The following is a 116,167-nucleotide window of genomic DNA, read 5'->3' on the forward strand; positions in this document are numbered from 1 at the left end:
GATTGTTATCATTAAGATGATATATCTAGAATTGTAGCTCAATCCTATCTTTTAAAATTACAATTGATAAACAAATGATCCTGATCCTTATTATCTGTATTACATAAATAACAATCAAGACAAATTGAACTAATGTGTTTGTGTAACCTTGCACGAGTTTGCAATCTATTGAGGATCATTAACTAGCTAAAAAGTTTGACTGACTTATGAGAAATACGGAGAAAATGATTGGCTTAACAGTTTAAGAAGATAACACTGCTGATCAACTTATATTGGATGCCTCCAAATATTAAGAACAAATTAAATAAAGCAAAGGGCACAGAAGGCTATACCTCCACCATCTACTTCACAAGAGCAAATCTCCTCTACAATTACGGATTTTGGCTTCTTCGAAGGTCAAGATTCATCATATGGACACGTTTCATCAGGGCCACCTTCTTCTCTCATTTCAGAAGGCAATTCACTACAGCCATTTCCATCAGTGACATGACAGTGATTTGAAACAACCTGGTCATCCCCCTTATCTTCTAATATCTTCATTTTTTATTTGGCATTCCCCTGGAAACAGAATAGGAGTAGTTATGAAAATATTGAATCCAAGTGAGAACACAGAAATGCATGTAATCCAAACATAAATTCCCTGTCACCACTACTAATTTTAAGAAAATGAAAAGCAAGAATATAAGAAGAAATTTATAAATGTGTGCCAACTATCACTTAAAATAAGCTTGGAGATTTAATTATCCCTGTGAAGTACCCCAATCCATTGCTGCACTTGAAACAAATTAACGAGATAAGATTATGGCATGTTATATAGAAGCAAATACATCCAAAAGAATTTAATCAGTTGATCAATTCAACATAAAGCGCACAAGTTTTTGTTTCATAAAACATCTAAGCACAGTAGTTATCAATCTGAAACCTTCATACTAAGAACATATAAATCCACAACTGCACCTTACATTTGTCTTTTTTTTTTTTTTTTTTTCTTTTTCCAGCTTCATATTCATATTCAAAATCAATGGATTTTTTAAACATTCCTTACATCGCTCAGTGAATTTATTCAACATCAAGTACTCTATATGCACTGCAGGGTGCAGATAAGTAACTAAGGTAAATAATAACAGAACAGAACAAAAAAGAGGAGTACTGTCATAAAACCACAGCAAAATATAGCATCATGGAAATCACAACAAAGAGTCCCTCTTTGTCCAAGCATGCAATACAAATACGCCCCCGCGCACACATACAGAGAAAGAGACATTGTTAGGGAAGAACGATGACGTATGTCAATAGCCCGAGCCCAAGAGCCTTGACAAGTTGAAAGCCGGCCCGAGGCCAAAAGCTTCGGGCCCTGGTTGCCCGAATAGCAAAAGCTTGACGTATGCAAGCAGCAAAAGCTTCCAAAGAATCAGTCTCCATCGCCACCTGGTTGCATCGGAGAGTCTTCACAAGTTGAAAGCCGGCCCGAATAGCAAGCAGCTCGACTTGCTTGACCGAGGACAGGCCCTGAAAAGGCCACACTCCCGCTGCCCTGAAAACTCCATCTCTCCCGCAAAGGACTCCTCCAGCGCCTCCAACCCCCTCCGCCATTTTTACAGCTCCGTCAATGTTCAATTTGAACCACCCATCACTAGGCGCTACCCACCGGTTCCGCTTGGGCTCCTTAACATGGCTGGGAAGTTGATTACCCGCCTGAAAATCATGCAGCCAGGAAAAGGTCTTCTGAAACACCTCTAAGGGACTATTAGCACGCCCCTCCCAAACCAAATCATTCCTTTCCTTCCAAATAGCCCAAATCACCATCATTACTGCCTCAAACTCCACCTTCTTCTCCTCCAAAATTCTGAAAAGCCACTCCTTCAAAGAGTCATCAAAACTCGATACTGTTCCCAAGCCCAAAGGCGCCGGGAACAACACTGCTCAGGAAAAAAACTGCAATCCCGCTGCACGTGTTGCGCTGTTTCACAAAGACCATCACATCTTGGGCATGAAATATGGAGCCTCACTCCCTTTTTTATGAGAGTTGATCTCGTCGCCAAAGCGTTGGTGCACACCCTCCAGCCACACACCTTCACTTTTGGCGGCACCTGTGCCTTCCAAATGACTGGTCATAGACCACCGTATGCACTCCCACCATGAGAAGAAGAGGACGCCATTAATGACGGGGAAATGCATCCTGATCTTGCCACCTTATATGCACTTTTGACGGAGAAGAGACCCTTTTTATCATAATGCCACATCAGTCAATCTGAAGGCCTTCGTAGACTAAGCGGAATCGAACATATCAAAGGAATCTCCTCCTCCAAAAACGGCTGTTGTAGCAGTTCAACTCTCCAGCGCATAACATCCGGTACAATCAAGTCCCTCACCCGGAGTATGAGTGAATATTATTACTCAACTTTCCTTTGATTGTTGTACTTTCCAAATTGTTAAATGTTGTTCAATGAGTACGAGTCATTATTGCTGGATTGAAGGTATAGATACATTTTAATTCTCAAGGGAGGTACTTTAATTAGTCAAAAACCAAGGGAACCACTCAAGGTTCTGTTGTCGTGAGTACTAGGGTAAATTGGGATATTTTCAAACTTTCCTTGGTTCGAATTTAGCATGCGCTCCCAAAGTAATGTTGTACTAAAGTGTGTGTCTGTAATCACCATAGGGTGTTCTAATCATCTTTATTAAAGTATATCGAACAAGTGCTACTGAGAAAAAAAAAAAAAAAAAAAAAAAAAAAAAAAAAAAAAAAAAAACACTAGTGTGTAAAAACACTTGATAGAGGAACACTTCCAAATGAGCACTCTTAATCATGTATAATGCCTAGTATTGTGCAGGCTGACGATCCATCGATTGCCTGGTGGCTGAGAGTAACTTAGCTTTAGATGGATCACCACGATTACATTTTGGTCCAATAACACAAGGCCACACTGACGTCACCGTGGTGTACTGCGTTTGCTAGTTACTGGAAGAGATTAGATTTAGGGCCAAACTGCATGTACGCGCTCGCAATCTAAATAACATTGCAAGGAAGAAATTATTTTGAATTCATTTGATCAAATGTGTTCTAGTTTTCGCAGCAAATTTAGCCAAGTTGTCAAATCCAAATCACTTCTTTTGAATTCCTTCACCCAAATGAAGCCTTCGATTTGGAAAATTAAAAAAAAAAATTTTAAAAAAAAAAAAAATTGAAACATGGTGGAGTTTGAGCTGCTTCTTTAGCTCAAATGGCCTGCATCAGCATGCAAATGCCATGATTTGAGAGGTTTAGAGGTTTGGAAAGATTTTGAAATCACAAGGGGCAGAAAACTCCCAGCAAACCACATATCAGTGCCTCCTTTGGCCTCCGATTTGTGTAAAAAAATTGTTGGACTGAAGGGAGCCGTGCAGAACAGGCCCAGTGCACTACAAATGTCCCTTCCTAAACCCTAGGAAGGGACAATTGAAATTCTGGGACTAAATACAACAGCCTTAACCGAAGGAAGATGGAAGTACTCTATTATCGAAAATCTCTCCAATTGATTTCATTGAATACAGCCGCATGCCAATGAATCTATCCGTTAAATTCAGAGACATGAGAGGTAGAGTGAGAAGAAAGAGAGACGTACCTAAAAAGGAAGCATCCTTCCAAACTATTGTTTCTGACCTACTTGATCGTTATGTAGCGATTTGTCCCATGTCTGGACCAATATTCTTTCAAATCCAGCGGTATTGACAAATCATGACCATCTGCTGCTAGCCGACTAAGCAATCTAGTAAAAACATTTCCGCTCATCTTCCGTCCACCCATCCGGGCATGGCGCTTATTTGGCATCTGAGGTAGTGGATACATCGACATATGGGTGGTGCAACAAGATGACTGCCACCCGCCATTCCCCCATTTGTAGCACTGCCGTGGAATTCCAGTGCATGAACACACTGGCACTGGCATTGCAGACTCGTCAAAAGTGACAAGATTCAAACCCAAATCATGAGTATCCCACTCTGATCTATACTTTATCCCATCCGAGGAAGCCTGCCTATTTAAATCTTCGCCTACTTTCTTCCGTGACTGCCTTGCCCTGGATGCCTTGTTCTCCTTTGCTCGCTTTGTCTGACGTGACTTGACATCTTCAGTAGATATAACTGAAACTGGGTAGGCCTCAGTTATATGCATATCTTTTGTGCTGTAATGAGCATCAGCCAGGGTAACTGAATGGTTTGAGGGACGGTGCATGCGTTTAGCTCCACGTGGAGCCCCACCACCCAATGGGAAGTTGACAGCATTATCCCGTGAATGAAGGGCTGCATAGGCGTTGTCCCGTTCCATCATGGCACTATCACGCTGAGCAAGTGCCTCATCTCGCTGACGGAGAGCCTCATCTCTTGCAGCCAAGGCTTCATTCTTTTCAGCAAGTGCTGCATTCCGTTCTCGAATAGCAGCATCCCTTTCAGCAATGATGGACATGATCTTCTTGTTCATGACTAAGGCATTTGGTTCCTTCGCTTGCTGTTGGGCCATCATATTCCACTGCACATTTCAATTCTACCCCATTCAAATGGATCTATAATTGCATAAGGAAACAAACATATTAACAGCAGATAGTAAGACATGCTTTCTTCTTACCGGAGGTGCTGTCCCCCCTCTGTAATAGTCCATCTTGTGTCTCCCATTTTCATGTTGTCGACCATCATCCATTTTTTATATATAAGCAGCAAGTCCTGAAAATTTTAGCCACTAAACATTTGTTAACATCAAGTTAAAAACTTAAAAACATAACAAATTAAAGGATCAAAGGGGTTGGGGATGATCCTAGTGGTGGTGGTGGATTTGGGAGAAGAGACAGAGGGTGGGGTGGGGATGTAGTGGGAGCAGGACTGTGGGAGTCGAAGAGAGACAGAGGAAGAGAGAAGGCTGAGATAATTAAGAAAAATCAAAATATTACTTAACTATTTTTATTCCACGTGGAAAATTTGGTGGGTCAAATTGATGCCACATCATCACTTAACAGACCACTTGACAGGAAAACTAACGGAAGTTTGAAAGTGTCAGTAAATTAAACTTTAGGTATGAAAGTGAGACAAAAAAAAGTGTAATAAAGTGCGATTTTGGCAAAACTTAAGGGTAGTATAGTAGAAGTCACGCTTATTTATATTTAGAGACGGAGAGAAGTTTGAAGTCTTTTCAGATTTTGAGGAGTAAAATGACATCTGGAATTAAATTCAATTCCGCAGAGCACCCACATGCCTTAGTAAAAAACACCAATCTGACGAAACAATGCCATAAATCACAGAAACAGCTCAATCCTCCAGCTATTAGAGAAAAGCTTGTTGTGAGTGTGAAATGTGAACGTATCAAAGAAGCAGACTCTTAAAAGCAATTACAAACCCAAAACACATTTGTCTTGTTTACAAACCCAAAACACATTAGTCTTGTCAAGAAGAACATTTACATATAACCATCTCACCAAATTAGTCAAAAGTTAAGCTACAAAAAAAATGGCTATATTACTGAAATGTTATCATATAGCACCATCAAGTCAAATTCTACCTAAAAAAGAAATATAGCTCTAATAGCATGTAGAGTAGTTCTAATGATATTGGAAATTCTTCTGTATCTTACTTCATGAAGAAGACAACAAAATGAAGAGGTGCAACGCCCGTCAGATACTCGCAGTAAACTACAACTGCTAATAGCATCATCACCTCATTTGGTCATTCCCTAACCGTAGATTGATGCTATTAACCTATCCAAATCAAATCATATACTAAAAAGTAATTCAAATAGCATGAAGAATTGTTCTAATGATATTGACGTTGCTTCTGTAGGTTAGTTCATGAAGAAGACTTAGAAAAGGGTGCAAGGTCAATCAGAGATTAGAGAAAGTTACAACTACTAATAGCATCACCAACTGAGACCTGACCACAGAATCATGCTATTAAATTAATAAATCAAACAAGAACTTCAAATATCTCAAGTAGCACCGAACAGTTCTAATGACATGGACATTGCTTTTGCAGCTTACTTCACAATGAAAACAAGAAACAGAAGAGGGTACAATGTCAAGCTTAAGAAAGTTATAAGTGCTGACAGCATCACCACATGATCATAGAGTCACCGTAAACATGAAATTCTGTAAGATAGTTCTCTCTATCTCTCTGACTATATCACAGTCGAAAGGGTAATATTTATTTGACAATAGCCTCACCACATGATATCTATACTTTCTCTCTAATTTTTATTTTCTTTATTTGTAGTTGGTAATATTTACATCCCAAACCATACCACTAGTGCTAAATCAAAAAGAGCACCTGCCATTGTTATTAAAATTCTTAGATTCTAATCGTCCAAATACAAAGTGTTGAAGTCTGGCACAAAATACATTGTTTAGGCAGAAATTGACCCAGGTGGACTGAATGTGCTGTTTATTGAAACATAAAGCACCTCTATTAAATGCAAATACAACTAGCAAGAATATGGGTTAGTCAAACAGCATCAATAATAACAAAGAAACTGTAAAAATACAATGAGTTCTACTAATTTTCATATTAATTCTTTTAGAAAGTGTAAGATACACATGCTAAGCAAGCAACAAAAGACACTATTTTACATTTGGAACACAATAAGAAAATTAGTATACTGCAACACACACTTACCCTTTCCTCCTCTCCTGCTATATGCTGACTGTATACCATGAATGCGTCCCCATGCTTAATACAGCTAAGTAACAGGTACACAATAAGTCGCAAACGTGTTGCAGTTAGCACATATTGGATCCTATCTGAAATGCTCGAAAGGAAAACAGAAGCAAATGAATTAGTTGGAGGCACACACTGCAAGAACATAACATGTGCATGCTCACACACACACACACAGAGGCACAGAGCATGCTTAAACTAAAACAGAGGTACCCATAATTCTAGTGAGTGTGATAAACAAGCGAGGTCCAGTCCTAACTTCAAAGTAAAACGTCCTTACACATTAAGGGCACCCATCATTAAAATGACCACACGATGGTGTGCTTTTTTTTTGTTTTCTTTGGGGGGAAGGAGGAGGGGGGAGAGGGGGGGGGGGGGGGGGGGGGGGGGGGGGGGGGGGGGGCGGGGGCGTGGTTGTTTGGTGGGTGGTGGGTAAGTAACATAAAGAAAAATATATCTTTCGGAAACTATAGCATTGTGAAATCATTAGGTACATGCAAGTACCCAAATTAGTGGAATCTTTGCACTGAATGTGTATTTTATGATAATGGAAAACTACGATAGTTGAAAAGAAAATTAAAAAAAGAAAGAAACCGATATCCTTTTGTCTGTTTCCCTCGTCCCCTCACCTTGCACTTACTTTCCTACATATGCATAGCAGAGTCCACTTCTTGAAAGACTCACGAGTCATAACCATAACTCTAAACATTTAGGGCCTGTTTGTATTCAACTTGAATCCAATTTTTTTAACTCAAAAACAGTTTTTGAGTCTCAAGCCTAAAATTCTTATTTGGTAGGACTATTTTGAAAAACTGAACTCAAAACCAACTTGTAGATATAGCTTACTTCATGAAAACATAAAACGTCTGTTTTTAGAATTTTTAAAACTAAAAGCCCACTCTTATCCCCTCTCTTTTCAGATCCTCTTGTCTCCATCCTCTCTCTCTCTCTTCTCAGTCTTATCTCGTTATCTCTCTTCCTCTCGCTCCCTGATCTCTTCTCTCACATTTGAACCTTTCTCTTTGTCTCTCTCCTTCTAGATCCTCTCTCCACTCTCTGTTTCTCCCTCTCTTCCAATTTTCTCTGTCCCTCTTGAGGTCCTCTGCCTTGGGCCCCCAGTAGACCTCCGTCAGCTCCAGCAGGGAGTTTGCTGGCAGATTTTATTTTTATTTTTAAAATTGTTAAAACTTAAAAACAATTTTGTCTCATACAAAACAAGTTTTTGAGTTTCATAAAGAACTGTTCTTAACAAATGGTCTTAAGAAATATTTTTAAAAGTTTATGAAATTTTGTTAGTAGGATACCAAACGGGCCCTTAGTTTTACTTTCTAGTTTGAATTCAGTTCACCATACTTTAACCAATGTATGCTTTTCTAAAATATACTTAAACAGACCAAGCTAATCCAATTCTAAGCTATTCAGTAACATATGGTATCAAAAGTGAACAACAAGTCACTCGTCACTATGTTTAATATTCACAAAAATCAGTTACAAACTTAAACAGTTTGTTGCAGTTCTCAACTCCTATAAACAACCATTACTCGAGCTAAAAAATTTCTTATTTTTTTACAAGAAATAAATGATTTCACAGCCTAACTCTCTGACGCGATCCATCTTTTCCATTGCCAAAACAGTAGCAAGACATTTTCTTTTGTTATTTTTGTTCAAATTGATTAAATCAAAATCCTAAATGCAATTACTAATCTCTCAGTTAAATTATACCATGTATCTTTACAAAAACAAACAAGCAAACAAGCACTCACTCTCTTTCTCTTGCAAACTAATTCAACTTGCAAATATCCAAACAAGTATGAGGCTATGGGCTAAATGTACGCAACTACGGAGTACACAACTCAATCTCAGTCAAAATCTTCAGATTTTGACGAGAAAAAAGGTTTTAACGACCTAACTCTTCAGTTCGAATCCACTACTTATCTCTCTATCACATTATACCGCAGCAAGAGTATTTCAAATGTTGTTCAAATTGATTAAATTAAAATCGTAAATTCAACTACTAATCTCTCTATTAAATTAACGATCAAGATTAGCCTAGTTAATCACACTAACTAAACGTGCAACATATCAAAATGTTAAAAGGGCAAAGAAGAAAGAAGAAACGGTAATTCAAAACAGCATGAGCTAGAAGCAATCTAACAAAGATTAAACAGCTCAATCTCAGTCAAAACAAGAGCTAATTTTCAGTAGAAATTTCCATTTTCAAAGCAACAAGCAAGAAATGTGTATCGAAATGAAAATTGAATGATAAAAATCCACGAATTCGAATTTCCAGCGCTGGAGCTTCACTGAGATTAGGTTTTCCAGCAGAAAATTTCGAATGAGGATCTCCGAGATTGAAGCTCGAAAGCTTGGAAGCTCGAAGCGTAGAGAGTGTGAAGGAGACGAACTCACAGAAATTGAAGAATCCGCATCGGTTCCGATCGATTCGCGTACTTTCAAGTTTCAAGTTTGAAGAGGTTCCGTTTTCTGAAAAAACAAACAGTCGCTGAGAGAGAGGAGAGAGGGCGTGGTGCGCATGTGTTTCTGTTGTGCTATGACAAAATTACCACCAAAAGCTGAACAAGACACCTTTGTTTGGAGAAATTTTTTAGTATGCCAAAAATATGAATAGATATACTTAATGTCATAATATAATTAGTCAAGATTTTTTGATAGAATGCTATTATACTCACCTCAATATTTTATCTTCCCACCTTATTTTTTATTAAATTTTTAATGACTAATATATCCTCTCATAAAATGACATATAAGGACAGTAAAAAAGGAAGCACCATTCCCCCATCCTTAGCAATTTAGCACACCGCTCGCATCCCATTTTATCGTCTCCTCCGATCTTTTCCAAAACTCCAACTCCCATAATGGACAAAACGATTAAGCATGCTATTGTGATCATAACTGAGACGGACTGGATCTCGTGGACAGGTGACACAAGTGAGGGTCATGTTTCTCTCACTTTGTGTTGGTGAATGGCAAAGAGAGAGAGGAAGGCGATGAGGTATTTGGAGGGAAGACGATTATTGCGGATTGAGATGCCACTACCGTTGCAGCTACCCAGGCATAGGCAAAGCGTGCAAATTGCAATGGAAATGCAGAGTATGTGTATGATTGTATCAAGTGACCAACGAGCTCGGCATTTTCCTTTCTATTTTGTTTCAAAATTGTTAAACAAAAGCCCCATGTTGATAATAAGTATATTGTAATCTGTCAAATAATGTGATAATTGTAATCTTGTGTATTCGATACAGATGGAAACTTAGTATTCCAGTAGGACTCTTGTAACTCAAACTAATTATTTATACCAATGAATGCAGCAATTAGGGGTGGGTGCGGTGCAGTTTTGAGTGAAACTGCAACCGAAACTGAAACTTTTTACGATGTGGTTTTGAAGCCAAAACCGAAATGAAACCAAACCGTATGGTTCAGTTCGGTGCGGTTTCACTCGAAACCGCACCACACCCACCCCTAATTGCTGCATTCATCGGTATAAATAATTAGTTTGAGTTACAAACAGTTTCGGTTCAGTTTTTGATTGAGCTGCACCAATATCGTTATGAATGAGGACAGGAACTTTCTAATGCATTTGGTTGACCTTGAGAAGCAAAGGGCTCTTGCTTTTTTGGAGAAGATGTTCTTCTTCCAAATAGAGGTACTGGACTCCCTTCTCTGCCAAAGCAATTTTCACTTTCATGACATAAGAACTTGTCCAAAATCCCACAAGTGCAGCAAAAACGGCAACAACAATGCAGCAAAAACATTCAATATATGGTGCGGTTTCGGTGCGGTTTTGAAAACCCAAAACCGAAACCAAACTGTTTTCTTTGCCATGGTTCGGTTTCAAAACCACAACCGTTTCAAAACCGCAAAACCAAACTGTTCGGTGCGGTCCGATTCGATTCGTGTTTCGGTTTCGGTTTTCGATTCTAAGTGCCCACCCTTAGCAGCAATGAAAGCCAACTCTTCCATCATATTTGAAAATATTATTTAAAGAATTGAAAGTAGAATGCAAAAAATGTTACAGGAGAAGGAAATCAAGCACTGATATGATAGGATCTAGGCTTTAATTAAGCCACCAGTAACAATCGGAATAAAAGGCCAATGAGCAGGGTGTTGGGGTAAGGGTGCTTTGGGAATAATAGTGGGCACGAAAATAGTATGAGTTTCATTTTACTTTTTATGGTGGGTGGGAATATAAGGTGGGTGGAAAGATAAGACATTAGGGTGGGTATATAAACACCCTTTTGATATAGTAGTCTGTGTTTCTATCACCCTGGAATCTTTTTTTAGTGCAATTTTATCACTCGATTTTAGTCCAAGACACCCAAAATTGGATATTAGAGTTGGTTATGTCAACTCATGACATCGTTTTTGAAAAATAGTTGTTTAAAGTTAATCATTTTTACTTGAAATAATAAAAGACCTATTAACCCACCCTCCTTCTAATCGTACTATATATATCCCCTCATAAATTGGAGCTCCTTACTTTACACATATTGCTTTATTGACTATAACAATATTGACCTAAACACACAATTAAAAAAGCAATAGAGTGCGGGATGTACGCTAAGCACACAATCGTATGGGTCGAGCTAGTACTTGATAAAATGCCTCACTGAAAAAAATGGGAGAAAATATACTTGGCGATACCTGTGCTATTGTTGGATGTAACGAGGATAGAATCTTGCATCTACCACTACTTAATTGTGCTCCCAATAAACTAACTTTCTAGCTTTGACCCTGTTTTGGTCTAAATATATTTTTTTCTTAGGGAACTTTAACGAAAAACTCCCGGTACTGTTTACTTTAACAAAAAACCACATTTTTACACTAAAAAGTCAATCATGGTACTATTCACTTTACCCTTTATTTTGTCCTTATCGTTAAAACTCAAAATTTTCAAGTCTTTTTCATTAGTTTTCCTTTTTTCTTATTCCTTAAATTAGAGAAATTTTTAGATGCAGACAATTTATTTCAGCTTAGTTTCACATCGCTGTGCAAAAAAACTACTTTTTGAAGTGCTATGTGGGAAATTAGGTGAGGAAAAAAAAAAAATCTGGCATCAAGTAACTAAAGTTTATATTTGATGTGAGCATAACCAGCAATTTATTAATGTTTGATAAATTTTGTGTAAAAGTAGAGTAGATGTATAATAACTAGAAAAAGCATTATTTTGAAATAATGCTTCAAATCAACTATATGGTTTTATGGTTTGAAACAAAAAAGAGTAAATTATATTTTACCATCTCATATTTGGATGCAATTGTAACCTCATATAAAATCTTTAAAACATTTCAATCTCATACATTTATTTATCATTTTACTTCAATCTCATACGACCGTTGGAAATCTGTTAAGTTAGTTGTTAAGTGATCACATGGTAACAGTGGGTTCCGCATTTATGCTAACAACTAATAAAAGATATCTAGTTAAATTACATTTTGCACCCTCATCTGTAAAACATTTCAATCTCATACATTTACTTATTATTTATTTCAGTGTCATACATCTCTCTCAAATTTTGTTAGTTTCTTCATTATTTGTCTATATGAATGTCGTGGATCCCACAACAAGAGAGGTGCATTGATGTTGGGAAAAGGGGTGGTGCGACCTTGTAGGTTGGGAAAATATGGTTTTAGGTTTCTTTTTATTTGTTATTTCAAAATTATATCGATTCAAAACAAGAATGAATGTCTTGATTCAAAATTGTCAACCAACAACTATAGAGTGCATCTCTGAGTATTTGACGCAACATTAATTAACCAAAAGGCTTACCAACATGATCCCTTGAAGAACAAGTCTGGAATCCACCAGAAAAATTAAGGGAATCCTAAGCCATTGTTTGTTTAACTGATGATTGAATGGATACATTGAAACGGTCAAATGCTTTAAGTAGACTGATTACAACTCCATGAACAATTCAAAGGACTCAAACAATTAAAACGACATTATTTCAACATTAATCGAATGACAACTCAAAGGTCCAATTTTTATTGTGAAAATTAAAATTATGTTTAGGAGGCTGAAACGATCCTAGATGACCAAAAATTATTTTATATCATGACAAAGTAGTGAGTTTGACTCTTGGCATTATTCTTTTTCCAGAAATGTATAATGGGCCCAAATCAGAGTTCGGACGTCAAATCTGCAAATTCTCACTGCATCCATTTGTCTTTTGACAATCCATTTCCTTTTTTATCCACTTTGTCATTTATTCTACATCAGTTTTCTCCATTTCAGAAAAACTTGACCTTGAGTTAGGGTCAAGAAAAAGAACTTCATCGTACTTGAACTCATTGCAAACATTGAAAGTATTGGAAATTCCCATAGAATCCGACAAGCCAGTAACATGAGCATTGTCATTAATTCGCTTAAGAACTTTGAATGGACCATATTTCCATGACTTTAATTTGCTATAAGTTTCAGCAGGGAAACTCTCTCTCCTAAAAAACACCATGATAGAATGTCCTTCTTGAAATATTTTAACTCATTATGTTTTTCAGATATCATCTTATACTTGGCATTGGTTTGCTCAAACCGCTGTTTGACCTCATCATGAATTGCCACCACATTTTTCACCATATTTTTGCAACAACACTAACTCCATAACCTTTAGGCAGTTTCACCAAATCCGTCATATAGTGAGGAATGGCAGTGTAAATAGTGAAAACGGTGATTTCACCGTTGCATGATAAACATCACTATTATATGCAAACTCTATCTGAGGCAGGGCATAGTACCACTATTTTGAAATTTCTCCATAAATGCTTTGAACCATGTTGCCAAGAGTCTTGTTGGTAATCTCTTTCTATTCATCAGTTTGGAGAGTTGCAATAGTACTTCGATTCAAAGTAGTCCCAAACATTCTCCACAATGTAATTAAAAATGACTTAAGAATTTGGCGTCTCGATCAGAACTAATGGGCTTAGGTACTCTATGCAATTGGACAACCTCCCTGAAAAACAGTGGTTGTGTTTAATGCATTAGCAATTTTTCTGCAAGTAATGAAATAAACCACCTTGGAGAACTTGTCAACCACAACAAAAACCAAATCCACTCCTCTTTACATTCGGGTTGCCCAAGCACAAAATTCATAGCAAGGTCTTGCTAAATGTCTTTGGAAGCAGGCAATGCCATGTAAATGCGAGTGCTTTGGACTTGCCCTTTCGAAACCTGGCAAGTAAAACATTTCCGAATAATTACTCCAACATCTTACTTCAATGTGGCCAAAAATACCTTTCCTCCAAACTTGCTATCGTTTTCTCAAAGCTAGATGACCCATTAACCCTCGTCTATGTAAATCTCAAATAAGCTTCTCCCCCAAGGAATAGATGGGAATACACAACTAGTTGCTTTTCAACAGAAAACCTACATTGATAAAGTAATCTGCCATAGGTTCATGGTTAATGCACTTCCTCAAGATTTCCTGAAAATCATCTTAAGTTTCATACAACTCCTTCAAGCACTTGAACCCGTCAACTTCCTAAGAAATAATGATCGACAATAACACTCGTCTACTCAAGGCATCAGCAACACAATTTTGAGCTCTAGATTTATAAAACAAATGGAAATTCTGTAAGAAAGTACCCATTTGACATGCATTTGATTAACATGTTTCTAATTGTTAATAAACATCAAAGCTTGATGATCTGTGAATAGCACAAATTCTTTCTAAATGAGATAATGTTCTCATTACTTCAAATCTTGAATAATCGTATAGAACTCCTGATCATAAGTGCTCTATTTTTTACGGGCTTCACTTAAATTTTCAGAGAAGAAAACTATAGTTCTATTCTCTTCGAAAAGAACAGTTCCCACTCTACTCCACTTGCATCACATTCGACATTGAATACTTTTCTCAAAATTCGGAAGAGCAACATTGGAGTGGTACAAAGCTTCTCCTTGGTTAGGACAAAGCTTTGTTATTGTTCCTTTCCCCAATGGAACTTGTCTTTCTTAAAATATTATGTGATAGGTGTGGTGATGGCGCTGTAATGCCGCACAAATCTCCGATAAAAAATAGTCAAGCCATGGAAACTTCTTACGTCAGACATGTACCTTAAAGTTGGTCAATCTCAGATGGCCTTAGTCTTCTCATCATCCACTTGAATGCTATTCTCACCAACCACAAATCTCAGAAATAGCAATTTATTTGAAAAATTATGCATCCCTTAAGATACATCTACAATTTATTTTCTTTCAACACGCTCAAAACTTGTCTTAAATGCATCAGGTGTTCTTCCTTGGTCTTGTTATAGATTAAAATATCGTCAAATAAACCACAACAAAGAGGCCAATAAAGGGATTAAGAACTTGATTCATAAGCCTTATGAAACTACTCAGCGCACTGGATAGTCCAAACGACATCACTATCTACTCGGACAATCCATCTTTGCTATTGGACGCCATTTTCCACTAATTTCTAAGCTTGGTTCAAATCTATGGTAGCTACTACGAAGGTTGATTTTTTTAAAACGGTTATGATTCTTTTAGTACATCTAACATATCATCCAACCGAGATACAGGAAATCTGTATTTGATGGTGATCCGGTTGATAGCTCGGCTGTCAACACACATACACTATGTCGTTTTGTTTTCTTTGTCTTTCTTTGGAACCAATAGAACAGGTACTGCACAAGTGCTTATGCTTTCTCTGATAAAGCTATTTCTCAGCAAGTCTTCAATTTACTCCCTAAAAATCTCATTCTCTGCATGGCTAATCCGATAATGGGGAAGATTTGGTAGACTAGCCCCAGATACCAAAACAATTTGATGCTGGATATTTCTCATAGGAGGAAGTTCGTTAGACAACTCGTTAGCAATGAGTTCTTGAAACTCTTCCAGTAATTGTTGCATTTCCTAAAGAATTTGTTCATATTCTATCTTTTGCCAACCCTTCATCACGATTGTAAATAAAGAATTAGCTTATTTTATGTCCCCTTCAATCTTCTTCTTGTTGCTAGTTCAGTTAGGTAACTAGTACTTTTTACTTTCGGTGCATCGGAAGGAAAAACATGATCCATCGCACAATTCCGCTTGTTCCAAGTAAATAACACCACATTATTAATGTCAAATTCACATCAAATTTTCAAAGACTCCTTAACAATATATGGCAGGCATCCATATTAGTAACATCGTAAACTAGTTAATCCCAGTAATGTTTACCGATGAAAAGTTGGACACGACAACTTTCTATGATCCGAGTAGAAGGTCTTTTCTTCACCCATCTAAGCGAATGTAGGATGACATGAGGCTCCATAGGTAGCTACAAATGATCTACCACTTTCTTGGCCATGAAATTCTCAAACTTATGTTGTCTACAATCACTTCGCAAACTTTGATGAAGCAAATAGAACAAAAAATACAGTGTTACTTCCATGTCTCGTTTGGTGTTAAAAGAACTCGCTACAACACCAAAGTGTGGCGATCCATTCTTTCTTTAGTTTCAAATTCAGCGCTTGCATAGTCATCATCACCACTAGCTTCTTCTTCATCGTACTCATCTTCGTTTTTCTTGTCAGCCTCCAGCAAATTGGCTTAATTCTGTTCGGGACAAATATTAGACCGATGCCTAGTTTTGTTGCACCAATAACAAATGTCCCCTGTAGTTTGACATACAGATTCTTCTTTAAAGGTTGTTTTCTACTCTTCCCATTGTCAAAAGTTCTGCTACTCCCTCAATTTGATGCTCGAGAAAGAAAATTTGAAGTTTTCAACCCTCCAACATTTTGTGGCACAAATTTTCCTTTATTTGCACCGAGACAACAGGAATTTAGGTAAATCGTGAAAAAAGGTTTGTCGCTTCTCTTTCTCCATCATTTCTGCCTTGTTAATGGCCTTTTGCAAATTCCACAAGTTCTACAACGCAACCTTTTCTTGAATAGAGGGATTCAATTTATTCACATACCTGACAACCTTTTGGTTTCCTATATATGGCATATGGCTTCACTCGGGAAGTCGCATGAAATCATCTGTATAATCTGTCAAGTTTTTGTTTCCTTAGATGCAACTAATGTATATATGGTACAAAAGCTATCTATAATCCTGTTGACCCCAAAAACTTCCAAGCCTACGTGGCGCACAGGCCGAGTAACTAATGAGTTAACTACGTCATTCGGTTGATGCGGGCGTGCCAACTCATCGGCCGAGCTCGGTCGAGGAGTACAATGTGTTGATGTTGCGTTGAGTGCGCTTCTGACTTCTTGATCTTGCGACTGCTGCCGAGAAAGGAACACGTCTCAACCTTCGGGTTCTAGAGCCTGAAGACAAGGCTACTAGTCATGGGAAATTCACGGATCGTCGGAGCCGAGTTCGGTTACAGTGATTATATTCGTAAGAGTATAAGCACGCCGAACCGGTACCAAACTATATAGACATAAGTACTCAAAAGAGATGTATGTCTTGATGGTGAATGTGGTTCAGCCGTCAAAATGCCGAACTCTAAAACTTACTTATAAATACCTAATCATAAAACAAACTCGGCATTCAATGTGCCGAGCCCAGTAATCTGTAACACCCCACTTCGCCAAAAAGGCTAATGAGATGACCTCTGCCAATAAGGATTTGAAAATCCTTCTCGATCGAGACTTGGATAGGTAATCAGTTGGTCTCGACGTAGTGTTGTTTATCCAAACTGAAGGTACTTCGCGGTCGGCTGATTCTACGGCAATAGTGCTGTTTATCCAAACTGAAGATGTTCAACGGTTGCCTTCACAGTGCTGTTTATCCAAACTAAAGATGTTTTGGCAAAAAAGGAAAACAAAAATCTCAAGGTTGTTGAAAGGTTTCGCGTAGAGTGAGGGTTTGAGTAGGGCAGTTTGTGTGTTGAATTGGAGGAGCTTAGAATGATGCACCCTTATCTTATTTATAGCAGCTAACCTCATCATGGCTGAACCAAAACTATACTTGGGTTAGGATTCCTCATCCTAATCTAAATAGATATCGGCCAATTCTTCCTCCATTAGGACTTGAACTAACCTCTTTATCCGGCCACATTCACTTCTCAAACCTTAGCATCCTCATTCCATTGAGACTCCTTATATTACTAGGATTCGACTCATTCACTCATAGCCAGATTAATCCTTCTTGTAATAGGACTTAACCGACCTGATTGGGCAGCTTATGACCACTGGACAGCTTATAGTATTTTTGGAAAAGCTTTGGACTGAACATAAACCTAAGCTCGGCCCAATAATATTATTTTGGGCCCAAACATTGCCCCCTCGCTTCTGAGGTCTTCGGCCTAGAATTCTTTGATGTATCTCTGGAAGACAACGAAAATCCCGAATATCCCATCCACTTAAGTGCATTTATGTAGCACGATTGCATGATCAAAATTTTGTCAGACACCCTACCACATGGCATCTTCTGAGCATGTTTTCCTTACATGACATTGAAACGCCCACGCCATCATTATAACCTTGATCCGCCAATTTTCGGTCTCTTCGAGACGTGCAAATACTCAAGTGTCTCTTCCCAATTAAACTCGCTGTCAAACGCAGTCGTGCAGTCTTATTTTGCAAGTTTCTCGATCATTTCACTTGGATTCTTTGAATATTCATTATGATTACTAAATCCTGATTGGTCTTCTCCTTCATTTGAAACTTTAAACAATTAGATCTTCCCCCAAAACACCTATAAATACTCATCTCTCTTCATTCAAACCTTTACGCTTTCAAAAATCATGAACCTTTCCTTCCAGAACACCTTCAAAGCACATTCTTTAACCAGAAAACCTTTAAGTCCAGAAATTTCTTCGAGTTCTCCACAATGGCTTCCAAAACCTTCATTTCCAAACTTTTCGACGAATACGCCAAGTGTCAAGACTTCATTGACCAAAGCGCCATACAAGACCTGCGATTCGAAGGTGAGTTAAGCACTTTTCATCAAATCTTGAGGCCACTCTTCAAGGACGTCGTGTCATCGCCTATCATCACCCTCCTCAAGGCTCATTGTCTGGCGCCCTTGTTGCAAGGTTTCGATTGGTCGAAGTGGGACCTAACTAAGCCCCAAGGAGCCTGGCCTTCGACCATCACAGCTTGGGCAACTTGGGTCGAACAGATGGAAAAATTCTTTGGCCAAAAATGAAAGATTCTTGGTATCTATAATGTCATTAGACTCTTGGTATCTATAATGTCATTAGACTCTTTACCGTGGAAATCGCCACGGACAAAGAACTTCTGGAGCTCAGCCACTAACACCATGCTCATTCACCTCAGCCCTATCGGTCATACCGTTCTCAGGCGCCCGAGCGCCAAAGCGAGCAAATGAAGTAACCACGGCCGCGGTCAAGAAGAAGTTGGCTCTCCTTCTTAAGACTACTTTGCCAACCCAATTGAGCAAACGGTCTCGGTTGGAGGCCAAGATGGCAGGTGACATTCCCCGGCTCACAAAACGTGTCAAGTAATTGGCGAAGAAGGGTAAGCGGGAGATTCACGTTATCTTCAACCATACCACAGGAGCGACAACCCTGATGCCTCGCCTCATGTTCCTGCCGTCCAGGCCTCGATGGAAGTGCAACCCAAGGATCGACTCGATCCTCAGATCGTGGATGAACTGGTCGTTGCCACGATGGTCGAGGAACCTGTAGCTCCGTTACAGGCCATTGCTTCTGTCTTTGAGGAGGTTCCTCCCCTGGCCAAGAAAAAACTCCCCTCTACTCCAAAAAAAATCGATGATCATTCTGGAATCCTGCAGCTTCTTTCGATTGCCATTTGGTAGCCGAAGTAGCCTGTGTTTCCTGTTGTCGAGCCATGCAGTCTATCCGTTGGCGTCGACATTTCTAAGATTTGGATAATGCAATATATATGCCGATAGGAGAACTGTAACTATACCAACGTTGGTCTCGTGGCTCAAGTGGCTTGAAGGTTTTTTAGTTTGCCAATGAACTCGAGCTACTGAAGTTATGCAAGTAATAATCCTGATTATAAAACGGCACATCCAAATCAAAACATCGTCTAGCTAAAGTTGGACCGTCTGTTTGTATTTGAGGCCCGAGCCTATCAAACACCTTCTAGCGCTAGCCTGCGCCGAGTACCTTTAGAGGTGTTGTCGTGGCCGTGGATGGTTACCGTGGTGTTAGGACTTGAGCTGGTTTCTCCTTTGGTTCGGGTAGGACGATGCATGTTTTACAATGGCTGCATAAAACCATCAGTCAATCAGTTTCTTCTGCACTGGAGTCTGACATAGATTTGACTATAGCCGGTCTCGACAATTCTGTAGGTGGTTCGTTTGAAAATAGATCAAGCTTGAGTCGCGGCCGAGAATTCTGCTTTAGGACATAGTATTAGAATGAACTCGACCTTCCTCTTCCCTTTGTCTTGGGCAAATGAGCATCTACCATGCCAACTGTCCCTAAAGGGAAAGGATCAACATCGACAGTCATCTGTTTTTTAGGAAATTTTAGGTTGCCTTTATCAATCCAGCTTTGAATGGCATTACGGAACATGACGCAACTATTTGTGGTATGCTTATTCGAGTTGTGGTACTTACAATACGTTTTGCCTTTCAGCTCTTCGGCCTTTGGAATGTTATGTCGTGGCCAAAGTTTGATGATCTTTGCCAGTGACAACTGGTCGAAAATTGCATCGGCCTTGGTGATATCAAAGGTGTAAACTTTTGATGTTTTCATTGTCTCTTCAGAGGCCGAGCGAGTTTTGGCTTCCTTGGAATTAATTTGAGCCAAAGCCTTGCATATTACAGTTTATCTATCATTATCTCACCCGCGTCCACACTGGCGTATCGGGGCTCCTTGCCTTCAGTCGATGCATAGCTAACCGTGGAATTTTTGTAAATCGTTCCCCGAGATGGGGATTTCGAGATCTTTTATTCTCAGAGCAAATAATCATATTGCTCGACGTGCTGGGCCAGTTCATACATATCTCAGAAGTTTACCTCCAAAAATTTCTTTTTATATTCCACATCCAAGCTGTTCAAAGCGATTTTGACGAATTCAACTTCAGGGAGAGGTACTTGGCATCAATTTTTGGCCGACTTGAACCTCGTTAAGTATTCCATTGGCGATTCATCAGATGTTTTAGTCATCTTAGCTAGTGATGAAACTGACATTTCCATCCCTGGTCAATAAAATTATTCATGGAATTTCTCAACCAGTTCCTCCCAACTTTGGAGGGAATTAGGCGGGAGGTTGATGTACCAAGCGAATGTCGAACTTGTTAGCGAGAAGTTGAATAATCGCAGTTTATGGAAGTCACTATTAACATCTCTGCATTATGCAGTGAACCGAGCCACATGTTCTAACAAAGACAGGGACGATTCGCCAGCAAAAAGGCTAAAGTCTGGGATTTTGAAACCTTAGGATATTCGAACTTTTCTACATAAGCTGGGTATGGATAGATAAACTTTGGGAACTTTGACCCTTTTTTAAGGTCGAATCGATCATTCTTTGGACCTCGATCACATCGACGGATGTCGTTTCCTTTCTCTGATTGGACCTGTCTAATCTACTGCTTGATCCTCCTCTTTTTTCCAAATCGATCATTTTGAGCGGAGCTAATCCTGTTTCGGCCTGTAACGTTAATACCGGATTACCCTTAGGTGGAAGTTGTCAGTAACGATCGGTGGGTCCGTCGTCGCAAACTTTACTAACCAACAGTTCGAGCATTTTGTTATGTGTCTTACCATTACTGCGTATTACTTCAAGTATGCTCCTTACTTATCGACTGAAAATCTGAGATTGCTCTTTGAGTCTTCTCAGAAGAAAAGATCTAGTCGGTGGATCAGAACCTTTACCATCATCTTCATCGCAATCTTCGATTATTCATTTGACACAAATTGCTTTTGTCGTTTTGGTGGTGTTCTCCGCATCACGAGCTTGTCCGCTGAGACTAACTTCATTTCCTCGGCATGTCACACTCGTGGCTTCAGGTGTGATGGCCGCAAGAGGATTTTGTGTTTGTAACAGGCTGTCATGATCTGGGTTTTAGACCATAGGTGGAAGATTAGTCGCTAATTTACCCATCCCTATCTTTTTTTTTACTGACCATACCTCAATGATCATGAACTTTGTAGCTTCAGCAATGGGTCCCACCGGGTATGCCAAAATGTTGACCCCAAAAACTAACAAGCCTACGTGGCACGCAGGTCGAGTAACTAATGAGCTAACTACGTAATTCGGTTGATGCGGGCGTGCCAACTCGTCGGCCGAGGAGTACAATGTGTTGATGTTGCGTTAAGTGTGCTGCTGACTTCTTGATCTTGCGACTACAGCTGAGGAAGGAATACGTCTCGACCTTCGAGTTCTAAAGCCTGAAGACAAGGCTGCTAGTTTTGCGAAGTTCACGGATTGTCGACGTCGGGTTCAGTTACAGTGATTATATTCGTAAGAGTATAAGCACGCCGAACCGGTACCAAACTATATGGACACAAGTACTCAAAAGAGATGCATGTCTTGATGGTGAATATGGTTCGGCCGTCAGAATGCCAAACTCTAAAACTTACTTGTGAATACCCAATCATAAAACAAACTCGGCGTTCAATGTGCCGAGCCCAGTAAACTGTAACACCCCACTTCACCGAAAAGGCTAATGAGATGACCTCCGCCAGTAAGGATTCGAAAATCCTTCTCAACCGAAACTTGGATAGGTAATCGGTCAGTCTCGACGCATTGCTGTTTATCTAAACTAAAGGTGATTCACGATCAGCTAATTCTATGGCAACAGTGCTGTTTATCCAAACTGAAGATGTTCACCGGTTGCCTTCACAGTGCTATTTATCCAAACTAAAGATGTGTTGGTGAAAAAGGAAAACAAAAATCTCGAGGTTGTTGAGAGGTTTCGCATAGAACGAGGATTTGCGCATGGCAGTTTGTGTGTTGAATTGGAGGGACTTAGAATGATGCACCCCCATCTTATTTATAACAGCCAACCTCATCATGGCCGAACCAAACTATACTTGGGTTAGGATTCCTCATCCTAATCTAAATAGATTTCGGCCAATCCTTCCTCCATTAAGACTTTGAACCAACCTCTTTATCCGGCCACATTCACTTCTCAAACCTCAGCATCCTTATTCCATTGAGACTCCTTATATTACTAGGATTCAACTTATTCACTCATGCCCAGATTAATCCTTCTTGTAATAGGACTCAGCCGACCTGACTGGGCAGCTTATGACCACTGGATGGCTTATAGTATTTTTGGAAGAGCTTTGGATCGAACATAAACCTAAGCTCGGCCCAATAATATTATTTTGGGCCCAAACAAGTCCGCATGTAAAAAATGGTCCATCAGGCGTTGCTTCATTTTCCTCCACATTCGAATTCAATTCTTCCTTGCCTCTGCCAGGTGTTTTGTAATTGATCCCACTAAGCAGCAGCAGTTGCTGTAAGATAGAAGGCAACCATCTTCACCATCTTTGTCTCGGGGACCTTCATGACGTTAAAGAATCTTTCTACTTCGTCCACTAGCCAATACAGGAAGTCTTCGATTTTCAGATTTCCCACAAAATTTGGAATGTCGGCCTTAATCCAAAAATCATGAAAGTTGTTGCGGTTTTATGATTTTGATTATTAACCAAGCATGGTCTACAGTTTCTTCCTCGAATTCCAATTCATTGTCTAGAACACGAGGCCTCAAAACTCCCTGATTATTGCATCCGGTAACTCTTCAGCTATTTTGGCCAAGGGCTTGGAGCAACATTCCACGAAGCTATCCAAATTATGCAGTCAAAGTTGTAATTTGTTCCGTTTGAGCGTCTAAGTCCGTAAGGGCAGGTTCACAATCACGGTTACTCATAGATAGATAAAACAATCAACGTTGCCTAGACAGGAGAAACCCACTATGGTACCTATTGATGCACCATGAATTGATCAAAAGAGTTATCAACTAATCCTTGTCCTTGAAGAACAAGTATGGAATCCATCATAAAATTGAGAGAAATTCCAAAAGGTTCTTTGTTTATTTGATAATTGAATGAGTATATTAAAACAACAAAAGGCTTTAAGTAGATTGATTAGAACTCCTTGAACAACTCAAATGGCTCAAACAATTAAAACAACATTAATTGGATGGCAACTCAAAGCTCAGATTTTTTTTTATTACGAATTAAAATATTATTTTGGAGGCTGAAACGACTCTGGAGGGAAAAATCTATCATATGTCACAGTAAAGCAGTGAGTTTGACTCGTAGCGTCATTCCCTCTCTGAAAAGGTGTGATGGACCCAAATTGGAGCTCAGACGCCAAATCTGCAAATTCCCATTGTGTTCTTTTGTCTTCCAACGATCCATTTCCTCTTTGATCCACTACATCAGTCCCCTCCACTTCAAAAGAACTCGACCCCGAGTTATGGTGAGGATAAAGAACTTCATAGTCCTTGAATTCACATAGATTAGCAACTTTAAAAGTATTGAAAATTCCCAGAGAATCCGGCAAATCAATAACATAAGCATTTGTTCTACATGAGTATTGCATATCGTAATTCATCAAGTGATATCAATGTAGGTAATCTAGTAAGTCCACAACGTTATATGTTAAAATATTAATTGTAATTGCATTTTCTTCATCTTATTTTACTTTCCCTTAACATATGCATATGAGTGGAAAACATCTTAAATTGCAATTGGCCATTTACCACAATGGTGGAAAGGAGTTGAGCTCTTGCATAATGACATGGGTTCAAACCCCCCTTTGTTGGTGTCTAATCCAACATCTAATTTAACAAATTCTATCGTTTGACAAAAAGAACAAAAGAAAACACCTTGAATCAAAACCATCTAGCATCTAAATCCACTTGTCACCCCTTGACATCATTCAAAAATGATTCTTTTTTAAGCAAAAGGTACAATTGAAGAATAGGTGGGTGTGTACTTTGAATTCAATTTCTGCTTATAAAAAAGAAAACTTTCATGAAAAAGGCTTAAACTAAATTTATCTTAATAAAAAGTCATGCTATAACTTTATTTAATGAAAAAAAAAAACCTTAAATTTTAATAAAAAGGACAAAAAAAACTTAAATTTTAATGAAAAAATACATAATTTTAATATTTAAAAAAAAAAAAAAAAAAAACTGAGGCGCGGACCTATGCGCCCCTCACACAAACTGTTTATGAAACTTACTATACTGTTTATAAAACTTAATACTGTTTATGAAACTTACTACACTGTTTATGACACTTACTACACTATTTAAGAAACTTAAGGGTACTACACTATTTATGAAACTTAACAGTACAACACTGTTTATGTCACATCCCGGCCCGGGGTGGATCACTTCCCGGGCCCGCTCCACCACCGTAGCACGATATTGTCCGCTTTGGGCTTACCATTCCCTCACGGTTTTGTTTTTGGGAACTCACGAGCAACTTCCCAGTGGGTCACCCATCATGGGATTGATCTAGCCCCCTTCTCGCTTAACTTCGGAGTTCCTACGGAACCCGAAGCCAGTGAGCTTCCAAAAGGTCTCGTGCTAGGTAGGGATGGGAATATACATTTAAGGATCACTCCCCTTGACGATGTGGGATGTCACAATCCAACCCCCTTAGGGGCTCGACGTCCTCGTCGGTACACACGCAACCAGGGTTAGGCTCTGATACCAAATTGTCACATCCCGGCCCGGGGCGGATCACTTCCCGGGCCCGCTCCACCACCGTAGCACGATATTGTCCGCTTTGGGCTTACCATTCCCTCACGGTTTTGTTTTTGGGAACTCACGAGCAACTTCCCAGTGGGTCACCCATCATGGGATTGCTCTAGCCCCCTTCTCGCTTAACTTCGGAGTTTCTACGGAACCCGAAGCCAGTGAGCTCCCAAAAGGCCTCGTGCTAGGTAGGGATGAGAATATACATTTAAGGATCACTCCCCTGGACAATGTGGGATGTCACAGTTTATGAAACTTTCTATACTGTTTATGAAACCTAACGATACTACACTGTTTATGAAACTTAATAGTAGATGCTCGTCCCAGATATTCAAGTTCTTTCATTAGAATGCAATAAGATTAAAAAAACATGATAGAGATTAACGTCCATGCTATTAAATTCATGAATGGCTTATAGCTCAATACCATTACTAGAAAACGGGTGATGAGTCCAACGATGTTGTCAATGATGTTGCCTCACCCTTACCCCCAACCATCCCAACCCACACCTGACTGACTCCCTACCATACCGCCCCAGATATGGTTCAGAATCGAACTGAACCCATTTCAATTTGAAATTTTAATTTTAGAGGAATAAAATATGCTCGGATTATGTCAAAGGGTTATGCAACTGAAGGATTGGTTGAGTGCTCTTTGCACACACCTTTAGTTAAGTTTATTTTGTTTTTTCTTTTTTGTTTTCTTTCTCTTGTTCTTATCATTAAATAAAGTTATGTGATGGTTTTTTGTTAAGTTTATTTTGTTTTTTGTTTTTTGTTTCTTTTCTCTTGTCCGTATCATTAAATAAAGTTATGTGATGGTTTTTTGTTAAAACTCAAAGTTTTGAAGCGTTATATGATGATTTTTTTGTTAAAACTCAAAATTTTGAAGCCCTTTTTATTAGTTTTCTTAATTAAAAAAAAAAGAAAAAAAAAGAGAGGAAGTTTATGATAACAATTGTGTGAGAAATTAAAAATGATTTTTTTTGAAAAACCTCGATGGTACGTGAGAAATTTTATTGATAACGAAAAAAATAAGTTATACATAGTGAGGGAGACATAAATAAGAAGTTAAAACGGATTAGATAAGAGAAGATAGCAAAACATAAAAGTAAGAAAGAAAATCTGAAATGATAAGATTTTCAACATAGAAGGGATAAATAGACCCCAGCATGTTAGAAAAATAATTGTAATATTGAATTCAAAGATATCCAACTAAAAATATCAAATAATAATGGAAGTTTGAACTTCATCAGTGGCTAATCTAAAAAATCCATCGTTTAACAAAAAAAAAAAAAAAAAAAAAAAAAAACTAAAAGTATCTAATAATTTTTCAAGCTCGGGGCTGCTGTGTTATATACCAAAGCATATTGCTACGTAAACTAAAATTTTAAATTAAATAATATGTCAATAATAATAAATAATTACGTTGATCAACATTTAATAAATTATTCAATCATCAACAATAACATTATTTGATTTACAAAATTTGACTTGAAAATTTGATCATTAACCCTGCCGACTTGAAAAATTGATCATTAACCCTGCCCTGTCCCAAAACCTCAATAATTGCGAAGCTCAGTAGTCGCCCATATTTACTGGAAGTCATAACTTATTGTCAGTTCTCGTCATGTGTTTGCTGTTTTCAAAATTGTGGAATAGAAGATTTTTTTTACTGATTTCTGTTCCTTTTTTACGTTAGCTTCTACACAGCAGCACCACTGTCACTTTGCTGCAATAATGTTCTGGAGGTTTATAAATTTTCAATAAGTGGAATGGCTGAGTTCATTGTCAAAGGTAAGAGTAGCATGCGACAAGTGGAATTTGGCTCCAGTGGATCACCGTGCATGCGCGCGCGCACACATATTTTTTCTCTCTCAATCAAAAATAAGCATGCATTCTAAGATATTGTGTTTCTTATCTCGATCTTCCTTGCATTCACTTTTATAATGTTCCTGACATGTGAAATATTATTACAGGGCTCATTACGACATCACAGTGAACCAAATGATGAATATGTGATTCCTCATGGTGATTGGTTTGAAATTGTTTCATCTCCACACTATCTGGCTGAGATAGTAAGCCTCTTGACTCTCTTCACTGCCTGCTTTTAAAGAGAATTCTTTTGTTCGAATAACTTAAAACTCTTTCCGAGTCTTGATGTATATGCTAAATTTCTCTTTTGATAATGATGAAGGTTATATATGCTGGCCTTGTGGTCGCTAGTGGAGGAACAGATCTCACAATCTGGTTACTTTTTGGATTTGTGGTACGATTTTTTTGTGCTGAAAATATACGTACACACATGAGCGTGCGCACACACGCATAGACAGACGTCTTCTAAAGTAAACTTATTTCTCCGTGTGCTTTACTCTCTTATTTAGTGTCTTTCAGGTGTCTAACTTAGTATTGGCAGCAGCGGAAACACATAGGTGGTACCTCCAGAAATTTGAAAGTTATCCCAAGAAACGGCTCGCCATTATTCCATTTGCATACTAAGCGCAAACTTACAAAAGCTAGTGCAAAGGTGACAGAGTTTAAAGCTTTGTGACTGCGCACTATTCGATTCAAATGAACAAGTAAGCAACAAATAGTTATGCAATATGTACTTTGTTACACTTTATTTAATCACTCATTTATTACAAAAACAAAGCCTTTTCCCAGTAACTGAAGTTGGCTATATGAATCCTAAAACATCATTGCACTCGGTTTTATGTAATTTGTTACACTTTCTTTAATCACTCATTTACAACAACAACAACAAAGCCTTTAATCACTCATTAAAAAAAAAAAAAAAAAAAAAAATTACAATGGCATTCATTTTATTATATATTCTCTTTTGCAATGCCCAAAACAAAGGCCGAATAATAAAAGTTTTTGAACTAGCAGATAGACGAGCTTGGGAAAATTATATAAAGCTCAGTTTATTGTAAGTAAGATCCACGATACTTTCCATTTCGCGTCTGTTTAACACCCTTTGAAGAAGTTGCAGAAGCAGCAATTCGGAGGATTTTGAATTCCACGCTTATGCGTACACATCTATGCCCCAAGTCTTGGAAGGTAGACTGGCACGACATTTCCTGTCTATACTGTTTATGACCTCCATGTCTTCATGACTCAGCTGGAATTCAAAAACCTCCAAATTCTCTTTCAATCTCTGAATTTGCGATGACTTTGGAATCACTGCTGTTTTCCTTTGAATTCCCCACCTCAGACAGATTTGTGCCACACTCTTTCCGTACTTCTTAGCCACATCCTGAAAATGAAACACTCAAGCGAGCATTATGGTCTAGATGTATCTCTCAAGAATGACATATTCGATATCTAATTTCTATGGTTGGCTCATTGTTTTAGAAAACAGAGATTGTTATATCGTAATTACGACATTTGAATGGTGCATGTGTAAAACAGAGAATACTTTACATTGAGAACTGGATCATCCAAAGGTGAAATTGAACCAAACATATCCTTGTTGGCCGCAGCACCACCGAGAGGGGTGTGAGCTGTGGGAAGAACACCGTGTTTCAAGCAGAATTTGACGAGAGAGTCACGCTGGAAGTAGGGGTGAGTTTCAAATTGGCTCACTGCAGGCTTTATTTTGGAGTAAGCCAAGCAATCTCTGGTTAGAAAGAGGTCGTAGTTGCTGCAAAAACGAAGCCAATTAAAATTTGGTGTAGCGACATTCACCGGTCTAATCGAGTTCGGATACGGAGATGAAGGTGTAGCATAAATGCTTATGGGATGTACCTGAGACCAATGCTACGAACTAAGCCCAAGGAGACAGTCTTTTCCATGCCCTCCCAGGTTTGTTGAAGGGAAATTGTTACATCTAGGTCCAGCACCTTGTCCTTGCCCAAAAGACTGGCAGTTTGACCAATGGCTGTGACCATACAGCAAGTAAAATAAATACCAATTCATTGCTGCAGCGTTGAGTGATACAATAATCTGGATGAGGATCTTTTTTTCAGATCCTCACATCTTATCCGTTCATTGTATATCGTGCGATCAACTATCGTAGGCACTGTTTGTGCTTAATTTGAAGTGAAAAAAATTCAAAATGATTTATGACCACACAATGTATAATAAACGGATTTGATGTGAGGATCTCACAAAGAAGATCAGCATGGCATCGAATCCCAATAATCTAACCTAAAAGAGAGAGAGACGGGGGAGGTACCATTATGCCTCGTGGGCAATGGGTAGTGAACTAGGTAGAGATCCAGATAACCTAGCTGAAGCTTCTTGAGGCTGTTTTTACAGGCCTCAACCACATACCCATGGTCCGAATTCCAAATCTGCAATATAATTATAACAACAAATTATATGTCATTGTCTTGAAAGAATGTGAGATAAACACTAATACTTTGCCACTAGCGTTACAGTTTAGATATATTCATATTCGTTTGGGAGTAAGAGATTTTTTATTTGACTCTCATAGATGAAGGCTTCAATACTTAGTTACAACGAATCCATTTTACGGCTTAGCCTAAATCTCTACCAGATTATTATTTTATAAAAGCAGTTCAAAACCAAAGAAGTAAATTACTTGAACATACCTTGGTGCTAATGAAAAGTTCTTCCCTCTTGACAAGTCCAGTCTTAAATGCTTCTGCAAATGCTTCCCCAGCGTCTACTTCACTCTTGTAATGAGCTGCAACGTCAAATAGTTTACCATTATTAACCATAAAATAGTGACACATCTAGATTTAAATTGTTTAAATTTACAATATGAAGACCATTTTTTTTTTTACTTTGTATTCCACAAATAAGTTTTTACAAGTGATGGATTGCTCATTATGTTTAAGACCGTCCTCACAAATTACAGCATTCATACGATGTTTTCATTATTATTTTGTTATTGTTATTATTATTATTATTATTATTATTATTATTATTATTATTATTATTATTATTATTATTATTATTATTATTATTATTCCCTTTCCCAAGGGGAGAAGCAAATATGGGATTGGTCGAAAAACATAAGAAGCGAAGGTCTGCGACTCATTTGTCTTCTCCACTTTTATACACATACATTTATAATAGTCTAACTCAGTGCCTTAACCAATCTGCCAATTCAGGCCAGGGGAGGTGCACTTATCCGCGTCCTAAAAGACAAACTGCCATTTTTGGAATAAACCAAAATACCATTTTCAGCCTAAACAAATAAAATATAAAACATTCATTTAGTACAATTGATAGTAAACAAATATGTTACGAAGTGGATCATACAGTATGAATGTTAAAATTTATGTCTGCGAATCATAACCACTTATATATATATATATATATATATATATATATATATATATATATATATAATGTAACTAAGCGATTATAAAAGTAACAAACGGGTTTCCCATGGTTTTGGACAAAGGCTTCCTATGGTTTGAGTCGTTTACATATATTACATCCATTTTGCCTTTTGCTAGTCTCACGTGTAACCAAAAAAGTTATGTTCAGATTGCATCACCGCCGCCTTTATGGCTTTTCTTGTTCATAAAAAAAACTTACGCATGATTGCATGTGATTCCTTTTAGCAAATTATTAATGTTTGCCAACACTCGTGGCAAAAATAGTCAACCGTTTGATAACTTAGCTAGTTATTCATATGGAAACTTTAAAAACGTCTCAAACCTTAGCGCTGTATGCAGACATAAAACAAGGATTTTATAATATGACAGCTATGAGTAAGAATATCGGTTAATACTAGCAAGGGAGCTTTGTGTCCAAGAGTCAAGAACACTCGCCCATGCACGTCAAGTCCGATATCCGATTCTCCCTCCTCTAGTAAGTATTTGATTGAATTAATAAAAATACTACGAAGTATTGTAAAATATGCATGGATTAATGTAAAACAGGGTGAGGTGAGTGATGGAGGGTATACCAGCACAGTCAAAATGGCGATAGCCAAGCTTAATAGCATTTAAGATGACGTCTTTGAGCTCGTTATTCTCCAGACGCCAAAGGCCGAGGCCGATGACCGGCATCTCGTAGCCACTGCTGAGTGTAACGGTGGACATGCTTTCTGACTCTCCAAACTCTCTCAGAGACTTCTGCAGCGTGTTTCCGTTTCTCTCTCGCCTTTGTGTTTGAGTTTGAACTATGACACTAGGTTGGTGCCGCTCATGCCTTTATATAGCTGCATCGGCGTGAAATAAAGAATACTGGGGAAGATTAAAAAAGGAAAGAAATAACTTTACGGCTCTTGGGAAAGTAGTGATCGGCTCCATGGACAATAATGGAGTGAATAGTGCTTTTTTAAATTTTAGTCATGATGCGACGCCCCGTATTATGGTGCGGTGATCTGGTAGGTATGTCTAGTGACACTTTTATATTCTATAATTAGACCAACTCCGACTTTTTAAGTAAGTCTCGAAATTTGCCTTCTATTTCTCCGTCGTTTCATTCCAACCTTTAGACTAAGACCTGATTTGGTACTGAAGTAATTCTGAAAAAAATTGGTATAAAAAAAAACTAGGAGCTGTTTTTGTGTTTGGTAAACATTCAACTTCAGCTTTTTTTCACAGTTTTGGGTGAAAAAAAGCCAAAAACAAGAAGCTGCAAAACCTAGCTTTGAAAAATCGATTTTTTTTCACTTATGTTTTACATAAAAGTTTACCAAACACTATAATGTTGTTTTTTTTTCTTTCAAAAGCACTTTTACAAAAAATTTTACCAAACACTCTGCTGCTTTATTTCACAGCCGCTTATTCTCACATCACAGCAGAATCAATTTTTTTTCAAAACACAACAATATCAAACCAGCCCTAAATTGGTGGGGCGGCAATTGCCCAAAATCACTCGCGCCCAAAGGATGAACATGCTGCAACATTAAAGATTGCTGCAAAGTGCAGCCCCACCCATGACAAGTGTTGGCAATGGAAAGTGAGCCCAATGGGCCGTTGGTTCTCCAACGGTCCACATTTAATTTAGGTGATATTTTTGTATTATATTTTATAAATGTAGTGAATTCAACAATCGACATTAAATATAATTAAATTTAACGGTGAAAAAAAAAAGATCTAACAGTCAAAATTTAAATCTAACTGCTAAAATAATTTAAAATTATTATTTAACTCAAAATTCACTAAAAAACTCTATAAATACCTATGTATTTGTTCAAACATCCAGACAAAATTCATTTTTCTCTTACATTTCTTCCAATTTTCTTTCTACCATCTTCCAAAACCATGTGTTTGTTCATGTGTTTTGTGTTTATACATCTCTATCATGTGTTTCTTATTCTTCTATATTGTTTCATGAGTTTCATGTGTCGATTTAGTGATTTTTCAATGTGTATCGGAATTTAAATATTTTTAGGTTAAAATGTTCGTAAAATTAATTTATGATAGTCCACATATATATATATATATATATATTTTTTTTTTTTTAAGTTATTTTTTGAAAAAAAATTAGCTTAAATTCATCCTTTAATAATCTGGGGGGTAAAAATTTAACCCAAAATGGTTGAGGCAGAAAACTTGTTTTTGGGTTAAAACCTAAATTTCATGGGCTAAAAATTTTAGGTTTTAACCCAAGGGTTGAATGAAATTTTGTGAGATTTTGAGGTGCTAATAACTAGGTAAACAAAATTACGCACGAACATAATCGCAATTATGCATGAACATTTTTATACTGTGTTAACACATAAGTTGTACGCACGTAATTGAGTATAAGTGATAGTAGGAAACAAGCGTCTCAATGCCGCCCTCCTCCATATCACCACACCCATTGATGGATTAATTCGTACTACGCCGCATAGAGACATGAGACATGACAAAAGTTCTAATCTGCGATTCATTCCGCCCACACAAATACTAATCCCCAAACCATACGTCTCTCACGCTAGCTAGCAGAATTGCAGACATGAGGGGATTTGGGTATACACATGTATCAGGTGAAAATCCAGCATATTAGATCATCCTCTTGTTTGAGAGATTTTTCAGTGTGATCGGTACACGGAGTATTACACTATGTATTACTATACAAATAGTGAGATATATTTGTTAAAATGTCAATAACTTAAAAAGTAAAATTTCTTACTACTTATATAAAAACATAAAATCTATCACTCATGTTTCGATCACAATGAAAAATTTCTTTGTTTGTTTGCCCGTCTTCCTAGTTGCATGCAACATTACACCGCTAGTCACAATTATATATATAGTAATAAGTCTGCAAGAAAACTCCCACATAGTCCAAAGTTTTGCCAACCTGTTATAATTTATCCTTTCCTCTCTGATTTTGATTGGCATCTTGTCTTTTAACCATCCATTTACGTCATTTGTACGTCGCGTGCTCTTAGTGGCTTAGGATTTGGAAAAAATTTTAGTTGTGACATGAATACAAGTAGTACACTATGTGTTTTAATAGAAATTGTGAGAAATTTTATTTTTTAAGTTATTAACTTTTTACCATACATATCTCATCTCATCATTTATTTAATGACAAATAATGTATCATCCCGTATACCGATCACACTAAAAAATCTCTCCAAGAATTTCCCTAGTAGGGCCATCGTCAAACAATTAGCGGTCATGTGCACTGGTCAATTGATAGAGAAGGCACATGCATGTGAAATATTCCAACCGCGCAACAACGACATTAATTACCTTCGTGACGGGTGGAAAAACAAGAAAATCTTTGCAAGTAGGAGGAGGAAAGCTTACCTGTTTCATTGGTCTGAAAAGCAAAATAAAAGTTATCAAATTTTCTGTTAAAGTGAGAATCAGATTAAATACTCAGATGAGTTTAGATAATCTTAGTGAGTGCCTAGGCGGGCTAGTTCAACGTCTTTATAGGTCTAGATACATTTTTTTAATTTTCAAACATCTATAAATTAATTGAAACGGTAGTCATTAGTCTAACGGCTAGGCGGCGTTAGGCGAAAGAATTTTTGAATAGTGGTAATTTAACAAGAACAGAACACAATATGAACTGCTAAAACGATTACCGACATGGTGAACCATTAACACAAATGTATTCGAGTGCGATTATTTCCATTTCTTAACATAGTGTACGAGGTAATCACTGAATAATTTATAGGTCTATGAGGTAATCATTGAATAATTCATAGGTCTATGAGCTAATCATTGAACAATTTTTATATTGGGGACTCAGACCAACTTTAACTTTTGGATCCAAACTAAATATTTAGGTTTATTGGAAGGCAGAATTTAGGTATGTGAACAGTGAATTTCATCCAACTCTCAAGACCTGATTAAAATGTATTCATTGTTATGGAATGGTTTTAACCCTTTTCTTTTGGTAAAGATTTTTTTGTAATTTTGAGTTATGTTATCTTAATTTAATTGTCCGAGTGTTTTAACCTAAAAAAAAAAAAAAATTAAATTCCAACAAATGAATGAACAAACTAATTTTATGCAGATGAATGATCAAAGTATGAGTATCTATAGTTTGGAATAATTTTTTTAAAGTGGATATGTTTTAGAAAATTTATTTTATTATTTTGCCCGTTTGGTTGAAATTATGAGTATCTATAGTTTGGAATAATTTTTTTAAAGTGGATATGTTTTAGAAAATTTATTTTATTAACTTTCAGGTTCGGTTTAAATTTCAACCATTGGATTTGAAAGAAAAAATATGAATTATTAGATCAAAATCAAAAGATCATCCAAAATAAATTTTAATCTGGACCGTTGATCAAACTTCAAGGCTCAATTTTATCCAAATGATAATGATGGACAGATGGGATCCCCTGCCACGTGGGGCCCAGTTGTCGACCACTAACCAAAATCATCCTCTATTTTGTGGCGGCCCAACATTTCGGCTAGGCAATAGAAACCAGAATTTGGGTTTTCGTTTGCGTCAAAAGTCAATTTTTTTTATTGGGTGATATTTTTGGGTTTAAATCTAAATATTTGGGTTTTGGATTTGGGTCTTACCCTTGGTGTTGGTCTAACACGAATATGACCAAAGTTGGTTTGTTTGGAAAATCTTACATGCAACAAAGCATGTGAGTGCCATTTCTTTTAATATATATGAGGTATCCCACCATATATTGATGACAAATTAGTTTTCATGCCTATGCAGTTCGTACCACATGAGTCGACATCGCATTTTTGGCCTCCAAGTCAAACAAGACACCAAAGCAGAGTCAATGGCCCAAAAAATGCATTCGTAAGAGTTCAAACTCGAACTAAGCGTTTCAAAACTACGATTGCTTTTTCCTACACCAATCCCCTGGATTTAGTTGGGTGAATGCATTTAAAATTGGAGTATGATAACAATAGATTGCAAAACATGGTGACAGAAAGAAATGCTCGCATTTGTGGTTGCAGTCATGCAGGGAGGATACCTAGGTGCTTGTGTTTTTCTAATTTTTCAATTTCCCCCATTTTTGTACAACATGTTTGAAGGATTTTTTAAAGAGAACGGGTCACGAGTTAGAGAGAGAGAGGATAGAGCAGGTCGGGGGCCAAACTATAAAACATGAGATATGTGTTGAAATATCCCATATTGATTGTATCTTTAAGAAAAGAAAAGTTTAAATATTCTAACCCTACTCCAACTAATCGAGGCCTTTTGTGATAAAACCTCACACCTGACGGATTGTGCAGGTGGTAATTACTAAGTTGGGGACAATATCGGTGTTGTTGAAAGTGGGTTTTCGACCGTCTCTCTGGTAATTCTACATGGTATCAAAGTCAGGGATTGGGCCTGAACTAAATTGACACGTGATGGGTGGGGCCCCTTGGTGTAGCACGAACATGGTGAATCTCTTGGCCCTGCGTGTAAGGTGAGTCCCCTTGGCTAGTTGTTTCCGTGTGGATATTTCACGATTGACCCACTAATTAGGTTCCACGTGATGAGGCGTGTTGAAATATCTCATATTGACCGTATGTTAGAAAAACATAAAAGTAAGAAAGAAAATCTAAAATGATAAGATTTTCAACATAGAAGGAATAAAAAAGCCCCAGTATGTTAGAAAAATAATTGTAATATTGAATTCAAAGATATCCAACTATAAATATCCTATAATAACGGGAGTTCGAACTTTGTCGGTGGTTAATCTAAAAAATCCATCGTTTGACACTGCTGTGTTATATGCCAAAGCATAACGCTTTGTAAACTAAATTTTCAAATTAAATAATGTGTCAATGATAATAAATAATTACGTTGATCAACACTTAATAAATTATTCATTCATCAACGATTACATTATTTATATTATTTGGTTTACAAAATTTAATCTGAAAATTTGATCATTAACCATGCCGACATGAAAATTTGATCATTAACCCTGCCGACTTGAAATTTTGATCATTAACCCTGCCGACTTGAAAATTTGATCATTAACCCTGTGTCCCAAAACCTCACGTCACGCCTGGTATTAGTATCTCCTCTTGAACTTGGCGACTCCTGTCCACTTCCCCGTAAATCGTGATTGCATTCAGTTCTTCAATAAAATGTCTTGATTTTCTTTGTACATTTTTTCATTTCCTTTTTTTAATGTGCATTTTATCTGCAAAAATGGCGCAGACTTTTAAGAGACCCAGTTGAGAAAGTGCTTAAATTTCACAGTTTCCAGCCTTTCCCAAATCATTAAGCTCTTTTCTGACTTGGGTATTCGCTCTAATGGAGGTGGGTGTTGTTGGGTTGCTTAGAACAGCATGGGTTGCAGCGACTATGCCCATACTCGTAGCCGCCGTACCTTGTTCTTGGCTGACCTCGTTTCATGGAGCTGTTCTGGGGTTTGCCAAGAGAGGGAAGATCATGCAGTCGTCATCTCAGGTAAAGGATTTGATGGTCTATTTTGGGTTATGGTCTGTTTGGTTGGTGAGAAAGTTGAAGAAATTGGGAAACACGGTATAACTGTTCAATTGTCATGGGCGATATTGAGAGTGAGGGTAATCATATTCGGGATTGAATGTTCTTAACCAACCGACCTACAAGTCCTTATGAATTCTTCTTTTATTTTTCTGTACGCTACATGATGAATTTTTATTTTTATTTTTGTACTTTTTCTAATTGTAGAAGTTCACAGTTCCTCAAAAGTTGTTCTGCCATTTTTATGTGGTGGCTGTAGCGTGGACAACGCTATTGCTCGTTGCAACTTCGATGTATGCGTATAAAACGGTACCATTGGTTTCAGAATCGTTGCTTTACCCTTCAATCGCCAGCCACTTCACTGGAGGTTCACATATCTTTTCATGGGACAAGGTTCATTCGGTTCCTGTCAGTTACAGATATAGCATTTGGCGTTCGGTCTTTCTGCTTTTATTGATGGAGGTTCAAGTCTTGAGGCGCCTCTTTGAGACAATATATGTGTTCAACTATAGCTCCTCCGCTCGGATGCACATTTTCGGATATCTGACTGGCCTCTTGTAAGTTTTTCACAAACCCCTTCATTGTAAAGATATTGGTTTTGTGCATATGCATTTAAATACATATGTAAAGATATTGTTTTTGTGCACATTTTTTACTGATTTCTGTTCCTTTTTGACGTTAGCTTCTACACAGCAGCACCACTGTCACTTTGCTGCAATAATGTTCTGGAGGTTTATAAATTTTCAATAAGTGGAGTGGCTGAGTTCATTGTCAAGGGCAAGAGTAGAATGCGAGAAGTGGAATTTGATTGGTTACAATTTGTGAACTCTCTTTTGAAGCTTGGTTGGCTCCAGTGGATTGGTGCAGCTATATTTTTTTGGGGTTGGATCCATCAGCGCCGATGTCACGCAATTCTTGTATGTCTCATTGTGTGTCACCGTGCATGCGCGCGCACATACACACTCGCTCTCTCTCAGTTAAATAAGCATGCATTCTAAGACATATATACTAATTTCATTTCATACAGCTGAATTAGGGAATGCGGATATTGTGTTTCTTATCTCGATCGTCCTTGCATTCACTTTTATAATGTTCCTGACATGTGAAATATTATTACAGGGCTCATTACGAGATCACAGTGAACCAAATGATGAATATGTGATTCCTCATGGTGATTGGTTTGAAATTGTTTCATCTCCACACTATCTGGCTGAGATAGTAAGTCTCTTGACTCTCCTCACTGCATGCTTAAAGAGAATTCTTTTGTCTCGAATCACTTAAAACTCTTTCCGAGTCTTGATGTATATGCTAAATTTCTCTTTTGATAATGATGAAGGTTATATATGCTGGCCTTGTGGTCGCTAGTGGAGGAACAGATCTCACAATCTGGTTACTTTTTGGATTTGCGGTATGATTTTTTTTGTGCTGAAAATATACGTACATACACATGCACACATGAGTGTGCGCACACACGCATAGACAGACGTCTTCTAAAGTAAACTTATTTCTCCGTGTGCTTTACTCTCTTATTTGGTGTCTTTCAGGTGTCCAACTTAGTATTGGCAGCAGCGGAAACACATAGGTGGTACCTCCAGAAATTTGAAAGTTATCCCAAGAAACGGCTCGCCATTATTCCATTTGTATACTAAGCGCAAACTTACAAAAGCTAGTGCAAAGGTGATTTGAGTGTAAAGCTTTGTGACTCCGCACTATTCGATTCAAATGAACAAGTAAGCAACAAAATAGTGATGCAATATGTAATTTGTTACAATTTATTTTATCACACATTTATTAATACAAAAGAAAATTACAATGGCATTCATTTTATTATATATTCTAATTTGCAATGCCCAATACAAAGGCTGAATACTGAAGTTTTTGAACTAGCAGATAGACGAGCTTGGGAAAATTATATAAAGCTAAGTTTATTGTAACTAAGATTCACGATACTTTCCATTTCGCTTCTGTTTAACACCCTTTGAAGAAGTTGCAGGAGCAGCAAGTCGGCGGATTTTGAATTCCATGCTTATGCGTACACATCTAAGCCCCAAGTCTTGGAAGGTAGACTGGTACGACATTTCCTGTCTATACTGTTTATGACCTCCATGTCTTCATGACTCAGCTGGAATTCAAGAACCTCCAAATTCTCTTTCATTCTCTGAATTTTTGATGACTTTGGAATCACTGCTGTTTTCCTTTGAATTCCCCACCTCAGACAGATTTGTGCCACACTCTTTCCGTACTTCTTAGCCACATCCTGAAAATGAGACACTCAAGTGAGCATTACGGTCTAGATGTATTTCTCTCATGAATGACAAGTTCGATATCTAATTTCTATGGTTGGCTTATTGTTTTAGAAAACAGAGATTGTTATATCGTAATTACGACATTTGAATGGTGCATGTATAAAACAGAGAATACTTTACATTGAGATCTGGATCATCCAAAGGTGAAATTGAACCAAACATATCCTTGTTGGCCGCAGCACCTCCGAGAGGGGTGTGAGCTGTGGGAAGAACACCGTGTTTCAAGCAGAATTTGACAAGAGAGTTGCGCTGGAAGTAGGGGTGAGTTTCAAATTGGCTCACTGCAGGCTTTATTTTGGAGTAAGCCAAGCAATCTCTGGTTAGAAAGAGGTCGTAGTTGCTGCAAAAACGAAGCCAATTACAATTTGGTTTAGCGACGTTCACCGGTCTAATCGAGTTCGGATACGGAGATGAAGGTGTAGTGCTTATGGGATGTACCTGAGACCAATGCTACGAACTAAGCCCAAAGAGACGGTCCTTTCCATGCCCTCCCATGTTTGTTGAAGGGGAATTGTTACATCTATGTCCAGCACCTTGTCCTTGCCCAAAAGACTGGCAGTTTGACCAATGGCTGTGACCATACAGCAAGTAAAATAAATACCAATTCATTGTAAATTAACTACTTATAATTTTGTAACGTCACAGCGTTGAGTGATACAATAATCAGGATAAGGATCTTTTTCCGGATTCTCACGTTTTATCCGTTTATTGTACATTGTGCGATCAACTTTCGTAGGTATTGTTTGTATTTAATTTGAAATGAAAAAATTCAAAATTATTTATGATCACACAATGTACGATAAACATATAGGATACCTCACAAAGAGGATGTGAATGGCATCCAATCCCAATTAACCAACCTAAAAGAGAGAGACAGTGGGGAGGTACCATTATGCCTCGTGGGCAATGGGTAGTGAACTAGGTAGAGATCCAGATAATCTAGCCGAAGTTTCTTGAGGCTGTTTTTACAGGCCTCAACCACATACCCATGGTCTGAATTCCAAATCTGCAATATAATTGTAGCAACAACAAATTATACGCCACTTTCTTGAGAGAACGTGAGATAAACACTAATACTTCACCACTAGCGTTACAATTTAGATATATTCATGTTTGTTTGTGAGTAAGAGGTTTTAGATTTAATTCTCATAGATGAAGACTTCAATACTTAGTTATAACGGGTTCATTTTACGGCTTAGCCTAAATCTCCACCATATTATTATTTTATAAAAGTAGTTCCAAACCAAATAAGTAAATGCTCGTTTGGATGTGCTTTTAAAATGATTGAAAGCGCTTTTAGAGAAAATGTTTTTGGATTCCAAAAGCCGTTAAAGTGCTTTCTGCAAAAAAATCAGTTATGTGCTTCTTCCAGGAAGCCGCTTAAATGTTTTTCTAGAATTTACTTGCATCTTTACTAAAGATTGGTTCTAAAAACATTTTCACCAAAAACGCTTTCAGTCATTTTAAAAGCATATTCAAGCAAACTCTAAATTACTTAGATCAGACCTTGGTGGTAATGAAAAGTTCTTCCCTCTTGACAAGTCCAGTCTTAAATGCTTCTGCAAGTGCTTCCCCAACGTCTGCTTCAGTCTTGTAATGAGCTGCAACGTCAAATAGTTTACCATTATTATCCATAAAATAGTGACACATCTAGATTTAAATTTACAACATAAAGACCAATTGTTTTTTTACTTTATATTCCACAAATAAGTTTTTGCAAGTGGTGAATTGCTCGTTATGCTTAAGACCATCCTCTCAAATTACAGTTAGTGTCCTCTTAAATTATAATGTTCGTATGATATCATCATCATCATCATTATTATTAGGGTATTGTTATTGGTATTCCAAAATTCTCATTTTACACTCCAAACTTTCTATATTTGAAAAGAAAAATACATTTGTGAGAAGTGTAGAATAAGATTTTTGGAGTGCTAATAACACTTCTCTTATTATTATTATTATTATTATTATTATTATTATTAGGAAATTGTTATTGGCACTCCAAAAATCTCATTCTACACTCCAAACTTTCTATATTTGGAAAGAAAAATACAATTGTGAGGAGTGTAGAATAAGATTTTTAAAGTGTCAATAACATTTCCTTATTATTATTATTATTATTATTATTATTATTATTATTATTATTATTATTATTATTATTATTCCCTTTCCCAAGGGAGAAACAAACATGGGATTGGTCGAAAAATATTGGAAGCGAAGGTCTGGGACTCATTTGTCTTCTCCACTTTTATACACATGCATTTATAATAGTCTAACTCAGTGCCTTAACCTAATCTGCCAATTGTGACCATGGGAGGTGCACTTATCCGCGTCCTAAAAGACAAACTGCCATTTTTGGAATAAACCAAAATACCATTTTCGGCCTAAACAAATAAAACATAAAATACTCATTTATTACAATACATAGTAAACAAATATGTTATGAAATGGACCCTATAATATAAATATCAAAATTTATGTCACCGAATCATAACCCCATATATATATATATATATGTGTGTATATGTGTGTGTGTGTATATATATATATATATATGTGTGTGTGTGTATATATATATATATGTGTGTGTGTGTGTGTGTGTGTGTGTGTATTAGTGTAACCAATAAAAGTACCAAACGGGTTTCCCATGGTTTCGGACAAAGGCTTCCCATGGTTTGAGTCGTTTACATACATTACATCCATTTTTCCTTTTGCTAGTCTCACGTGTAACCAAAAAAGTTATGTTCAGATTGCATCACCGCCGCCGCCTTTATGGCTTGTGCACTTTTCTTGTTCATAAAAAAAAACTTACGCATGATGCATGTGATTCCTTTTAGCAAATTATTAATAGTTTGCCAGCACTTAGTGGCAAAAATAGTCAACCGCTTAATAACTTTGTGTCCAATAGTCAGGAACATCCGCCCATTCACATCAAGTCCGATATTCGATTCTTCCTTCTCTAGCCAGTATTTGATTGAATTCATAAAAATACTATGAATTATTTAGAACGAAGTAAACCAAAATTAATGTAAAATATGCATGGATTAATGTAAAACAGGATCAGGTGTGATGGAGGAGGGTATACCAGCACAGTCAAAATGGCGATAGCCAAGCTTAATAGCATTTAAGATGGTGTCTTTGAGCTCGTTCTTCTCCAGACGCCAGAGGCCGAGGCCGATGACCGGCATCTCGTAGCCACTGCTGAGTGTAACGGTGGGCATGTTTTCTAACTCTCCAAACTCTCTCAGAGACATCTGCAGGCTGTTTCTGTTTCTCTCTCGCCTTTGTGTTTGATACTAGGTTGGTGCCGCTCATGCCTTTATATAGCTGCATGGGCGTGAAATAAGGATACTGGGGAAGATTAGAAAAGAAAAGAAATAACTTTACGGCTCTTGGAAAAGTAGTGATTGGCTCCACACACAATAATGCAATGAATAGTGCTTTTTTAAATTTTAGTCATGATGCGACGCCCCGTATTATGTGTCCGGTGACGTCGCGGTATCTGGTAGGTTCTGTCTAGTGACACTTATATTTTCTATAGTTACAGGAGTATCCAATTAGTACAGTCTACAATAGTAATATTCGTTGTATAATAAAGAAAAGTATCCAAATAGAATTTTTTACGTGATTTAATTCAAGTTTTTTTTACAAATTTAGTGGTATTCAATTTGATTTTTAAAATTATTTATAAAATAAATTGTTATTGGCATTACGTAAATCTCATTTTGCAGTCCAAACTTTTGATAACTAAAAAGAAAATTGTAACGGTTCCCCTTATAAAAATCCATTAAAATCTGGATGCATTCAATGATTTTTTTAAAGGATTTTAAATTGTGATTTATTGAAAGATTACAAAAATATGGATGTATTTAATCAGAATTTTAATTGAAGTTTTAAAGTTCAGTTCATTTAATTAGGATTATGGGAGATTTTTTTTTTTTTTTTGACAAATTCAAGGGTATTCATTTAGAATCTTAGGAGAGTTTATAAAATTTTACTGAATTCGAATATATTCAATTATGATTTGAAATGAGTTTTTAAAATTTCTTGTTCAGTCACTAGCATTTGATTTCAAAGAATTTCAAAAAGTAGGAATTTAGGTGAATTTGGAGAGATTTGATATAGTATTTTAAGCATCCAACAAATCCAGCCCCAAGTGCGTAGAAATCAATTAAAACTCTGAGCTCGTTGTCTTAGTCACTAGGTAAACAATTATTCATCGTCATTCACTAGTTAAACAAAATTAAAAGCATGCATATAAAATCTCCTCCCTTCACGAGCCATGACTTTCTGTTAAAGCTCCATCAAAATTTTGTGGGTTATAACCCTTCAAAATCTCTACTCAATACACCCCTTAGTTTTCGTTTGTTTAATTAGAAGTAAAGAAGAAATCCGTATGAAAATTAATAAAGAGGAAGAGAATGCGAAATCAAAGTTTGATAGTTAACACTATTTCGAATTGCCTCTAAATTATTGTTTTAGTTTTCACTCTAGGTATCATTGTTTTTTTTTTTTTTTTTTTCTTGCTGATCACCCGTCATTCCACACGTTGTTTTGTCCCTCACCCATCCCTTTCTCATTACCTCATCAGCAAATAAGATGGATAAGGCAGAAAGAAAGATAAGGTAAGTGATAATGCTTATTAATCTCAATTTTGTTAGAAGGCTAGCTCTTTGGGTTAACTTCTTTTATGAAGTAACTCTTTAATTTTTGTATACAATCTTGTATTTTGTATCTCTCATCGTATACAAGTCATACGATGAGAGATATAACACATAATTGTATACATATACTATATACATATGTTGTAATTATGTATAAACCTTTTATATTGTGAAGTCATGAAATGAAAGAAAACAACACATAATCACAATTACGCACAAACATTTTTATATTATGTTAACACGTAAGTTGTACGCACGTAACTCATAAGTGACTGTAGGAAAAAAGCGTCTCAATGCCGCCCTCCTCCATATCAACACCACACCCATCGATGGATTGATTCATATTGCGCCACACAGAGATGTGAGACAGGACAAAGGGTTTTAAGCTTCAATTCATTCCGCCCACACAAAAACTAATCCTTCAACCATAAAAGCCAATTACAATTGAGCCACCCCCCTTTAAATATTGTCCATACGTCTCTCACGCTAGCTAGCAGAATTGCAGACGTAAGGGGATTGGGGTATACAGGTGTCAGGTGAAAATCCAGCTGACCAGATCATCCTCTTGTTGCTCGTTACTTGTTTGCCCTTCTTCCTATTTGTATGCAACATTACACCACTACTCACAATTATATATAATAATAAGTCTGCAAGAAAACTCCCAATAATGCTGGCTATAATTAGCCCAAGTTTTGACAACCTTTCATAATTTATCCTTTCCTCTCTGATTTTGATTGGCATCTTGTCCTCTTTTAACTATCCATTTAGGCCATTTGCACGTCGCGTTCTCTTAGTGGCCCAGGATTTGCCCTAGTAGGGCCATCGTCAAACAATCAGCCTATCACTGGCATGGGCGTCTCTTTTTTTTTTTTTTTTTTTTTGTTTTTTTGGAAACGGCATGCTCTTTGTCACTGGTCAATTGATAGAGAAAGCACAGTCATGTGAAATATTCTAATTGAGCAACAACGACACTAATTACCTTCATGAATGGGGGGAAAAACAAGAAAATCTTTGAAAGTAGGAGGAGGAAAGCTTACCCGTTTCATTGGTCTGAAAGGCCTCTACTATTACAGAGCGACAATATCTACCGGTGAAATTTTATCTACATCTTTTGAGGTTTAGATGTATTCAGCGTGGAATCCACAAGTTTCAAGAATATGCTCAACATTATTCTCAATCGTATTAGGAAGATCAGTGGAAACTTTTAACACGACTCAAGGTCGACAAAAGCTAGCTATGTTAGAGTAAATGTAGAAAAATAGAGAATAATCTGAAGGATGACTTTGAGGTACGACTTGAATCGTTTTCTTAAAGTGTTATTTGCCCCCACTCGAATGAGTTTGCTAAAAGGTTCTTGACAAATCACTTCTAGGATACAAAAAGTATGGAATATTCGATTAGCAAAACCGAATTGTATTCCCTTATAAATAACTAAAAAGAAATTGTATGAATGTGAAAGATAGAAAAGAGCAAAGCAATTGTGTAGACAATAAATTTCTAAATGAAATTCTCTTCTACTAATGTTACCAATATATATAGAAAGAGATTTACACCCGTTAGACACATCCTTTGGTTTGAGTATGCCTTTTCACCATGGGATACAACTCATTGCAGCAGTATGTCCAATGGACATATCTGATACAAAACACCAATTACCCAAAGGTCATATACGTTGTAAAGCATGCGGTCAGATGCCCAACCAATGGGTATCTCTGTTGGACAAGGATTGTCTGCCTTCCCACTTCCGGTGCCCTCCTGTGCCTTCCTGTTTTGTGTGGTCACGGTTAAGCCTCGTTAACATTATATATTGTTTTTTTAATAGAGATAATAAGATAAAAATGAATAGTAATATAAAATGTTGACGTGGCTTAACCGTGACCACACAAACAGGAGGGCACAGAAAGGCATCGAAAGTGGGAGGGCAGACAATCCTTGTCCATCTTTGTTAGCAACAATGAAAAGCTGCAATGCTTCAAATTGAAGAGATATGATTGTCGAGTCAATAACCCAACTTTCCGTAAAAGAACCGCATATATATATATAAATATTCAACAATCCTTCCCTATTTTAAGAATACGTAGAAAATAATATTACAACAATTCTCTCTTTACAATTATCACAAGCATACCGATATAATTATGCATACAATAAAGGTATCTTTTGAACTAAACCTTTAATTACTGTAAGTAATTCAAAGTTATAACGAATGCGATGGTGACCTAAGTTTAAACCAACTATTCTTATGTTAAAACCAGAATCACTACAGATATGACTATGTCTTATTTCTTTAAAGAATTTTTTGAACTAATTAAGCACTATTATGGCATTGTGCTTCATCTTGGTTTCATGAATATTTACAAGAGAAAACTCAACCCTTGGTAGAAGCAGCACCACTTCTTATGTTCATATAGGTGATGTTCATTCTCATGTCTCTGCTACTATAGACATAACTACAAATAACCTCATTAAGAGATAAAACTCATCCTCCTAAACGTAGTAGTCTTGCATTAATCATCATGGAATGAGCTATATAATAATTTTCAGTGCTTTTACAGACACTTATCAATAATTTGTTATTACCCATTAAACTTTTAAACTAGTGATGTTCTAGACAAAGTCGGGTTACCATTATTAGTGGCTAATTTTCAGTAAAGGGTTTTAGCCCCATTCCACTAGATGTACTAACTACCAAAGCTCTTGAAAGTGCTTTTGTTAACGGATCCGCCAAGTTATTAATTGATTTAACATAAATAATATTAATAACCCCATCAGTTATTAATTGCTTGACATATTCATGTCTCAAGCTAATATGTCTAGACTTTCCATTGTATACCTTATTGTATGCTCTAGACAAAGTAACTTCACTATCACAATATAAGGAAACAGATGGCATTGGTTGTGGCCACAACTCTATTTTCAATAACAAATTTCTAATTCATTCCGCTTCTTTACCTGCTGTCGTTAATGCTATAAATTCAAATTTCATAGTTGAATGTGCTATATATGTTTGCTTCTTCGAAGCCCAATAAATTCTTCCTTCAACAATTGTAAAAATCCACCCTGATGTAGGCTTATTATCATTAGCACTTGTTATCCAACTTGTATCTGAATATCCTTCAAGTACTACTAGAAATTCAAAGTAAGTTAAACTCAGATTAATAGTTCTTTTAAGATAACAAAAAAATTCTATTTATTGCCTTCCAATGAGTAGTATCTGGATGACTAGTGTATCTAGAAAGTTTGCTTCCTGCAAATGCGATATCTGGCATGGTGCAATGCATGGCATACATTTAACTTCCAATTACACTAGCATACTCAAGCTGTGCAATGGACCTACTAGAATTATTAAGCAAAGTTTCACTAGGCTTATAAGGGGTATTTGCTTCTTTCATTTGTAGATGCTTAAACTTAAGAAGTAATTTTTCTATATAATGTGACTGACACAAAGTGTAACCCCTACTATGCTTCTTTACTTTAATTCCTTAGATAGTATCTACTTCATTCAAGTCATTCATCTTAAATTTTGAATTTAGATACTCTTTAGTTTCTGATACACCTTTCATTTTTGTACCAAAAATTAGCAAGTCGTCGACATGTAAACATATAATAACACCATAATCATTGTGAATTTAGAGTATATGCATTTATCAGCACTGTTATGTCTAAATCTATATGATAAAATGACAAAATAAAACTTTTCATGCCATTGTTTTGGTGCTTGCTTCAATCCATAACGACTTTACTAATTTACAAACCTTCTTTTCATTCCCAAGGAGAACAAACCCTTTTGGTTGTTCCATGTAGACTTCTTCATCCAAATCACCATTTAAAAATGTCGTTTTCACATCCATTTGATGCACATGCAAATTATATAAAGATGCCAATGCAAACAATATTCTAATTGATGTGAGCCTAGTTACTGGTACATATGTATCAAAATAGTCTATTCCCTAAACCCTTGGCAACTAGCCTGGCTTTAAATGTGGCAACTAGCCTGGCTTTAAATGTCTAAATAGACTCGTCTATATTCTATTTTCTTCTAAATACCCACTTACAACCTATTGCTTTTGATCCTTGGGGCAAGTCTACTAAAACCCATGTTTGGTTAGATATTAATGATTCAAATTTATCATCTATAGTCTCTTTCCAAAAAACTGCATCTCTTGAAGTCATTGCTTCACTTAGGATCATCCTTAACATTCAACAATATGGGTATTTTTTTAAGAACCTTTTTTCTTTTTCCTTTGACTAAAAATACAATAGATTGAAATGAAATAAAATCAAAGCTAAATTTTTTGGGTTTAGGTCTCAGTATTGGGTGACATTTTTGGGTTTAAATCTATATATTTGTGTTTTGGTTTTGGGTCTTACCCTTGGTGTTGGTCTAACACGAACATGAACAAAGTTGGTTTGTTTGGAAAATCTTACACGTAACAAGGCAGGTGAGTGCCATTTCTTTTAATATATATGAGGTATCTCACCATATATTGATGGAAAATTAGTTTTCACGCCTATGCAGTCCGTACCACATGAGTCGACACTGTACTTTTGGCCCCCAAGTCAAACAACACACCACAGCAGAGTTAATGGCCCAAAAAAATATATTCGTAAGAGTTCAAACTCGAATTAAGAGTTCCAAAACTACACTTGCTTTCTCTTACACGAATCCCTTGGATTTAGTTGGGCGAGTGCATTTAAAATTAGAGTATGACAACAATGGATTGCAAAACATGGTTACATAGAGAAATGCTCGCATTTGTGGTTGTAGTCATGTAGGGAGAATACCTAGGTGCTTGTGTCTTTCTGATTTTTCAATTTCCCACATTTTTGTACAACATGTTTAAAGGATTTTTTTTTATTTTTAAAGAGAACGGGTCACGAGTTAGAGAGAGAGTATAGAGCAGGTCAGGGGGCCAAACTATAAAACATGAGATATGTGTTGAAATATCCAATATTGACTGTATCATTAAGAAAAGAAGAGTTTAAATATTTTAACCCCACTCGAACTAACTGAGGTCTTTTGTGATAAAACCTCACACTTGACAGATTATGCAAGTGATAATTACTAAGTTGGGGACAATATCGGTGTTGTTGGAAATGGGCCTTTACCCGTCTCTTTGATGATTTTACATGGTATCAAAGCCAGGGATTGGCCCGAATTGAACTGCTATATGATGGGCAGGCCCTCTTAGCTAGCACGGATGGTGAATCCCTTGGGCCTACATATAGGGTAAGTCCCCTTGGCTGGTTGTCTCCATGTGGATCTTTCACATGTGACCCACTGATGTGGTCCCACGTGATGGGGCGTGTTGAAATATCCCACATTGACCGTATCTCTAAGAAAAGAAAAGTTTAAATATCCTAACCCACTCCAACTAATATCGAGGCCTTTGAGATAAAAACCCAACATCTGACTGATTGTGCGGGTGGTAATTAACAAGTGGGGGACAATATCGGTGTTGTGGGAAGTGGGCCTTTGGCCCGTTTCTTTGACAATTTAACATAGTATCAGAGTCAAGGAGTGGGAGCATACTATACTGCCACATGATAGGTGGGTCCCCTTGGCCCCACCCGAAGATAGTGGGTTCCTCGGCTTCGTGTATAGGGTGAGTCCTTTTGGCTCCGCGTAGTTGTCGATGTGTGGATCTTCCACGTGTGACCCACTAATTGGGTCCTACGTGAGAGGGCATGTTGAAATATCTTACATTGATCGTATCTTTAAGAAAAGAAGAGTATAAATATCATAACCCCACTCCAACTAATATTGAGGCCCTTTGTGATGAAACCCCACACTTAAGAATTGTTTGCGTAATTATCAAGTTAAGGAATATCAGTGTTATTACCCTTCTTTTTTTTCATCACTAGCACAACGTTGGCCAGCCACGCTAGATGTGCCACTTCCTCAATGCCGACATTGCCCTTCTCCTTTCTCAATAATCGTTACTCGCTCGGGTGTAAAATGTCGCCTTTTTTAGGATCACAAGTTTGGCATCGGGGGTAAGTGCAGCTTACGACAAGTTACCGTTGGATCAATGCCGGGCATGTCAGAGGCTAATCATGAGAAGACATCATGATTCTCCCTAAGTAAAGTCGTGAGTTCCTCCTTCTCCGTCGGACTTAGACGTGAGCCAATCTTAACTGTCTTCTCTAGCTGGTGAGGGTATTCAATGTCCTCTTAGGGTTTCCATCCTGATTCATTTACCAGGGCATTGTCAACCTTGACGCCATCTTTTTGACCCATCTACTATGATTGCTATTTGGCAGGTAGAATTGTCTTTCTGCACTCTAGTTTCTACTACTGGGGATAAAAACTTCTTTGCCTCCTTGAGAATTTGTAAAGTGTATCAGTGAAACATGGTCTGGTTACCCATGATCTCTCTAACTGCTTTTTTAGGGATGCGAAATCAGATTTTCTGATACTCGATCAAGGTCACGACTCTAATATTCACTAGCCAAGGTCAGCCCAAAATCCCGTTATTGGGAGATGGGTTGCTGACGATCATGAAGATTTACGATCAGACAATTGGAAGGTTGATAACGTCGAGCATGATTGTGCCAATGGCAGTTGAAGTAAGTTCATTGAATCCAGTCAAGACCTTTGCTCTGCGTTTAATCGTGTTTTCCAGGCCCATCTTCTGGATAACTGACAGTTGTAGAATGTTGACTGCGTTGCCGCTATCCACCATAATTCTGGCAATGATGGCGATGGCTAGTTGAACAGATATCACCAAGGCATCGTCGTGGGGAAAGTATACTCACTTAGCACCTTGCTCGGTGAAGCCGACGATTGGCCCATGTACAATATCTACGGCTTAAACTTGGAAGACTAATTTCATCTGCTGGATCTTTCTCTTCTTGGAACTATTGGTGGTTCCTAGATGCTCAGATTCAGCAAAGATACCGTTGAGTCAGATTGTCTTGGCTTGGGGTTCGACATCGGCGTTCGCATTTCGCCTCGGCCGCACAGCTGGCTTGTTGATATACTTCTCACATTTGCATTTCTTCACTAGCTTCTCAAAGTACCCCGTCCATGTGATGCAGTCACTAGTTACATGCCTTGAACCTCTGTGTACTTTATTTGATCCAGCATGGAGGTATCTCTTAGGTTGCAGCATTTTGAACCATGGTTTATCTTTGAGGTCATGACAGATCTAGTTGATCGAGACTAAGAACTTGGTGTACACCTTAGGGGCTGAGCCTCATTTCGCTGATGATCAGTCCCCGTATCTGCTTTCTGGCTTGTTTTTGTCATTGAGCAGTTTATCACTTGCATTCTTCTGAGCTGGCTTCGTGTCATTGCGTGGCTGCTCAAGCAACTTCTAGGAGTGCTTGGCCTCATCCTCGAGGGAGTGTTTTTCTGCCAAAGCACAAGAATTTGCCAGGGTCAAGTTCTCGCCCATGATCAGCTCTTAGAATAGGGGATGATTTGCTAGAAACTGCTTTCTAAAGGTTGAGCTTGCACTGGTGTCATCGTATCTGAAAATCTTTGCCTTTTCCACATTGAACCTCTTGGAATATGTGTGGATTAACTTCCTCAGGTCTTTTTTCATGTTGAAGAGGTAGTTAAACTTCTTCTCAATAGAGCAATATGATGGATATTCATAAGTGAAAACTAAGAAAAGTTCGCTGAAGTTTCGATTTTAGTGTGGCGGCAGGGTATGAAATTAATCTTACACCTCTCCTTAGAGTGTCATGGCAAAGATTTTGTACATGAGAGTGTCGTTGTTACCGTAGAGGGTCATTGTGCTTTAGTAATGCATCAGGTACCAGTCCAGATCTTCATCTTCCTTGAATAAGGTGAAATGTGGCGGGATAAACTTCCATGGTGGCTCCATTTACTCGATCTTGTCTGTGAATAATGACCTACTCATGTTGGCCACTTTTCTTCAAAGGGTATTGTCGGCAGTTTCAATGCGCAAAAATTTGCACAGTTGCTCTGCTACGAGTCTTTGTACTTTCTCTTGGATTTGCCTCTGGTGGGGCAGTGGAGCCTCCGGTATTGACCTGCTAGTCTATGTTGCTCTTTTTCATGTCATGCTAGTTTGTGATGCGATCGCAGTGCACATGGTTCATTTCTGGCTGGTGAGCAGGGGCGGGGGCTGCCAGTGGAACTCAAGTTAGACTACTCTCGTGCTTTCCTCAATACGTCATGTGGCTGCCTACTCTGGTGCCTCGCAGGAGAATCTCTTTGTCGGCTTAGCCTCATGTAGAAGCAACACTTGGAATGTCCAGACTGCTCATCGAAGTATGGACCCAACCTTGAATACACACTGACTCGTGAGTCGAGTCTAGAATAAATGATTCTTTGCGCATTAAAGCAAGAGAATACATTTTTCCCAATAACCCAAATGAGAGTGCGCACTACCTGAACATACGGTTCATAGCGGGTTGAGCGGCTGTTTGCCTGGACATCGCTGAAATGAGTCATAATCGTCTACTCTTGTCTTGCTTTAGGATACCTCATCTAAGACGCTTTGTGTCTCGATGCGCTTTGGGTGTTGCTTCATCAAGGTGGTCTGCTGCATAAGGGTGATGGTTAAATCGGCGACATGCCTAGACAATTGATGTTCGCCATTTGGGTTCTAGATAATGGACTTCCCCATGTATGGTAGAAATGTAGTGGACTACAGGTATGAAAAGCAAACCCAGAACAGGCATTCCTGTAGAAAAATGGGGTGAAAATATCCCTGGATCGATCGCCTGGTCGGTGGCTAGAATTGGGATCACTTGAAGTGGTCTCAGATTTGACGGGTCGATGAGGTGGGTCATGGATGGGGCAACCCAACTAGGTGGTTAGAGAACGTGCGAGGGCGCACTGGGCTCACATGTGTAGCAGCTGGCCTTGGGCTTACGATGTGCGTTGGGTCGACGCTGGCTCCTTGCGAGCTTAGGCTCGGTTAGTAGTAGGCTGGGCTTTGCTGGCAGCGAGCTAGGCCTAGCCTGCCTGCCCTTAGGCTACTTTTGCTGGGCTCTCGTGGGTCTAGGCTTGCTACTGTAATGGGTTGGGCCTCTTACCCTAGCCTTGTAGTGGCAGCTGCCAAGCTTTGGGCCTCCTACTAGGATATTAAGGATTGAGGCGTTGTAAGGGCATCGATGTAAGTACCTAGGTCATAGCCTGGCGGCCTTGTCGTGGTTGATTAGTCGCGGTGAAGGTGGTGGTGTGGCTTTGTGGCGATGAGACTCATTCCGCCATCGCGTTGAGCCTTAATAATCGCCGTCGTGGGCCTATATCCTCATCTTTACCTTCTGGTCCAAATTCTTTTACATACAATACAAGGTTCTATTTGTTGTGGTTTCTAAATTTCGTACCATCGTATCATTTCTCCAGGGATTGATTAAGAAACTGTTCTAGGAAAAATTAATTGATACGACATTGAGAAATTCAACATAACACAAATTCGAGAAACCAAATGCAAGAGTCTTCTTTGAGTATTTGAATCAACTTTCAATGAGAGCACTAATTTGTTGATGCAAATTTTTGCCGTCTCTTGCTTTGATGAAAATGCACTTGCAAAACAATCAATAGCTTTGATCAAAGACCTAAGCCTTACACGCCCATGAGGTTGGGGGGGGGGGGGGGGAGGGGGGTTAGGCCAATGGATCTCTGATGCCAAAGTTAGTTTCTTTGAATAGAGTAAGTGTTTGGGGGTTTTAGAGGTAGCAAAAGCATCCAAAATTCAGTAGAATTAGAGAGATATATACGGGGAGAGGGACAACCATAATGTTAGAGTTTTACCTTACACATGCCGGCAACATATTGGCCAAGGTATATGGAAAGAATTTTCTCAACATATTAAATAGAAAATAATATCTTGAGATGAGAAAATAAATATCCTTAATTGATTTAAATAGGGATTACTTACTTGAATACAGTCAATGGGAATGTAGTAAAGATAGGATTTGGGTAATTATTGAATGTCCTAGGATGAGTACTAATTTAACCTAGAGGTGTAAATAGGTTCGAACTTAAAACTAATTCAAATTATGATTTATATTATCCAGTTATGCAAACAAAATCCTACACAAATATTCAGCATAAATATAAAGAGTGCGCACAAGATGCAGGATTTAACGAGGCAAAACCCATAATTAGGAAAATCCTCGGGCTACTAAGCCAAGAAGCACTAAGAAAGAAAGAATACATAAAGACTTGCAAGAACTCATCAACTAGACACCCATACTAGCTGGTAGCTTTGTCTTCGCGCTTTGCTACTTGATCTTTCTTCAGCCTTCGAGTTGAAGTGGCACGACACTAACGTGGTTGTCAATCACCTTTCCCTCGAACTTTACAAGATACTAACTCGATCATGCAGAATGTATATATGATGAAGTGTTTGTTGAAAAACAATCAATTACAAAGATCACAAGGGACATTTTCATAATTGACATTCAATTAAAAAAATCAAATGAAAGCAGTATGAAAAATAATATTTTGTTTTAAAAACACATGTTGTCGAAAACACTAGACAGCAGTAGTATAAAAATTATTTTTCTTGCTCAAAACAAAAAGCTGCCTTTTGATTCTTTTGTCAAAAAAAAAAAAAAAAAAAAAACCAATATTCATGCAGACTTTCTCCAAAGACTTGACATCTCATATATAGATCAAAATCACCGCACCGATTAAAACAAGATAAGAACGGCAAACCATTGCAACATCTAGATAAATAATCAGTTTATTTTGAAAGCATGCAATTAGATATATCCCACCAACAAAAGATGTGCTTTGATAATAAATGTAGAAAGGATAACGCATCTTAAAGAGATAAAACACATGATGGGTAGGTGTCCTATCTCAAATACAATAATATGAGATATCTGATGAATGTAGTAGGATGCGTGCGTGCAAACGTACCTGAATAAGTATCTCATTTACATAACATCCTTGCAATTGAAAGTGTGAGAGATATCCTTAGACTTAAACAATTACAATTGAAAATATGTAACAAATCTAAGCTATTACAGACTCAGACATTTTGTCAAGAATTGCCAATTTTGCACTAACAATCTCCCCCTTTGACATTTCCTAGACAAAACCCTTAATCACAATATTTCTTAAAAAAAATATTAAAGATCATGCGCTAAAGTCTGTAACCTGCACACATTAAACAAAATACCGGTGACTAGATGTTGCAATAATAATAGGCTTTATTAAACAAATAAAGATAATCAATCAAACATCTTTTATTGTCCAAATAAGAGACTGAAAGAAACTCTCACTAAACTAAAATACTCTCCTAGCTAAAGTCTTTCCCGCTAGCTACAATCTCTCCCCCTTTTTGTCTCAGGGAAAGCCAAAAAAGAAATAGAATCAATCATGCTTGATCATCGAGTCTTCATTGGTATTCCACTCGAGATCCTCCTCTGGATCCTCTTCGAGATCCTTATTCAGATCCTCCTCTGGATCATCCTCTGGAGTAGTAGTTGGCAATGGTGTTTATTCAGAATTAGTGAACAAGGAATACGGGAAGGGGGTGTAACACAATCTGTACTAAATCCAGAATATTCATCAGAGGATAAATGATGAATAAGTGGAGCGAGCATGTTGTTGGGTATGCAGTGGATACATTGCTCCAATTGAGAAACCCGATGGCTGAGATCATTGGTAGAAATCTTAATGACTTGTTCTAATAGAGAAAATCTCTTGCTCATCAAGAATATGTTTGAAGACCTCTTTTGGAAAACCAACAGCAGGAAAAGTTGAATGAGCAGATGAGGAAGAAAACAATTGACGTGTCACAGAACGTGTACGGAGAGAAGAGAATGAAAAACACGACAATAAATAAGAAAAAAAAAGAGTCCAATCTCAATGTAACTAAAATAACAAACATATCATAATAATAATAATAAAGAAATAAAACAAACATCATTATCTAGAATTGAAAAAGATATAGCAAAGATAAGGATCATGAGAAGAAAGAGCGAATAACGATTTTTTTTATATGTTTTACAGAATACACGGTATAATGTCCACACATCGACAAATTACCCTCAAGAGATGAAGTAGGTTCTTACAAAGGGTTGTAACAAGGCTTAGGAGCTGGTTTAAGGTAATGGAGAATAAGGAGGACATAAGTCTGAGAAGTCATAGAGTCCTTTAGAAATAAAACTGGAGAGAGTTTGAGACATAAAGAACAACTTGAGCAATATAGTGCTTTGCACATGACAGTTGGATTTTTTCATTTGCTCACTTAATCATACTTGGAGAAGCTGAAAAGTCAAAAACAAAAGCATGTCTTTTTAACTCTGTTATATCTTCCAACTTCCGTTATACTGCCGTTTTCCACCGCTATTCCACTAATTAATCATGCATTTTCCTTCCACACAATTTTCGTCAGGTGTGATTAATTAGTGGAATAGTGGTGAAAAACGGTAGTATAACGAAAGTCGAAAGATATAACAAAGTTAAAAGGACATCCTTTTGTTTTTGACTTTTCAGCTTCTTCAAGTATGATTAAGTGAGCAAATGACAAAATCCAAGTATCAAAATTTAATGGGTTGGGAACACCACCTGCCTTGCTGAGTTGTATGTTCCTGTCACTTCCAAAGATTTCTTGTGCATGGGTGGGCTTGTTCTAAGACAATTACCATTTAGAGTGAATAGCGTCTTGCCATGACATAATTGATGGACTTGCTTAGTCTAAATATATCATTGTATATATATAAAAAAAGAAGATATAAATGATGAAATTTTTAGGAAAAAGACTTAATAACAATAATACACCTCTAGATTTATGTTATAACTTCTATTTTATTAATAACATGGGATTGACTTAAATAAAAATAATAATAGCAACAGAGGATGATACCAAACCCTGCTTAAGCTCAAAATAAGCATAAACTTTTTTTTGGTTGGAAAATAAGCATCAACTTACAACTCAACGAAAAATTTATAAATATTGCCATGAAGCACTCAGCAAAAAAATGCCTTGGAAGCATTTAGAAACTGAAGAACTAGATTAAGAAGAAGGCACAGATACTCTTGAAAATATTACTATTGATTATCAAGTGGTGGCGGTGCCTCATGTGAAGGATCGATTACATCACGACACCGTAAAGCTGCGCACACTTTAATGTCGGGAATAATGAACTTGCTTGGTTACATTTTTGCATTAAATTTTTTCCAACTCTTTAATATATTTAAATGTGAGATTATTAATTTGGAGTATAGAGATTCTATTGCAGTTAAAAGTAAATAATTTGTAGACCTTGTTAATCTTTAAAAGTAAATAATTTGGAGTATAGATATAATGTAATTAAGAATTCATTACATAGAAATAAAAAATAAAAAAAATAAAAAAAATAAAAAAAGCATATTAACCCTTCAGTTTGGTTGGTAAATGCACAAAATGAAAAGTATGCCATTTCTCAAGGACATTTTTTTTTTTTTTTAAAATCATAATCAATAGGTAATGGAAAATTTGAATTTGATACTTCTTACAACAATAAAAAAAGAAATGTATGATATGCACACACTTATTTTTACTTTTCACACATCTCTCTTAATTTTCAGTTGTTGGATCGAATGAATCGAAGAAGATAAATGACAAAAAATTAACAATAATGTGTGACAGGTAAAAAATGGATGTACGAATAGCACTATCCTAAAAAAAAAAAGATACCACTAATCTACTAATAGATACTTGGCACATAAAGATATAAATTAAGAAGTTTTAGGGAAAGAGACTTAATTGTAACAATAATATGCCTCTTTTCTGAGGAAAATTTGTATGGTGAGGGTAGGGAGGGACGGCAAGAGAGAGCTTAGTGTTGTGAACTATACACTCTTTCTTGTGGCCTTATGGTTTTATTTATCCTAACCAGGTAGGCTTTACTTGTCACACAAGTCATAAAGGGATTATATATTCCAAAATCTATTGGAATCTACTTCTGTATATTTATTCAATCACATTCCTTAAGGGAATTGTTATTAGCACTCCAAAAATATCATTCTACACTCCAAACTTTCTATATTAGGAAAAAAAATACACTTGTGAGGAGTGGAGAATGAGATTTTTGGAGTGCCAATAATACTTCCCTTCCTAAATAGTATAAACTAGAACTTTTGATATATGTTGTATTGTTGTAACTTGTATTTCAATAACAATAAAGATTAGTCACTCCTTCACTCCCTTAGTGTTGATAATATCGTTTATTAAAAAAAATAACAATAAAGATCGGTAAATAATTTTAGTCACTTGACTGTATGTCCATGTCAACATATATTTAATCACCTCGTATATTAATCATGGTTTGATTTTTTTTTTCTTCCTAATTTAGTGCTTTAGTTAAATTTAGTTCTAATTTTTATGGGAAGTGTTATTGGCACTCCAAAAATCTCATTCTACACTCCTCACAAGTGTATTTTTCTTTCCTAATATAGAAAGTTTGGAGTGTAGAATGAGATTTTTTGAATTCTAATAACAATTCCCATTTTTATTTCGCTCGTCAGAATATTTTTTGTTATAGACATTTAGGTAAACTTTTATGGAATATATTTCGATACACTTTGTGTTTTTTGTGTAGGTACATTAATTTCTGTAATATATTTTTGTATATTTATTTCAGTATAGAGAGATTTAGATACGTTAATTTAATATAATACATTTTTGTATGTACATTTGGGTGCATACATTCAAGTACTGTGGAGCCAAAAATAATTTAAAAACCCTCAAGTTGACACGTGGACTTTCATATTCTTGATTGATAGGCACTATTCTAAAAATTCTCACCTAGCGCTGCCTAGGCACTAGGTGGCAGACCACCACTCTTATTACTTAAGTCTGCCAAGGCCTTCGCCTAAGCGCTAGGCCACAGCTTGCCGCCTGACTAGCACTTAACGTCTTTTAGAACCTTGTTGATAGTAATGCCGCGTTAAATTGACAAGGCCCACATCTGTTCCACGTGCAGTTTAACTACCAAGAAGCTTGGAGCTACTGACTACGATATCTCCAAGCTCCGTTACCCATGGCAGGGAAATAAAGCAGAGGAATAAAGGTAGAATAAATAACTAATTCATACCTTTAAGCTTTTCTAATTGAAGACGTAATTTATTCAAGGAAGTACAATAACATCCAACCAAGGATTCTCCAAGATAATTCTTAGGATATTATTAATTGACTTTAACAATATCTTCAAAGATTAACCTCCTTACTGCCATTGCACAAATACAACTTCATCCATCGGAGGACACAACTTGGCTAACTGGACGTTGACACGTAGCCTGTGATTCTCAACCTATGTGGTCGGCCATGCTCCCTATAAATACCTCAATATACACACTTCTTAAGTAAGTTGAAGTTGTTTCTACGAAATTCAACTCTAAAATCTTTGTTTTTTTTTCTTTTTCGATGAAACAAACTTTAACATTGGAGGTTCATTGGCCAAACAGCCCTTCATTGGGGGTGTGGTTTTGGCTGTAACCAAAGGTGTTTAATTTGTTTTGTAGGTACAATTTCGTCAAATCTGAAGACGGCGAAATTTTACTATCACAATTTGGTACATTTATTGAAAGCTAGATTTAATTCTCAAAGCGGCTTTAATTTCTTTTTCAAATTTCTACTATCTTGGAGCATTTCTAATTTCAACAAATTTTCACTTTTTTAATCCCTTGATTTGTGTGCATTAGACAAGGGAAAACATGGTTAGAAATTCTGAAACAATTATGAACGACACTCCTTACATGCATAGATTTGAACTGGAGAACTAAAACCATAGTGTGGCCTCAGCCCTTCACGTCATTGCTCGCAACTTAGCATGAAGGCTGGGTGGCCTCCACCACCAGCAGCATCACTAACTGCAGTGTAGAACTAGCAGGCCACGCAAGCCTTAGGCATGCAAGTCCAAAGTTCGCAGTGATCTCCAAACCAAGCCTCCCGAACCCAAGTAGTGAAAGCCAAACCGGTTACAACATCTAATTCATCAACCTCCATGAGTCGAATAACACCCAAGCCCGTTTCCTGTGCTCCAAGCCAAGTTAGCACTTTCAAACCAATCTCAGAATTGGTTCCGTATGCCTAGCTGCTTGACCCCGAGACCAACGATTGTATCGGGGTTTTTTGGCCCAGTTTTCTAGCAGATTTGACTTTGCCTGGCCGAAATTTTGTGTCGTTGACACTTCTACCAATCATGCAGATGCCTATCAACCTAGGTACTTCACTCCGAATGGCGATCAAAATCTATTCTAATAGGAGTGAAGTTGTAGACTTTGATTTGGTCGAATAGAGGAATACTAAATTCTGTTTTTTATAAACTACGAAATTGGATTTTTCTTTCCGTCATGAGAGCACTTCTCACCTCCGTGAGAGTCCCTCCACCGTGAGGTAGTTCGCTTTCCTAGTAGACCCAGTGCACAATTAATCTCTAGTAGACCCAATACTGAGATACTGGTTTCTCCCAACCAACCCTTTGACAACACGAGTTCAAATCCCCTATCTTTTTCTTTCAACTTAAACCTCATAGTCAAATTTACTATCCACCAACCAACCCCAAATCCCGCATTATCTTAGATTCCTCTTCCATCCCTTATGCCCTTTACCTTTTGTTGCATGATCCACATTTTTCTTTTTCCCTATCACATCATCCATATTTTAGATCTTATCTGGGTTAGAAGGTCCCATTTGTTGAGATGGCAGAAAAGAGTAGGAGGAAAAGTACACCCACCAACGATAAATGCAAAGGAAACAATAAGGCAAAAGGAAGATCAGAAAAGCTAGGAAATGGGAATAGCCATAAATTGCCCTAACAGAACTGGGATACAGAAATGAGAAAGGTATACCTCCAGCTATCTATGAAATCAAATGCAAAGGCCAACTACCTAGCATACATTAAACCCGGTATTAATGGCAATGCACGTTTCAGACTAGGATTCAATAGATGTATACAAACCCCTGTTATTATGATGGTGGTCATTGTGTACCTACAATTGGAGTCAAAGAGCTATGTGGTGAGAAAGAGAAAAGAGGAAAAACAAAGAGAAAACTTGGGAAAAGCCTCAACTGTCTAAATTTCGTACACCTCTATTCAAACAGCCTGTGAAACAATTCTTACCCAGAAAGACATGGCAGGAACAGATATTGAGGAGTTAGTGGTCCATTTAGATAGGAACATGGATCTATCCACCATGAAGTAGGGAGTTAAGTTAGTGGGTACATCTTTGGTTGACAAAACTCTCAATAAATGGGGAGTTAGAAACATTATTAGATCTTCTTGGAAGGAAATGGGTAAGGTAGAAGTTAAGTGGGTCAAAGAGAATACTTTTATTATCATTATCCAAGATGAGAATATTGCAGCCAAAATCCTAAACCAGGTGTCGTGGACAGTCATGAAACATAATTTTTCTGTCAAACGATGGGTATATGAGTTAGCACTAGAGGAAGTCAATATGGAAGTTGTTTCGTTTTGGATACAAATCAGGGGTGTTCCACCATACCTTAACTCAGAGAAAATGTGAGGTGACTGGCATAAAAAATCGAAGAGTTTGAAGAAGTCGAAGACCTGACAAAAGCAAAAGGACTCTTGATAGTGAGGGTGGTAGTTAATGCCTCGAACCCCCTAACCACATGGTGTTGGCATTCGAGAGACAACAACAATGAACCTTGGGTTAAGTTTCAATACGAGAGATTATAGGATTTTTGTTATTGTTGTGGTAGAATTAGACATTCCAATACAGAGTGTTCGTTTGAACCCGTAAATGGCGGTATGGCTAGGTATAGGGAATGGACAAAAGCTGCGCCAATTCGAGATTTTATCGAATCTCCAAGACTGTTGGCTATTATGAGGGAATGAAGAATGACGGGTGTGATAAGAATGGGATCCAGGCCTGTTAATCAAAGATGTAGGGATGACATCATAGGGGATGCCGGTTAAGAAAATGTTGAACCAACGGAGGACTCCAACTATGAGGCATTGCAAAAGGACAAAGGAAAAGGCTTAAAGAGGTGGCATAGAATACAAAGGATGAACGGTGAGCCAAACCTCAACCTGCTCAATGGATAGTAGGGGGATGTGGGCCTCTAGTAAACAGTCGACTTGTTGTGGGCCTTAAGCCTATGGAGATACACAGTGGGAGAGGACAAAATCTGATGGTCACGGTTGAGGAAAGTCAGGAAGAGAGCTACACTCAGAGTGAATGAGCAGTAGTCATGCATCAAACCAATACACAGATTTCCCAAATTAAACGGAGGTAAGAGCCTAGCATGGAAAGTACCGCGAGTGGGAATGCCGGTGCTCCACAGGTGGTGGTGTGTGGCAGTAATTCTAAGTGGGAGTTGGAAGGGAAAAACAAGGAAACGATACACTCCATACAGAGAAAATAAAAACAAAGGAATAATGCGGAAGAGTTAGAGAGAGAAAAGTGATGGCTACTAAAAAACTGAGGATAATGACCAGAAAGGAAAGATGCTTGATGATGGAAAGGGTGATTTATGCGGAGGAAAAGTTACAGGAGGTCTCGGTAGAGTATCAGAATATGTGGGAGTACATGAAGGAGATATCTATGGGTGAGAGAAACGTAATGTTGGCAAAGAAAGTGGGTAAGAGTACCAGAGGCGAAGGAAATTCTTCCAGATGTGTAGCGGCTGGCCTTCAACAACCACACAATCACCATGATACACCTTTTTTTGAACTGCCGTGGTATTGGGTCAGACAAGGTAGTTTGTGCCCTACATGAGCAAATCAGGAAGCACAGACCCTCTATGATCTTTCTTTCGGAAACAAAAATGAAAGATCATAGAATATGAGGAGTCAAGTGGAGGATGGGTTATGCAAATGGATTCAGTGTCGCACATGTGGAGAGAGCGAGGGATCTAAGTCTATGGTGGGACAACTCGATACAAATGGAAATCATGAAGGCCTCTAAACACTTCATTGATGCTAAATGTAGTTAGGTGGATTCGCAGTGTGTGTTCTATTTTACGGGAGTCTATGGTACTTCTTATAAGGCTGAAAAGTCAGAATTATGGAGGGGAATGACTCAGAAGTTCAGCCCGGATAATATTCCACGGATATGTGGTAAAGACTTTAATGAATTCATATGGGACCACGAGAAATTAGGCGGTGTAGAAGTTAGATATAACCGGCCAAGATACCTGGATGACTTCATGTGCAAGCTGGAAATATATGGATTTGGAGTTCAATGGCCCCAAATATACGTGGAGATGGACGAGGAATGAACAATTGGTGGAGGCCCAACTTGATAGAGCTCTTGTTAATGAGAGCTGGTAGACGCTATGGCCTAACAAGATGGTCACCCATGACACGGTATTAGGGTCCGACCACTATTAGTCCATGGGGAACCGAATGTGAGGAAGAGGATAAAACTTTTTCAGTTTGAGGCATTTTGGGCAAAAGAAGTTAGTTGTAGAGAAATAATAAACCAAGCTTAGGCAGCCTCCCAGGAAGGCAATACCATAGACCAATGGACCTTGAAAATTAATGATTGTCGTACCAAATTAATGAAATGTAGCAGAGATAAGTTCAAATAGCGAGATTGGCAAATTCAAGAAATGATGAGCAAATTGGGGAGTCTTCAACATAACTGGAAAGGTAATTCTCAAAAAATTGAAGATCTATTGAAAAAAAATGGACAATTTGTGGAGGCAAAAGGAAAGCTTTTGGCAAAAAAGATCAAGGGTTAAGCAGCTAAAGGATGGGGATGCAAATACCAAGTTCTTCCATCAATTGACTTGCAAAGGAAAAGGAGGAACAAAATGGTTTAGCTAAAAATAACATTGGGGAATGGGTGGAAAACCCAAGGCAGGTTTGGCGACTGATAGACGAACATTTTGTTGATATCTTCACGTCGATGGGGTACTAAGATTGGGGTGACATTCTGGATTGTGTAACTCCAAAAGTCACTGAGGAAATGAATGCAACTCTCACTACTCGATTTTTGTGGAAGAGATTAAAGCGGCAACAACACAAATGGGAGGCCTAAAAGCTCCGGGTCCGGATAGATTCCAAGGGATTTTTTACCATTCTTACTGGGACATCATTGCAAATGATGTGAATGAGTTAGTTAGGGATCTGATGAATGAGACACAAAATCCAAATCGGATAAATACGACTCACGTTGTATTAATTCCAAAAGTGCAAAATCCAGAATCTATTTCGTAGTTTCGCCCCATTAGTTTATGCATCTACTCATACAAGGTACTCTCAAAGGTGATGGCTAACCGGCTTAAAGTGCTCTTGCCAGACTTGATCTCCCTAACCCAAAATGTTTTCATGGCAAGAAGACAAATACAAGATAATATCAGCATTGCACACGAACTGTTCCATTTCCTTAAACTTAGAAAAGCAAAAAAGAAATTAGAGTTGGAATTAAACTGGATATGCACAAGGCGTATAATAGGGTGTAGTGGGACTTCCTATTGGTGGTGATGGAAAAGGTGGGGTTTGATTTCCAATAAAGAAGCATGATAATGGGATGTATATCATCGGTGAACTTTGCCATTCATCTTAATAGACAACCCGGCTCAAAATTTGCTCCCTCGCGAGGACTTCATCAGGGAGATTCTTTCTCGCCATATCTATTCATCTTGGTTAGTGAAGTTTTCACTCTTCTGCTTCAACATTCCAATGATCAGAAATGGATTGAAGGTGTAGAGATGAACACAACAAGTCCAATCATATCCCACATTTTCTTTGCTGACGATACTCTGATCTTCCTGAAGGCGGAAAAGGAAAATTGTAGACACTTAATTCAATTAATTGATGACTACTGTGCGGCATCGGGACAAGAAGTTAACAAACTGAAGTCAAGTGTTTTCTTCGGGGGCAACATTCCATTGACTTTAACGCAAGAACTAACCGGCATTCTTGGAATAGGTAAGGTTGGGGACTTAGGTCTCTACCTTGGAGTCCCAGCCATATAGGGAAGATCAAAGAAATGTGGGTTGGCCTATGTTAAAGGAAGAATTTTGGGGAAAATTCAAAGGTGGAAGCAATCTACTCTATCATAAGCGGGGCGGGACGTTATGATAAAGGTGGTCGCATAAGCAATCCTAGCATACCCGATGAACCTTTTCAAATTCCCGACGTCACTATGCAATGAATTAGATGCAATGATTTCAAAATTTTGGTGGGTGCAAAAAAGTGGCGAGAACTAAATCCATTGGGTATCGAAGGAGAAATTGTGTCGATCAAAAGCTGAGGGAGGATTAGGGTTTAGGAGCTTTGAGAAGTTTAATGATGCTCTTTTGGCGAAGCAATGTTGGAGATTGATAATGGATCCAAATTCTTTGTGGGCGATGGTGCTAAAAGCTCAATACTTCCCTAGTTGCTTTTTTCTCGAAGCAAAGATGGGTAGGAGAGTTTCTTGGGCTTGGGCTTGGTCTAGCCTATTGGTTGGAAGAGATATCTTGCTTAGGGGATCTCACTAACAAATTATGAAAGGTAAAAAGGTTCAGGTTTGGAATGATAGATGGCTCTCATCCATCCCCTCGAGTAGACCAGCACATTTGGGCACTGTGCAAGTTACTCGGAATTTGAAGGTGGAATCCTTGATTTGCCCGGATACTAGGGAATGAGATATCGAATTCTTGAAACCATTTGTGTTGCAGGGGGACTTTGAGGTGATCTTGGGGAATTCCATTGGTGACCCAATGCTTCGGGATAGATTGGTTTAGCTTTTCAAGAAAAAAAATGACTTATACGGTCAAATCGGGTTACCATTGGGCTATTGCTAGGAATCGACCCCAAAAGAATTTGAGTTCTTCTACATCAGCCACCATTCCAATCTCTCTATGGAAATTGGTGTGGAGCATGAAGGCTACACCAAAAATTAAGTGTTTCATGTGGAAAACTCTTCATGCGACTATTGCCACCATGACGAATTTATTTAAAAAATGATCCTCTCCATCTCCTCTATGTGCCATTTGCAACATTATGAGGAATCGATCGAACACCTTTTCCTGCTATGCCCATGGGTGAAAGTGGTGTGGTTCAAGGAAGCCTTGAATATTAGGATCAATCGAGAAAAAGTCACTTTATGGGTAAACTGGTTGACTGATACCTTGGCGTCGGCCAATGGGTCAAAGAATGAATAGAGAAAGTTGGTGTCTTATATTGCTTTTACATGTTGGCAAATTTGGAAAGCAAGATGCAACTTTTTGTTCAACCAACAACCAATCAATCCAAGGCAGGTATTAGCAACAATTTCCATCTCGGTTGGAGCTTTCACAGAAGTTACCCAATTGCCGGGCACTCACCCAACACCCATTACATGAACTACGGAGATTACTGCCAGTTGGACGTCAACGAACTCGAGGTTTATAAAGATCAATATGGATGTGAGTTGGGAGGCAAGTTCGAGTTCAGGTTTTGTAAGGGTGGTTGCTCGAGATGAAGAAGCCAACTTTTTGGGTGCCTGTAGATATGGCATGAAGGCTATACGTGTTGCTATGGCGAAGGCACTGGCTATCAAGCATGGTTATGAATGGGTCACCAAATGGGTTATAATTCAATTATTATTGAGTCTGATTCCTATGAAGCAATCTCATGCCTTTGGGACTCACCATCAAAGGGCAGTTAGGAAGCTTTCCCTGTACTACTGAAGTGTATCAGATTGGGGGGGTCTTTCCAAGACTGTCGCTGGTCTTGGATTCCAAGATTGGCCAACAAGGCTGCGAACCTTTTGGCGTCTCGACGATGTAGGGAAATGTGCAACTTTATTTGGGTTGACAAACCTCCATCTTCCTTGGTTCATGTTCTTTGTAATGATGGTCTTCCTTGCCCCCACTAGGTCCTTTGCTGGTAGTGTAAGGAGTGACACTTTAGCATTAAATGCAGTGTCGTGATCCATGTATCTCCTTGCATTACTTGATTGTGTTGTTGTGTCCGGCTATTTGCCTTTGTGTAGGTCTCCTTGTAAAACTTTGGCATCTTTGCCTGGATTAATGTTATCCAGTTTACCAAAAATTAAAAAAAAGAAAAAGAAAAATCTATTATAACAGGTAGTAAACTTCCAAGCGCACTTGCACAACAAACCATTTTAGTGAGTTAACTTCTCGAGCACATCGAAATGCAGTATGCTCTTGGCAAGGTATCTTGAAGTAGGACATGAGCTAATAATGATATCTCTTTCCAAAGTTGTCCCTGCAAGCAACCACTTGATCAACCTTGAACCAAGCATTTAGACAACTTGCATGTGAAAATCCGTATTTCTGAACGTCTATCATCGTGGGGCAATTTGAAAAAGGGTATATCTTTCTTGTAGTGCCTTCCATTCCTCTATATTTATTTTGTTTCATATAGTATTTCCAATGTATATTTTTTAAAGGAGAAATTAGGTTATTATCCTTCCTTTTGCTATTCCATTGATTAAAATCATATTCCTTTTCAATTTTTGATTAAGGTCCTTGGGTATTAATAACATCATTAATTATTTCGATAATAAATTTTTTTATTTATTTCTAAATATATTCATTTAATGTTAAAAATGTTACAATTAGTATATTTATATTTATGACTAAATTTTTTATCATATATTTTTAGTTTTAGTTTGCACCCATTTTTAATTTATATTTCTTTTTTAATTTGTACCAATTTTCTTTTCAATTTTAAGTTGTACCCATATATTAAATTCTTTTTGTGCCCATATTTTTTAAAGTTTATTTGTATTTGTACCCATATATATATATATATATATATATATATATTAGCTAAATGTACCCATGCTAATTATATGTACCCATTCATGTAAAACTTTTTAATCTTAAAATGTACTCATTCTTAAATATACAAATTTGTTATATGTAAAATGTACCTTTTTTTATATCAAATCTATTCAATTTTTTTAATCAATTTTTAAACTTATATGGGTACATTCTTTTTTCTTTGATTTTAAAATGTATCCATATCAAGTTTAATCGAAGAAATTTACTAATATCATTAAGCCTAGTATCTTTCTTTTTTTTTTTTTTTTTTTTTTGTGATTTTGAAGAATGTACCCATGTTTTGATACAATAATTTTTTTGGTTAATTTTGATGAATGTATCCATGTTTATATATTCACACGCACACAATAGTATATTTATATTTTAATATTTTTAATCCCACAAATTATGGTTTTTTATTTAAATTCTCATTTATATAAACAACTAAAATTTCTAATTTTTAATTTAAAAAATATAGTAATGTACATAGAAATAAATTATCAAATTGATTTCAAGGACCTCGATCAAAAATTAAAAACCAACAAGGTTTCAATCAAAGAATATTCATAATTAAGGATCGCATCCAAAGTCTCCATTTTTTAAATTGCATGCAGTCATTCTAGTAAGACCACACGGCCCAATATTTTATCTTACCATTGTTGTCAACTTTAGAGTAGTTGATATATGCATACATATCCTATCTTGGTGGCTTTCATATTAGGAGGACACAAGTGCAACAGATGTCCTTGGCAAGTTAGAGCCGACACCATTCAATTATTCATTCCAATCTTATTTGCATTGTCATTACATTGGAGCTTGAGGTTGCTCCATGTGTGTACCATTCATCCTCCTTGAGTGACATCTATTATCCACTTGGCAGCCAACACTACTGCCCTAACAAGTGTCAAGCATCCAATGATACTGGACACCTCCAGCTATACATGCCGACTCCTGTCTTATATACATACCTTCTGCCACTTCATTTCATTTACATTTCCTCAATCCTTTCCCTTCTTTTATTTCGTTGCATGTAACAAGCATGCAATAGTTTTATATGTGTGTATATTTTATATATATATAGAAAAAACCTTTGAGAGAAGAGATTCTTCTTTTTTTTTTTTTTTTTTTTTTTTTTAAATAGGATTAGTAGTCTACACTACATCGAACTTTAATGATTCAAACCATCTATTTTTCAAGTTGCACCTCATAGATCATCCTTGCAAAATATTAGCTAAATCAAAAAGATTTAAAATATGGGTTCAAAAAAATTAACGAATACTTTGTTATATAAGAAACAATGAAATTTTATCTTGATAATTAAATAGGCAAACAATTTCGGATTGAATTGAATTTTTACAAGGATGATCTATGAATCGAAACTTACAAAATAGACTGTTTGGATCATTGAAATTCGATGTGGGGTGGACCCCACCTCTAATCCCCATTTTTTTGAAAAAAAAAATGAGGATCCCTATGCATAAAGAGCCTTATATATATATATATATATATATATATATATATATATATATATATATATATATATATATATATATATATTCTCTCTCTATGTGTGTGTGTGTGTGTGAAGTACTCCGGAGTTCTTATATATTTGGTTAGTGAATTGTTTGTGATTGTTCATGGAGCATGAGAACTTTAGTGTTAGGTTATCTGAGGGATAAACGTATGGTACACGGGGACATTAAGGCGGAAAGGTCATTTTAGGGGTCACATGATGAGCTGCATATTTTGAAGAATAACCAACATGTGAAGGGACGATGTGATATGGCACTACATGTATAATGATTTGACATATTACACATATTTTCTAGATTGTGTAAAACTACACGCTTGATTGGCATATTACATATTCTACTCATTGAGCTACGGTGGTTGTTGCTCATCCCTCACCCTTTTACTTTTCAGATGAGTTATTTGGCAAGACCGTGCTAGATGAGCTGGAGTTGTGTTAGGCGAGAGATTTAAAAGTTTTTATTCTTTTTGTACACCCTGTAAAGTTTTTTTGGAGTCATTTTTATAAGAGAAGTTTTTTTTTTTTTTTTTCTTTTATTCGCACGCCAGGCATGGGGTCATATTTATCCACCAACTCTAGGTTCGGAGTGTGATAGTGCACTCCAACCTTGAGACTATAGACGAAGCACTCCAAAGAGATGTGACTAACATGTGCAGGTCACCATTCACTGATGAGATTGAGCGAACAGATCTTCCTCGTAAGTTCACTATGCTTCACTTTACTCTATTTGAATGAGACGAGGATTTGGAAAGACATCTCAAGCGTTATTGCAATGCTATGTTCCTTTACAAGAACAATGATGCTCTCATATGCAAGATTTTTGCTACAACTCTGCAAGGAGAGTGAAAAAACTGGTTGCACACCTTGGCGCCATGATCAATCCAAAACTTCAACAAACTTTTCTTGGTTTTCCCTAAGGAATATTCGTCCCACCGCTCAATCAAAAAGAAATAAGATCACCTTTTCAACTTTAACAAGGACTCAAAAGAGACAATCCATAACTATGTCAGGAGGCTCAAGGCGAAGAAGGTCAATATCGGCGAATGTGATGATACAATAACCAAGGCAGCATTCAGAAAAAATAATCTAGCTGACCACCCTTTGTCTGGAGAGTTGATCATGGGTTAAGATTTTATCCTGGGAATCTCTTATATTTTGACTAAAAAGCATGCACCATGGGATGAAGCTAAACGAGCCCAAAAAGCTTCCGAGCAATCTTAAAATGACTCAGATGCAGTTTAGAAGAAGATAGATGAGAAGCAACCCAACATGAACAAGTCAGGGAACAAACTATTGACTTTTTATTTTCTAACCCAGGCTTTGATACGAAGAAGAGAATGCTTTGAATAATAATTGTATTCTTCTCAATGAGAGTACATATATAAGGTGTGCAATCCTAACGTAAATAGGAAAAAAAAAACTAATTACACGAGATTAATATCTTTTAAGAATACTACCTAAAATACAAAGTCAACACAAATCCAAGGACAGTTGCCTAGTAAAAGAAGGCCCAATGCCAAAGTCAGTCACCAAGTTGCCACCACCCAGATTCTTTGTGACTTGAAAAATGAATCTTGGTTCAAGCTGCCATCAACCGTGAAAGGAGACACCGCCAAGTTGAATCAAACAAAGTATTGCACATTCCATCATGGTCTAGGCCACATAACTAACAGTTGCATAAAATAGAAAGAATACATTGAGAGGCTAATGAAGGAAGATAGGTGCTACAAGTACCTAGACAAGTAAGCATCACATCCCATGTGAGATGCGAAAACTAACACTGAACCCCCTCCAAAGGTGATTCGGATCAATAGCATCTTCGTCGAGTCTAAACATTTGGTGGCCACCCACAATTCCAAGAAGATGAGGATCGAACAGACAAGATCTTTTTCCTAGATTTAAGTTACGAATATGGCACCTAGCCAATCATTGGCTTCACTGAGCAAGACGTCGAGGGAATAAAATTTCTCCACGACGACACCATGATGATTTTGGTTCAACTAGCCCATGCCATGGTTGATAGGATGATGGTTGAGAACGGCATGACAGTGAACATACCCAACTGTCGATGATTGAGAGGATGGGCATGGAAAGTACTATCAAACACAATGCAAATGTCTTAACCGGATTCAACGATTTCACCTTGGTTGCCATTGGCATGATTGTGCTTGACATACTCACCCCTCTAATTGTCTCCTCATAGACATTCATGATCGTCATGGACCCAGCCCTTCATAATGGAATTTTGGGCCAACCTTGGCTCGTGAAAATCAGAACTATGACATTCATTTGTGGTTGACATGATCCAAAACCATTCATACATTCATTTGTAGTCGAGGAAATGGATGAATATGGTTTCAAATTTGCGTGATTTTTGGTAGACAAGATCTTTGAGGTAATGATTAAAATATAGACATTTGGATCATTGAAATAGTGAGCTCCATAAATGTAAGTAAAAAACGTGTGCCCCGAATCCTAACCCATATATGTAGGGCTGGGCACGGGCCGGGCCGGGCCCAAATTTGGAAGAACCGGACCTACCCGTTTTAAAATGTAACGGGCCGGGTGTAGGGATTTTAAGTTTGGGAACCGGACCTAACCCGGCCCGTATCAAACGGGCCGGTTCGGGACGGGTCCACGGGTCCAATAACTTTTTTTTTTTTTTTTTTTTTTAATCTGGTTATGGGCATACTAAGATTGAAGCAGAATGAGGTGTGGTTCCAGTGCTGACGAAAAGGAAGAAGCTTGTAGAACCAAATAGCAGAATGAGGTTATGTGCATACCAAGTAGAATTGCTTATACGAAACCCCTGTCAAATTTGAGGATACACAAAAGAACCAGGAAAGAAGCAACTAGGAAAGGTATCAGTAGTTTTACGAAACCCCTGTCAATGGAAATCAATATTTGTTTCACAACATGATGCAATTTCTCTCACATAACTGTCGATTCAATAGTATCATCAGTGCGTCTTAAACTCTCGAACTTTTATCCTAATAGTCCTCTTACCATCTTTCACCAAAACACCCAAACTAACAAATCACACAATTAGAATTAGATAAAGAGATTCTAAATCCAAATTAGCACAAATGCTGAAGACCATTACCGTGGTGTCCTTGACTTGCAACAGCATGCAAGGGATCAAACCCGGACCGGTTCTTCTTCGTAACGGTCTCCCGATTCGAATATTTCAATAGCTCCTTAACCACATCAAGGTGCCCTTTATCCGCCGCCGTGAACAAAGCCGTCTCTCCCAACTCATTGACCTCATTCACTACCGCCGCCCGAACCTCAGCCACCTCCATATCAAACCCCGCACCGCTAACTGTCCCCACAATCTGCGAATCGATATCGCCGAGAATCTTCTTCACGGCGGCTAGATCCGCGCGCTGAGCCGCCAAGTGGAGCTCTGTGTCGTTGTGCCGCCCGGTGACCTGCTTCAAGTACTTCTTCTTCCCCTCCTGGTCCATCCGCTTTCCGGAGTTGGAAAGCACCAAAGCCGGCGCCGATGTCGTGGAAGCCTGGAATTCCCATCGGTCCGGATCAACCTTTCTGAAACCCTGCATGCATTCAGTTGATGAGCAAGCCTTGAAATTTCCTGAACAAGGATGTAATCCGCAATCCCAACTAAGGATTTAATAAAATAAAACCATGATTCATGACCAACAGAAGAAAGGGAATTGCGTAACAAAGTTAAAAACCTGTAATCGTATATATGATTCTGATTAATTCCTAATTTCCTACACTAAACCCAAAAGAATTACAGTACTAAGCAAGCAAAAACAAAAGAAAAATTCCATAAACAAAAAGAACCCGTCTGCAATTTCAGCATAACATGAAGAACGATCCAAGAAAACTCATGCTTTTTTTCAGTACTTACATATGTATTGAGCTGACGAATGAAGCTGGAGAAGTTACTGTGCTTGAAGTATCGAGGAAGAAGAGTGACGGAGAACTTGTGATAGTCCCACACAACGAAGCTGTTGCGAGCTTTGCTCCAGGAAACAATGGCGTCCGTGGAAGGATCCTCCACCATTTCAAACGTCTTCGTGAGAAACGGCGGCGGACCCACCTCGTGCAGCCCCTCTATTGGCTGCGGCGAGAAGCTTGAGGACGACGAAGACGATGAGCCCACGGTGCATGTCACAACCTCTTCCTCTTTCACCAACACTCCATCCATGGTTATTGGTTTCCCCAAATTAGCTATTAGCAGGAATCTCAGCACCAAAAGACTGGATTTTTACATGTGGAAGAGGATTTTGAGAATTGGATTTCTGGATTTGTGCAGTCATCGGACCCTTCTCTAAATCCCCATCACCTCCTACAAGTGAACACTGAAGTCGTGTCGTGTCGGAGAAGGTGGACGGAGGAGCGGCGCCGCGAATTTGAGAAAGTGTTGGAGTGTTGGAGAGATTGAGATTTGAGACTGAACACTGAAGTCTGAAACTGATTTGGAAACCTAGGTTACAAATTAACGGTTCAGATTGAATGATAGGTTATCATTCAATCTCAACCGTTGATTATAATATGAAACGGGCCGGTCCGGGGCCCCGTTTTTCTAAGGTGTAGGAACCGGCCCGCCCCGTAAATAACCATGCCCCGGCCCGCCCCGCCCCGTTTGTTCCCAAAAAAAAAGGGACCCGGCCCGTACCCGCCCCGAACCCGCCCCGAACCTACACTACCCGCCCTTACCCGCGGTTCCTTTACCCGTTTGCCCACCCCTACATATATGTATAGGTTGATTTGGATAGATGAAATTGATTATTGGGCCAATATTCCCTTTCTAATATTTTAGCATGTATAACCCATATATGTATAGGTTGATTTGGATAGATGAAATTGATTATTGGGCCAATATTCCCTTTCTAATATTTTAGCATGTATAACCCATATATTTATGGGTTGATTTATATAGATGAAGTTGATTATTGGGTCAATATGCCCTTTTTAATAGTTTAGCATGTACAGTAGGGTCTATACCCTCTTTTGTTTAGTGGGGTCTACATTCTCTTTTGTTACATTTTTTTTTTTTTTTTGTTTAGTACAATTGGTTAGGAACTCATATTTAATTTGAACTTAAAACTTCTCACTTATATGAAGACAAAGATAATTACTGCCAACAAACAGAAGTGCTTGCCGAGAAGGAGAAAAGGGCAGAGGTTGGCCTAACGACTAGGGCTGGGTTCGGTTTTTTTCGGTTCGGTTTTTTCTCAAAACCGAACCGAACCGAAATTTTGGTTCGGTTCGGTTCGGTTCAAATTTTTTTCGGTTTTTTTCGGTTCGGTTTTTTTTCGGTTTGGTTTTTCTCGGTTCGGTTTCGGTTTTTTTCGGTTTTTTTTTTTTTTTTTTTTTTTTTTTTCTCCCTCCAAAATTATTATTAAAAAAAAAAGGAAATATGAAAGTTCACATTCATATTAATAGGCCAGGCGGAATGAAAAATAAGGAGGAGGAGGGTTAGGGTTACAGTTAAGGGTTTTGTTAAAAAGATTAAAAAATTAAAAAAAATCTCACAAATCCTGGAGGCATGAGGGTTCAAACCCATGCCTCCATGCTTGTAAAGTTTCACTGAAACCAACTTGGCAACAGGTTCTATTTTGTTATGATTGTATGACTAAACTATTTATAAATATTCAAAAAAATTATATATATATATATATATATATATCGGTTCGGTTCGGTTTCCGAGCCTCAAAAACCGAAACCGAACCGGTCAGATTCGGTTCGGTTCGGTTTGACAATTTCGGTTCGGTTTTTTTCGGTCTCGGTCCGGTTTGGTTTTCGGTTTTTTTCGGTTTTTTGAACCCACCCCTACTAACGACGGTTGTCGAACAACAGATTTGTAGGAGTTTTGAATGAAAAATAAACTAGGCTTTTCCTCACATAACGAAGGTTGAGGGTTGGGCCTTGGGCCTTGGGCCTTTTGGCCTCCGGTGACTTGAAACAAAAGCCATTGGTTTTTTAATCAATGCACCTTATAAACATCAATTCAATTTCAATTGGACGTTGAGGAATTTCATCTTTACCAGAAAGGATATAACTGCTCTTGACAGTCGCAACGGCAGTTCAAGAAAGGTGTTTCAAGTCTTTGTAAACGCAACCTTCTCCAAGCACAAAGTACATCAACAAAAGACCCTATCTTTCCATTATCATGCTATTATATTTTTCTTGAGAAAAACACTTGTACGTTCGCCACTTTCAAGTTCCTGGTGTTAGGAATTGGATTAGATAAGAGTAATCCTTGTGGACAAGGCCTAACGAAGTACAAGCATCCGAGTAGATGCGAAATTCTGTCTATAGAGGACATTGCAACAATCCGCAAGCCTCTATCTATTCATATTGTCAGTTTTGGAAACTCACTTCTTTTTCTTATTGGTAGTTCCGATCTCACTTTCATATACTGTTATAAGATTTGTATGTATGCATATTTATGGTCTTAGAAGTTGATTTGAATTAATCATAAGTATCTGATACTATATATCGAATCATATCAATCCGTTAGTTATTGTTATATCATACTTACATTCTTATATCATTAATAAAGTTGCTATAACTTTAGCTTCGACTATTATATTGAATTTTTTGTTGTTATACTTTTATATCGTTACATTGCTTAAATTCTGACCGGGCTCCAACCAGATTTCGCCGAAACGCGAGAGAGAGTTCCATCATGAGGGATGGAGTGACGGAATGCGTATGTCAAGTCCGTATCTACTAAGCCTTGAATAAGAATGGTGTTTTTTACTTGCAAGCAACGTGTGCTTAAACGTTTTCTTTGCAAGCTACCTTAGCTTGAACTTTGAAGTGACCAAGTAATCAACGTCCACGTCATCCCTTGGCTTGCTTGTACATAAATATTCAAGTGTTTTTCCTGCAAACATCTCCACACGTAAATGGCATGAACAAGTCAGGCAGAACCCTTCAAAACCTATCCATATAAATAAACTTATAATATGGTCGACTTCAAGCCATCGATCATCCTTGAACATATTCAGAGATCATTACTTAACATCTCAGGCAGGTGACAATTAGGGTGGAAGTTCATCAATATGCCTAGGAATGAGTTCTGGGGTTTCAACAAATTGAGAAACATTCTTGAACTACTTCGTCGCAATAGATCTTCGATTGGCAAGGCATCGCCTGGACCGTTCCCAGCTACAGCAGTTTCTAAGGTTGACCAGGGTTATTCGATACAGCAAGGCTTACGGTATTTAAGTGTCAACAGCAAACCATGGACAAAACTCGATACAAAAATGTAAGGATTAGTCTTTGATTAATGGTCTCAAATTATATGCTAGTTGATCTCCTCCGTTAAACATTAGTTTTCTCTTCCAGATGATAGAAAAATGAATAATTTTTCTGCTTGATAATTCTACACTCATATATTATAGGGTAAACAGTGGAAAGGAAAAGGCTCAACAATTACAACCAGCAGCAACTCCTACTAGGCTCGGCATCGGTCAAAGGTATGAACTGATTCTCAGACATGTAAAATTTTGTCCATAGATCTTCCAAAGAAGACCAAATAGAACCAGCTCACTCAATTCGCGTCTGATCCTGCATGATTTCTCGTCTTTCCCTGCATTAATTGTTCTTCAAATTAGAAATCGAACTGTTTTTTTAATCTCCAGATCAAAGTTTCTATGATTCTATCTCTCTAGCTATATCTATTTTTTCTTTGTTTGGAAAAGTATACATGCTATAAAGTATAAACCAATATTTTAACATGCTGACAAACCAATGGATACTAAAGTACGCTTCTAATTTAGTATCCAATACATGCAGGGTAAAATGGATTTTGGGATCCATATTGGCACTAATCCTTCCTTTTTGGATTCAGAATTGGGGAAAACTCAAAAGGATTGAAGGTACGGAAAATCTTTTTCGTTTGAACCGGTCATGTACATAGGATCAATAAATAATACAAATTGAAAATAAATTTGTTTTGTACAGGAGAGGCAGAAATGGTTGTGGAAGAGGTAGAGAAAGTAGTCGAGGTTGTAGAAAGGGTGGCAACTGTGGCGGAGAAGGTGTCCGAGGACGTTGCCGACGAACTCCCTGATAATACCAAACTAAAGGAAAAGGTTTTACTGGCAGAACATGTTTTCAAAGTGGCTGCTAAAGATGCTAAACTAGCTGAAGATTTCATTCACAAGGTCTTGCAATGGCAATTCATCCCCCATCTTAATTTCTTCGTATATTTTATTTACATTTTATATGCTTCATTTTTTTTTTTTTCCCTTTCTTTTTATGGGGTTTTTTTTAGCATCTATATGCGCATTTGACTGATTTATAACTCTATTATTTTAAAATAATAGGTGGAAACATTGAAGCATGATCTGGAAGACTTGGAGACAATAGCAGAATCCATTGTTGATAATAATAACCATAAGATTGGGAAATGAAGGAAAGAAAATGACTATTTGGAAAGAACCGATCCCCAAGACATGTACATATTCTTGTACAATTTCTTGATAATATATCACTTGAGAATATGATGTTCAATCGACACATTGGCGCTCTAACTGGTTTGATTCTCATTGTTTGTAGGCTTCACCACTTGACCTTCGAAGAAGCTTAGTGAATCCTTTGATTTGTTGTTTGTAAGGCGTGTCACCGTTGACTTTTGTCAACAGAAAGGATACATAAATGTATTTGTGATACTTGTGCCACAAGGAAATAAAACTCCCTTATCAAATGATTGTGTCAAAGCTTGGTTCGATTTTGACTCTTTTTAATGTCTTGTATGTTAAGGACTTTAATTGTTTTTCGATATAATACTAGAAACTACAAAGATGGGGTTGGACATAATCAAACACATTACTTCAATCATTCACAGCAAAAGGTAAAGACAGTAAGTAACAAGTACAGAACTGAAACTGATATTGATAATACCGAATATCACAAGATAAGTAAAGTACATACACAAATGAACTTAAAAATATATATATAACTCTTATTGGATTGAATTCAAGACCATTAGATTGGAAAAGTTGCTTTCTTGTAAAGGGTTTCATCCAAAGAGACAAACTTATCTAATGGCCGGTAAATCGATACTACACAAAGATATGGTAGTAGAGCAAATTTTAATTGGTCTTAAGAGTCTAAATGAAAGGATTCCTAGAGTTCTAAAGTCTTGGTTTCAAGTGGTCTTTTGGCAAGGAAGAAGGAATGAAACAAGTGAAGTGAGAGAACTTTGGTTTGAAACTTGTAGTTTGTTTCATTGAATGATTCGTGTGTCCTTTGCTTTGCGCATTTAATTTGTATCTATCAACCTTTTACTTCCTTCTTCAATGCTTCTTATGTCTTCATTTGAAGTCGACGTAGGATTACTTTTTAGAAAGTAAGCACCAATAAAAAGTAATCACCAATAGAAAGTAATCCAAAATATATGGGCTGTGAATCTAGATTAGCCTAACCAAGACGATGATTTTGCTTAAATTTATGATCACTTTGCCTCCAAAAACACCAAAGTTCTTTACATGCAATGCTACTAGCTTCGAGAGTGAAAAATGGTGCTTGACATCTTTGATTAGTCAAAAGTAATTCGGACGGTCATTTAATATTATGGTCTAATAATATTCTTTTTCGCTTGTAAGTGAGAGGTTTTAGGTTCGATTCTTATCAAAAGTGAATTTGAACTACATTATTGCTAGTCCATTGTGACGCTTAACTCACTTCCTCTCCTTAGCGAATATTAATATTATTTGTTAAAAAAATAATAATTTGGGTTGTACTGTTCATTTAAAGTAAATTAAAGGCCCAAACTCCATTTCCTATGCGAATCATCTTATTTGGCCAATAATATTTTTAGTGTAAACAGTGTTGTTAATATGGCGCTGATGTTCAATTGTTATATAATTGTCCACATTGTTTGTGTTGCTCCATGTCTTATACCATTCAGGATATAACTAGTTTGGGTCGTCTGATTTCAATCAAGCGGTACCCAAAACTATGCTTTGTTCGTGTCCTTCAGTCCAAAAGATGCTCAAGTACAAGATAAAACAGGATCCAAATATTGGATTTTGTATAAATACTAGTACTATGGTATAGTAGTATTCATTTTTATCGATAAATGAGAGATTTTAGATTTGATTCACATCAAAAACGAATTTAAACTATATTATTATTAGCTTATTGTGATTTGTAAGATTAAGCTCAACCCCTTTCCTCAGAGAAGATAATATGGTTGGGTAAGAAAACAAACAAGTCGGATTCGGGTAGACCCGTTTCTTGCAGCTTGCAACTAGTGAGGGAGATTATTACAAATTATACGGCAGTTCGCTTGGTTGAGCACGAGACACACCAACCACCACTGAAGAAGAACGCGGAGAGAGAGAGAGAGAGAGAGATCGGAGACCCCAAACTTCTTCTAAGATCGCGACGACGTCGTCCCAGATCCACGCTCCATAATGTCTTCAACATTCAGTGGCGATGAAACGGCGCCGTTCTTCGGCTTCCTCGGCGCTGCTGCTGCCCTCGTTTTCTCATGTAACTAAACTCTAACTTCAATCTCGCTTTTTCTCTGTGTTTTTCTCTTTGCAATGTCTTTGGCTCCTGAGAAAGTTTAGATCTAGTTTGGATTTGATCATCTGCTCCATTCGGCTGTCAATTGAACTTGGTTTTTATAATATCAAGGAATTAACTGAATAACTTGGATTTTCTTGCTTAAATTTTTGGTTAATTATCATTTGGGACCCTGAAAGTACAAATCTTTTGCTAGAAAGGGGCTAAATTTGACTATTATTATTCATTTAATGGTCGGATGATATGCTTTGTGGAGTTTGTTAACATGGATCTCAAACCCCATTACTCAAAAGAGGCTGATTGATCTGTTTCGCTTGGTTTATACATCATATGTTCATGTATTGCCCAAAATTTTAGAATCCCAAATATAGGTTTAGTGTGCTTGATATAAAGGCGGCTTCGTTGGGGATTTGTTTTTCAAGGTATGGGAGCTGCCTATGGCACAGCAAAGAGTGGTGTTGGTGTGGCATCCATGGGGGTGATGAGGCCTGAGCTGGTGATGAAATCCATTGTTCCGGTCGTTATGGCTGGAGTTTTGGGTATTTATGGCCTTATTATTGCTGTTATCATCAGTACTGGGATTAACCCAAAGGCCAAGTCATACTACCTCTTTGATGGTTATGCACATCTCTCTTCTGGTCTTGCTTGCGGTCTCGCTGGACTCTCTGCTGGAATGGCAATTGGTATTGTTGGCGACGCTGGTGTAAGGTATAAGTTCCGCCATTTAAGTGCATATGCATATACATAATTGTTTCTTGTTGCTTGCTGGTGTTTGTTTTTATTTTTTATTTTTTATTTTTTTTGTATGCTATATCTAGACGCTAAAAATAAGTATCATTGGAGTAGATCCTGTACAAATTATTACCCCTTTTTCTGTTTCTTTTCGATTAGTACTGTCCTTTTATCAAAGGCAGATAATAATTAGGGTGGCCATTTATCCTATAAACATGCTTTTCAGCAGTGAACAAAGTTGATCTAACTGCACAAATAGCAATGGTGGTATTTCTTGTTTCCCTTTCTTATATATGTTTCTTACATCAACTTCTGGGTTATAGAGTTCGTTGTTCAGCTTTTTGTTACTGACTGTCACTATGAACCGAATTACTTAACCTATTGATAATTCCGGAATTAATATGCAAAGCAGATTTTCACCCAAGACTAAATTTATAGATAAAGAGATTGGTCTGATAAGGGATTATCATTACTATTGTCATTGTAAACTGGAAATCCAAGGAAGGATATTAAACCCCAGAGTTCATTTTAATTTGGAAAGTTGAAGTCCAATCCAAGGATTGTAACTTAAAGCCGTGACAGATTAGAACTAAAATCAATGATAAATCTTGGTCTGGAAATGGATAATGAAAACATTGTAAACTATTCATGGGCTGATAAATTTAATGTTTGTGGCAATGTGAAAAGTTATAAAGTCCAAGGTCAGAATAGTATCTTAACTCTAGTAAAACATATTTCTCTGAATATAGGTCCAAATGTCAATGTATGTTTGACATGTAAGATGAAAATATCATTCTCAAGAACAACTATTGAGATTGATTCTTATTAGGGCTTGGAATCAGTTGAGATTTAATATTAAAGTTGTCTTTGACAACTAGTATGGTGTTTTGGTATAACTGTAATCTGTAGTGCCCTGAATATGATTCTAATGTCTCATGTGTATCTGTCACGCGTCTCAGAAAGTAGTAACAGTGACGGAGTTTGTAACTAGTATAATTTGGTAGACAACTGGTATAGTGTTTTACTATAACTTGACAGCGTGGGTCAATAGCAGTGAACATGAAAAGATGGCTCGTAAAGTTTTCATGGCTCTGTGAAGCTAGTTTTCGTCACTTGAGAGCAGAAGTGCAGAACAACTAAAGTTTTGTTTGGTTGTTGTGCTTCATAGATATCCCCTAATCTTTCCTTAAATGTTTCTATGTGATTTGAGATTTAGTCTCAACCTAATTATAATTAGTGAAGCACCTCCGGAGTAACCGAGCTTGTTTTGCAGAGCTAATGCACAGCAGCCAAAACTCTTTGTTGGGATGATCCTCATTCTCATCTTTGCTGAAGCACTGGCCCTCTACGGCCTCATTGTTGGCATCATCTTGTCTTCTCGATCAGGGCAATCCAGAGCGGACTAAGAAGTGACCGTGCGTCATTGATTGCTTATTAATGGCACTTCAAGGGGAAAACTTTTGGCTGCTCTCAGGTTGGTGGTTGGATGCTGCTCGCTGGTTCCGAAAGATTATGTTCGTGCAAGTAACGGGCCTTGCCTTGTAGTAGTAAGATTGAAGTTTTCATTCAACAGAATAAAAGCGTTTGAAGCTGTTAAGGTTTTTTCATCTTTTGGTGAATTTTTCCGCGAGAACCATATGACCTGGTATAGATCCATAATTCTAAAACTAGTGCATGTTAATGGATAGAATTCACTTTTATCAAATTCACATTATTGTAGCAATATTATTTTAGGAATCAAACTTAAGGTACTTAATTCCTTGTATTTGTAAAGCGGCAGCACATCTAGTGGCCTCCTTAGCCTTTTGGGAGGGGGGCTCTTATGAATGAAACTATTTTAAGCTAGTGATTGTTTAACACTTTGGCTACTGATGTAAACGTGTCAATTCGAATTTAATAAAATTTTGTACTTTGATGAAAAAAAAAAATTCCTATATATATGAATCAACTCACTTAAAGCGAAAGGCTTAAATACCATTAATTTTAGGACACAAAGGTAATTGTATTGCACCCTTCTAATTGGGCATGTAATAGTTTGGTCCCTGTATTTCAAGGAGAAATTAGGTTTCCATTCCTCTTTTTACTACTTCATTATTGATTAAAATCTTATTCTTTTTCAATTCTTTATTAAGGTCATTAGGTATTAATAAACGTCATTAATTATTTTAATAATAAAATATTTTTTTATTTCTAAATATATTCATTTAGTGTTAAAAATGTTACATTTGGTATATTTATATTTATGGATAAATTATATTTTTATTTTTAGTTTGTACTCATTTTTAATTTGCAACCCTTTTTCAATTTGTACCAATTTTTCTTTTATGTTTTAATTTGTACCCATATATTAATTTCTTTTTGTGCCCATATTTTTAAAAGTTGTATTTGTATTTGTATCCATATTTTTTAATTGATTTGTGCCTATTTTAAATTTTGCTAAATGTACCCATGCTAATTATGTGACAGCCCGTTTCGGATTTTTCGTACCGTAGGGGTAAAATGACAGTTTTGCCCCTAGTGTTTTGTTTCGTTGTGTGGTCGTTTTGGGGTTTTTGTTGGTTGATTTTGGACCCCACACACACACACACACCCACACTCACTCCTATTCTCTGCCCTGTCCCGTACTTGTCTCTCTCCCTTTCCTTTCTTCCTTGTACGGACAAGAACCAATGTGCTCGAAAACATCACGGATTGTGGAAGAAAATTGTGCCTTTGTGCTCGTGAGGTTCTTAGGAGTTCAACCATACCCATTTCAGGTAAGGGAACCTTCATTTTCACGTCAAACCCGAGAGGTCCATTTCGGAGTACTGTTCATGCACATGTAAATTCTTGTGTTTTGCGGAATTTTAGGCTTGTAGGAAGCTTGGTGAGGTCCTTAGGAGTCTCGGGGTGGTTCGTTTCAAGGTTTTGGACGTCGGGATCGTGAGTTGTAGGTTTGGCCGGATTTGGTGGAGTTTTCCCAGTGAGATTCCATTGGTTTTAGTGCTTGAAAGTGGTAAGGATTTGTTCCTCTAGTTGTAAGCTTCATTTTGGTACCAATTTCGTGAAATTTGGGTGAAAAACGAGTGAGATATGAGGTTTGGAAAATTTCTCGGTTTTCCGGCGACGGCGCCGAAGTTTGGCCGGAGAAGATGACAGAGTATTCTGTCAGTTTGGACGGAATATTCCTAACGGCGTTAACGGAATCTGTCAAAGTTAACGGAATATTCCTGACGTCGTCAGTGTGCCAGGCACGTGCCTGCGCGTGGGTGGCTAATGTGGCCGTGCTTTGGCAGGCCCGTAGGGGCGCGTGCAGTGTCAGAAAATTATTTTAAAAATATAGGGATGTTCGTGAGGTTGAGTAGATCACGTTGGTGCATTCACAAACCCCATTTGAGCATTGTATGAGAAGTTTTTACCTAGTTTGGGTTATGTGCTTTAAATTAACATTTTTATAGTTGTTTCGCATATAGGTGAGATCTATCCCGATGACGAGCGCAGTCACTCGAAGCAAGGGGGTTACGACCCTTCTACATACCAGTGAGTGAGCTTTTGGTTTTCCGTATATACCTATATACTTGTGATTTTTCCAGAAAATGAAATTAAACGTTTATATGTTTTATATGCCATGCATTATGTTTGCCCGTTTAATTATGTATTATTAGTTGCATATATACATATGTTTGGTGCTGCGGACGCACAGGTAAGTGCCAGGTAAGTTATGGTTTATGTTTATGTTTAGTAGTGATTTGAGATGCATAAAGAGCTCATAACCTGCACCCCCCGTGTTAGTACTCCCGCCCAGAGTAGGGCACAGTCCTTCACGTGATGTTCACCTCCCGCACCACACGCTCATCTTGGATCCAAGTTAGGTGCACAGTCCTATCGTACAAACCATTATAGGTGGTTCCGACTCGTAGGTGACCCGCGATTATTCGCCCAGTCTTCACGTGATCGTAGCACTTGAGCGTATTTATTTACACCCAGTCTTGTCGTACAGACCACTTTAGGTGGTTCTGACTCGTGTGTAAGTATAGTTAGTGAGTTGGAGATTTGAGCTCCAGATTCAGCCGTACAGGTCACGTTAGGTGACTCCGGCTGACAGATTTCATGGCATTGATTTGACATTACCTGAGTACTTGCATTTCTATGTAGAGGCATTCGACGTGGCATATTTCTGTGCATGAGTTATATATGTGTGCATATTCTATTTTCTAGGAAACTATACAGGTTTTACGGCAAGGGGTTAGTACTTTTGATATTGAAATGATTTTGAAAAGCTTTGTTTTTGCCCACTCACACTTTCTGTTTTGCGCCCCTCCAGGTTCTAGTTTGGATAGCTCTGTTGGTGGCTCTCGAGGGATTCACGGCATATCTGACAGATTATCACTAGTGTAGGACCACCTTTGGGTGTGTTTATTTAGTGTTGTTTCTCCCAGACTGCACTAGGTCTTCTGTGCTCTGAACATTATTTTTCACACTTACGCTTGCACATGTATGTTATTTACGCAGTGTATAGCTTGACTTTTATTTATTCATACTTTTATTATTATTTTTAGCTTCCGCACTGTGCACATGGTTACGTCACCTTCACGTGACGGCCAGCATGCCCTGATCTCGATCGGGGTGTGTCAGTTTGGTATCAGAGCATAGGTTTGGCAGTCCTGTACTTTTGTGAGTATTCTAATTGTTTTGGTGTCTTATATCAGAACTATGCCGCCTTGTAGGGAACCACGTCGCTCTGCTGAGCCTAGCTTCCCCGATGTAGCTCAACTGGGGGAAGCTATCGCCATCGCTATTCAGTCGGCGCTCCGCCCTCCCAGAAGACTCATTTGGAGACTATGTACAATCTAAAGCTGGATAAATTCGAGGGCCACGAGGGTTTTGAGGGAGCGGAGCGATGGCTAAAACATATTGAGAAGACCTTTCGTGTTCTGCATAATCAGGGGAATCTCCCTGTTGAGGAGTGGGTTGAGACAACATCTTGGTTTTTGGGTAAGGATTCAGCATCCTGGTGGGAGTAGGAGGTTCGTCGTTTGTCCCCAGAGGAGATGACTGATTGGGAGGTATTCAAAGAGTTGTTCAGGAAAAGGTTTGTGCCTCCTGAGTATATAGACCGCAAAAAGCAGGAATTCACTGAGTTGAGGCAGGGGAACTTGACGGCAAACGAGTATTACTGGAGGTTTACTGACTTGTCCCGTTATCATCCGGATGTTGCTGGCAATCCGACAGAGATGCTTCGTCGTTTCCGTTTGGGTACTAAGAAGAAGTGGCGTTCTATGGCGACCACTACCCATTGTGACACCTACCAGGAGTTCTACGAGATTCTGTTGAGGATTGAGGATTCCGAGAACATGCCCAGTGAGAGTGAGGAGGAAGAAAATGATGGTAGCCAGAGGAAAGATGACAAGGGTAAGGGTTAGGCATCGCTCGGTCCTCGCAAGACCCAGAGCTTCAAGCGGGTAGAACCAGTTCTAGTTCTTTTAGCGGTGGTTTTAGTGCCACTGGTCAGGGTCATGGTGTTAGATTTGTTGGGGGTGCTAGAGACCAGAGGCAGGGTGATGCTGGTAGAGGAAGGGTTCCGGTTTGCCGCAGGTGTAATAATCGACATTTTGAAGAGTGCAGGAGAGGCAGCGATGGTTGCTTCACTAGTGGGCAGATGGGACATCGGGCTGCAAATTGTCCCCAGAGTCAGCAGAGGGCCCCATCAGACTTTCTTGCCACCACTTGCACCGATCCAGCAGGTTCTTGGTCCTGGTAGTTATGGGCAGATGGGTTGTGATGGTGCCTATTACTACCAGGGCGATGTTGTTCCTTATGCCCCAGGACAGTATCCATATCCCCAGGATCTATATTCTCAGGGTGGTTATCCCCAGTATTTTGGTGACTATGTGCCGTATCCTCCAATTCCAGCAGGTGGATCTCAGTGCTATCAGGGAAGACAGCCTCAGCAGGGGGAGATTGCTGCGAGTAGTGCGGGATCTTCGAGGCAGTCTGGTCAACCTAGTCAGAGGCGTGGTGCACAGAGTCGTGATGGCCAGACGAGTAGAGGTCGTGGTGGACGACAGCAGACCCAAGAGTGTATTCACAATATCTCTCTGCAGGATGCTTAAAATAATCCAGACTTGATCATGGGTACGTTAAATATCCTTGGTTATTTTGCTAGAGTATTAATTGACTGTGGTGCTACACATTCTGTGATTTCTCATACCTTTGCTTAAGTGACGCAACCTCACCCTACACCTCTAAGGTATGATTTACAGTTTGCTATGCCTAGAGGGGAGAGATGTATTGTTGATTGTGTGTATCCAGGATGTCCAGTGATGGTGGAGGATGTTATTATGCCAGCTGATCTTATCCCGTTAGATATTGTTGATTTTGATGTGATTTTGGGCACGGATTGGTTGCATTTCAATCGTGCCAATATTAATTGTTACGGGAAAATAGTTACCTTCCATCGTCCTGGATTACATATGGTTATTTTTGTGGGCGAGCAGAGTGGGGTGAGACATGGCGTTATTTCTGCTATGCGAGCGAAAAGGTTATTATCGAAAGATTGCCAGGAATACTTAGCTCATGTGGTGTTGGACGATGCTGCTCCTAGTAGTGTGGAGGATGTAAAGGTAGTCAGGCATTTTCCTGATGTTTTCCCTGAGGAATTACCTGGTTTGCCGCCAGACCAAGACGTGGAGTTCACCATTGATTTGCTTCCAAGTACTAATCTTATATCTTTGACTCTTTACCGTATGGCTCCTGCTGAGTTGAGGGAATTAAAAGTTCAATTGCAGGAATTAGTGGATAAGGGTTTTATTCAGCCTAGTACTTCACCTTGAGGAGCTCCAGTGTTGTTTATGAGAAAGAAAAATGGATTTTGAGGTTATGTATTGATTACCGGCAACTGAATTGGGTAACGATTAAAAACCGTTATCCATTGCCGTGTATTGATGATTTGTTTGATCAGCTTCGAGGTGCTTGTGTATTCTCCAAGATTGACTTGAGGTCTGGATACTATCAGTTGAAGATTAGTAGGAAGAATGTCCCTAAGACTGCTTTCAGGACTCGTTATGGTCATTACGAGTTTCTGGTTATGCCATTTGGATTGACGAATGTGCCAGCTGCTTTTATGGATTTGATGAACCGAGTATTCCAGCCATTTTGGATAGGTTTGTTATTGTCTTCATTGACGATATTCTGGTGTACTCTAACTCTAAATCGGAGCATGTTCGACATCTTACTTTGGTGTTGAAAAGGTTGAGGGAACACCAACTGTATGCTAAGTTTAGCAAGTGCCAGTTCTAGTTAGATCAAGTAGCATTTTTGGGGCACGTCATTTCAGCTCAAGGTATATTGGTGGATCCTCAGAAGGTGGCAGCTGTAGAGAAGTGGGAGCAATCGCGAACTGTCACTGATGTGAGGAGTTTCCTTGGTTTAGTAGGGTATTATTGACAGTTTGTCAAGGATTTTTCTGTGATTGATTTACCACTAACGAGGTTAACGAGGAAAGATGTTAAATTTGAGTGGGATGATAATTGTGAGCAGAGTTTCCAGCAATTGAAGTATTGTCTCACTCATGCAACTGTTTTGGCACTCCCGGACGAGAGTGGTGATTTCGAGATCTATAGTGATGCTTTCTTGAATGGTCTGGGATGTGTGTTGATGCAGCATGTTAGGGTAATTGCTTATGCCTCACGACAATTGAAGCATCATGAGTTGAATTACCCTACGCATGTTTTGAAGTTAGCAGCCATCATATTTGCGTTGAAGTGTGGATACATTATCTTTATGGAGAAAAATGCAAGATCTTTACAGATCATAAAAGTCTTCAGTATCTTTTCACGCAGAGGGATCTTAATCTTTGTCAGCGGAGGTGGTTGGAACTGCTTAGTGATTATGATTGCACGATTGATTATCACCCTGGTCGTGCAAATGTGGTAGCTGATGCACTTAGCAGGAAGTCTCAGTGCCGTATCAATGCGTTGTACACTAGTCGCGTTCTTCTTCTGGCAGACTTAAGGTCCACGGGAGTGAGGCTAGAGACAGAAGATCAAGAGGTGGCTTTACTTGCTAATTTTCAAGTTAGGCCAATTTTAATTGATCGTGTGCTTAAAGCTCAGGTAGATGATGAGGAAACTCAAGAAATAATCCAAGCAAGGAATCAGGGGAAAAGGAATGACCTCAGAGTTTGTGAATCAGATGGCATGCTTATGCAGGAGGGTAGGATGTTTGTGCCTAATAATTTGGATTTAAAGAAAGCAATTCTCGATAAAGCACATATCTCAGCTTATGCTATGCATCCAGGAGCTACTAAAATGTATCATACCATTCGACCATTTTATTATTGGCCGAGTATGAAGAGGGAGATAGCGGAGTATGTTAGTAGGTGTGCTGTTTGCCAGCAAGTTAAAGCTGAAAGGAAGAAGCCGTTTGGGTTGTTGAAGCCGCTTCCCGTTCCATAGTGGAAAAGGGAAAACATTACTATGGATTTTGTGTACAAGCTTCCGCGTACGCATAATGGTTTTGACGGCATTTGGGTGATTGTTAATCGGCTTACTAAGTTAGCACATTTCATTCCAGTGAGGGAGAAGTATTCTTGGGGCCGATTAGCGGAGTTGTTCATCTTGAAGATCATGAAGTACCATGGTGTTCCTGTGAGTATTGTTTCAGATCGTGACCCAAGATTTACTTCTAAATTTTGGGTGGCTTTTCAGGAAGCTTTGGGTATAAGGTTACTTTATAGTACAGCATATCATCCTCAGACAGACAGACAGTCAGAGAGAACCATTCAGACGTTGGAGGATATGTTGAGATCTTCGGTGTTACAGTTTGGCGATGCTTGGCACAAGCGGTTGGATTTAATGGAATTTGCCTACAACCACAGCTTTCATTCAAGTACCAGCATGTCACCATTCGAGGCGTTGTATGGTAGATCTTGTCGCACACCCTTGTGTTGGTCAGAGGTCGGAGAAAGAGTTTTGGTGGGCCCGGATATTGTTGATGAGATTACTCAAAATGTTCAGGTAATCAAGTCTAACCTGAATGCGGCCCAGGATCGACAAAAGAGCTTAGCGGATCAGCATGCTACTGACAGAGTGTATAAGGTTGGCAATTGGGTATTTCTGAAGCTTTCACCATGGAGAGGCGTTGTACGGTTTGGAAAGAAGGGTAAGCTGAGTCCCAGGTATATCTGACTGTACATGATCACTGAGCTAGTTGGTGAGGTGGCTTACAGGCTGGAGTTGCCTTCTGAGCTAGCTAAAGTACATAACGTTTTTCACGTATCTATGCTTCGACATTATGTTGCGGAACCGTCTCATGTGATACCTCATCAATCCTTGGAAATTAATTCAGATTTGATTTATGATGAGGAACCAGTGACAATTCTGGATTGGAAGGAAAAGGTTCTGAGGAACAAGATTGTGAATTTGGTGAAAGTTTTGTGGAGGAATCATACAGTGAAGGAGGCTACTTGGGAAACTGAAAATCGAATGAGAGATTTGTATCCTCGGTTGTTCTTTGATCGCTAGTGGTTGCTGTGAGTGGTTATTATGAATTTCGGGATGAAATTTTTATTAAGGTAGGTAGGTTGTGACAGCCAGTCCCGGATTTTTCGTACTGTATGGGTAAAATGACGGTTTTGCCCCTAGTGTTTTGTTTCATTGTGTGGTCATTTTGGGGTTTTGGTTGGTTGATTTTGGACCACATACACACACCCACACTCACTCCTATTCTCTGCCCTGTCTCGTACTTGTCTCTCTCTCCCTTTCCTTTCTTCCTTGTACGGACAAGAAACAAAGTGCTCAAAAACATCATGGATCGTGGAAGAAAATTGTACCTTTGTGCTCGTGAGGTTCTTAGGAGTTCAACCATACCCATTTCAGGTAAGGGAACCTTCATTTTCACGTCGAACCCGAGAGGTCTATTTCGAAGTACTGTTCATTCACACGTAAATTCTTGTGTTTTTGGGAATTTCAGGCTTGTAGGAAGCTTGGTGAGGTCCTTAGGAGTCTCGGGGTGGTTCGTTTGAAGGTTTTGGACGTCGGGATCATGAGTTGCAGGTTTAGCCAGATTTGGTGGAGTTTTCCCAGCGAGATTCCGTTGGTTTTAGTGCTTGAAAGTGGTAAGGATTTGGTCCTCTAGTTGTAAGCTTCATTTTGGTACCAATTTCGTGAAATTTGGGTGAAAAACTAGTGAGATATGAAGTTTGGAAAATTTCCCGGTTTTCCGGCGACGACGACGGTGCCGGAGTTTGGCCGGAGAATATTCCGTCAGTTTGGACGAAATATTCCTAACGGCGTTAACGGAATCTGTCAAAGTTAACGGAATATTCCTGACGACTTTAACTCACGCCGTCAATGTGCCAGGCACATGCCTGCGCGTGGGCGGCGCGTGTGGCCGTGCCTTGGCCAATGTGTAGGGGCGCGTGCAGTGTTAGAAAATTATTTTAAAAATATGAGGATGTTCGTGAGGTTGAGTAGATCACATCCCATTTGAGCATTGTATGAGAAGTTTTTACCTAGTTTGGGTTATGTGCTTTAAATTAACGTTTTTATAGTTGTTTCGCACATAGGTGAGACTTATCCCGAGGACGAGCGCAGTCACTCGAGGCAAGGGGGTTACGACCCTTCTACATACTAGTGAGTGGGCTTTTGGTTTTCCGTATATACCTATATACTTGTGATTTCCCCAGAAAATGAAATTAAACATTTATATGTTTTATATGCCATGCATTATGTTTGCCCATTTAATTATGTATTATTAGTTGCATATATACATATGTTTGGTGCTGCGGACACACAGATAAGTGTCAGGTAAGTTATGATTTATGTTTATGTTTAGTAGTGATTTGAGATGCATAAAGAGCTCATAACCTGCACCCCCGGTGTTAGTTCTCCCGCCCAGAGTAGGGCACAGTCCTTCACGTGATGTTCACCTCCCGCACCAGACGCTCATCTTAGATCCAAGTTAGGTGCACAGTCCTGTCGTACAGACCACTATAGGTGGTTCCGACTAGTAGGTGACCCGCGATTATTCGCTCAATCTTCACATGATCGTAGCACTTGAGCGTATTTATTTACACCCAGTCCTGTCATACAGACCACTTTACGTGGTTCCAACTCGTGTGCAGGTATAGTTAGTGAGTTGGAGATTTGAGCTCTAGATTCAGCCGTACAGGTCACGTTAGGTGACTCCGGCTAACAGATTTCATGGCATTGATTTGACATTACCTGAGTACTTGCATTTCTATGTAGAGACATTCGACGTGGCATATTTCTATGCGTGAGTTATATATGTGTGCATATTCTATTTTCTGGGAAATTATATAGGTTTTATGGCGAGGGGTTAGTACTTTTGATATTGAAATGATTTTGAAAAGCTTTGTTTTTGCCCACTCGCACTTTCTGTTTTGCGCCCCTCCAGGTTCTAGTTTGGATAGCTCTGTTGGTGGCTCTCGAGGGATTCACGGCATATCTGACAGATTATCACTAGTGTAGGACCACCTTTGGGTGTGTTTATTTAGTGTTGTTTCTCCCGAACTGCACTAGGTCTTCTGTGCTCTGAACATTATTTTTCACACATACGCTTGCACATGTATGTTATTTACGCAGTGTATAGCTTGGTTTTTATTTATTCATACTTTTATTATTATTCTTAGTTTCTGCACTGTGCACATGGTTACGTCACCTTCACGTGACGACCAGCATGCTCTGATCTCGGTCGGGGTGTGTCAAATTATATGTATTTATTTTATGTTTTAAAATGTATCAGTAGTTATTTTGTAAAATATGATAGTAATTATGTGGGTAAATTTTTTCTTGCTATAATTTTGTGAAGAACAATATTACTCTAATATTTATTTTTAAGTATTTATTATATTTTAAAAATATTATTTGATTTTTGTTTAAAATTTCATGATTTGTGGGACGTTAAATGCATAAATGCATGAGTTAAATCTCTTAAATGATGTTACGGACCTCGATCAAAATATTTAAACTAACAAGGTTTCAGTCTAACAATTAGGTTGATTAGGGATAGGAACCAAAATGAAAATTAGGTTCCCCTCCCTCTTTTTTTAACTTCATTGATTGAAACCTTATTTATTTTCAATTTTTAAATAAAATATTTTACATGTCAAGATAATTAAATTTTATTTCTAAATTATTCATTTAGTGTTTAGAAATGTTACATTTGATATATTTATATTTATGGCTAAATTTTGCCTCATATATATATATATATATATATATATATATATATATATATTAGTTTGTACCCATTTTAATTTGCAACCCTTTTTTTTTTTAAATTGTGCCAATTTTCCATTCAGTTTTAGTTTGTACCCATATATTAATTTCTTTTTGTGTCCATATTTTTCAAACTTTTATTTGTATTCATATTTTTTTGACCTTTTATTTGTTCCCATAATTTATTAATAATGTACCCATTTATTTTAAAAAATGCACCACTTTGTTATATGAAAAATGTACCCATTTTTTTTTGTAAGTACCACCTCTTTTGTGTAAAATGTACCCATTGTTTTTTTTTTAATATGAAATGTACCCATTATATTAAACGTATCACCCTTTTTTGTATAAAATGCATCAACTTTTTATATGTAAAATGCATCCTATAAAAAATTACCAATTATTTGTATGTAAAATGTTATTAATATAAGTAATGACAAATCATGGGTTTTATTTAAGTATAATTTCTTTTAATATTTTCAACAAATTATGTGTCACATCTCGGCCCAGTCTCCCACCACATCCCAAGCTCGACTCCACAGTAGCACGATATTGTCTGCTTTAGGCCCCGACCACGCCGTCACAATTTTGTTATATTGTCTGCTTTAAGCCCCGACCACGCCGTCACAATTTTGTTTCTGGGAACTCACACGAGAACTTCCCAGTGGGTCACCCATCATGGGATTGCTCTCATGCGAACTCGCTTAACTTCAGAGTTCCGATGAACTCCGAAGCCAGTGAGCTCCCAAAAGGCCTCGTGCTAGGTAGAGATGGGAGTATACATATAAAGGTTATAGGATCCACTCCCCTAGACGATGCGGGATGTCATATTATGGATTTTATTTAACATCTTATTAATATAAATAACTACAAATATCAAATTTTAGTTTAAAAATTATAATAACCTACATAGAAATGCATTATTGTATTAATTTCAGGGACTTCAATCAAAAATAAAAAACAACAAGGTTTCAATCAAAGAAGGGTGACTTTGTATGCAATTCCTACTCGACCAGCTGCTCCTCTCATTCGCCATCTACAACAGTGAGGATGTGGGCCCATTCGTCCACAAGGCCTTCACTTCAGGGAAGCCCGAGACGTACGCCAGCATCTCTAACACTTCTCCCGATCCAAGAAGTCAGAAATCGAGGAGATTTGCAAGGTCCATTATCAAGACAACCCTCCCTCCGTTGCTTTTCAACTTCACTCCAATTAGTTGATCCAAACCATTTATTGTTACACATGTTTGATTTGACCTCCTAATCCTATCTTAATCAAACCTATTTAACTAATTTCTGTGGGTTTAATTGTGTGGGTTCTAGTAATTTCTGTGGGTTAAAGTAATTGTCTTGGGTTATCAAAACAAAATTGGGGTTGAGATCGAAAACACACTAGCCAACTCCAATCTTATTTATCCAGTCCCTATCATTATGTGTCCTTTTTTTTTTTTTTGGGTTTAGGGTTAGTTTCCTCTACAATTTTCCATCGAAATGGGCCAGAGTGGAATAGATTTTCTTGGCGACGACATGCTCTCTTTTCAAGATTGGATTTGGGGAGTATTGGGTTTTTGGGGCTGGGTCTTGGCGTACGCTTCGAGGGTTAAATCTTTCACAAGGAGGGTCATCTCGTTGTCGACAATGACAACGTAGAACTCGGATTAGGGTTTGGGTCCGAAACCGAACTGGGTTTTGGAGAGGTCTCATAATAGGGAATGTTGGGGGAGAGCTTCTCTGAGTTGTGCTTCTTCCAGTAGAGAAATGGCTTGATGCGAAGGTGGAAGGAAGGGAGGAGAGGGACAGAAAAATTGATGGATGCCTGACATTGCAATAAATTAGTGAAATAAGATATGACATTGTAACTTTTAAAACATGAGGCATGAAATTGTGATTCGATCCATAATTAAGATAGTTTTATGTAATTTACTTTTTTTTAAAATGAAATTTTTTATAGATTTTTGCCACCTCATATTTTTAACACTATTTTATTACGTTGACATAAGAATTAATATTAAATAGTAAGGTGACTAATAGTCTTCTTAATACTTCTCTTTGGACCAATATTCCATTCATGAACGCATCCGGTAGCATCTTCTCTTCACCTGACATATAGGGTTAGCCATATTTTTTTCCATAAATTAATGAATGAGGATCCTTTTCGAATCCTCTTTGTGAGGATCCCAATGATCATTCAATCACATCCGTTTATCGTATATCGTATGGCCATAAATCATTGTAAATCTTTTTATTTAAAGTTAAATATAAACAATACATAACAAAAACTTACTGCACAATATACGATGAACAGATGTGATTGGAAGATCATTATTCTAAATTATTATTGCCTCAATTCATGCACATTGTTCAGAAATTAATTTTTGTTTCCTTTAGCAACAGAAAACATGTTTTTTTTTTTTTTTCTTTTGTTGGTTAGTATGTTGGCCTTCAGTTAATTAGCTATACTATTTTTTTATTTTAAATAAATGGCTGTCTAGAAACATGATTATGCTGTATACAAGAACAAAGCATGTCATGTGTTGTGTTGTGTGGAACCCAAATCCCTTCCGGATCCCCAAAAACTAAGCCTAATGATCAAATGATTCGAACTGTTGAAATTTGATCCAACATCTACAATTATTATAACTTTTAAAGGGAGGTTCCTGTTGGTAACCTTTGGATCAAATTTTAACGATCCGAATCATTTGACCCTTAGGCTTAGTTTTTTTTAGAAGAGGAGAAGATCTGGATTCTGTTGTGTTGGAGTGCTGTCTGACAAAAACAATTAAAAAGTTTTAAAAAACTGTCAGTCTACTCTCCTTGGTGGCAACTAATCTGCTGTGACTCGTCAAAATTTTTCCAATTACTAGAAGAAGATGGTACTCCAGCTTAACAAGGTAGACTTCGGCGATCATGTGTTTGTCGTGTTCGTAATTTTTTTATAACGTATTTGATATCTCAAAGGATCGTATCTTATTAAATTTGTTAAAATAAACAGGTAATATAACTTGATTCGAAATTGATCTGATAAAATTAATGGTAATAAGACTCGACTCATTACCTGTTAAAAAAATATATATCTTCAATAAATAATTAAATGAAAAATGTCATACTAAACTATATATATATATATATATATATATATATATATATCACGTTGTCACTAAATTAACATCTACATACCCTAAAACCTTACAGTAATCATCGTCTAAGCGTAAAAGATGCAACAACGAGCGATGGCATAAATTTTTTTTTCACATTTTTCACACTTGTAAATTAATTATTATGAATTATTACACATTTTCAACTCCACCTAAAAACAATGTTCATGAGGGTTTGGAGAGTTTTAAAACTCCAAACAACGAGGTACCCATCATCAAAATGTAGAGGATGTGATCACGATCCTTTGTGTATTTGTTTTACATTTTTCACATTTGTAAATTAATTATTAAGAATGTTTTGATGCAATTTGATTTCTTTAACAAATACCAAAATACATTAAAAATTCATAATAATTAATTTACAAGAGTGAGAAATGTGAAGAAATATAGAATTGGTACATCTTAATTTGGATCTCCGACTTAGGCATCAGAGCTCAATTAGCCAAATCCCCCCCACCCCCCTTCGGCTCTCCCCCACCTTGGACGTGTGTCTTTGATCTTTGATTAAATGTGTTAAATTATTTTATGTGCACATCAAAACTAAAGATGGCGAATTTTTACCACCGTACAAATACTACCACCACTTCCTGGATGAGCGTCGTCAACAAACCATTTGCATCTAGTGAAAAAATAATTCCAAGGGGCCGATCTTGGCAAGGACAGGACTCTACCAATCCATCTTCATAAGCAAGTTGACATTATATTTAAGAATATGACGAAATTTAGGAGGAGAACTGTGGGAAAAGGATTAGATCGAAAAGCTGGTGCTTCTCCTTTCTCTTACCCTATGCGATTTTTGCTCTTGGCTCTCTCAGGAGGCTAAGTTTTGAGAAGGAAGAGAGTTGATGAAAAAAAAATAAAATAAAATGTGAATATACTTGCTTGAAAATTTTCCATCTTCAACGTACACATTAAGACAAAAAAAATCTTATACAAATGCGTCAAAACATAGGTTTTTTTTTTTTTTTTTTTTTTTTTTTTTTTTCAAAACCGAAGAAGGTCAAAGCATAATTATTAAGGGAGGTGATTTTCTTTTTCTTTTTTTTTTTAACTTTTCACGCATTCATTTTACACGTTCATCATGATTTTCATTTTTTTTTAACTTTTCAAGCATTCATCTTACATATTCATCTTTATTATAGTCGTGAAATTGAACAATTCAAATAAAAGCAACAATAATATAAAACAAGGACGTGTTGAATGAGAAAAAGAGTGTATGTTTATCTTTTTTTAATGTTGAATAAAGAGTGATGTCCGACCTATCTATTAATTAAAAAAATAAAAAAATAAAAAATAAATAAAAGGACGCGGGAAAACGTGTACGCAGTGCCCATCTAGAAGGAACGCATTATTCCTCGTATAAGTACAGGCCACCTTCGTTGATTTATGCAACAGAGTGAATGAGTGATTGGGGATTTTTTTTTCTTTTGTTTTTTTTTTCTTTTTTAAAAATGGAGACAAACTGGTGACAAACAACAATTATTCTCTTTTTCTGGGGGCCGGGAAAACTCATAAAAATATTTCAGCATCTTCCTATCCACAAGTCTGGCTTCCACACCAGCAACGGATTTTGAACTCAAAACCTTCAATTTTTTAATTTGAAGGAAACCTCACAATCCGCTCTTTACCACTGAGCCACCATCTTGTGGTCAAAATGAGTGATTGGGTTTGGTTTGTATGATTGTATAAGATATCAAACAGGTCGTAAAAAATGGATTCAAAACGAATTATGACTCATGCAACTATTAATTACGATATTGTCACAAAAGGTGGATTGACTTGTATGATTGATAACGCCTTTTTTTTTTTTTTTTTAACGAATTGCGACCTACGTCCAAATCTTTACTCTATAGTTTAGATGAATTTAGTGTTAATTATCTTTTTTTGAATAAAAAAAAGCTACATTGTAGTTTCATTCACGATACACAAAAACCATATTTTATTGATATACAATATACGAACCTTATTTTAAATTTTTTAAAAGAAATATGACTTTCATTAATTACTCTTGTAAAATGATGCACCTTCAAAATTACATTTTGATATGTAAGTTTGAAAAAGGGTAATGCAATTCACACACTCCATTTTACTTCTTACATAGTCTTGTTAATTTTTATCCATTGATATTCTTCTATTCACATGATCCGATAGCCGAAAATTGAGAGGAGCGTGTAAGAGGTAAAAATAAGTGTGTGGATAACACCACCCTTAAAAAATAGGAAGTGTTATTGGCACTCCAAAAATCTCATTCTACACTCTTCACAAGTGTATTTTTCTTTCCAAATATAGAAAGTTTGGAATGTAGAATGAGATTTTTGGAGTGCCAATAACAATTCCCTAAAAAATTCTTGAAAACTTTTCTTTCTAATATTATTATTGTTTCAAAATAAAAAATACAAACTAATTATCTTAGAGAGATTATATTCACACACCCCAAATTACTTTTCTCACACCCTTTTAATTTTTTTTAATATTTTTTACACATCACTAACACTTGATAGAAAAATATTAAAAAATTAAAAATATGTGGGAGAAGTAATTTGGGGTGTGTGAATATAATCTCCCTCTTGATTGATTGGAAAAATTGAAAATTTTCTCAAGATCGATGAGATGCGATTCATGTGAACTTAGAGATAACCATTTTAAAATGCACTAGTATTCCATTCACGATGAAGGTAGGTAGATCGTCATCGTGCGTGGGTTCCATGGTATGGAAAAATTAGGTTATTTTAGGACAAAACTAATTTAAGTTAGTGCTATCTATTCCTAGTTAATTGTTGGAACCCACAAATCATGAACGCATCCAGTAGCATCTCCTCTTCACCTGACAGATAGGGTTAGCCATTTTTTCTGTCAATTAATATTGCCTCAATGCATGAACATGATTATACTGTATACAAGAACAAAGTAATGTCATGTGTTGTGTTGTGTTGTGTTGTGTGTGACTGTGTCGGACTGTCTTACAAAAACAAATAAGAAGTTGAAAAATGGTCGTCTACTCTCCTAGGTAACACTAATCTGCTGTGACTTCGTGTCAATTTTTCCCAACTAGTAGAAGAAGATGGTACTACGGCTTAAGTAGTAAGAGGGTTCTAATCTGAGCCGTGTGCATCTTTAATCTCAGAGTTTAATTAGTACTCTTTCAAAACCATTAATAAAAGAACCTAATAGATCTTGTACCACAAGGATTCTTTATCCAAGTTTTGCAATAATGAACGATCGTTAGAGGAATGTGAAAATTTCTCGCATTTTCGCCACTAATTTCTTCATGGATAATAATACTTGTGTTTTCTTTCTAGTGGGGAAAGAGCTCATCATCGCATTTGCAAATAGCGTATAATTCACCATAGAAATTTCGTAATCGAATTCTTAGCCTTCATTTGAAGGACATCCTTACAAAAACTTACTCGAATAAGAGTTTATTTAGTCATCCAAATATATCAATTGGATGGTTCATAAAATATGTTACTCGGTACTTACATTGTTGATTTATTCAATAATAATTTTGAATGACTAAACGAACTCCGTTTCGTATTATTTTTTGTAGGGACGATCTTCAAATGAATCTTACGAAATTGAACGGTGAAATTTCTATGGTGAAGATACTTTATTTTGCAATTGAAAAAAAATGAGGCTTATTCTCAAAGGGGAATGCAAGCATTATCCTTATTTTGTTTACAAAGGCAATCAACTCTTATAGGCCAAATCTCTTTTGTCAAAGAGAAGTGGCTTTCTCTCTACATCGAGGAGAGTCTTTGTGGTTATAGTCTCTTTCTCGCTTTGTCGAGAAGAACTTTTATGATTGTTTTTGTGGCCATGACTTTGGCGTCTGTTGTTCAGATCTAAAGTGATTATTTTTGTGGTTTTTTGCACTAGGCAAAAGACAATGAGAAGAATACTCAACGTTTGTTGGACGTGACTCATACCAAGATCATCAAAGAGCAGTGCAATCTCATGGTGTCTTTAATTAGTTTTTCAACTTGCAAGGTATAGTACCTGTGATTAGAGTTTTGGGTTAAAGATTAACGGCTCTCTATTAGGAATTATATTCTATTTTTTATGCAGTTGTAGTGTTTTGGCATGTGGAGCCTCTTAAATTATTCAAAAGTACATTTTCTCCCTTTAAATACTCCTGGTTATTTTGAGACTTTGGATAGAATAAATCAAAATAGAACCAATGAAAAAAATAAACAAAAGTATGCATAAGTAGAAAAAGAAGTGTGTGGATAATATCATTTCCCTTCATAACACGTAAAACTTTGTTTTCTAAAGATTATTCAAATGTAAATTAATTAGGTCGAAGATGTGAACTTTCCCAATTTCTTCAAGATTTCTTTTAAACTTTGTTCTATAGCAAACCAATCACCCTAGCTGCTTTTCAATTGTTTAGCAGCTAAAACACTAGTTATGGTAAACAACAGATATCCATGCGATCGACAACTTGACAAAATGTAGGAGATAACCCTACGCAACAATGCATTATAAGTCGTGAGCATGCATTATGCGGTCGATCGACAAACGTCGACATATTATGTTAATTAATTTTTTTTGTTTTAGATTATATAATGTGTAATGTGCATTGTGATCCAAGGTCTTACGTGGGAAACCATGTTTTTCTGTATCCTGCTGACCCAATCATGCATTTTGTATGAATCTTTTTTTGTGGAGCTGATAAGGTACTGCTCACGTTCTTCAGTTAATGGCCAAAAAAAGTATTAGGTCATTGCCATTCCTATCGTGTCATTTTTCGGTAAAGCTAGGGTTTGCCCAGCTTTCTTTATATTGGTTATGTGGTCCAATTCTTTCTTTTTTCCTTATTGAGATGATTATGTGATCAAAATTTAAAGAAGCAATTCCTATTAAGTGTAAGTTTTTTTATTTTTTATTTATCTTTTTCATAACAAAGAAAGAGAGACACATTATATTTTACGGGAAAACAAATCCAGGTCCAAAAACTTAAGTTGTTTTTTAGATTTAGTCCCGTTTGTAACATACGTATATCATAAGAGAAATATTATTTAAGATAGAAATGAATAAAACTAATTATAAAAGAGGGTAGATTACAAGCAAACAAGATCTATTATATATAGGTAATTAAAAACGATTTATCTAAAAACGTGTAATATAGATGGATAAATCTAATCCTATCATTTAATTCCTAGTATTATAAGTAATCCTGTAATTTAAAAGATATTGCATTCTTTACAACTTTCAATTTTATAAACTTAATAAAAAAATTATGTTCATCGGACCTATTTCAAAGAAGTGGACTATTCCTAATAATATCTCACAATAGTATCCATATATACCACTGCATCATATCAAATGTTACATATTGCTAAGACGACGCAATTGAACAAAAAGAATTACATAATAAAAAAAACTTACCGTTTGGAATTAAGATTAATGAGCAACCACACATTTGAGAGAGGAGAGAGAGAGGTACCACTTCATTTGATATCGTTTCTTTTCTAGTTGTGGAATGCAAGCATTGCTCTTTCAAGTTGTGTATGTACTATTTACACGTGAATAAGAAAAGCATAGAGATGGATGCGTGGAAGTGACGGCCCGAGGAGATCGATTATTCAATGAGCCTTTGCCAACTTTTCTAGGCTAATTAAAGGCTTCCATGTGGTAGTGACTCAATTCACCACTTAAGGCTCTTTTTCTACAACGTAAACAATACGTTGGATAAATTCTTGCAGACCTCGAAGCCAATATTTATGCTTGTCACTGTTGCCACCGTTCGGCAACTTTGGCTCTTCGCCATTTTAGGCCACCACCGCCAACTTAAGTGGCTCGCCACCATTTCTGTTTTTTGGTTTTTGAGCCCTGATTGGTCGTTGGCCTGCACGAGTACTAGTCTCCTGGCAGCCGTCACCTTTTCTTTTGTCTTTTTAACAAATGAGGTTACCTATATTAAAGAAGTGGAAATTAAGCTAAACTTCACAATGGCTAGTAATAATGTGGTTTAAATTCGCCTTTGACGATAATGAAACCTAAAACCTCACTTACAAGTGATAAAAAGTATCAGTAAACCGTAATACTCAGAGACACTAATATATTGGACACGTTTTGTGTTTTGAATCCACACCAATACCTTAATAATTAAAAAAAAAAAACCCTTTAGCTAAATTTTGTTTTTCTTTTAACTAAGTTTTTTTTTTTTCAAGAGTAATATGGATCTAGAAAATTAGTCAAGGTGATTTGCGATAAGCATATTAACTTCCGTCCTTAATAAAGAAAAGAAAAAGGCTACATAATGAATATTTTGGAATGTTAATAATATTTTATTTTAGTGTGTCATATAACACAATTAAGATGGGTGGTGTTGTCCATGCACTTTCTATTAATTTCTGTCTTTTAATTTTCTTAAATTCATTCAATTCGACGGCAGAAAATTGAGAAAACTTAGTAGAACATTAAAAAAAAAAAAAAAAAAAAGTAAATAGCACCCACCTTAACAAAAAAAAGTTACACAGTCATGGCTTTTATAAAAATTTGCTTGTAAAAGAATCAATAAGAATATTGTTACTTATAAGAACAAAAAAATAAAACAACAAACGCCTCTAAATGGTGCTAATATTAAAATAGAAAGTAACGTGAAAAGTTCCCAAAGAGCCAAAAAGCAAATCTAATACGGCGCTACCTGGAATCCGAAACCTTTACTTTCATAGGTTTGATATTACAGTGTGTATAATATACAAAAGCCACCCATGTCGTGACTTAAACCTAAACCTAAACTTGTCCAAAGGATTCCCGAAAGGGACATAGTTAGTTTCTTGTTTCTCTCTTGCAAAAAGAGTATGCAAGAATAAATTATTTAATAGGTAAATCGGATAAAAAAATATGAAAATTGGGTAAAATATAAGTTTTTTTTTTTATTATTTTTTTAGCACAAACAATTACTATTCTAAACTACTTAAGAAAAAAGGAGAGTGTTTGAACCCAGTAACACCAAGGAAATGCACCACTCGCAACTAGGTACTACATCTATTTATTTAATTGATGCAAATAATAATCAACTGTCGGCTTCGACTGGAGGTGGAAAGGTTTGGTGCATGAAACGCTGGAAAAACATGCATAGGTAAAGATATTTTAATGTATATGGCAATTGCATTGCTCCATGGAAATGATCAGGTGGTGACATGCATGCACCGGACTTGCTTCCATTTTTACAACATGATTTGCTTCCATTTTTACAACATGATTTAAACCCAACACGAATTCAGGAAATTAACGAACACATACTACTTGACACGAAGATACTATGATGATTAGGGAGCCGTCCATACTACTTAACACAAAGATAGTGTGATGATGAACGATCATCCATGCATACAAACAAACTGCTGTTTTGGTGTAAAATATTTCTGAAATCATAAGATATTTTGAGCATATATCTTGTAAGGGGATTGGTTTAGGTGGGTGTGCCTAAATAACCAGACACAAGCACACCATAGGGTGCATGCTACAGCCAAGTGCCAAAAGTTTGGCACTTAACTCCATTTGGAAGTCGATCAGGTGGTGACATGCACCGGCCATGCTTCCATTCCTTACGTCCAGGGGTGGGCCGACTTAGAGAATAAACAAAGCATCATCATTCTTGGACAAACATATTAATGGAATGCAATGATATCAATCAATTTGTTAGTGTGTTCAAGATAAGTATGTTCCTTTGTTAAGCATTCATACACCTTGGAATGTGTTAGTTACCCACGCAAATGGAGCATTAATAAATGTGCAGTATGTCTTTGCTTTTGACTTCAAGCATACCTACACTTGATGAAATGGCGATATGCATGCTATTTCAGTTTAAAAAAAAAATTTGCACACTACGTGCACTATTCTTACTCCCCCCCCCCCACCCTCCAAAATTTTTTTAAAAAAATCCGCCACTGCTGACGTCACCTGATTAATATAATATAACGGATGAAGTTCATATGCAAGAGCACCCAATAAAGCAATTTTATAATCTTCCTTTTCAAAATAAAACTTACAACCTGGGCATGAAGTACTACAAACATAATATAAACCCAGCACGTTAATGAACACATTACTTGACAGAAAGATGATATGATGATTTTGATGTTGGTACAACAGGACAAGTTTACAGACTCGATCGGTGGGATTTGTTACAAACATGGTCTATATATGTTTGGGTACGCAACCTTGGCCGCTTAAAGAAGTAAGAAATATAAAGTTCTGTAAAATCAATTGTTTAGATTGAAAATAAATTTAATGAGTATTTTGATTTTCAATTCCAGGAAGGAGTTAGAATTCTGATTTCAAATTCTAAGGTTGATATATTCTTAGTTTGTGTAAGTATATTTTAACTCATTGCTTGTTTACTAATCTGTAGTCAGAATAAGAGGAATTGAATTACGGAGGAGTTGAAAAGGGGTGGAGCCAGAATCAGATTCATATTGAAATAGTTTACTAAAATTTAAATGAATATGAGTAAGAATATTACTGAACCATGTAAGTTGTTTACTAATTCACTTGAATTGGAATGAAAATCAATGTGATTTTTGAAATGCCCCTATACAATACAAGTAACCTATTTTTGCCTCGTTTAATAATCTGAAATCAGAATAAAAGGAATTGAACTAAGCAGGAGTTGTAATGGGGTGGAATCGAAATTACATTCTCGTTGAAACTATTTAATAATTTTTAACTGTTTAATAATTTTTTTAGGAATCAAAGTGGGAAGAGTACTTAACTATATAACTGTTTAGTTATTCATATGAATTAGAATGTTGCATATGGTCCAATATTATAGTGGATAGGATGTTGGGTTTGTATGCATGTGTCTCGGGTTCAAAACTCCATGTCCCCCTAAATTAATGTAATAGTTTCTCAGTCTCCTCATCCCCTTAACAATAAATAAAAAATGAACATGAATCGAAATAAATATCAATATTGATTAGAGTAATGTACTATATGTCCTCGTAAGGGGGGGTTTCGTGTGTGCGATGTGACTGCTTCTTTGTCTAGTGGACGACTTGATCTTCTCTAAGTGAGAGCAGTGGTGGGATTTGGTGGTACTCTAGGTGTGTTAGGGGTTCGCGGGATATCTAGGGTTTGGCAATGGCGAGGAATGGAAAATTGAAAATGGAGTCTTTGGCACAGAAGTTTGGGACAAGTTTATCATTGTCAGAGAATGAGAAAGGATGAATCAAGATTGAAAAGAAGGTTGTTGAGGGTGTTTTGCTGGGCTTCCATTACAGTGTTGTAGCGGAAATTTTCACGAACAAAGTTGTCAATGACAATGGGTTTATTGATCAATTCACTAGTCGATGGAGAGGAAGGAAGGGTGTGTCTATTAGGGCACTAGGTGGGGCTCGATCCATGGCTTGGTTTGTTGGTCGGCGGGATATGAGTAGAGTGTTGGAGGCGGAGAAACTATGGCTCTTCCGTGATGATTTGGTGTTGGTAGTAGATAGTGCTCGCCATGGTCAATAGGCGAAGCCCCTTCATTTGGTTTCAATGTGGGTTCAACTACATAATGTTCCTCCGCTTAATATGACGGAAGCGATGGCTTATGTCATAGGGGGTTTGATCGGCAAAGTGCTTAAGGTGGATAAAGATGATGGTCGTGACTGCATTGGTCGATTCTTGTGCATCAAGGTTTGCTTTGATGTCCGTGAACACTTATGCGTAGAGTTAATGTTGAGTTTCCGGATGATGGGGAGATTTGGATTGATTTTGGTTATGAAGGGTTACTTAACTATTATTTAATATGTGGCAAGATAAGACATGTGACTAGATGTTGTAAGTCAGAAATATTGGGTGAAGAGGTTTCAAAGGTGGATATGGCTGCTTTGTATGCCTTCAAAGGACTTGATGCAGAGTATGATCTGAGGGGAAATTGGCTTGGTAGGCGATTTCCTTGTTGGGCCAGAGGGTTGATGACGTGCATAGAGGGCCAAAGGGTCGTAATGGTCCTGCCTCATCCTCAAATTGGCGACGGCAATCTAATTCAGCCGATATAGACCACATTGTACGTCGTGCAAAGGAAGCTGAGGAGATAGAATGTCAACGGATGGGACAGGAAAAAGCTTTTGATGCAGGCCTTATTGGTGTTGGTGGTTCGATTGCGTTGGAGGCAGGACGAGTAGTTTTGGTGAACCATCTGGAAGTGGAAATAGGTATTACAAAAACTACTAAGGTGCTACAACCTGTTCAAGAGATTGATTTAAATATACATGTGATGGTTGAGACAACTGGATCTTATGAAGGTATCACTGAGATGGGCATGATAAAGACAAGGATAGGGGGTTGTCTCGGGAGTCTAACCCTTTTCAATCTCTTTCCAATAATCGAGGCTATTTCAAGAGGGGGTGTGAAACGAAGCCGAGATGATGACTATGAGCTGGATGTGATTGATAAGGTGGTATACCTTAAGTACGAAATACAAAGGTCAGGTGTTGACCAAGCGGAGGCTACCTATGAGGGGTCTCCGCGCTCGCAATGAAAATCATATGTTGGAACTGTCAGGGGATCGGGGGAAACTTAATAGTTGATGATCTTCTGGAGCAAAATAGGCTCCATTCCCTCGAGGTTGTGGCGTTACTAGAAACAAAAATCATAGTAGGAGGTATCATTATTTGAAACAAAGGCTTGGTATGGCTTGTATGCATGTTATTGAGCCTAGGGGAATTGTCGGAGTATGTATTTGTTTTGGAGAGATGCCAAGGATGTTGTTTTAGTAAAATATGGGGATTTTTTCATTAAGATGTTGATTGAAGACGTGGTCCAAAAATGTAAGTGGTGGCTTGTCATTGTTTATGCTAGTACGGATGATTGAAAAAGGGCACAACAGGTGGGTGTATTAACAGAACGAATAGCTAGCTATCCAGAGCCATGTTTGTTAATAGGGGATTTTAATGATTTATTATCATACTCTGAAAATGAGGGGGAAAATTTGCTTAGGGCTGCAAGTATGCGGTATTTTCAGAATTTCATGATGAATACAAGATTGCTAAACTTAGGATTTGAAGGTTACCTTTATACATGGTGCAACAGATGTGAGGTGGGTTTTATTCAGGAAAAGATTGATCGGGCACTTGCTACGAATAAATGGGTGCGATGTTATCAGCAAACGGTGGTTAAGCATGTGGTCCTTGAAAGGTCAAACCACGCGATGTTAATTCTTTCGACTAAGGTGGAGCAACCTTAAATGAGGAAGAGGTTTATGTATGATCTGCGATGGAACCAGGAGGTACATTATGATGAAGTGGTCCGAGCATGTTGGGGTGGTGATCATGGTGGTTCTATTGCCTATAATTTGGTGTCTAAATTAAAAAGTGTTCGTCATGGCTTAGTTATGTGGTGGAAAGAGGCGGGCCAAAATGAACAGAAGGAAATATGTTGGTTAAAGGAAGAGCTCCGGAATGCATATCAGCAATCGGTTTTTGAAGGCCAAAGGATTTGGGAGATGGAATTAGAATTAACAAGTGCAATCAAAAGAGAAGAAGTGTATTGGCGTACGAAATCTAAAGTGCAATGGTTACAAGAAGGTGATAAAAATACAAGATTTTTTCATGCCCAAACTATGAAACAGAGACAGAGAAATTGTATTCATGGACTGGAGGAAGAAGATAACACTTGGTGTAATGATAGGCTACGTATGCATGGCATTGCAATTCAATATTTTCAATCCCTTTTCTCTGGTGATCGGCAAATGTGCTTTGGGGACATCTTACCTTGTGTGCCGTGTAAGGTAGAAGTGGCAGATAACAATTTCTTGATTACACCGATGAATGATGTGGAGATTGAGAATGCTATCTATCAAATGCACCCCACAAAATCACCAGGTCTGGATGGATTTAATGCGAGTTTCTTTCAAAATCATTGGGAAACAGTTGGTGGAGTGGTGATATGTATGGTTAAAATTTTCTTTCAGTCTAGACGGATGCTTAAAGAATTGAACCATAACAACATAGTGCTAATACCTACGGTGGACAACCCAACGAAGATGTCCCAATTTCGGCCAATATCGTTATGTAATGTGGTGTACAAGGTGATATCCAAGGTTCTAACGAATCGGTTAAAGAGAGTTATTCCCAATGTGATTAGGCAAAATCAGTCGGCTTTTGTGGCAGGGTGGCAGATTTTCGATAATATTTTGGTGGTTCATGAGCTACTACATTCTATGAAACAAGGGAATGATGAAGGTATAAATTTTATGGCTTTAAAATTGGATATAGCAAAGCTTATGATCGAGTTGAATGGTCTTTTCTTAATGCTATGTTGCATAAATTGGGATTTGATGATTTGTTTTGCCAATGGGTGATGGAGTGTGTGCAAACAGTCTCATATAGTGTGGTAGTAAATGGCAAGGCTACGGGATATATAACTCCATGTAAATGACTTTGTCAAGGGGACCCGTTATCGCCTTTCTTGTTCTTAATTTATGTTGAAGGCTTCTCATCTCTTACTCATAATAAGGAGAGGATTGGAAGGATTCAAGGGATTAAGGTAAAGCACCATGTCGAGCCTCTTTCCCATGTTTTCTTTGCGGTTGACTCGATGCTTTTTTGCCAAGCCACGGAGATGGAAGCGGTGAGTGTTAATAGCTTGTTTCAATGCTATATGGAGGGTTCGGGGCAGTTTATTAATTTGGAGAAAAGTTTGGTTTATTTTAGCTCTGGGTGCTCGCAATTTTTGAAGGCCCTTCTATCAGAAATTTTAGGTGTCAAGCATCAAAAGGGTTTTGGGAAATACTTGGGTATTCAAGCAGATTTTGGGGGGGGGGGGGGGGGGTCGAAAAAGAAAGTGTTTGAAGATGTACGTAATAAATTGGATGAGAGAATTAACGGGTGGGCGGAGCAGTTCTTAACGGTTGCTGGGAATGAGATATTAATTAAAAGTGTGGCCTCAGCTCTACCTAACTATACAATGTCATGTTTCTAGTTACTTGTTCAATTGGCAAAAGAGATCGAACAAGTGATTTCAAGGTTTTGGTAGAGAGACCAAAACACAAAGAAAGGGGTACATTGGATAGCTTGGAGTAAAGTGGCGAAAGGAAAATCAATATGAGGGCTTGGTTTTAAGGAAATAATTTCTTTTAACTTAGCTTGGCAAAGGTTGGGTGGCGTATTATTTGTAACCCGGAGTCTTTCCTTGCCAAAGTTCTTTGTGCTAAATATTTTCACTTTTTGTCTTTTCTGGATGCTCCAGTGGGGTGAGGTACTTCATGGGGATGGAAATGGATTATGTAGGGGAGGAAAGTATTGAAGGCTGGCATTCAACGGAGAGTGGGGGACGGGAGGAATATTAGGGTTGTGAAGGACCCATGGTTGTCGACTCCACGTACTTTTCTTCCTATCTCGAGGCATGCGAAGATGCCGAGAAGGGTTGAGGATTCAATAGCGCATGGAGGTATTTGGAAAAAAAGATGTTATTTAAAGGTGTTTACCGCTGAGGAAGCATGTATTATCTTGTGTATGCCTCTTAGTAAATTTGGATGTGCTGATAAACTTATTTGGCATTACACAAAGAATGGTGTGTATGCAGTTAAATCAGGGTATTTGGTTACTTAAGAGATGAATCGAAATGGAGAGCTTGGTCATAAGAGTGTGGGACAATCGAGTGGTGATCAGACTAAGGTTTCGGTGTGGTCCGCAATTTGATAACTACAGGTTCCTCCAAAATTATGGCATTTTATATGGAATGGATGCAAAAATGATCCTTGCTATGCGAATGAATTTGCAACGCTGTGGTAATTGGTTGGAGACAAAGTGTCCACATTGTGATGAAGTTCTGGAAACCCAGGTACATTTATTTTTTCAATGTCCATTTGCTCGTGTGTTCTTGTTTGGATCACCAATTCAGTTGGATTCGGTTCTAGTGGAGGGGGTGATTTTTTGGATTCCTGGAAGTAGCTTTGTCAAAAATATAATGATTATGTGGAAAGTGGAAAACTATTGCAGTGGATTGTATGTGGTCCTTGGAGAATTTGGAAGTGTCGAAATAGGTTGATTTTTGACAAGATTGTTGTGGAGCCTCGTGATGCGATAGAGCTTTTGCACCAACATTGGTATGAGATTGAGACGTGTGTTGAGGAAGAAGGGCAGTAGACATGCCGACAAGTGCAGGGAGGTGGGGAGGTTGGGGGAAGATGGACTAAGCCACCGTTTAGAACAATTAAAGTATATTGTGATGGGGCTTGGTGTAAGCTGACTCGAAAGGGGGGTTTTGGGTGGGTAGCAAGGGACTTTGTTAGGATATTCAAATGAGCTGGAGGGGTGGGAAATATACTATGTTAGTCTAGTTTGATGGCGGAGGCGGAAGCGAAAGCGATGAGGGCAGCTTTGTTGGCATGTGTGGAGAAAGGCTTTGAGGTGGTTCAAGTAGAAACTGATTCGAAGATCATGGTGGATATGTTAAATGGTGTATTACAACTTGAGGCCATCATTGAAGGTGTTTTGTGGGACATTCAGCAGTTAAAGCAACAGTTGAGGTCGTTTGAATTTATATTCACTCCTCGTACCTATAACGGGGCTACGCATCAGGTGGCATCTTTTGTCACGCTTGTTGGGGGGGATATCATGTGTGGGATTTTTATGAACCAGAGTGGTTGTTTAATTCTTTGGCTTCAAATGTAAATATTTCAATTCGTATTTCATAATATTTACTCTTTGACCAAAAAACAAAAAATATCAATGTGATTACTAAAATGTTCCCATTATAGTAACCTATTTTATATGTTGATTCTTTTCTTTTTTTTTTCTTTTTTCTTTTTGTATAACTTTATTTCTATTTATTTTACTTTAACTTTGTGAGAAAAAATTTTCAATTTTTTCATTTTTTTATTTTTGATTTCTTTTGCTGAGGGTGGGTTAATGCAAAGGGAAATTTTGGAATTTAGAAATAAGTGTGTAATGGGGAGGAAAAATTTATTGTGATTCACCAAATTATAGGGATTCCAATTCCTCCAAATTTTAGAGTTGGATTCCAACATTTGCGTGGGTCCTACCAAATATTTTATTCTCAATATTTTATAAACATATTCCATAATTAGAATTCAATTCCCTTTTTTTTTATTCTAATTACCTTTTACATAAATGTACCATTAGTTTAAAGCTAACTCTAACCACCTCTGTGGAAGTATATTAAAAAAAAATCCTCCTATTATCTCAAACAGAAAGTAAGAGGTGAGAATTAAGACTTTTGAACTTTTGTATTGCCTTTTGTTTTTATTTATTTTTGTGGTAGTTAAAACTTTTATCGTTGAGTAGAATTTGAGAGAAAGATTTTTTTTATATATTTGTAGGAAAAGAATAATTTTCGCACATCTCTTTTTTTTTTTTTTTTTTTGTCTTTAATTCAAATAAAGAAAAATAAAAATAAAGAAAAAAATAAATAATAGTATGAAGAAAGAGAAAATTGTTGAGAAAAACAGAAAATTTATTAAAAGAAGTGGTCTTAACAGGTTAAAATTGTTGGCCAAACAATGATAAAGATAAAGATAATGAACATTAAAAATCTAAAGATGCCCAAAGATTCGAGGAGCCATTGTTTTCCGGACCGTTGGTATCTTGTTGTGGACAATGACAAATATGCCATTCGAGGTAGTATAATCTAGGGGTAGGTCGAGTCATTTAGCGAAATATTCGGCGGGAGACCATGCACATGAAAGCTATATGAAATTCAGAGCCAAAGAAATTGTGTATGGTTTTCAAAAAAAAAAAAAGAAATTGTGTATTTTTTTTTTTAAAAACAAAAATATTATCTATATTAAGAGTGATGGGGTATGTTTAGCCTCACAATGAGCTATCAATATATTGGTTTAAATTTGCAATTGACGATAATCGAACCTAAGACCTCTCACTTACAAGCCAAAGAAATTATTGTTAAAGTTTAGGTTGTAAACAATGACTTGTACGTATACAATTATCATTTAATGATTATATATATAATTCATTTAAATATATATAAATTATGAAATTATATGTGATTGTGGACATTGTTTTTTTTTTTTTTTTTTTTTTAACAAACGATATTACCTACACGAGAGAGAGAATATGCTTAGCCACACAATGAGCTAGCAATACTATGATTCAAATTTTCCTTTGGCAATAATCGAGCCTAAGACCTCTCACTTACAAGTAAAGAGGAATATCACTAAGTCGTAGTACTGAGTCATCTTTGTATTAAATACATATAAATATTGTGATCATGCCCCTGATAAGGATATGAATAAAAGCACAATAAAGTAAGAAAACAAACATCAAAATTCACCAATTTTTATCTACGCTTGCCACACCTCTCTCACAATTTCTCTATAATTCTCCCGTTAAAAGGCCCTACAAGAACGTGCCCATTTTTTTTTTCTAAATTAATTAATTTAATTTAGATGAAGTGAATGTGACACGCAAGAATACAAAGAAGAAGGGTCCAAGTCAAATGGTCAATCGCAAGAAATTGCGGGTAATCCACCGCTCATGGGGTTGGCCTAATTATACGGAATGGAGACAGCCAATGTCTAATCGGTCTTCATCTTTGACTCACGACTTCTTGCAAATTCAACTTTGCCATTACTCCCTGTATAGAATGGTATCTCTATTTATTACCATGGTTTGATTAACTATTTGTTGAAGAGGAAAATAATTTCAGAGAGAATGAGATAATTTATTGGAGATTTTTTTTTATTGGGGATAGACAAACCGCTAAAACAGTAGTAACCACATATACTATTCTCAATCAACAAGGGCAAAATGTAATATGTGTTTACGTAGCTCTTGGTCAAACAACATCTTCTGTGTCTTAGGTGGTGACTACTTTATAGGAAAGGAGAGCAATGGATTAAACTATTGTGGTAGTTGAAACTGCGGACTCTCCCGCTACATTACAATACCTTACTTCTTATACAGGAACAACTCTGATTGAATATTTATGTATTGTGAACAACACGCTTCAATCATTTATGACCATATCTTCAAACAAGTGCAAGCGTATCGACAAATATCTCTTCTATTACAGAGACCACCGGGCTGGGAGATGTTTACATTCATGCCTTTTGGAAAGAGCTGCTATAGTGCTGTGACTATTCTAGTAAATTACACAAATATCCTTAGTTCAATGGGGAGAATCAATTGCCTAATTAACTGAGGAATCAATGGTCTAACGGTTACAACACTTACACCAATTAATGGATGGACATAAGTGTCCTACAAAACTATTGTTTTTTTTTTTAACAGTGTAATTCATCTATAGGTGGCGGGTTCGATAGATAGGATTGATACATTAGGTGGCTTAATCCAAATTATTTTACCATGGTGAAATTCTATTGTATTGGCTATTTGTATGGGAGTTATGGCGTATACGTCTGCTGTATATTAATTTAATGTAACAAACATTTTATACGTAATGGGTTAGAATTAGATAGGTCATCGGTCCATAATTTGATTCGCTTTAATGTAACACAAAAAAGATAAATATAATTGTGGGGTTAGGGAGGAGAATAAATCAAGAGGAATTTTATAATTTTATATGTTTATAATTTTAACTTTCTTTTTTGGATTTTTCTATATAATTTTTTTCCTTCTATCTCGAGCACAAATTTATAATTAAAAATTAAAATTTAAGTGTTTACCAAACTGACTATCACTATGTAGTTTTAAGGGTGCTTTTGTTTGCTTTCACTAGTCTTCACTGGACTATATTAGATTCCGTAACAGTGTAGTCCTATGTTTGTTACCCATAAGAATTAGCTTTAATTGGATTAGAAGGGATTCATCTTGACTAAGCGTCTCGCTACATGTCTTAGCGAGACCTCTTGAAAAACAACGTACTGCTAAGACCATCATATAGAGAGTTACTCGTGTCCTCATTCTACTCAACTATGTCATCTCCGACGACGACTCATTCCCCTCCTCCGCCTCCTCGTTTTCCTCCTCCGACAAGTCCAAGACCCTTTCTCTGCCTTTTTTCGCCTTGTCATCAGCGGCTTTGCCAAGCCTTTGTAGGTTATTGGGTAGTTCATGGGACCCAACTAGCGATCCTCGAATGGGCACCACAGTCATCTCCGTTGATGACCCAGATTCCTCTGTTGCCGATAACAATAGCCTCGACTGATCAGGTGTCATCCACCATTCCTTGACCCAAGCCTTGAAGAATTTCAACGAGATTCGATTTTTCCAGATCGAGCTTTCTAGCGACGAGCTAGGCATCAACGATAATGTTTTGGTCAAGTAGAAGACCGATTTCGATTTCAACTGAATTTTGTGATTGTTTTTGTTTTGTGATATGGAAGTTGTGGAATTTGGAGCTTTGATTAATTGAAATGAATGATTAGTGAGCCCAACTTAGTCTAGTCTATGCCACTTCAACTTAGTCTCTTAAGCTAGTCTAATCCGAAATATTCCGTCACTACAAACCCACCCTAACAAATAATAATCCACTCCTCCAATCCAATCCAACCCAAAGCAATAATTGAGTCCAATCTGACGTCTCAAATGAAACTTATAAAAGTAAAAGTTTGATTTTTAGAATGACACAAAAACCAGTGACTGTTAGTAATTTCATGAACAAAACAAGAGCCTTATCTGAAATGCATGCAAGGTCAATGTCGTCTATCTAAAATCATGCACAACGTCCAGGATCTGGTAGCTCCCCACACGATCCTTGAAAGAGATAAAGGGAATTGCGTTAATTTGGTAGTCACATGCACGCAAGCCATGGCGCTGTCGCTCCAGGAGAAGAACTCACCCAGATACCACCCCCAGTGAGCCAGTCAATACCTAATCTCTTTTATTTTAAATCTTTTAGTCCATTTGTTACATGACTTAAGAGAGTGATGTGCTTCCTCTTAACTTTTGCTGGGTTGACAGTGTTTGTTTTTCATTTTTAGCCTTTGGGTCATGCTTTTTAGCTTCCTTATCCATTTCATTTTCTTTATAACGTTGTTTACGTGTGAGATGCGCGTCACATAAATTATCTCTCGCTTTCAAGACTCTTCTTGGAGTTGTAATCTTTTTAAGATTGAGGTATTTGTCGGTTTTTCCTCTAAACTTGTATAGAGGTGCCAATTTATATGCACTGAACCATAATTTTAGCCGATTAACCCCTGAATTTTTATAATTAACCAATTTCCCCTCTAAAATTTTATAAATAGCCAATTTTGCCCCCCTAGTGTTAGATTTTAAAACTTTTATCCATCCAAATTTTCATTCTTTTTATCCCATACAATTGTTATGCGTTGTCTACGTAATCAAAATGGGTAAAAAATTAGATGAAATTTTTTAAAATCTAACGTCATGGGGGAAATTGACTATTTATAAAAGTTCAGGGGGTAATTCGCTAAAATTAAAGTTTGGAGGAAAATTGACACTATACAAATTTAGGGGACAAATCGACAAATATGTCTTTAAGATTTTTCTAAAAAACTAGAAAAATAGAATTTCAGTTGTTGATGAAAAGTTAATGCAACAAGTTTTGTGAAAACATTAAAGACTTCAAAGTATATTAACGTAAATTCGTTTAAAAATATATGTACTTTCACAATTTTTTTTTTCGATTTAAGATTCTTTTTTACATAAATCCAATAACATATAGAATGATATTTTATCAGATGACGAAAATAAAAAAATTCTTGTATACTTTGATGTAGATTTAATCCCTAGTATTTTTCTCCTAACAACTATCTAATCCAATCAACCAAAGCTATCGTTCAAATACAACAAAAACCAAGTGAAAATTGAAAGTGAGCAAGGAAAGTCTAGCGAATCCAGTGCATGACCTGCACGTGACACTATTTCCATCTGAGTTAATTCTCTTCATATTTTTTTTGGAAATGCCAAAGCCAATTAGTGAACAGAGAATCTAAATAGAAACGCGAGCGGCAACGAACTCATACACACGTGGCAGTATAATAGCCGTCCATCAAGAAAAGAACCCCCCGATCTTGCCTCGGTAAGAAAGTTCGCGCCACTTTCCTTCTAAAAATACCGCGCTCCTCTCCCACTCGCGGCGATATTTTAAAACTACCCCCACTTTCTCGCCGCGGAATAAATTGGAACCAGGAGAAGCCTCGGGGCCGCTTCGACCCAAGAGTGGGTCCAAATCATGCTACACGGCCACGCGGCAACTCGACAATGAGTCGTAAATAAAAATCTAAATCTTACGAGAAACTCAGTTGAACCACTCAAGAAACTCATTTATCAAATATTTTTTTTAATCAACGTGTTTGTTGTTTCATTAGTTATGATTTTTCTTACAATGAATTGTCACCGGGAGTTTTTGAGGATCATCTAACATAGTATTGAGATTGATGAAGATAAAATAATCTTCGCACATAAGCA

At 37.5% G+C, this 116,167-nt stretch overlaps 6 protein-coding genes across 11 annotated transcripts; 3 read left to right on the plus strand and 3 right to left on the minus strand.

Annotated features, from left to right (window-relative positions):
* Window positions 1-3,494: 3,494 nt before the first annotated feature.
* LOC137725668 (protein BASIC PENTACYSTEINE4-like) lies at window positions 3,495-9,243 on the minus strand. 2 transcript variants are annotated; one of them, XM_068464438.1, is made up of 4 exons: window positions 9,085-9,243; window positions 6,634-6,758; window positions 4,604-4,698; window positions 3,495-4,522 (listed from the first exon to the last, which is right to left on the minus strand). In XM_068464438.1, exon 4 carries the CDS (start codon window positions 4,499-4,501, stop codon window positions 3,644-3,646), a length of 858 nt encoding a protein of 285 aa, XP_068320539.1. In that variant the 5' UTR covers window positions 4,502-4,522; window positions 4,604-4,698; window positions 6,634-6,758; window positions 9,085-9,243; the 3' UTR covers window positions 3,495-3,643. The 2 variants fall into 2 exon arrangements, with proteins under 2 accessions (XP_068320539.1, XP_068320538.1); XM_068464437.1 differs by having other exon boundaries at window positions 3,495-4,507; window positions 9,085-9,241.
* Window positions 9,244-28,098: 18,855 nt separating this feature from the next.
* Window positions 28,099-31,373, minus strand: LOC137726457 (NADP-dependent D-sorbitol-6-phosphate dehydrogenase-like). The gene is made up of 6 exons (XM_068465391.1): window positions 31,170-31,373; window positions 29,839-29,933; window positions 29,460-29,577; window positions 29,030-29,162; window positions 28,706-28,925; window positions 28,099-28,538 (listed from the first exon to the last, which is right to left on the minus strand). The coding sequence occupies exons 1-6, from the start codon at window positions 31,303-31,305 to the stop codon at window positions 28,308-28,310; spliced, it is 933 nt and encodes a 310-aa protein (XP_068321492.1). The 5' UTR covers window positions 31,306-31,373; the 3' UTR covers window positions 28,099-28,307.
* A 5,221-nt stretch (window positions 31,374-36,594) lies between these two features.
* On the plus strand, window positions 36,595-38,755 carry LOC137725785 (polyprenol reductase 2-like). Of its 5 annotated transcripts, none has more exons than XM_068464570.1 (6): window positions 36,595-37,039; window positions 37,286-37,632; window positions 37,758-37,992; window positions 38,195-38,293; window positions 38,412-38,483; window positions 38,620-38,755. In XM_068464570.1, the coding sequence occupies exons 1-6, from the start codon at window positions 36,884-36,886 to the stop codon at window positions 38,722-38,724; spliced, it is 1,014 nt and encodes a 337-aa protein (XP_068320671.1). In that variant the 5' UTR covers window positions 36,595-36,883; the 3' UTR covers window positions 38,725-38,755. The 5 variants fall into 5 exon arrangements, with proteins under 5 accessions (XP_068320671.1, XP_068320672.1, XP_068320673.1 ...); XM_068464571.1 differs by having other exon boundaries at window positions 37,293-37,632; XM_068464572.1 differs by having other exon boundaries at window positions 37,335-37,632.
* Window positions 38,756-38,806: 51 nt separating this feature from the next.
* LOC137725787 (NADP-dependent D-sorbitol-6-phosphate dehydrogenase-like) lies at window positions 38,807-42,675 on the minus strand. Its single transcript, XM_068464574.1, has 6 exons — window positions 42,467-42,675; window positions 40,888-40,982; window positions 40,270-40,387; window positions 39,820-39,952; window positions 39,502-39,721; window positions 38,807-39,332 (listed from the first exon to the last, which is right to left on the minus strand). The coding sequence occupies exons 1-6, from the start codon at window positions 42,633-42,635 to the stop codon at window positions 39,102-39,104; spliced, it is 966 nt and encodes a 321-aa protein (XP_068320675.1). The 5' UTR covers window positions 42,636-42,675; the 3' UTR covers window positions 38,807-39,101.
* Window positions 42,676-76,129: 33,454 nt separating this feature from the next.
* Window positions 76,130-77,909, plus strand: LOC137727075 (uncharacterized). The gene is made up of 5 exons (XM_068466013.1): window positions 76,130-76,479; window positions 76,616-76,690; window positions 77,010-77,092; window positions 77,178-77,380; window positions 77,543-77,909. The coding sequence occupies exons 1-5, from the start codon at window positions 76,274-76,276 to the stop codon at window positions 77,627-77,629; spliced, it is 654 nt and encodes a 217-aa protein (XP_068322114.1). The 5' UTR covers window positions 76,130-76,273; the 3' UTR covers window positions 77,630-77,909.
* A 1,595-nt stretch (window positions 77,910-79,504) lies between these two features.
* On the plus strand, window positions 79,505-82,328 carry LOC137725239 (V-type proton ATPase 16 kDa proteolipid subunit). Its single transcript, XM_068463865.1, has 3 exons — window positions 79,505-79,715; window positions 80,174-80,459; window positions 81,757-82,328. The coding sequence occupies exons 1-3, from the start codon at window positions 79,637-79,639 to the stop codon at window positions 81,887-81,889; spliced, it is 498 nt and encodes a 165-aa protein (XP_068319966.1). The 5' UTR covers window positions 79,505-79,636; the 3' UTR covers window positions 81,890-82,328.
* The last annotated feature ends 33,839 nt before the right edge of the window (window positions 82,329-116,167 follow it).

This window comes from Pyrus communis, chromosome 2 (genome assembly GCF_963583255.1).
Source record: "Pyrus communis chromosome 2, drPyrComm1.1, whole genome shotgun sequence".
In the NCBI taxonomy this organism is placed as follows: Eukaryota; Viridiplantae; Streptophyta; class Magnoliopsida; order Rosales; family Rosaceae; genus Pyrus; species Pyrus communis.

Excerpts from the sequence above, each read along its gene's own strand:
- LOC137725787 (XM_068464574.1), bottom strand. The coding sequence starts at position 42,635 with ATGTCTCTGAGAGAGTTTGGAGAGTTAGAAAACATGCCCACCGTTACA. Across the intron at positions 40,983-42,466 it reads TCGCCATTTTGACTGTGCTG|CTCATTACAAGACTGAAGCA; the intron begins GTATACCCTCCT and ends TTGACGTTGCAG. Across the intron at positions 39,953-40,269 it reads ATTGCCCACGAGGCATAATG|CCATTGGTCAAACTGCCAGT; the intron begins GTACCTCCCCAC and ends GTATGGTCACAG.
- LOC137726457 (XM_068465391.1), bottom strand. The coding sequence starts at position 31,305 with ATGTCCACCGTTACACTCAGCAGTGGCTACGAGATGCCGGTCATCGGC. Across the intron at positions 29,578-29,838 it reads AACTTTTCATTAGCACCAAG|ATTTGGAATTCGGACCATGG; the intron begins GTATGTTCAAGT and ends ATTATATTGCAG. Across the intron at positions 28,926-29,029 it reads GTTCGTAGCATTGGTCTCAG|CAACTACGACCTCTTTCTAA; the intron begins GTACATCCCATA and ends TCGTTTTTGCAG.
- LOC137725668 (XM_068464437.1), bottom strand. The coding sequence starts at position 4,675 with ATGGATGATGGTCGACAACATGAAAATGGGAGACACAAGATGGACTAT. Across the intron at positions 4,508-4,603 it reads GAGGGGGGACAGCACCTCCG|TGGAATATGATGGCCCAACA; the intron begins GTAAGAAGAAAG and ends TGAAATGTGCAG.
- LOC137725239 (XM_068463865.1), top strand. The coding sequence starts at position 79,637 with ATGTCTTCAACATTCAGTGGCGATGAAACGGCGCCGTTCTTCGGCTTC. Across the intron at positions 79,716-80,173 it reads TGCTGCCCTCGTTTTCTCAT|GTATGGGAGCTGCCTATGGC; the intron begins GTAACTAAACTC and ends TTGTTTTTCAAG. Across the intron at positions 80,460-81,756 it reads GTTGGCGACGCTGGTGTAAG|AGCTAATGCACAGCAGCCAA; the intron begins GTATAAGTTCCG and ends CTTGTTTTGCAG.
- LOC137725785 (XM_068464569.1), top strand. The coding sequence starts at position 36,884 with ATGGAGGTGGGTGTTGTTGGGTTGCTTAGAACAGCATGGGTTGCAGCG. Across the intron at positions 37,993-38,194 it reads GCCGATGTCACGCAATTCTT|GGCTCATTACGAGATCACAG; the intron begins GTATGTCTCATT and ends ATATTATTACAG. Across the intron at positions 38,484-38,619 it reads GGTTACTTTTTGGATTTGCG|GTGTCCAACTTAGTATTGGC; the intron begins GTATGATTTTTT and ends GGTGTCTTTCAG.
- LOC137727075 (XM_068466013.1), top strand. The coding sequence starts at position 76,274 with ATGCCTAGGAATGAGTTCTGGGGTTTCAACAAATTGAGAAACATTCTT. Across the intron at positions 76,480-76,615 it reads ACAAAACTCGATACAAAAAT|GGTAAACAGTGGAAAGGAAA; the intron begins GTAAGGATTAGT and ends CATATATTATAG. Across the intron at positions 76,691-77,009 it reads AGGCTCGGCATCGGTCAAAG|GGTAAAATGGATTTTGGGAT; the intron begins GTATGAACTGAT and ends CAATACATGCAG.